This window comes from Nicotiana sylvestris, chromosome 10 (assembly GCF_000393655.2).
Source record: "Nicotiana sylvestris chromosome 10, ASM39365v2, whole genome shotgun sequence".
Classification (NCBI taxonomy): domain Eukaryota; kingdom Viridiplantae; phylum Streptophyta; class Magnoliopsida; order Solanales; family Solanaceae; genus Nicotiana; species Nicotiana sylvestris.
In genome coordinates this window covers 123,079,428-123,223,606 of record NC_091066.1, presented here as the reverse complement: position 1 = coordinate 123,223,606, position 144,179 = coordinate 123,079,428, and positions in this window count along the sequence as shown.

The following is a 144,179-nucleotide window of genomic DNA, read 5'->3' as shown; positions in this document are numbered from 1 at the left end:
CGGCACATAATGTATTTCATTTCTCAGACTTTGAGCTCACCCCAACATTGGAAGAAATAGCGGGGTATATTGGAAGTGATCAAGCTCCATTAAGGTTCAAATACTTGATTGCTCCTAGGGCCATTACCATACACCGATTCTTGGATTCCTTGAAAATACCCCGAACAGTTCATAATCCAGATTTTGCAAAGGGTTTATGCAGTTTCCGCTTCATATATGATAGGTATGGCCACGTGGACGGGTTCAACAATCCAGACTTTAAGCTATGCAGTAGAAATAACCGACAAAAATGGGAGGAACACAGACGGGTGGCTTTTATGATAGCCTTCTTGGGCCTCATAATATTCCCAAGGAAAGATGGTAATATTGATTTGAAAATAGTAGGGGTCGTCAGTACCTTGCAAACCATGGGGAAAAGCACTTTAGCACCTATGATCGTGGCTGATATCTTCCGAGCTCTCACTGTGTGCAAAGTTGGGGTCAAATATTTTGAGGGATGTAACTTGCTGTTACAAATGTGGATGACTGAGCATTTGTGCCCTCGCTCTCAGTTATTGAGTTATGGTTCGGTTGAGAAAACTTGTATAGGTGAATTTTACATAAGAATCAAAGGGGCTAGTCTACTTGAAGGAGTCACGGCCTGGGCATTATTATTTCGGAACCTCAATGCCAGCCAGATACAGTGGGTGCTTGGATGGTTGCCTGTCGAAGAAGTCATATATATGCCAGCAGCCCGGCCACATTTTTTATTGATGAGACTCAAAAGCATCCAACCCTATGCACCATATCGGGTTCTGAGGCAACTCGGGAGGTATCAAGTAGTACCGAGAGATGAAGATTTGAGTACCCAGGTGGTCGAAATTAGTCCCGACGGTCGGTTACCTAAGGAGGAGGTTCGCCAAATTTGGAGTGAGTGTCAACATTTGATGGCCAACACTTGTGTGTCAGATAGGGTCAAAGGGGAAGTTGCCCCAGGGTATCATGATTGGTTCAGAGGTGATGTGGCACGCGGGAGACTGGCTAAAAGGCCTTATCTCGAAGATTTCGCCAAGTCGTCCCAAGAGCAGTGGGATTGGTTAGCAAAGAAAGAAGGCTATCGAGTTGAGATTGGTAAACTGAAGCAGCAAGTTAAGAGTCTGAATTCGAGAACGGTGTACAGGTTGCCGCGGATCAAGGGGAAAAGAATAGACTGGCTCGAGAAAATGAAGCACTTAGGGCCCAAATACGGCAATTGAAGATAACCGTCGATAAGCAACCGAGGAGCCGATCCGATGAGCAATTGATAAAAAGATTGGAAAACGAAGTCAGGGAATGGCGGGATAAATTAGAAAAATCTGAGAATGTCATGGCAGCACTTAAAGCACAATGGGCTACAAGAACAGAGGAGCGTCGCCATTACTTGAATCAGTTGAAAAGGGACCATGGGAAAATTGTTGCCAATTTAAAGAGAAAAGTGGTTGCCCTTGAGGGTAAAACTGTTAGGTAGGCTAGAGATTTTGAAATCGAAAGTGGACATTGTTACGACTTGTTGGCCCAAATGGAGGTAGAAGTGCAGCGGCTGCAAGACCAACACCTGCAGGACTCTCGAGCTTTAAAGAAGTGCAGCGATCAGATAAGACGCTTGCTCATAGAAAAGAAGCAAACAAAAGACAGGATTAGAGCCATTGCTCATGCCATTTTCAGGAGATACCGGGTTTGTGAAGACATGACCCATACTACTTTTGTCTCAGCAGTGATGATCTATGTGAAGCGAACCATGAATGAGTTAGAGCAGCTTGAAAGGGATTTGGATCCTAGGCCCGCGGCGAGGCCGAACGACGCCCCGCGGACACCTAAGTTTGAAGCACTAGAATATGCATAGTCCGTGTCTATAATTTTTTACCATTTTGAGTCAGTCTTTTGTATGTCCGTTATCTTTCCGGGTCAAGTATGTTTGCAGTCTTAGAGTCTGTTGGTTTGCTTTTAAGTTGCGTCTGTTAGTTTCTTTCCAAAAAAAGTGTTGAGTTTGTAGGAGTTTGTTTTAGTAATGAAAGTTGAAAATTTTATTTCCACCCTTTAGTTTTTGCATTTATTTTCATGAACTATGCTTGGTCTGATTCGTGCGGGGTCACGATACGTAGGCAATCCCTATAGGATTCGACCGTAATCGTAAGAAAAAAAAACGAGGAAAAGAGAGAAAGAGAGAGAAGAGCGGAAAAATAAAAGAGAAATGAGCGGGAACACAAAAGAGAAAGAAACAAAAGAAAGAGAAGAGCACAAGAAAGGGATGAGGTGAGGAAATTTGAAAGGAGGGTAAAAAGAAACGAGGAACGAAGTGCCGGGATGACGCATGCGATCGAGCAAACGCATAATAGAAATGATTAATTGTATAAGTGCATTCATACCAATGTGCGGTTGCTAAATCTGTTAAAACTTAATCGCTAACAAAGTGGTTGTCCAAATGTGTGAGTCCAGGCAGGTGGTTAGTTGATTGGCAATTCTGGCAACTCACCCGTACAACACTCGATCGAAGGATCAAGTAAAAATGACAGGGCAGGATTCGGAAGTCAGCATCGTAGACCCTTCAAATGAGATTGAGGTAACAGATGTGGGTACTATGAAAGAAGAGATGAGGAAGTTAAAAGCACAAATGGCTGAAATGCATCGGGTATGGTCTCAGGGACATCCGGCACCACTATATCCTGCTAATCCATCTTACATCCCACCCTTGGCCCAAGCTCAGGAGCCCACCACTCCCCACACATCTTCAGCTTTCCCCTATCACGCCTAGGGTTATGGTACCACTTCATACGCTCCCCCAGCTCCACCCCCTAAACAGAACCCTCTACCACCCATGGTTCCCGTCTTTGTGCCACCTCCCCCAGCCCCACTACATAGATCGTCCAGCGAGCCGCTATTCCAAGCTCATGACACCCAATATTACCCTCCCGAACCCACTTTCAAAGCGCCTGAGCCATATACCTATTCTCCCCATTTTGAAATCCCGAGAGAGGTTGAGAAACCGGTTAAGAATACAGAACAGGAGGAAGTGATTCATAAAGTCAAAAGCCTGGAGCAATCCTTCAGGAACATGCATGGTTTAGGTAATCAAGTCAGCGTCGCATACAAAGATTTGTGCCCTTTTCCTGATGTTCAGTTGCCTGCGGGGTTTAAAATGCCGAAGTTTGACTTGTATGAGGGGCACGATGAACCAGTAGCCCATCTGTGTGGCTTTTGTAGCAAAATGAGAGGTGCTGGGGGAAAAGATGAATTGTTGATAGCATATTTCGGTCAAAGCCTGAACGGGTCAGCGCTAGAATGGTACACGAGACAGGACCCCGGCCGATGGTATACATGGGACGATTTGGCACAGGCATTCATTGGCCATTTTCAATATAACCTTGAGATAGTTCCCGACCGTCTGTCATTGTTGAAGCTGGAAAAGAAGCCTGGGGAAAGTTTTGGAGAGTTTGGTTTCTGCTGGAGGGAACAAGCAGCGAGAGTTGATCCTTCGATGAGGGAGAGTGAGATGGTAGATTACTTCTTGCAAACATTGGAGCCTACCTATTTTGGTCATCTGGTGACGTCCGTCGGAAAATCATTTAATGAGGTGGTAAAGATGGGGGCCATGATTGAAGAAGGATTAAAATCTAACAAGATCTTGAGCTACTCGGCGTTGAAAGCAACCACCCAGGCCATCCAAAGCGGTACTGGTGGTGTTCTTGGAAAGAAGAAGAAGGAAGAAGTTGCTACGGTTGAAGCTAGTGCTTGGTCCAGGCCCAATAATCCTCCACTCTACTACAACCAACCCAGACCCCACCACCCAAACTACCAATATACCCCATATGGCCCACTGCAACACTATTATCCACCACCAGAACCACATTTTTCTATCCACCATGCCCAGACCTACACTCAGCCCCCGGTGCACTCGCAATGGCGTGCACCGAATCCCCAAAACACACATCCACCCCCACAAAACACCTATCCACCTCCCAAGGAAAACAGACCAGGAACCAGCTTCCGCCCAAACCAAGCTTTTAGAAGTGAGAAGGCCCCAAATAGAAAAATATTTACTCCGCTGGGAGAATCTTACACTGCTCTCTTCCATAGATTGAAACAGTTGGGAATGTTGACCCCGATTGAATCCAAAGCACCAAACCCCCTTCCCAGAAACCTGGACCATTCTGTTAGCTGCGAGTATTGCTCAGGGATGCCGTTGCATGATACTGAAAAATGTTGGAAGTTGAAAAACGCGATACAAGAGCTTATTGATAATCGCCGTATTGAAGTAGAGTCTCCAGAGGCCCCGAACATCAATCAAAATCCGTTACCAGCGCATTATGAGGCCAACATGATCGAACTGATACATAAGGGGCAGAGCCTAAAAAACCTTCGCAGGTGGTTATGGTGATTCGTTCTACGGAAGCCAAAGAAAAGACAGTGAGTGCAAGGCCAGTGGTTCAGTTAAAAGCAATAAAAGACAAGCCAGTGTTGGTAATAAGAAAGGGACCATTTGTGGCTGCAAAAAAGCCGGAGCTAGTCAAGTTAGTGGTACCAGGGTCATCATCTGCACCCGTGGTGGTTGTGAAAGGGGCCTACGTAGAACCAGTTGTCATAAAACTAGTAGTCCAGTTACCCATGGTTGATAGCAAAGCCGTACCGTGGAGATACGACAAGGTAGTGGTGACATATAAAGGAAAGGAAATTGAGGAAGAGAGTTGCGAAGCACAAGGACTAACTCGGTGGGGACGTTGTTTTGCTCCCGAAGAGTTGAGAAAGGCTAAGGGCGCTAAAGACAATCCAGTGCTAGTTAAAAAAGCTGTGACGGAAGAAGAGGCAGAAGAATTTCTGAAAAAGATGAAAGTGCAAGATTATTCCATTGTTGAACAACTGAGAAAAACACCGGCCCAAATCTCGTTGTTGTCGTTATTGATTCACTCTGACGAGCATTGTCGAGCTTTGATGAAGATATTGAATGAAGCTCATGTGCCCGACCAAATTTCAGTGAACCATCTGGAGACAATTGCCAACAAGATCTTTGAAGTGAACATGGTAGCATTTTCTGATGATGAATTGCCTGTGGAAGGCACAGAACACAACAAAGCTCTAAATTTGACGGTCAAATGTGAAGGTTCAATGGTTACTCGGGCACTGATTGATAACGGGTCGAGTGCTAATATTTTCACGTTGTCCACATTGAACAAGTTGAAGATCGATGAGGATAGAATCCGCAAAAATAGCATTTGTGTTCGAGGGTTCGACGGAGGGGGAACAAACACAGTAGGGGATATTGTACTCGAATTGACTATTGGCCCAGTCGAGTTTACTATGGAATTTCAGGTGTTGGATGCTGCAGTATCCTACAATCTTTTGTTGGGTCGACCATGGATTCACGCGGCCAAAGTCGTGCCTTCCACACTGCACCAAATGGTCAAGTTCGAGTGGGACAAACAAGAAATTGTGTTACATGGGGAAGATCCCACATGCGCCATGAATGATGCCATTGTGCCCTTTATAGAAACTGAAGATGATAAGGGACCATGGGTTTATCAGGTCTTCGACACGGTCCCGGTGAGCAGAGTGCCCGAGGGTAAAAACATGCCATGTCCCAGGGTGGCAGCTGCGACCGTCATGGTAGTATCAGAAATGCTGAATAACGGGTTTGTGCTAGGGAAAGGTCTGGGGGCTGAACTTCAAGGCATTATTCAACATGTGTCCCTGCCCAAAAATCTGGACACCTTCGGATTAGGGTTCAAACCAACAGCGGCAGATGTTAGAAGGGCCCGCAAATTGAAAAAGAAAGCTTGGGTTCTGCCCAAACCAATTCCACGATTGTCCAAATCCTTCGTCAGACCGGGTAGCAAGAAACAGTCATTGGCAAAAATGTCAGGTTCATTGATTGGGATAGAGGGGAATTTGGATAAGGTGTTCAAGAGAGTATTTGCTGAAGTAAACATGGTTGAGGCCAGGGAAGGGTCAAGCGGAGCAGATATACAGTACATCGGACCATATGCTAACATCAACAATTGGGAAGCTACTCCTCTTCCAATTAGGAGGGAGTCGTGGTAGTGGGTTTTGTTTTCCTTTTGTCACCTGGATTATTCCAGGGTTTGTAATCCAGTTGCTATGTTCCGTCCGTTTGGATGAGTTAAAACCTTGTTATCTTTACATTCAATGAAATGCAATTTTCTTCGTTCCTAATTTTGTTTCCATTTTTTTCTTTTCTTTTGTACAGTTCTTTTTATGCTGATATCAATGATATGACATGCATGAGGAATCTTCGGCCCAGTTTTAAAAGCCAATCTAGCTCGGAAGTAATAATACAAGAAATCGAGTGTGACGATGGGGTGGATTGTAACAACGATGAAGCTTATGAGGAAATTAGTAAAGAATTAAGTCATTTTGAAGAAAAACCCAAACCTAACCTAAATGACACAGAAGCAGTTAACCTAGGGGACCAAGACAATGTGCGGGAAACTAAAGTAAGTGTTTATTTGGAACCACAACTCAAGGAGGAGATAATTGAAATATTGCATGAGTACAAAGATGTTTTTGCATGGTCATATGATGATATGCCAAGTCTAAGCACCGATTTGGTGGTTCATAAATTACCCACTGATCCGGCACTCCTCCCAGTCAAGCAGAAGTTGAGAAAGTTCAAAACGGACATACGTGTGAAGATTAAAGAAGAGATTACCAAGCAGTTTGAGGCAAAGGTCATTCAAGTTACACGATACCCCACTTGGTTAGCTAATGTCGTGCCTGTGCCGAAGAAAGACGGCAAGACCAGGGTGTGCGTCGATTATCGAGACCTTAACAAGGCAAGTCCAAAAGATAATTTCCCATTGCCCAACATCCATATATTGATCGACAATTGTGCCAAACATGATATTGGCTCTTTTGTGGATTGTTATGCGGGTTATCATAAGATTTTAATGGACGAGGAAGATGCAGAAAAGACGACATTGATCACGCCGTAGGGAACATATTATTATCGGGTCATGCCGTTTGGTTTGAAAAACGCTAGGGCAACTTATATGAGGGCCATGACAACCATATTCCATGATATGATACATAAGGAAATCGAGGTGTACGTGGATGATGTGATCGTGAAGTCTAGACAGCAATCCGACCATGTCAGAGATTTGAGAAAGTTCTTTCAAAGGCTTCGCAGGTACAATCTTAAGCTCAATCCTACAAAGTGTTCTTTCGGGGTGCCATCTGGGAAGTTGTTGGGGTTTATAGTCAGCCGGCGGAGTATTGAATTAGACCCATCGAAGATCAAAGCTATTCAGGAATTGCCACCTCCAAGAAATAAAACCGAGGTGATGAGTTTGTTGGGAAGATTGAACTATATCAGCAGGTTCATTGCTCAGCTCACAACAACTTGCGAGCCAATTTTCAAATTGTTAAAGAAAGACGCCGCAGTCAAATGGACTGATGAATGTCAGGAGGCTTTTGATAAGATAAAAGGGTATTTGTCGAATCCACCCGTGTTGGTCCCGCCAGAACCAGGGAGGCCTTTGATTCTATATCTGACAGTTTTGGATAGTTCATTCGGCTGTGTACTGGGGCAGCACGATGTTACGGGCAGAAAGGAGCAGGCTATCTACTATCTCAGCAAGAAGTTCACATCTTACGAAGTTAAGTATACTCATCTGGAGAGGACATGTTGCGCCCTAACTTGGGTGGCACAGAAGTTGAAACATTATTTGTCATCTTACACAACTTACCTTATATCTCGCTTGGACCCGTTGAAGTATATTTTTCAGAAACCCATGCCCACAGGGAGGCTTGCAAAGTGGCAAATCTTGCTTACAGAGTTCGACATTATCTACGTGACACGGACTGCCATGAAAGCACAGGCATTAGCCGATCATTTGGCTGAGAACCCCGTCGATGAAGATTATGAGCCTTTGAAAACTTATTTCCCTGATGAAGAGGTGATGAACATTGATGAATTGGAACAAACTGAGAAGTCGGGATGGAAACTTTTCTTTGATGGGGCTGCAAATATGAAAGGCGTGAGAATATGAGCAGTACTTATTTCTGAAATAGGTCAGCATTACCCTGTTACAGCTCGACTTCGTTTCTACTGTACGAACAACATGGTAGAATATGAATCGTGTATATTGGGATTGAGATTAGCTGTGGATATGGGTGTACGAGAAGTCTTGGTCATGGGTGACTCGGACTTACTGGTACACCAGATTCAAGGAGAATGGAAAACACGGGATCTGAAGCTTATACCGTATCGACAGTGTCTGCATGAGCTTTGTCAACGTTTTCAGGCCATAGAATTTAGGCACATTCCAAGGATTCATAATGAGGTTGCCGACGCTTTGGCTACTTTGGCGTCAATGTTGCACCATCCAGATAAGGCTTATGTTGATCCATTGCAGATTTGGGTCCGTGATCAGCATGCTTACTGTAATGTGATAGAAGAGGAAATTGATGGCGAGCCGTGGTTCCATGGTATCAAAGAGTACATTAGAGCGGGAGTATATCCGATACAGGCCACCGGTGATCAGAAAAGAATGATTCGGCGATTGGCAAGCGGGTTTTTCTTTAGTGGAGGAGTGCTGTACAAAAGAACACCAAATCTCAGGTTGTTGAGATGTACAGATGCAAGACATGCCACAACTATCATGACTGAGGTACATTCCGGAGTTTGTGGACCGCATATGCATGGGTACGTTCTAGCAAAAACGATTCTCCGAGCAGGTTATTATTGGCTCACAATGGAGCGGGATTGTATCAGTTTTGTGCGTAAGTGTCACCAATGCCAAGTACATGGATATTTGATTCATTCTCCACCAACAGAATTACATACGATGTCCGTGCCATGGCCTTTTGTTGCGTGGGGCATGGATGTTATTGGGCCAATTGATCCAGCAGCGTCAAATGGGCACATATTTTTTTGGTAGCTATAGATTATTTTACCAAATGGGTGGAAGCTAAGACGTTCAAGTCTGTGACTAAGAAAGCTGTAGTCGCCTTCGTGCATTCAAATATCATCTGTCGGTTTGGAATTCCAAAGGTAATCATCACAGATAATGGGGCTAATCTTAATAGTCATTTGATGAAGGAGACATGTGAGCAGTTTAAGATTACCCATAAGCATTCTACACCATACCGTCCCAAGGCAAATGGTGCGGTTGAAGCAGCCAATAAGAATATAAAGAAAATACTCCGGAAGATGGTTGAAGGATCTAGACAGTGACATGAGAAATTACCTTTTGCATTGTTAGGATATCGCACCACCGTTCGTACCTCGGTAGGGGCGACTCCTTACTCATTGGTATATGGTACCGAGGCAGTAATACCCGCAGAAGTGGAAATCCCATCTCTGCGAATTATTGCAGAGGCTGAGATCGATGATGATGAATGGGTGAAAAGTCGTCTTGAGCAGTTGAGTTTGATTGACGATAAGAGATTGGCATCAGTGTGTCATGGACAACTGTACCAACGAAGAATGGCAAGAGCATACAACAAGAAAGTACGTCCAAGGAAATTCGAAGTCGGACAATTAGTACTGAGGCGGATTTTGCCTCATTGGGCTGAAGCAAAAGGAAAGTTTTCCCTAAACTGGCAGGGACCATTTGTAATAACCAGAGTGTTGTCTAATGGAGCATTGTATTTGACAGATGTGGAGGGAAAATGTATAGAAATGGCCATCAATTCCGATGCGGTCAAGAGATATTATGTATGCTTTCTTTATTTTCTGAATGTATCTATTTGTATTTGGCATATCTTAAAGATTGAAATGCTGAAGGCGTTTTGTCCTGCTATCCAAACACTCTTATCCCTTGTTATCCCCTTTGAGCCTTACCTATTTTTCATACCCCTCTTTCGGAATCAACGGCACTATCAGGGAACACATGTGCCGAACATAAAAGAAAGAGGAGAAAAACAAAAGGAAAAGAAAGAAGAGAAAAACAAAGGAAAAGAAAAAAAAAAGAGAAAAACTAAGGAAAAGGAAAAGAAAAAGAAAGAGAAAGAAAAGGAAAGAAAGAAAAACACAACAACAAAAGTTAATTATAATACAGTGAACTACGTTTGACTTGATCCCGAAAGGGTACGTAGGCAGCCTTACTCCGAGGTTCAGTCATACCAAAATAGAAATCCAAAAATCCCAAGCAAGAAACTGGGGCAAAAGTGGTGATTGTTGTGGAAATTGGATTCCGAAAGTTGTAATTTGAACCCATTCGAATTGTTTTGAGCCTTTCATACCTTTATTTCTAACCAATCCAAAAGCCTACATTATGGTCCAAAGAAAGACCTTCTAATCAATTTTAGGAAACACCAAATCAAGCAGGTAACGGTAATTCGTGGCAGTGGCAACACTCTGGTTCAAAGAAAAAAAACAAAAGATAAAAATGAGAGAGTCTTATGGGTGAAAATCCTCACGGGCACTGTAAGGCGACGGGAGCTGAGAGAAAATAAATGAGAGAGTCTTATTGGTGAAAACCCTCGCGGGCACCTTGAGGCGAAAGTGAATTGGAAAATGTTTAAATGGCAAAAGGTCTGTGGGTGGAAAAATGTTTCGAGGTACCGCAGGAAAGCAATGTTAAGGTCTGGGTAATTCAAACAATTGATGGAAGTTCTGGGCAACAAAGTATGGCAATTGAAAATTGGTTATTTGGACATATTGGGCCGATCAATCCAAAATGCATGTCATAACCATTGGTACCAGCTGTCTCGCTCAGATAAGTTTCTTTTCCTTCTCTTTTTAAAATAGCCATCTGGTTTTTGATTCTTCTTATCCTTGACTCAAAAATCATCGCATTTCATTTTCTTTTAAGGGTTTTATCTAGTTGAGATGTTTCAGTACTAGTCTTGGTCAATGCAAGCAGAAAGGACTTCAAAGCTCACTACCGGCTTCTGGAATTGTAAAGCACAACGTGGTCAGAGCATGTCAAAAACAACTTGATGTCAAGGGGAATACAGGGAATTAACGGAAGTTTCATCGTTGAAATGATTGGGGAATGTCGTGGGAAAGGCAAAAGCTTAAACAAAAGGTCATAAAATGAAATAACAGCGTGGGTGTAAAACATTTAGGTCGCCGGATGTTGGGAAATTTAAAAGTTGGTCAGAAAGTCAAGCGGTTCAGGGTCAGTGCATGGAAGGTAGTCAACACAAAGCAAGGCAGTGGAAGGATTTTTCAGCAAGAAGGCCATCAACTAACCACCGTTTTAAACTGACGAAATTTTCTTTGATTGTAACAGGGGCAGAAAGTTAGCCGTTGAGAAGGAATTCTCCAAGAAGGAAAAACAAGCAGTAATCAGGTTTGATCGCAAAGTGCAGTTTGATTAAATACAAGATAATCCTGAAATGCATAAGGGGAATGTAATTTGGTTGCAAAGATTGCATGATTAGAATAAATGCAAGTTGTCAGGACCTTCCTGGATAATAGGACGTAATTCATATACCCGGGTAAGATACCTTGGTACAGTGAGAAGTAACACCTTAGGTTCATAATTGTTTGGAGCAGTCATGAGCCCACCTGGATAACAGAGGAATACATTTAATTTCAAATTAAGAAATCAGGAGTCCGCCTGGAGAATAGAGACATACCATTAAGATTTTAAGTAATCAGGAGCCCGCCTGAAGAACGGAGGTGATAAAATTCAAGTTTTTAGCTTCCCACCAATCTCTTTGTTTATTTTGAAATCAGGAGTCCGCCTGGAGAATAGAGAAATACAATTTAATTTTAGCAATCAGGAGTCCACCTGGAGAATAGAGACATACAATTTAATTTTAGCAATCAAGAGTCCGCCTGGAGAATAGAGACATACAGTTTAATAATCAGGAGCCCGTCTGGAAAATGGAGGTGTTAAATATTTTAAGCAGTCGAAGTCAGGAGCCCACATGGATAATAGAGGAGCAGCTTCAATTTTAAGTTCAGCAGTCAGGAGCCCACCTGAAAAATGGAGGTGTTAAACATTTTAAGAAGTCGAAGTCAGGAGCCCGCCTGGATAATAGAGGAGCAACTTCAATTTTAAGTTCAGCAGTCAGGAGCTCGCCTGGAAAATGGAGGTGTTAAATATTTTAAGCAGTCGAAATCAGGAGGCCGCCTGGAGAACAGAGGTGATATAATTCAATTTTAGTTTTCAATCAATCTCTTTGTCTATTTTGAAGTCAGGAGCCCGCCTGAAGAATAGAGGCATGCAATTCAAGTTTCAGAGGTCAGGAGCCCGCCTGAAGAATGAAGTTGAAGTCAGGAGCCCGCCTGGAAAATTGAGGTTGTTATATTTTAAGTTGTAGTTGAAGTCAGGAGTCCGCCTGGAGAATAGAGTCAGGAGTCCGCCTGGATAACAGAGGAATACATACAGTTCAAGTTTCAGAAGTTGAGAGTCCGTCCAGATAATAGAGGAATACATCCGAGTTCGAGTTCAGCAGTTTGGAGAGAAGGAATAACATCTCAAGTCACTAGGGGAATAGCAACAGGGAATTTTATCGAGAAAGAACAAGACAATGAGGCAACAAGGAGACACAAGACAACAAGGCAGCAAGGAAGTACAAGAGCAAGTTTGAAGAATTTAGATAGAATTTTTGTAATTCATAGAGCATAGTTAGTTTAGTTTCTTTTAGCTTTGACGTGGGGAAATAAGGGAGGTCAGCAAGCAGTAACAACAGCAAGCGCAGTGCAATCACAGTTCCTGGTAGTCCCAGCTACCAGACCTTCCCGAACTACATTGACCTAATTCCTGTTTAGCCCAGGATATGTAGGCAACCTCCGAAGCAGGATGCAGTCAAACTTTTCAAAAATGCTTCACACGGAATTTTCAAACGGGCAAAAATCGCTCGTATTTGCTCACTTATCTTTTCCCGAAAACATTTCATGTTTTCAAGCAAAGAGGGGCAGCTGTGAGCACGTGATTTTTGCCCTAAATATGATTATTCCCAAAATCCCAAACAAATTAATTTTTCTTTATTTTTATAATTGTTGTGCATTGTGGTATCATTTTCTGATAATTGTTGCATTCTATTTGTGCATGTTAATTTTTATAAAATACAAAAAATATGCATTTTTGCATTTAGGTTTTAGTTTTATGTTTTTTAGTATCAACTAAAGTTTAATTTATTTAGAACAAAACATGAAAATCACAAAATTAGTTCATTTTTGCATTTTAATGATTTCTATTGGGAATTCGTCATGAAATAGTTTTCAAACAATTTTAAGAATTAATTAGTCTTCGTTTTGAAATAACTAGGATTTCATGTTAGTTTTACATCTCCATAAAAATTAGAAAAAAATTATAAAAATTGTAAAGGTAAGAAAAGAAAATAAAAAGAAAATAAGAGTAGAAGTTTGGTCTTAATAGAAGACCCAAATTTGGGCCAATTTGTTGGAAATTTTCAGGCCCAAACGCCCTAAACCCGTTGCAAACTAGTCCAGCCCAAATCCCCAACCCGGTCCGGTCCCTAGTAAGTCCAAACGACGTCGTTTCCCCAGCCTTCAATCACGACCGTTGGATCTCATCAATCCAACGGTCCGGATCTAACTAGGTTGTTTGTATATAATTGTCCGAAAACTCCCCCTACCCCATTTGCCTCATCTTTCTCACCCCACCTATCCTCTCAAACCCTAATCCGCGCCGCCCCTAAATCCCTCGCCGGCAGTGAACGCCACTTACCCCGTTCAAACCCAAACTAACACCACAGATCCCCCATGAATCCCTCTTTCCACTCCCGTTATTAGTTTTTCTCGAATGTTGCCGGAGCTCGTCGAATCTTTGATTGTCAAATCGCAGGTTTACCCAAACTAGCCCAAAGTCACACCACACAATCCCCGGTCTTCCCTCAACACTAATCCATGATTATTTTCTTTCAAATCTCTGTGAAACGGCTCGAATCTCAGATCTAAGAATTTCTGTCCAAAACCCTAAACCAAAATCTTTATGATTTCGAACCGTAGTATCCTTAACAATGTGTTCTCTTGTAAGAACACATGGTTAGGGATGTTGCATGTCAAAAATCTAAAAGGATTCGGACGTCAGTGACTTGCCGGAGTTCCTCTTGCTTCTATGAGTCTTTCCTGTTTCTTTTTACTCGCATGGTTGAAGTTTTAGTTATAGTATTGGTTTCATTAAGTGTTCTGTTAATTTTACGGTTTATTTTTGTGTATTAGTATAATTCTGTCAATTGCTGTTAGTTCTGAGTTTGATATTCGAATGGTCGATTGTGAGTTTATTGGTTAAGAATTAGTTTAATTTCATTTAATGTTGATCATGTTACCTTAAGCTTTGCTTTATCGATCCTGGTTTCTGGTTTCTCTTAGTTTGATTGAGTTGGTATAATTGAACAATTGGGTTTGGTCAGTTTGATTAGTTGATTTCTGAGTGCTAATTAATCAGTTTCAGTTAGTTTTTGATTAACTTAGGGGATTGGTTTATAGTTGTTGAGGATGAGGGTAGAATTAGTAACTTTGAGAAGCCTTCAGGGGTAGTTTGGGTATGGAAAAGGGTAATTCTGATAGAAATAGTAATATCAAAGCATATGGAAGGGCAGTATAGGTATTATATGGGTAGGGGAATACCCTAGGGCCTTCTAGAATAGGATTTTAGTGCACATTTCAGCACAATAAGGGTGTTTACTTGTTTATCAAGTCAAGAATAGAGGGACTAAACTGAAATAAGGGAGGGACTAAAAAAGAAGGCCTAAAATCTGATCTACTCTCTTTTGTTGCCTATATAAGGGCATGAAATGCCTTGGGAAAGGGGTTCTTCATCGGCCTTCAGCTCTGAGCTCAAAAATCCCCACCAAAAAAACTCTCCTCCCTGCTTTCAATTTCAGCTAGCATTTCAATTCCAGCTTACTCAGAAAATAAAACATCAAAAATGAAGAAATCAAAAATAATTTTACAGTTTCATTACTAGTTTTGAATTTCAGTTGGGTTTGGGTCTAGCAGGATTGCAGAGGTATTTAGATTCAGCTGTGAGGGCTAGGAATGTATTTCAATTGTGTGTTGAATTGATCTGTGGAGTCTGCTTGTATTTCTGGTTTTCAACAACAGTTCCTGACATGTTCTGTGGTGTATATTGTTGAGTTTGTTGTTGTTGCTGCTCAAAGTAGCTGACTCCTTTCCTTTTCTCTATTTACATTCCAATTTCCAGGTACATTTCTTTGAACCTCACTGATGTATGCTCGTTGAAGTTGAAATGAAATGTTCAAAGGGTCTATTGTTCAACTGAAGGCAGTCTGTATTTTAACTGATATTAATAGTGTAGTTTTCTGTTATATAACTGGCAGTTATATGTATAATTAAGATTGTTCAGTAAGGTTGATTACATGTTGAATGTTGCATAACGTTGAGCTGTTGAATTGGGCATTTGAAATAGCATTGAGCATAGGCTTGGTCTAATTCGAAGGTTCGTGTGAATTCAATAGTCATCAGTAGCAATTGGATCTATGTAAATGACATGTGAATTCAGGAGCAGGTCTGGTGACATTTAGCCTAGTTACTTATACTTTTTTCATTGATCATGCTAGTATAATAGAATGTCTGCTTTTGATTAAAGGTTCTGAAATCGATTGGTAGGCAAACCTGATTTATTGTTGGTAGATTGGTATTGAAACCAGTTAAAAATCATGAAACAAAACTCATTCACAATTGATTTAGTTCATTAAAAGCAGCAGGTCTTGATAGGTAATTGGTAGGACAAATCGGTTTAGGAATTTTGGAGTTCACGGCTATCAGCTAAAATGAGGGTATGCATTGTCGTTGTGGTGACTCGTTGATGTTGTATAAATTGTTGCAGTTGGAATCGTACTCATATTCGTTGGGCCAATTGGACTGTATCAAGGTCATGAGACATGCCCATTCTTTATTTGAATTTGGTTCTAGTTTACTTCGGTGTAATACAATTCTAAATTAATTAGTCTTTTAGAGACACATAATAAGTAGGAAATCATAGTTACTTCGGGATTACTACTAGCCTCCCCCAAATAAAACCACTAATTACGGGGCCCTCAATGTGGTTATTAAAAAATGATTAGAATTTGGGAAGGCCATTTAGCGAACTCCACGGTCTTCCCCAAAATAATATTACGTTAGAATCTTTAGGCGCGATTTTAATTAAAGTACCTTCTTAAACTCGGGTGCGCATTGATGCGACCCAAATCCAAATCTTGACGAAGTCGAAACGTGTTGACAACCACGGGTGCATTGATTGCGATGTGGTTCGAAACGCGTTTTCACAACGTTGCAATTCTTTTGAAATAAATAATGATAAAAAGTGATTTACGAATAAAAGACACATAAGTTAGCACGTATTAAAATCAGATAAAATCAAATACAACGGTTAAGCGACCATGCTAGAACCACGGAACCCGGGAATGCCTAACACCTTCTCCCGGGTTAACAGAATTCCTTACTCGGATTTCTGGTACGCGGACTGTTAACAGAGTCATAAATTTCCTCGGTTCGGGATTCAACCGGTGACTTGGGACACCATTAATCTCTCAAGTGGCGACTCTGAATATTAATAATTAAATCCTATTTCGATTGTCCTTTAATTGGAAAAAACTCCTTCATGCCCTTTGCGGGGTGTAGGTGAAAAAGGAGGTGTGACAGTCCCAGCTACCAAAACTTCCCGAACTATATTAACTTGATTCCCCTTTATCCAGGGATATGTAGGAAACCTTTGAAGCAAAGGTTCGGTTAAATCTTTTAAAAAAATGCTTCACACGGAGTACTCGGATGGGCAAAAATCGCTCACTTTATCTTTGCACGAAAACCCTTCGTGTCTTCGGGCAAAGAGGGGCAGCTGTAAGCACGTGATTTTTGCCCTATGAAAGAATTACTCCCAAAAATTCAAAATAAAATGATTTTCCTTGGTGTGCAATTTTGAGAATTTTTGTGGCATTTTGGATAATTATTTGTATTTGTCTGTGCATGTTTATTTGTTAAATTAATAAAATAAATACAAAAATATGTCGCATTTGCATTTAGGATTTAATTCTACAATTAGAAATAATTAGGTTTGTTTTACAAGAATGAAAATTACAAAAATATGCAACGTTTGCATTTTTAGCATTTAATGTTCAATTATACAATTTTATGCTTAATTATTACTTAATTGCGTGTTAATTGTCATTGGGAGTTAATTTGCGCTTTTATAAATTAATTTAGTTCTATATAATAATTTAAGGATTTTTAGAATTTAGTTTTAAAAAATAAAAGAAGAAAAAGAGAGCAAAAATATAAAGAAAATCGGAATCGGGCCTGTCACACCTCCTTTTTCCTCCCCGGCGAGGGTACGTAGGGAGTTCTTTCCAATTAAAGGACAATCGAAACGGGATTTATTTATTTATTTCAGAGTCGCCACTTGGGAGATTTAGGGTGTCCCAAGTCACCAATTTTAATCCCGAATCGAGGAAAAGAATGACTCTGTATTACAGTCCGCGAACCAGAAATCCGGATAAGGAATTCTGTTAACCCGGGAGAAGGTATTAGGCATTCCCGAATTCCGTGGTTTTAGCACGGTCGCTCAATTGTCATATTTGGCTCATTTATCTGATTTTTAAACAATTAAGAACTTATATGCAAATTTAACTTTTAAAACCGCTTTTATCATTATTTATTTTATACAAAATTGCAACGTCGTGAAAACGCATCTCGAACCACGCCACAACCAGTGCACACGTGATTTTTTGACGCATTTTGACTTCGTCAAGATCGTGATTTGGGTTACATAAATGTACACCCGTATTTAAGAAAATAACCTTATTAAATATGCGCCAAAATACTACGCGTTATGATACTATTATGTAGGACTGTGAATTTTACTAAATCGCCCATCTCGGAATCTAGGTATTTTCTTATATTAAAAAAAATAAGATTGGTGGACTGCAATTTTTTGTATTATTTATATTTATTTATTTTTTAGCGAGATCCTCCCTTATTTTTATGAATACCCTTTAATGACTACATCTTTATTATTACTAAGTTTGTCTATAATTATGAAGTCAATCTCTACATACATAAAAATAACATATTAATTACTATTTAAAAACGAATATTAATGGAAAGTAATATTACTAAAATTATAATTACAAACAACATGGAATTGTCAAAAAATAAAAAAAACTAATTATCCCATAGTTGGATTAAAATTCATATTGTTAGTATGACTTAAGCTTATTGAAATTAATTATTTACAAATACTGAAAATTGGAAAAAAAACTTGGTTACTAAACCATATTTCTAAAAATTAAACAATTTAACCTTAACTAACCTTGTTTTAATTCACATCATGTCTTAATACTTGATTGGCAAACTAATTCATGTTTTAACTGAAATTAACTACATGATTCCGATTAACTTAACATTGACAAAAAACCTTACGTTGACAAAAAAACCTTATGAATAAGGAACTCAGTCAATTTTTGCCAAACTGATTCAATAACGCCATTTTTTACGTTATTTCTTCTATTTTGATTATTAAACAGTTTTAATTAGTAACCAGGCTTAAATATATTTCCTAATAATCCGGTTAAGGCGTTATTTAATATATCGCTATAAAATGCCTAATTATGCCAAATGACAGTGATTTACAGAATAATAATACATGAATAATCTAAATACAATACAAAAAAAATTAAAACTAAATTAAAAATTTAACACTCCATTCTTCATTTCGGCTTACAAAATGCCAAAATTACAGTTGTGTACCTGATATTGGAAACAATAGAAGATGAAGATGAGAATCAGCAGCAGTAATAACAATACAGCACAGCAACAACAGTCCAGCAGCAGTAACAACCCAGGAACAAAGTTTGCAAACCAGTGGAGCAGTAATCCCAAAAAACAAAAGCTTCAAGCTTTGATGAAACAACAATTAATTCTGATTTCAAACAATGAAAGAAAGCAGAAGATTTTTTTTTAGTTTTTTTTTAAGTTTAAATATTTTTCGGAATTTTCTCTCTCCTAAATGTTCAGCCCTTTTTTCTCTCTCTTATTTTCTTTCTGTTCTTCTCTATATTCAGATTAGTTCCTCTTATCTATGTGTTTCTCTATCTGTCCGTCTTCTGTTTTCAAGACCTCTATATATATCCCATCCCATAAATCTTTTAATCAATTAAAATCAACCCATTTTCTCTACCAAACCCATTATCTTCCCACTCATCCCCATTACATTAGATAAATATATCACACCAACCCATTATATTTTGTCCCCCATGCCTAACATAAACAAATACAAGATTCCTCTACACTAAAATTTGTCTTGTCCCCCCTTTATATTAAATAACTATATCACAACCCACCCCATTTCATTTTGTCCCCCATGCTTCACATAAAAAATTATAAAATGTACAATTCCTAAACTACCCCTCCGACCTTACTGAAATTACCAAACTACCCCTGAATGTACTACAAATTACCAAACTACCTCATTAGCTATAACAATCAATTAATCAAACTTAACCAAAATATAGACAATATGATCAATTTCTAACAATGTTTAAACAACAAATCACATGAACATGATTTCTTCAATATTTCAACAACAAATCACATGAACATGATTTCTTCAACATTTCAACAACAAATCACATGAACACAAATTGAACAACAAAGAACAACTAAAATTTGATTGAACAATATTTTAGCAACAAACAATCCTATTTTCGGATTCAACAACAACAACAAACAAGTATATTTAGATTTCTAAATTCAATAATATTGAACTTAAAATCAACTCTAACAACATTACAACAAACAATTCCTATATTAAACTTTAAACAAGATTATGAGACAAATTCAAGAAATAATCATAAATGGTAAACAAGAAATCAAGCTATACAAATTTCGGATTCAAGAACAAACAAACAAAGTATGAACATGAATGAATCTATTTTTAAAACAACAAACATGACGGATTAAATGACTCAAACAACATTAATAATTTCTGGAAAATACATAACAACATGAGACAAATTGAAGAAATAATCAATTAAATTTCAATTTGAATCTAACAAACATCAAACTAACAAATTCTTACCTAAACAATAAAATAAACATGAAAAACCACTAATTATCTTTCCATTTGAAATCTGAAAATTAATTCAATCAAAACACATGAACACACTAGAAAATTATTTCAACGATGAACAACGAAAAAAACAAGAATCAAATATTTAACGATTTTAACTTCGAGAAATATAAAAACGTAATATGGACAAAAAATAAACTCAAAAACAACTAACCGGAGATGAATCAACGACGAACTTGATTGTAAACAAATCCGTCCGGGCTTCGACTCAACGAAAGAAACTCGACCTTTGACAAAACGAAGAAGACGAAGGGAAGATGAAGCAACTCGCAGCTGGCCATGGCAGCAGCAGTGTAGAATAAAGTTGAAGCAGTAGCAGCGACAACCATGGCGGAGGAACAGCAGCTCGGAGGAGAAGAAACAGTAGCAACGGCGATGAAGCTGAAGCGGAATGAAGCAGTGGCGACCATGGGTGTCGAGCTCAAGCTTGAGCTCGACGAAGAGGACGAAGGCAAACGTGGCGAGGAGCAGCTGAAGCAGAAACGTGACCAGCAACAGTAATGGTGAAGCTGAAGACGCAGCGACGCAGCAGCACGACGAAGCAACGGTGGTGGACGTGAGGCTACTCCAATGGTCGTTTGGTTTTGACAACGGGAAACGGGGGGGGGGGGGGAAGCAGCCATGGCTACTCGTGTTGGGGTCGATGGGATGATGGAGAAAGTCGTGTGTGTGTGTGCAGTGAGGAGGATGGAGGGGCAACCATTGATGCTAGGGAGGGGAGCTTGAGGAAGAAGAAGAAGATAGGAGGGGGGGATGACTTAGTATATTTTTTAGGGTTTTTTTTTTTTTTTTTTTTTGTAAAATGTAAGATAATAGGATGTTAGGTTATGGACTGGGTCGACCCAGTTCGAAATGGACTGGATCGTTTGGGAAAATTGGGTATTTTTTGGGCTTGTAGCTTGAATTTGAAGAAGAGGCCCAATTCCGACTTTCTTTATATTTTCGCTCTCTTTTATTCTTTTATTTCTTTAAAACTAAATTATAAAAATACTTAAACTATTATTAAGAACTAAATTAAGTTATAAAAGCGCAAATTAACTCCCAATAACAATTAACACACAATTAAGTAATAATTAAGCATAAAATTGTATATTTGGACATTAAATGCTAAAAATGCAAACGATGCCTATTTTTGTAATTTTTAATTTTTGTAAAACACATTTAATTACTAACAATTGTAGAATTAAATCCTACATGCAAAATGCGACATATTTTTGTATTTTTAATAATTTAACAAATAAACATGTACAGACAAATACAAATAATTATTCAAAAATATCACAAAATATCACAAAATTGCACACCAAAGAAAAATCATTTTATTTTTGAATTTTTTGGAGTAATTCTCATATTGGGCAAAAATCACGTGCTTACAGGGCCTCTTCTTCAATTTTAAACCCAGGTCCAAAACACCTCTACCCAACCTTCCCCATGACTCGGTCCACTTCAAATCGGGTCGACCCAGTCCATAAACCAAATACCCAACACCCCTATCTTCCTACCTTACGCTTCACAAAACTAAACAAAAAATAAATAAAAAATCAAAAACCCTAACACTAAACCATCCGCCCCTCTCTTTCTCTCTTTCCCTCTTCTTCTCCAAGCTTCCAAGCCCCCTCCAATGGCTGCCTCACCTTCCCCAAGCAAGCAGCCATGGCTGCTGCCCTTTCCCCCTCACGCCTCACCCTCAACACACACACACACACACTAGTCGTCGAACCTCCATAGCCACACCAAACGACCCCGCTGCCATTGCTTCATCTTCTTCGTCAAGCTCGAGCTTGAGCTCGACACCCATGGCTGCCGCTGCTTTGTCGTCGTCACGTTAGCTCCCTCCTATAGCTTCCTCGTCTTCACGCGTCATCGATCAAGCAAACCACGCTTCTGCTTCTGCTTCCTGCTGCTTCTGCTACGTCCAAGCAAACCACGCTTCTGCTTCTACTTCCTACTGCTTCTGCTACGACCAAGCAAACCACGCTTCTGCTTTTGCTTCCTACTGCTTCTGCTACGTCCAAGCAGACCATGCTTCTGCTTCTACTTCATCTTCTTCATCTCTGTCGAACTCGAGCCCGAGCTCCCATGGCTGCCCTTTGCTGCTTTTTCTTCTCCATGGCGAGATCAAGCTCGTCCATGGACAGCCCTCATCACCATAACTTACCAAAAAAACACACACAAACACACACGCTGAAGCCCAACTGAAAACATTCAAAATCACCCAGAAGTTCTGTCCAGGGTGAGGTCTGTTCGAGTTCGTCGTTGGTCAGTCGTTGTTCGTGGTTCCGATCCGGTTAGTTGTTTTAACCAATTCGTGTTTATTTTTTTTCTTATTTTCTTCAGTTTGTTTCATTTTTGCTTCATTGCTCTTGTTTATTTTTAGGTAGAAATTATTAGTAATTATAATGTTTTTAGATTTAAGTTGAAGTTCAACTAATTATGTCTTTAGTTTGTTCTGTTGATTTTAAAAGGATTTAGTATAGAAGAGTGTTAGTTTAAATCATTTGAATCCGTCATGTTTGTTGTTTAAAATAGATTTAATTCATGTTCATCTTTGTTTGAAGTTCGTTTTTAATCCAGTGATTTAATGTGAGTTTATGTTTTGGTTTTTGACTTGTTGATTTAGTTTGAATCATGTATCTTTGTTGTTAATATTGTTGTCTCTTTTGCTCATTCAATTTTGGTCTAAGTTAACCAGGATTGGTTCCCAATATGGTTAACTTATTCCCATTAATTTGAAGCTGTATGATTCAATCTGTGTTCATGAGATTTGTTGTTGAATTTGTTTAGAAATTGGTCATATTTGCTGTATTTTGGTTGAAATTGATTAGGTGAATTGGTTATAGCTGATGGGGGTAGTTTGGTAAATTGTAGTACGTTCAGGGGTAATTTCAGTAAGGTCAGAGGGGGTATTTTTGGAATTGAACATTTGAACAATTATTTAAGTTAAGCATGGGGGACAAGACATAAATTAGTGGGGGAATAATGTAATTCTTTATGTTAAGCATGGGGGACAAGATGTAATGGGGTGGGGTTGATATAATTGTTTAATATAATGGGGGACAAGACATAATGTAGTGGGTGAAATAATGTAATTGTTTATGTTAAGCATGGGGGACAAGATGTAATGGGGTGGGGTTGATATATTTATTTAATAAAGTGGGGGACAAAACATGTGGGCATGGGGGACAAGAGTTTAAAATAAAGAAAACATTAAGTAGTGGGGACAAAACATGCAATTGGGGGAATATTTTGGGTTGGGTATTCAAGATAAGAGTCTTGTTATAAATAGAGTCATTTGACACATTACTTGGACTTGGACTTGAACTTGAAGGACTTACTTAGAGAGAGATTTTTGGAGAGAGATTTTAGGAAGACATTCTGAAAATCTCAAGAGTGTTAGAGAGTTTAAAAAGAGAAAACAAAAACAAAGTGAGTAACGTGTTTAGTTTCGGGTTTAATACACGTGGGTTTGAGTATGTTTGTGGTAATGTGGTTTGTTGCTGTTTAAGTCTTTTACCAACTTTTGGGTTTGTTTTATCGAGCTTGCTTGATTTTCTTCAAATCTTCCTGGGTTTTGATTCTGGTTCGAATTGCTGCCGTGGGGTTGCTATTGCGTTGTTGTGTTATTACTGCTGCTGACTCCTCCTTCTTTTCTTCTTGTACTGCCATTTCCAGGTACACATTTGTACACTCTCGGCTTGAAGCGAAATGAAATATTAATCAGGCTTTGTTCCTGTTGAATTCCTCCTGTTTAGATTTGTGTTTGAATAGAATTTTCCTTTCTTTGTATAAAAATGTAGTTGACTGATTAATGAGTAATGGGGTTGCATATGTATTATAACTCCTTCGTCTAATAATGTTAGTTTAAATTAATCAAAGAATAGTTAATTTGTTTTGATATTATTGTGTGTCAATCTCATGTTCTAGTGTTATTAAATAATAGAATATAGAACGAAAGCAATCTCTCTTTGTACAAACTCGATTGCAATTTTCCATTTGCATTAGCCGTAAACTAATAACTAATAAGTTACGCCTTTTTTAGCATGTAATTAATTGAGATATTTTCTTTTATTTTAGAGACGAACTTAATAGAAAAAATGTAGTCACTGTAGGTTTATCCTTTTAAATAAAATGAGACGAGCCTCGCCAAATAAAATGCACAGATTGCGGGGCCCTTAAAAAATGTATGTGTTAATTACTTAGAACTCGGGATCGGTCGTTTAGCAAAATTCCACGGCCTTACCCAGAAATAATAATACGCTAATCGCTTTAGGCGCGTATTTTAATAATCTTACCTTCTTAAACTCGGGTGTGCATTTCATGCGACCCGAATCCAAATCCCAAAACATTGAATAAAAATATGTTCCGGATTGTGGGTGCATTTCATGTGACGCAATCGAAAGACATGTTTTAAACGATGTTCACATTCCTTTAAAAATATAATAAAAGCGGTAAAGAGTTAAAATTTGCACATGAGCTCATAATTGTATAAAATCAGATAAACAAGCCGAATATGACAGTTGAGCGACCGTGCTAGAACCACGGAACTCGGGAATGCCTAACACCTTCTCCCGGGTTAACAGAATTCCTTATCCGGATTTCTGGTTCGCGGACTGTAATACAGAGTCATTCTTTTCCTCGATTCGGGATTAAATTGGTGACTTGGGACACCCTAAATCTCCCAAGTGGCGACTCTGAAATAAACAAACAAATCCCGTTTCGATTGTCCTTTAATTGGAAAAAATTCATTCACCCCTCGCGGGGGCGGAAAAAGGAGGTGTGACAGCTCTGGCGACTCTGCTGGGGAGTCTTAACCTAGAACCACTGGTTCAGGGTTAGAAATTCGAGCTTATATAAATTGTTATATTTGGTTTTATCTGATTTTGTTACATGTTTTGGCTCAATGTGCTAATTGGTTGCCTTTTACCGCTTTGATATTACGTGAACTGTATATAAACTATGCCGAAACCCATCTCCTCTCTGAGTCTTCTAAATCATGAAAAAGGGTGTACTTCGTACGACTTTGTTTCTATATAGTATCAAATCCCAATTTAGAACGAGGTTCGGACAAGTTGCTAAGCCGGTGAAGCTTCTGTATTCCCGGTACGCTGCCCCCTCTCGGCTCGAGTTGTCCGCTCGGGTAAGCCAGGTCTAGAACAAACACCCAGGTTGTGAACCTAGTATAACAAAGCCACATGCCGGATCCCTAGTAGGAACGCTTATTTGCATCATGCGCATTTGACTTAAGGGACATAACACAGGAGTTGGGTCCGTCTAGGACTGGCAACCTGAAGTGAAAAGACCATCCTGCTGCATACTGTGTGCTTTATGCATTTACTTGTTTCAGACTTGCATGCTGACCGGCTTCGAAAAATCGGGAATATTGGAAAATTGTGAAAAAGAGGGAAGTAACTGTGTAGAGAGTTAATTGCCTATTTTAGAAAAGAAAAAAAAACCCAATGCCCCAAATACTGGCAAAATTCTGCCGAAATTATGAGAAAAATGAAAAACAGAAAAATATTTTTTTTATAGTTTGTTTAACTCAAAAAAGCAAAAGAAAAAATAGAAAAGAGTCTCTTATTTTTAGGTTGAAGAATAGGTTGGTCATTTTGTTGAAACGAAAAGAAGAAGAAAAAAAAAATCTTCACTTTTTCTTGTTTTCAAAATAAAGAAAAAAGAAGAAAAAGAAAAATAGTTTGTCTTGCCATGAAAAATGAAAATGAAAAAGAGTCTTGTTTTTAAAATTGTTTTTATTTATTTATTTGTTTATGAAAATGCCAAAAATGAAATAAAAAGAGTCTTGTGTTGAACGTGGTTTTATTATTTGTTGCAATATATATATAGATAAATCCAAAAAGTAGTTTTCTTTATTTCCTTTGTAGAAAAGTTTTTTTAGACCCCCAATTTTCAAGAAAAATCCAAAAATATTTTCCATTATTGATGCCTTTTGAAAGTCTTTTTTAATTGTTTTAAAAAAAAAATTCTTTTAATTTCTCCCAAACAATCCGAAAATATTTTCATTCTTCTTTCAAAATTGAAAAGAAAATTTAAAATTCAAAAACATTTTTTAGAAGCATTTCTTTCATTGAAAGTAAAATTCCAAAAATATTTTTTCTTTCTTCTTTAGAAGTTTCTCTTTTAAAATTCAATTTTTTTTTAAATGTTTCTCTTCAGAAATCCTTCCTTGCAAAAATGCTCCCTTTCTTCTTTATAAGTCTTTCCTTCAAAAAAATAAAAAAAATAAAATAAAAGGGGTTAGTTTATTTACTTTATTCATGATGTCCCGAACTACGCGGGTTTGATTCTCACCGGATGTGAGATACGTAGGCAACCCTCATCGGGTCCAACCTCCCATTTTGCTAAAATAGCAAAAAACAAATAATAAAAAAAAACAAAACAAAAAAACATGTCAAAATTTTTCGTTTGATGTCGAACCTCCCCTTTTGCAAAAAATAGCAAAAATATATATGTCAAATTTTAATTTCATCATAAAGAAGTCGGGTGACGCTGTTTTGTCAAGACATAGCCGAATGTTCCCGAAAGGGACGCCGAAAGGTTGACTTTGCATAAACAACCACCTTTTGGGTCATGTTTAAGATTTGGTCCAGTTGACCCACACAGCCTTAAAATCTTCGTCCCCGAGGCGTTGAAAGGCCGTGTTTGCAACATTGAGTTTCCCATTTTGAAAAACGATAAAAAGAGTCATAAATAAGTCGGATGATGCTGTTTTTGTCAAAAATAGCCGAATGTTCCCGAAAGGGATGCCGGAAGGCTGACTTTGTATAAACAGCCACCTTGGGTCATTTGTTTTAGGATTTTGGTCCAGTTGATCCACACAGCCTTAAAAATCTTCGTCCCCGAGGCGCTGAAGGGCCATGTTTGCAACACCAGATTTTTATTGTAATTTGAAAAAAAAAACAAAGAGTCAGCGGTCAGGTGAATACCGTTTGGATTTTTAGTCAAAAATAAGCCGAGCCAGCTTCGACCGCGTCTTAAACTGTTCTTGCCGAAATAGCCTTAGAGTATCTTTCAGTTGTCAAAAGGCTATTTTTGTAAAAGAACGGACAAGTTTGTAAAGTGTCATAAAATAATCCTCTCCGGCCTCAAAATTCATGTGAAATTTGGAAGGGGCCACATTTGCAAAAATAACCGTTTGGTTGCATTTGTCAAACGGAGAAAGGGAGCTAGCCTTTTGTTTTTGAGTTTGTAAATCTTTTGATTAGAATATGTGGGTTGTTTGATTTTCGAATTTTTAGGTCATCTTTAAACCTTTGAAACCCAGTTTGTTTTATTATGAAAATTGATAATAAAAAAAAATGTTTCATTGTTGTTACCTTTCATTTTGTCTGAACTACGCAAGGTCTGATTCATGCGGGGTCATGATACGTAGGCAATCTCCATAAGATTCGACCACAACAAAAAAAAAAGAAAAAAAATGGAAAAAATCGGGAAAAAAAAGAAAGAAAAAGAAAAAAAAAGAAAAAAAGGGAAAAAAGATGTTGTTAATAATGAGGACCGACTGAGTCCATTCTAACCTATTTTGTTTTGAATCACAAAGAAATTTAAGGTGGTTGGTTTATGGTAAGCCGGAAATACAAGATCCAGAAGCACACTTTGCGGGGATCAGGCCTGATGACAGAAGCACTCGAGTCCTATTGGGAACTTGTTGACTAAGGTTGATGATATTGAAGTTGGTAATGGTCTTGGCAATACTGATGCGAGGCTCAGTGGCTAAGATGCCAGTTTTGATAAAGTGGGAGGACGCTCCGTTCCTTGGTTAGCAAGAGAGAAGCTTTTGGTGGCTTATTTTGTTGTCATTTCTGTTGTCCGGATTATTCTTAGGATTGTAATACGGATGTTGTCTTGTGTCAAACTTTCTTATCTTTCCATTTTGTCATAGCGGTTTGTTTAAGTTTTGTCCAGGTTGTTTCGGGATTTTATTCTGGTTTGTTTTTGTTTGTTTTGTTATTCAAACCATTTCACCGTTAGTCTAATGCAAAATCTGGTCTTTTATTATTTCCAGTCATCTTTTTGTTTAGTCCTTTTATCATTTTTGTTCAGCGTCGATTCTAGTGACATGACATGCGCACACAGCTTGGGCCTAATCTTAAAAGTTAATCATAAAACCCCGGAAAGGTGATCAGAACATTTAAAGGAAATAAGGACGGTTTGAGATTATTCGGAGCTCGAGTCATGTGGAACTAGGGCAAGTAAAACACAAAGAAAACCGTTAAAAGCAAGATTCGCCAAATTGGCATGAGGGTCGTTCATGATAATGAGAGTGAGAGTGTCGCCCAACGGTGCTTTAGAAATGACAAATGAAAAAGCAAATGTTTGAATATAATTGTCAAGTCCAGCACCATCAGAAGAGGCTACAAATCTTTGTTTAAATTATGTTGTTTGCACTTGGCATGTGTTGAAGACTGGAATGACGAAGACATTTTGTTCTGCTACCTAAACACTATATCATTCGTTACCCCTTTTGAGCCTTATTTATTTTTCTTTTCATACCCCTCATTCGGGATCAGTAACAACGGGATAGAAACACAAACATGGAAAAAAAAAGAGAAAGAAAAGAAGACAACAAAATGACAAAAGAGAAAGGAGAAATGAGAAAAGAAAGAAAAAGAAAAGAAAATAATAGGTAAATGAAAAAAGAGGAATTGGGAACTACGTTTGACCTGATTCCTCAAAGAGGATACGTAGGCGCTTCATGGCTCGGTCATAGGGTGCATAATGTGCGCAATGTGCATAGTGTAACATAGTATAACAAAAAATGAAAATCCACAAGCTAGAAACTGGGGCAAGAGTTGCGCTTGTTGTAAGCGAATATGGTTCCGAAGGTTGTAATTTTGAACCCCAAATTTATTTTATTTTTGAGCCTTTAATACCCTTTCTTTCTAGCCCTATCCAAAACCCCACATTACGGTCCAAAGAAATACCTTTTGACCAATCTTCAAAAGATGCCAAGTCATACAAACAGAAGTCGGGGATAGCACCCCGATTCCTAACAAAGAAAAGGATCATGGATTGGACATGAATTGATAGCCGGAAAGAATCCCTAACGGAAAGAGTCATATCGGCAACACTCCAAATCCCCAACTGGAAAGTGATACAAATAAGAGAGTCTTATCGGTGAAAATCTTTACGGACACCATAAGGCGATGAAAGCTGAGAGAAAACCAAAATGAGAGAGGCTTGATAGTGAAAACCCTTCGGGCACTACAAGTCGAATAAGATTAAGAATCAGATGGGGAATCGCCAAGGGAAGATCTTGAAAGACGATTGACGGCAGAGGATAGGCTACATGTGCATGTCATGATTGTATCTACGTTTGATAGGCTTTTTATTTATAGTTTCTCTTGTTAAAGAGTCATCTTTTTCCTTTGTCTTTTATTCGGTTCCCTTTTGTTTATCTTTCTCCTTCCGTAGAAAAACTCCCCAGTAGAGTCTATTTGGTCAGAACAAGTGAGAAATGACTTCAAAATCTGCCATCAGTTTTCCAATTTCACTTGCTATGCCGCAAAAGAAGAGGGATATCCCCAACAGAAAAGGTTGCTTTCAGTGACACAGAGATTTGGAGTGTTATCCCCAGTAGATCATCTCAATGAACATGCACGATCTTCAAGTTACATCAGCTGTCATGAAAATGCGTGAGGTCAGATAAGGAGACCAGGAAAATGGTTAAGAGGTTGGGAATAATGAATCGTCAAGAAGGGCAGAAGGTATCAACCCAAGATTCAAGATGGACAGACAACGCATAGATGGAGAATGGTTGATGGCATCCCCAGCAGGAGTATCACAACCAATCGCCACGTTTTAAACTGACCAAATTACTCTGATGTGAAGCAGGGACAGGGAATGCTACTGATGACAGAAAGATGCGCCGCAAGAAAGATTGTCAAACTGGGGCAAAAATTTTTCGTTCATTTCGAAAATTTTCGAGGAGTCCAACACAAGTTTGGTGAAAATCGATATCCTCAGCGATTTTTCGGGGAAAGGAAAAACGAGTTTTAAGGGAGGTAGTCTTCGAAGGAAGAAGCTAGCAAAAAAAAAACCAGTTTTGCAAAAGGAAACAGTATGTAGAAGAATGAAACATCCTACTTAAAAGGAAGTAGTTTTGGAAGGAGTAAGATAACATATTTTACTCAACAGAGTTATCCTCAGCAGCGTTATCCCTTGTAGATCATCGAGATGTAGAAGCATCCTCGACAGATTTTCGACCAAGTTTTAAGAGGGTCGGACAACCCAGAGTGGGGAAGGAAGAAAGGGAAAATTCATCCCCAACAACAAAATCCCCAGCTGGTTTTGAGGTAAGATATTTTCAAGTTTTGAAGATATTTTGGGTTCATCCGCCCTCAAATAGGATATGTTGGGTTCATCCGCCCTCGAATAGGATATTTTGGGTTCATCCGCCCTCAAATAGGATATGTTGGGTTCATCCGCCCTCAAATAGGATATGTTGGGTTCATCCGCCCTCAAATAGGATATGTTGGCCTCGTCCGCCCTCAAATAGGATATGTTGGGTTCATCCGCCCTCGAATAGGATATTTCGGGTTCATCCACCCTCAAATAGAATATTTCGGGTTCATCCGCCCTCGAATAGGATATTTTGGGTTCATCCTCCCTCAAATAGGATATGTTGGGTTCATCCTCCCTCGAATAGGATATGTTGGGTTCATCCGCCCTCATATAGGATATGTTGGGTTCATCCGCCCTCAAATAGGATATTTTGGGTTAATCCGCCCTCAAATAGGATATGTTGGGTTCATCCGCCCTCAAATAGGATATGTCAGGTTCATCCGCCCTCGAATAGGATATTTCGGGTTCATCCGCCCTCAAATAGGATATGTTGGGTTCATCCGCCCTCAAATAGGATATGTTGGGTTCATCCGCCCTCAAATAGGATATTTTGGGTTCATCCACCCTCAAATAGGATATGTTGGGTTCATCCGCCCTCAAATAGGATATGTTGGGTTCATCCGCCCTCGAATAGGATATGTTGGGTTCATCCGCCCTCGAATAGGATATGTTGGGTTCATCCGCCCTCAAATAGGATATGTTGGGTTCATCCGCCCTCAAATAGGATATGTTGGGTTCATCCGCCCTCCAATAGGATATGTTGGGTCCATCCGCCCTCAAATAGGATATGCTGGGTTCATCCGCCCTCAAATAGGATATGTCGGGTTCATCCTCCCACGAATAGGATATTTTCGGTTCATCTGCCCTCAATATGTTGGGTTCATCCGCCCTTAAATAGGATATGTTGGGTTCATCCGCCCTCAAATAGGATATGTTGGGGTCATCCGCCCTCAAATAGGATATGTTGGGTTCATCCGCCCTCAAATAGGATTTTATTTTTAAAGTTGTTGTTGAAGACAGGCGCCCACCTATATAACGAGAGGAATACTTTTCAGTCTTTACATTTCATGTCCTAGGTCGCCCACCAGAAAAATGAGGGTATACTTTTCTGTTTTCATTTCACGTCCTAGGCGCCCACCAGTATAATGCGGGAATACATTTCTGTTTTCATTTCACGTCCTAGGCGCCCACCAATATAATGCGGGAATACATTTCTGTTTTAAATTTCATATTCTAGGTCGCCCACCAGTATAATGCGGGAATACATTTCTGTCTTTTCATTTCATGTTCTAGGTCGCCCACCAGTATAATGCGGGAATATATTTCTGTCTTTTCATGTCATGTTCTAAGTCGCCCACCAGTATAATGTGGGAATACATTTATGTCTTACATTCATGTTCTAGGTCGCCCACCAGTATAATGTGGGAATACATTTCTGTCTTTTCATTTCATGTTCTAGGTCGCCCACCAGTATAATGCGGGAATACATTTCTGTCTTTTCATTTCATGTTCTAGGTCGCCCACTTGTATAATGCGGGAATACATTTATGTCTTACATTTCATGTTCTAGGTCGCCCACCAGTATAATGCGGGAATACATATCTGTCTTTTCATTTCATGTTCTAGGTCGCCCACCAGTATAATGCGGGAATACATTTCTCTCTTTTCATTTCATGTTCTAGGTCGCCCACCAGTATAATGCGGGAATACACTTCTGTTTTCATTTCATGTTCTAGGTCGCCCACCAGTATAATGCGGGAATACATTTTTGTCTTTTCATTTCATGTTTTAGGTCGCCCACCAGTATAATGCGGGAATACATTTTTGTCTTTTCATTTCATGTTCTAGGTCGCCCACCAGAATAATGCGGGAATACATTTCTGTCTTTTCATTTCATGTTCTAGGTCGCCCACCAGTATAATGTGGGAATACATTTCTGTCTTTTCATTTCATGTTCTAGGTCGCCCACCAGTATAATGCGGGAATACATTTCTGTTTTCATTTCATGTTCTAGGTCGCCCACCAGTATAATGCGGGAATACATTTCTGTTTTTCATTTCATGTCCTAGGTCGCCCACCAGTATAATGCGGGCATACATTTCTGTTTTCATTTCATGTTCTAGGTCACCCACCAGTATAATGCGAGCATACATTTCTGTTTTTCATTTCATGTCCTAGGTCGCCCACCAGTATAACGAGGGAATACTTTTCATATTTTTGCATTCAGGCGCCCACCTGTATAACGAGAGGAATACTTTTCAGTCTTATACTGCAGATCTTGAAATCAGTAACCCACCGGAAGGCAGAAGGTTACAACAGGAATCCCCAGCAGGAAACAATAAAATCCCCAGCGCCGGAAAGCAGAAGGTTGAAACAAGAGGTCCCAGCACAAATTCAAGCGCATGAGTCAAAAGGAAGAAAAGACGCGTCTTGAAAGAAGCGGCCTGTGAACATTAAATTATGCCCAGCATAACAAATATGATGAAGAAAGCCGTATCCCCAGAGGAACCACCGAAAAGCTTAATGAAGAAAGCCATATCCCTAGCGGACCGAACAAAATGATGAAAACTGGTATTCAGAAAAGCAAAAGGCCAGTGTCATCCCCAAATTCTCGGAAGAAAAGCACCGGAAGAAACACAAGCCGACAAGAAAGCAAGGCAACAAGAACAAGTTGAAGATAGATGAGATCTTATGATCCGTAGTCTAGCCTAGCTTCTTGTTTTCTTTTAAGAACGGTGTAACAAGGAGATCATAAGCAGTGGTAATAGCATGCAACAGCAGTAACATTGCAGTCCCACGGTAGTCCCAGCTACCAAAACTTCCCGAACTACATTAACCTGATTCCCCTTTAGCCAGGGATATGTAGGAAACCTTTGAAGCAAAGATTCGGTTAAATCTTTTTCAAAAAATGCTTCACACGGAGTACTCGGATGGGCAAAAATCGCTCACTTTATCTTTGCACGAAAACCCTTCGTATCTTCGGGCAAAGAGGGGCAGCTGTAAGCACGTGATTTTTGCCCTATGAAAGAATTACTCCCAAAAATTCAAAATAAAATGATTTTCCTTGGTGCGCAATTTTGAGAATTTTTGTGGCATTTTGGATAATTATTTGTATTTGTCTGTGCATGTTTATTTGTTAAATTAATAAAAAAAATACAAAAATATGCCGCATTTGCATTTAGGATTTAATTCTACAATTAGGAATAATTAGGTTTGTTTTACAAGAATGAAAATTACAAAAATATGCATCGTTTGCATTTTTAGCATTTATTGTCCAATTGTACAATTTTATGCTTAATTATTACTTAATTGTGTGTTAATTGTCATTGGGAGTTAATTTGCGCTTTTATAAATTAATTTAGTTCTATATAATAATCAAGGATTTTTAGAATTTAGTTTTAAAAAATAAAAGTAGAAAAAGAGAGCAAAAATATAAAGAAAATCGGAATCGGGCCTCTTCTTCAATTTTAAACCCAGGCCCAAAACACCTCTACCCAACCTTCCCCATGACCCGGTCCACTTCAAACCGGGTCGACCCAGTCCATAACCCAAATACCCAACACCCCTATCTTCCTACCTTACACTTCACAAAACAAAACAAAAAAAAAGAAAAAATCAAAAACCCTAACACTAAACCATCCACCCCTCTCTTTCTCTCTTTTCTTCTTCTTCTCCAAGCTTCCAAGCCCCCTCCAATGGCTACCTCACCTTCCCCAAGCAAGCAGCCATGGCTGCTGCCCTTTCCCCCTCATGCCTCACCCTCAACACACACACACACACTAGTCGTCGAACCTCCGTAGCCACACCAAACGACCCCGCTGCCATTGCTTCATCTTCTTCGTCAAGCTCGAGCTTGAGCTCGACACCCATGGCTACCGCTGCTTCAAGACTGCTGCTTCGTCATCGTCACGTTAGCTCCCTCCTGTAGCTTCCTCGTCTTCATACGTCGTCGATCAAGCAGACCACGCTTCTGCTTCTGCTTCCTGCTGCTTCTGCTACGTCCAAGCAAACCACGCTTCTGCTTCCTGCTGCTTCTGCTACGACCAAGCAGACCACGCTTCTGCTTCTGCTTCCTGCTGCTTCTGCTACGTCCAAGCAGACCACGCTTCTGCTTCTGCTTCATCTTCTTCGTCTCCGTCGAACTCGAGCCCGGGCTCCCATGGCTGCCCTTTGCTGCTTTGTCTTCTCCATGGCGAGCTCAAGCTCGTCCATGGACAACCCTCATCACCATAACTTACCATAAAAACACACACAAACACACACGCTGAAGCCCAGCTGAAAACATTCAAAATCGCCCAGAAGTTCTGTCCAGGGTGAGGTCCGTTCGAGTTCGTCGTTGGTCAGTCGTTTTTCGTGGTTCCGATCCGGTTAGTTGTTTTAACCAATTTGTGTTTATCGTTTTTCTTATTTTCTTCAGTTTGTTTCATTTTTGCTTCATTGCCTGTTTATTTTTAGGTAGAAATTATTTGTTTTTAGATTTAAGTTGAAGTTCAACTAATTATGTCTTTAGTTTGTTCTGTTGATTTTAAAAGGATTTAGTATAGAAGAGTGTTAGCTTAAATCATTTGAATCCATCGTGTTTGTTGTTTAAAATAGATTTAATTCATGTTCATCTTTGTTTGAAGTTCGTTTTTTAATCCAGTGATTTAATGTGAGTTTATGTTTTGGTTTTTGACTTGTTGATTTAGTTTGAATCATGTATCTTTGTTGTTAATATTGTTGTCTCTTTTGCTCATTCATTTTTGTTCTAAGTTAACCAGGATTGGTTCCCAATATGGTTAACTTATTCCCATTAATTTGAAGCTGTATGATTCAATCTGTGTTCATGAGATTTGTTGTTGATTTTGTTTAGAAATTGGTCATATTTGTTGTATTTTGGTTGAAATTGATTAGGTGAATTGGTTATAGCTGATGGGGGTAGTTTGGTAAATTGCAGTACGTTCAAGGGTAATTTCAGTAAGGTCGGAGGGGTATTTTTGGAATTGAACATTTGAACAATTATTTAAGTTAAACATGGGGGACAAGACATAAATTAGTGGGGGAATAATGTAATTCTTTATGTTAAGCATGGGGGACAAGATGTAATGGGGTGGGATTGATATAATTGTTTAATATAATGGGGGACAAGACATAATGTAGTGGGTGAAATAATGTAATTGTTTATGTTAAGCATGGGGGACAAGATGTAATGGGGTGGGGTTGATATATTTATTTAATATAGTGGGGGACAAAACATGTGGGCATGGGGGACAAGAGTTTAAAATAAAGAAAACATTAAGTAGTGGGGACAAAGCATGCAATTGGGGGAATATTTCGGGTTGGGGATTCAAGACAAGAGTCTTGTTATAAATAGAGTCATTTGACACATTACTTGGACTTGAACTTGAACTTGAAGGACTTACTTAAAGAGAGATTTTTGGAGAGAGATTTTAGGAAGACATTCTGAAAATCTCAAGAGTGTTAGAGAGTTTAAAAAGAGAAAACAAAAACAAAGTGAGAAACGAATTTAGTTTCGGGTTTAATACACGTGGGTTTGAGCATGTTTGTGGTGATGTGGTTTGTTGCTGTTTAAGTCTTTTACCAACTTTTGGGTTTGTTCTATCGAGCTTGCTTGATTTTCTTCAAATCTTCCTGGGTTTTGATTCTGGTTCGAATTGTTGCCGTGGGGTTGCTGTTGCGTTGCTGTGTTATTACTGCTGCTGATTCCTCCTTCTTTTCTTCTTGTACTGCCATTTCCAGGTACACATTTGTACACTCTCGGCTTGAAGCGAAATGAAATATTAATCAGGCTTTGTTCCTGTTGAATTCCTCCTGTTTAGATTTGTGTTTGAATAGAATTTTCCTTTCTTTGTATAAAAATGTGGTTGACTGATTAATGAGTAATGGGGTTGCATATGTATAATAACTCCTTCATCTAATAATGTTAGTTTAAATTAATCAAAGAATAGTTAATTTGTTTTGATATTATTGTGTGTCAATCTCATGTTCTAGTGTTATTAAATAATAGAATATAGAACGAAAGCAATCTCTCTTTGTACAAACTCGATTGCAATTTTCCATTTGCATTAGCCGTAAACTAATAACTAATAAGTTACGCCTTTTTTAGCATGTAATTAATTGAGATATTTTCTTTTATTTTAGAGACTAACTTAATAGAAAAAATGAAGTCACTGTAGGTTTATCCTTTTAAATAAATGAGACGAGCCTCGCCAAATAAAACGCACAGATTGCGGGGCCCTTACAAAATGTATGTGTTAATTACTTAGAACTCGGGATCGGTCGTTTAGCAAAATTCCACGGCCTTACCCAGAAATAATAATACGCTAATCGCTTTAGGCGCATATTTTAATGATCTTACCTTCTTAAACTCGGGTGTGCATTTCATGCAACCCAAATACAAATCCCAAAACATTGAATAAAAATATGTTCCGGATTGCGGGTGCATTTCATGTGACGCAATACAAAGACATGTTTTAAACGATGTTCACATTCCTTTAAAAATATAATAAAAGCGGTAAAGAGTTAAAATTTGCACATGAGCTCATAATTGTATAAAATCAGATAAACAAGCCGAATATGACAGTTGAGCGACCATGCTAGAACCACGGAACTCGGGAATGCCTAATACCTTCTCCCGGGTTAACAGAATTCCTTATCCGGATTTCTGGTACGCAGACTGTAATACAGAGTCATTATTTTCCTCGATTCGGGATTAAATTGGTGACTTGGGACACCCTAAATCTCCCAAGTGGCGACTCTGAAATAAACAAACAAATCCCGTTTCGATTGTCCTTTAATTGAAAAAAACTCCTTCACCCCTCGCGGGGGCGGAAAAAGGAGGTGTGCTACATGCTTAAATTAGAATTAATTTCTTAGGATTCACTCTTATTGCCTATTTGACTTAACTGAAGATTTTACCTCTTCTATTGTCATGCTATCCCTTCATAACTGCTCATCTTATTTGAGATTATCATCATCTCCTCCTGTAATTGTTTAGTCTTAATTGAGTTTATGATTACCTTTCCGCTGTCTATCCTTAATTGAATTGTTGAATATTCTTCGTAATTGGCCAACCTTAAAAGAAGTCTAGATAGCCCATTTTTTGTTGACTTGCTCTTATTTGGAACTATTTGACTCGTGTTAGTTTTCCTTGTTTCGCTACTGTACATTGTGGAATCGTTGTGACACATTAATTCCTGCCTTGTTGAGATGCTCTCTTTACGCCTAACATTCTTTACTGTGGTTATTCCTTGTGAATGAGTTCTACCGTTTCCTTATGATTTAGAATTCTTGAGTTGATTGACTCGTCCTACTTGTATTATTATCATTATTGCTGTTGTATTTATTGTGGTGATGCACGAGGTTTCTACTATGTTGTGACTGTTATCTCTGTTGGTTGTGCTACATATTTATTTTGGGACTACGGAACAGTATTCCGGGAGATCTTCCTGTACTGCATATTTACTTTGGGACTAGGGAACGGTATTCTGAGAGATCCCCCAGCACTGCATATTTACTTTAGGACTACGGAATGGTATTTCGGAAGATCCCCAGCACTGTATATTTACTTTGGGACTACGGAACGGTATTCTGGGAGATCTCCCTGCACATTTATGTTTGGGACTATGGGACGGTATCCTAGGAGATCCCCTGTTGTTATATCTGTGTTCTAAGCTGTTGATCTTCTATGCTTACATTCTTTTAAACATTCTACGTGCTGTCTGCTCTTTTCCTTATTCTTACTGGCCGATACGAACTATACTAGGACACTTGCACATGCATACACATAGCTAAGCACCCTTATCGAATAAAAGACTCTTTGGTATTGCTGAGTATAGACGCATGTCACACCTCCTTTTCCGCACCCGGGAGGGCGCAAGGGAGTTTTTTCCAATTAAAGGACAATCGAAACGGGATTGGTTTATTTATTTCAGAGTCGCCACTTGGGAGATTTAGGGTGTCCCAAGTCACTAGTTTTAATCACGAACCGAGGAAAAGAATGACTCCATATTATAGTCTGCGTACCAGAAATCCGGATAAGGAATTCTGTTAACCCGGGAGAAGGTGTTAGGCATTCCCGAGTTCCGTGGTTCTAGCACGGTCGCTCAACTGTTATATTTGGCTTGATTATCTGATTTTTTGTATATTGAACTTATGTGCAAATTTTAAATTTTGACCGCTTATTATCTTTTATGGGAATTGCAATATCGTGAAAATATATCTCGAGCCACGTTACATCAATGCACCCGTGGTTATTGACATATCTCGACTCGATTGAGATTTGGATTTAGGTCACATAAATGTGCACCCGAATTAAGGAGAATAAATTATTAAGACGCGCCTAAAGCAATTAACGTATTGTTATTTTGGGGAAGGCCGTAACATTTGCTAAACGGCATGTCCCGAATTCTAAGTATTTTAATATATATTCATTTAGAGGGCCCCGCAGCTTGTGCATTTTTGTTCGTCGAGGCTCGTCTCATTTGTTATTTTAAAAAAAAAATTTGCAACGTCATGGAAATGCATCTCAGATCACGCCACAATCAATGTACCCGTGATTAGAGACACATTTCGACTCCGTTGAGATTTGGATTTGGGTCACATAAATGTGCACCCGAGTTTAAGGAGATAACATTATTAAATACGCGCCTAAAGTGACTAGCGTATCATTATTTTGGGAAGGCCAGAATTTTGCTAAAACGGTCCATCCCGAAGTCTAAGCAATTTTAAAATAAATATTTATTGAGGACCCTGCAATTTCGTATTGTATTTGGCGAGGCTCGTCTCATCTTTTATTAAAGGCAAACCTAAAAACAACTATGATTATCTACTTTATTTGCCTCTAACAATCCTAATTTATTCCTTAAGATTATCTTAAAGTCATTATAATCGGGTTACATAAGATGTACCCCCGAATTTTAGGCATTGTAACCATGTCACGAGAACTGTACCTATAATCACGATGATGGCTTAACTACGTGCATGAAGCGACTACGAGAGTTCAAGGCGTTCTTCTGCATTACTTATCTTTCCCAAAAGGCATGCCACGATGATGAACACAAACGATGGACGACAAGATATGGAATCAGGCCAATTAAATGGACATGGATACCATTCAACAAAACTAAACAAATCCATATCTAAATATCATAATAGAACACTACAATTGTCAAGCCAACACTTATAAGGAAAAAACATTAAAGATTTCTTATTGTTCTAACTCTTCTTTTAGTCTACTGGATCTAAAAAGAAAAATCCGAATCAGTTGCAAACAATGATTAAAACATATTATGTGAACAAAATTTAGACAACACATGAGAAGGGCTCCAAAAGGGAAACAACAGGGGTGAGAATGCACCTGAAGTGGGCGTTATGATTTCTCAAAGTGTTCTACTGCTACACGAGCAAAACCAGAACTGTGGCTGCAACGGGAACTTGAACCCGACTGGAACCGCGAACAACGACTGGCCAACGACGAACTCGAACGGACCTCACCCCGGACAGAACTTCTGGGCTATTTTTGAACGTTTTCGGTTAAGCTTAAGCTTGTGCGTACGTGTGTTTTCCGGTCAGTCATGGCAAGGAGGGAGGGTGGTTCATGGTTGGACGTTACAGGCAATCGTTTGAACATGGGGGTGGCGACTGGTTTAGGGTTTTGTTTGAAGGAGAAGAACGTGGTGGTTTAGGGTTCCTCTGGCATTTGTTTGGACGTGAGAGCGTGGACTACTGGCTGGACGATGCAGCAGCGATAGCTGCTGATCGACGGGGGATGAAGGGTCGTTTGGTCAAGGTGGTGAGGCTTCCATGGTGGTTGGTGGCAGTGATGACGCAGTTGGTGGTTTGGGCGACGTGGATAGTGGTCGTTTGGCTTGAGGAAGGAGCAGATGTGGAAGGTCGACGGGCAGTGACCGATGGTGGACGACGAGCTTGTTTGGTGGTGGTTCCGGCGCCGGGAAGGTGACGTTTGGTGGTGGTCGTGAGGCGGAGAGGGGTCAGCTGGACGGGACAGAGGGAATTGGTCGTGGTTCGGGCAGGAGGGTTGAGGGTGGTTTTGGTGGTCGCCGGTCGTGTCGAGGGTAGGGTTCCGTTTTTGTTAAGTAGGGTTTTTTCTTTCTTCTTTCTGAAGAAGAAAGATGAACAGTAGTTCCCACCAAAATATTTTTCAAGTCCTTTTTTTTGTGTAGCTTTGCCCGTGCATTTGTAAGCTTCTGCCAAGAAAAATGAGCCCCACGCGTGGTGGGGTTCGAGACTTGTGTCCCCCATGCGTGGTGGGGTTCCCCGTGTACGGTGTTCCGTTCGTGTTCCCCACGTGTTTCCCCTCACGTGTGGTGGACTCGAATTATTATAGGCTAGGTCCGAAATTAGGCCTAAAACCGGGTAGTTTGAACCCGAATATTATTCTTTTGCCCGGACCCGAGAAATAGGAACACGACGTTGCTCAACTGATTATGTAAGCAAAATAACTACAAAAATAAGACTGATAATTAACACAAAACTAGATCTTTTTTAATATTTTTTCAAGATTAAAATAACTACAAAATACTAATAAAACTATTTTTTGTAATTTTTCGTTTTTAATATAAAGATAAAATATAAAGTAACATTTTTTGTATTTTTCAAAATTAAAATGACTATAAAACATTAATAGAACTATATTTTTGGTAATTTTCGAAATTATATAAAGTACAAAAATAAAGTACAATTTTTGTATTTTTTCAAGTTTATGAGAAATACATAAACTAAAATTTATATATATATTTTTTGTAATTTTTCATTTTACAACGAAATAAAGTAAAAATAGTTAAAATGGCTATAATAGACCCAATTTCACATATTCACGCTAAAAATGTGAAAATTCTCGGAGAGGGTCAAAAATCAGGTGTCTACAACGCACACCCTTGTTTATTTGCCTTCCATGTGAGACTGTCTCTATTTGGCACGTGAGTTGTCGGTATGATTATGAGGTGTGATGATGGCACATGATGCCAAGTGGTAGGGTCCAAGTATTGAGACCCGTATTGTATGAATATGAGATGAGGTGTCACGGGGTGACTTATATTTGAAGGATATTTACTTGGAAAGATTATATTCGAAAGGTATTTATTTTGAAAGAACTATTCTTGAAAAATATTTATTTGAAGGAAGCATATTTCGGAATATTGTTATCACTTGAAAGATTTGACTAATTAATTCAATTTTGTTGGCTAAGACCTAATGTGAAAGCTGCCGTAGTTGTTGAGTTACAACTTGTCTTTACTGTATTTGTGATTTCGGATTTGGGTTGTGCTTCCGTTCACTTTTTGTGTTTTATTATGGTGTTCCACTGTTACTTGTTGTTTTCTTTCCTTATTGTAATTACTGTATTGTTAGCCATATCGTGTAGTCTTTTTATAGATATCATGTTCTATTATTTCTATACTTATACTTGTTCTGCTTATTAGACCAGTGGGTGTCTTGATTGTTCCTCATCATTACTCCATCGAGGTTAGTCTTGATACTTACTAGGTACCGCTGTGGTGTGCTCATACTACACTTCTATACATTTTTTTTGTACAGATCTAGGTATTGAACGTTAGTAGTTGAGCGGATTCTTGTCGAGGAGACTCAAGGTAAACCTGCTATTGCGTTCGCAGGCTTCGCAGTCACCTTCCTATTTTGTACTCACACTATTGTATTTGTTTCCAAACAGTTGTATTTAGAAGTTGTAGCGAACTCTGTAGAGCTTATGACTTGTACTACCGGGTTTTGGGAATTTTAAATTTTGTAGAGATTTCTGCTTCAAGACTATTAAATTTCATTTATTATTATTGAATTTCTGTATGAGTTAGGCTTACCTAGTCCCTAGGACTAGGTGCCATCACGATACCCAAACAGAGGGAAAGTTGGGTCATGACAACAGACCTACTCCAACTTTTGGAATCGGAATCCGACCCCGATATCAGAAATTCCACTATCGGTCCAAATCTCTAAAATTTTGGCTTTTGCCATTTCAAGCCTAAATGATCCACGGACCTCCAAAATACAATCCGGACATGCCCCCAAGCCCAAAATCACCCAACGGAGCTAGTGGAATCGATGAAACTACAGTCCGAAGTCATTTTCACACAGTTTCGGCTACGGTCCAAATCTTAAGACTTAAGCCTCCATTTAGGGACTAAGTGTCCCAAAATACTCAAAAACCCAAAACGAACCCTCCCGGAAAGTCACAACAACAAAAAAAGATGTGAGAAAAGCAGTTAATAAGGGATCGGGGCTCTAACTCTCAAAACGATCGGCTAGATCATTATAGGAAACTACTAGATACGTCCATTTATAAGTAGCTTATTACAAAAATTGGCCAATTTACAAACTGTTACTAGTATTAGCCAATTAGTTATTTGTAGCCAAAAAGGTCAAATTTTCACTTTCTTTTGAGTGAGTGTTATTAGAATAGATTAGGTACATATTAAGGAGCTTGAATCTTAATTTTGGGATGATTTTGTGGAGTTTTGAATTGAAAATTCAAAGTAGAAGATGAACATATCATATTGTGTATCATTCATGTACCATATATGTATCATATTTGTATCAAATGTGTATCACATGTATATCTATGTATACTTGTGTGTGAGATACATGTGTTATACATGTATCGTAGAAGAAATTTTTTGAACTTGATTTTAACTTGGAGTTTTGATACCAAATTAGTCTAATCACCTCTAATCTTCCTCAAATTTTGTATATTGACTCATCTATATGTTTTCAATAAATTTCAACCATACACATTGAAAAATGTCCCTTTTTGCTTAAATTTTTAGAAACTTATATATATTTTTTTGTATTTCATCACTTTATTTGCTACCTCATCCATGAAACTACTTTTCGTCTTGCATCTAATATTGCGAATCACACTTAAAAATATGGAAAGAGATCTTTGCATGTGATTTTTGGAGAGAAGAAACTTATTTATTTAGATTTTCAATTTTTATATGTACTTGGATAATTTTGGTAAGTATATTGTAATGACCCAACCGGTCATTTTGAGCTCTAGTGCGTCGTTCAGTAGTTTGAGGCTACAAGCAGCTTCACTTCAGGTATTATGACTTGTGCGTGCGGTCGGAATTGAATTCCGGAAAGTTCGGAATTGATTTGGAAAGAGAATTCTCATTTCGGAAGCTTTAAGTTGAAAGAATTGACTAAGGTTGGATTTTTGATTAAACGACCTCGGAATTAGGATTCGAAGGTTCCAGCAGGTTCGTATGTTGATTCGGACTTGGTCGTATGTCCGAACTGGGTTTTGGAAGACCCAGGAACGTTTCGACGCCTATTGTGGAAGTTAGCATTTTGGAAGAATCTCATAAGTTTGGGTTGAAGTGCATTACAGTGTTATCAATGCCCGTTTGGGATTCTGAGTCTAGGAATAGCTCTGTATTGTGATCCTGGTATTGGGAGCGTGATCAAAAGTGAATTCGGAGGTTCGTAGGTCCTTTTGGAGTCATTTGGCTAAAGATAGAAATTTGAAGGTTTTTGGGAAGTTTGACTTTTTGGTATCGGGATCGTATTCTGATTCCGAAAGTTGTGGTAGGTCCATAATTTTGAATATGACTTATGTGCAAAATTTGAGGTCAATCGGATGTGATTTGATAGGTCTCGGCATCGAATGTAGAAGTTTAAAGTTCTAAAATTCATAAAGATTGGATTGGAGGTCGATTCATGATTTTAGCGTTGTTTGATATGATTTGAGGCCTCGAGCAAGTCCGTAATGTGTGTTGGGACTGGTTGGCATGATTGGTTGGGGTCCCGGGTGCCTCAGGTGGATTCCGGATGGTTAACAGATCAATTTTGGAGTTTGAAGAAGAATTGAGATAGCTGATATCTGGTGTAACCGCACCTGCGAGGTTTTGGCCATAGGTGAGGAGCTGCAGAAGCGGGCAAAGGGTCGCATATGCTGTTTGGGCGAAGGGGTGCAATGACCACAAGGGTGCCGCATTAACCGCAGATGCGGGAGCGCACCTACGATGAGGAGACCACAGAAGTGACTTTTTGCCCTGATCCTGGGACAGCAAAAGCGGCACGTGCGCCGCAGAAGCGAGGGCTGCAGGTGCGGCTTATGCACCGCAGGTGCAGAAAGGCTGGAGGCAGTGTATTCTTTTAAAATCGGGAGATGGTCATTTTTCTCCCATTTTTCAGTTGGTGTGGACGATTTTGGAGAGCTTCAAGTGGGGGGTTTCATCATCAACGACAAGGTAAGCTAACCCCACCTATCTTGAGTTAAATGTATTGATTGTATATGGATTTTAGCATGTAAATTGGTAGAAACTTGGGGCTGAGGGAAAACCTAGAAAATTTGTATTTTTGGATTTTGACCACGATTTTAGGAATGGAATTAAGAGAAAATCATGTATTTGAGTTCGTGAGTTCGTGAGTTCACGGGTAAACTTTATCTTCGAGAAATTTCGGAATTCGGGCACATGGGCCTGAGGGCAATTTTGTCAAATTTTCGATCGGGGTTAGGAACTGTTATAAATTGGATTGTAATGAGTAATTGAACATATATTAATGGATATGCATAATTATTGGCTAGTATTGGAGCATTTAGCATCGATTCGAGTCTTCAGAAGGGCGTGGAATGACGGTTATGGATCTCCGGAGCTAGGTGAGTCTCCTTTCTAACCTTGTAAGAGAGAATTGTCCCCATAGGTGAAATAATTGGTTATGTGCTCCTATTTGAGTATGCACGAGGTGACGAGAGTCTGTGCGTAGCTACTAATATGTGTAAGTCCGGGTAGTCTAGGACCCAAAAGCATGTTATACTTGGAACATCTGTAATCTTATTGACAATTGAATTTCTTAAATCCTATCGAATTGGTAAATGAATTTCTAAAAGGATTAAACTTCATTTTCTTAAATCGTTAAAAGAGAATTGGCTTTTATTTGGATAAATGTTCCCAGATAAATTCTTAATTGGCTGTTTGAGCATGTATTTCTAAGTGTACCTGCGTCGCATGTATGATTCGCGAGCAGGGTAATTGTTTATTTAGATTTGACTGCATCATATGTATGATTCGCTAGCGGGGTAATAGATGCATCTATGGTTCGCGTCGTTCGACCCTCGGCTGTGCACATTTTACATTTATGTTGGATCGGGCCGTACGACCTCAGCATGATTTGCGCATGCTTGTATTACTTGCCTGGAGATTTATTGATATTGATATTTACTCCCCCGACTTGAGATAATTGTTAATGAATGGGTTATGAATTCGGAGACTTTTAAATAAAAAGGAACTTTTACCTGTTTCGTGACTTATTTGAATTTACTATTGTTCTTAATAAATCCGTGATTTATCGCATTAATAATATTACTATTAGACCACTAGCAAGTGTCGAAGTTGACCTCTCGTCTCTACTTCTTCGAGATTAGACATGATACTCATTGGGTACACATTATTTTCGTACTCATACTACACTTATTGTGCATTTTTGTTGCACAAGTTCATATGTGGCTAGTGTCTTAGTGGCATATCGACATGGTTGATATGGAGACTTAGTGAGCTGCATTTATCGAGATGACCTGCACCCAGTAGAGTCCCCTTCAGAGTATTGTACTGTGTTTTTTTCATTTCTGTCCACTTTGTATTCGGGACAATTATCGTATTTTATTTCATTCCCTAGTAAATACTCATGCACTTGTGATACCAGGTTCTGGGATGATTATGGGGTATCTTGTATTAACTGCTTAATATTCATATTTGATTGGAAACGATTATCATTTACTGGTAAAATTGACGGAAAACCATTGTTTTCAAAATTGTTAGAATGAGAATTTAATTCAGCATTTTGGTTGGCTTGCCTGACGGCGGTGTCCAACGCCATCACGACCTTTAGTGAAATTTGGGTCGTGACTACATGGTATCAGAGAACTAGGTTCCCTTAGGTCTTACGAGTCATGAGCGAGTCTAGTAGAGTCTTGCGGATCGGTACGGAGACGTTTGTACTTATCTTCGAGAGGCTGCACGGCTGTTAGAAGCACTTCCCTTCTTGATTCCTCATCGTGCGGTTTAATTCCTTGAAACTTATGCCTTTATTTCCTTCCTATTCAATCTTATGCGACGCGAACCTCTTGTTATAAATCGAGAATTGAAGAATTGTAATGGTACTACAAATGTGGTGTGGGATGTTTCTCCCGGTATAGTTGAGTGGGCTATTGTCGTCGCCTTGCGGAAGGATATCTTGTCATTTCAGCTCAGTAGCTTCACTTATGAGAGCTTTGAGTCCATGCACAAGTTGCTTTGATGCTCATGGATGATTATCGCACAGTAGTGACGTGATGGTAGGATGCATGCCCATCTGTCGGGGTAGTGAATGACTTGAAATGAGGTTTGCATAGTGCATGGTTCCAAGATTCAGTATCTTATTTTTATTTTTAGTGGAGGAAAAGCAATTGGCCAATGGATGTCCAGGTTTGGGTAGAGGAAGTAACGAGACTTGGTATTTTTGAGCGTGGTGGAATTTTCATCTGCGATGTAGTGTCGTCGTCCTCGATTGTATGTGTTAAGTTCGCCGGTGTTATGGTCTTCTGCAATTCGCCTTTAGGGTAAGATATTGTGAAATAATATTGGAGAAAACTGTTAGATATTGCGGGGTGCGGGGGTCAAGGAAGGAATCGGTGTTTCTAAAGTTGATGGCTCGAGAAAGATGATATTCGGAAAGGTTTAAAGTTAGTAGTGCTTTGTGGGTTTAAGTGCTACGAAATAGATTTTATTTAAGGAAACAACCGAGCAGCAAAGGATGAGGAAGGACATGAGGACATGTGGGGAGTGTCAGGCGGTGGTTAAAATTTCTAGAAGGCCAGGTATAAGAAGCAAAGGTCGAGTAGTCGATTAAAGGGGTGAGTTCCGCCAAAGTGGGAGAGTGGCGGAGTTGCGTATAGGCTTTGTGGTAGGATGACTACGTACCTTAAGGAGAGTTTGGAATGATTTGGGAATTTTAGTGGTTGGTGATTGAGGTCTACGAATTTAATTTGAAGTATGAGCTATTATGCGGCAGGGGATTTGATATAACGGAAAAGAGCTGCTTGAAATGAAGAAGGATACAACATAACTTTGAATTAGAAGGATATTGCCGCACATTTAATTGATGTCCACGAGGGGTGAATGGGCTTGTGCAGCTAGAGAGTGAGCTCGGACTCAGGATGGGTCATTAATGTCATAGTGATTGTACCCTATGCAACAGCGTTGGAAGATGTCGACACGTAAATTCTATAGATATGTATCACCAGTGAGCAGATCGGCGGTCACACGGTTGGCAAAGCTTCAGCGAAGAATTCTATTGGTTATACAGCAAAGAGATCGGTCGTACGAATGTAAAACAAATTTGCGAAAGAAAAGAAAACAATTTAAAACATACATATTGTATTAAACAACATTTGAAAGTGCCACACGGCTTACACATTACCAACTCTCATAAATAATATAGTTTTCCCAGAACCCGAAAATCCATGAATCACAAGCTATGAAACGTAGTAAAATGCTCTAACTCCGGAATGTCTACATCAACAGTAAAGATTGAAGGGCTATCACTACAAGATAGAATAGAGAGAGAGAGACTCCTCGGTCTGCGAACGCGGCAGATATACCTCGAAGTCTCCGTAGAATCGCCTCGCCACAAGAATGGTAGGTCTGAGTAGAGGTACCTGGATCTGCACATGAAAAACATGCGCAGAAAGGACATGAGTATACCACAGCGGTACTCAGTAAGTGCCAAGCCTAACCTCGGTCGGGTAGTGACAAGGAAGGGCAGGGCCCTGCTGAGGTTAAATAAAATATAAATTTCGACAATATAGAACAGGGCAGTTTAATAAATACAACAGCAAAAGTAACACGAATAAGAAGACAACAACAACTACTACAGAGGCAAAGTAAACACAGAAGAGAAATACAGCTCAGCACAAGAAGGCAACCGGGGATCTCCTAGGATACCGTCCTATAGTCCCAAATATAAATATCTAGTGGATCTCCCCAGATACCGTCCTGTAGTCTAACTCATAATGCGAGGGGATCTCCCGGAATACCGATCCGTAGTCCCAAAGGTAAATACTCAGTACAGGGGGAATCTACCGAGTGTAGTCCCGTAGTTCCAATGTAAATGTGCAGGGGGATCTCCTGGAATATCGTTCCGTAGTCCCAAAGTAAATATGCCGGGGAATCTCCTGGGATACCGTCCCGTAGTCCCAAAGTAAAACACGTAGTAACAACGCAAAGAAATACTCAAATAAGTTCAATTTTGTATGAAGTAAAAATAGGTAATTCTAGCCTATCATGCTTCACGTAATGCAATTAAGGCAGTTTAAGCAAATAAGCAATTAAGTCGACTAAACATGTTTTTTCTAAGCTAACAGCAGGCTAAATTTGCAAGTAGTATAAAACATGAAAAATGAGCACAATTGAAATAACTTAAAGAAACCGGATTTTCAACAATTAGCTCAAGTACACACTCGTCACCTCACGTACAAGGCATTTCAATTATCAAATATACCAAATCCTAAGGGGAAAGTCCCCCACACAAGGTTAGCCACTTACCTCAAACCGGCTCAATAATCAACCCGAGACCACGTTCTTGCCACGAGTACTCGACTCCAAATGGTCCAAATCTATTCAATTCAATTGCATAATGTAAATAACACTTCAAGTTACTGATTCTACAATTAAATTCTAAGCTAATACGCGAAATAAGATAAAATAGCCAAACGCCCCTCGGGCCCATGTCTCGGAATCGGGTAAAATGTACATTTCTAGAATCCTCACACTCTCACGAGTCTAACCATATAAAAATTATCCCAATCCAATGTCAAATCCCTAATCAAAACTCAAAGTCTTGGTTTAAGAACTTTCCCCCAATTTTCATACAAATTCCGAAATTAAATGATTAATTCATGTTTAGATTAATGGGTTACAAGCAAAAAGGAGTAAGGAATCGTTACCCAATTGATATCTCTGAAAATCCCACAAAATCTCGCTCAAATCTGAGCTCTCAAACTATAGTTTTGATAAAAATGGCTAAACCCTCGACTTTGAAATTTTATATCTGCCCAGGTAAATCCTTCTTCGCGAACGCGGAAGAACCCTCGCGTTCGCGAAACACAACTTCGCTTGGCCTAGATTTCCTTCATCGCGAACGTGATGCCCCTATCGCGAACATGATAGCAAACTTCTCCCTCCTACACGAATCGGGGACCCTCTTCGCGAATGCGTACGCATATGACCTCTCAGCTTTGCGAACGTGGGACCCTCTTCGCGAACACGAAGTGTTAAGATTCCACCAGCCCCAGCTCCTCTTCGCGAAAGCGAGACCCCACTCGTGAACGCAAAGAAGGAAACCAGAACTGGAGACCTGCTGCATTTTCTACAATCCTCTAAGTCCAAAAATGACCCGTTGAGCATCCGAAACACACCCAAGGCCCCCGGGACATCAGCGAAACCTTCCAACCAATCCTAAAACATCATTAAAACTTGTTCCAACCTTCAGAATGCTCAAAACAATATCAAATCACCTATTTTTCATCTGATTCAATCCTAAGAATTCCAAAATCTCTAAAAATACGCTTTCGATCAAAAAGTCTATCAAACCTCGTCTAAATGACCTAAAATTTTACACACACGTCATATTAAACACTATGGAACTACTCTAACTTCCAGAATATCATTCAGACCCTCGGATCAAAATCTTACTATCGAACCGGAAACTTCAAAAATATAAGTTTCGGCATTTAAAGCCTAAATTAGCTACGGACCTCCAAAATACAATCCAAACACGCCCCTAAGCTCAAAATCACCCAACAGAGCTAATGGAACCATCAGATTTCCATTCCGAGGTCGTCTTCACACTATTCCGACTACGGCCAACTTTCCAACACTTAAGCTCTCATTTAGGGACTAAGTGTCCCAAAACTCTCCGAAACTCAAAACCGAACATCTCGGCAAATCAAAATAGCAGAAATAAAATCAGGGAAAGCAGTTAATAGAGGATCGATGCGTTAATTCTTAAGATGACCGGTTGGGTCGTCACATCCTCCTACATTTAAACATTCGTTCGTCCTCGAACGATCATAGAGACATACCTGAAGTAGTGAAAAGATGAGGGTAACGACTGCGCATATCCTACTCGGTCTCCCAGGTCGCCTCCTCGACCAGCTGACCCCGCCACTGAACCTTTACTACAACAATGTTCTTTGACCTCAACTTTCTAACCTGCATATCCAATATTGCCACTAGCTCCTCAACATAAGATAGATCCTTGTCCAACTGGACTGAACTGAAATCCAACACGTGCGACGAATCACCGTGATACCTCTGGAACATCGAAACATAAAATATCGGATGAACTCCTGCCAAGCTGGGAGGTAAGGCAAGCTCATAAGCAACCTCTCTAACACGCCTCAATATCTCAAAAGGGACAATAAACCTCGGACTCAACTTTCCTTTCTTCCCAAATCTCATACGCCCTTCATAGGCAAAACCCGAAGCAGAACCCGCTCTCCAACCATATAGGAAACATCACGAACCTTCCGGTCCGCGTAACTCTTCTGTCTGGACTGGGCTGTATGGAGTCTATCCTGAATCACTTTAACCTTCTCCAAAGCATCCTGAACTAAGTTTGTGCCCAATAGTCTAGCCTCACCCGGCTCAAACCAACCCACCGGGGATCTATACCGGCTACCATATAAAGCCTCATACGGTGCCATCTAAATGTTGGACTGACATCTGTTGTTGTAAGCAAACTCTGTCAATGGCAATAACTGATCCCAAGAGCCTCCAAACTCAATCACACATGCACACATCATATCCTTAAGAATCTGAATAGTGCACTCGGACTGTCTGTCCGTCTGAGGGTGAAATGCTGTACTCAACTCCACCCAAGTACCTAACTCATGTTAAACGACCCTCTAGAACCGTGATGTGAACTGCGTACCTCTATCTGAAATGATGGACACAGGAATACCATGTAGATAAACAATTTCCCAGATATAAATCTCTGCCAACCGCTCCGAAGAATAAGTAGTACATACAGGAAGGAAATGAGCGGACTTGGTCAGCCGATCCACAATCGTTCAAATAGCATCGAACTTCCTTAGAGTCTATTGGAGCCCAACTACAAATGCCATGGTGATCCGCTCCCACTTCCACTCCGGAATCTCTATCTGCTGAAGCAACTCACCCGGTCTTTGGTGCTCATACTTCACTTGCTGACAGTTGAGACACCGAGTTACGACTCCAACTATATCTTTCTTCATTCGCCTCCACCAATAGTAATGTCTCAAATCCTGATACATCTCTGCGGCACCCGAATGGATGGAATATCGCGAACTATGGGCCTCCTCTAGAATCAACTCTCGAAGCCTATCAACATTGGGTACACAAATCCGACCCTGCATCCTCAATACCCCATCATCACCAATAGTCACATCTTTGGCATCACCATGATGAACCTTGTCCTTGAGGACAAACAAATGAGGGCCATCATACTGACGCTCCCTGATACAATCAAATAAGGAAGACCGAGAAATCACGCAAGCTAGAACCCGACTGGACTCTGAAAGATCCAATCTCACAAACTAGATGGCTAAGACTTGAACATCCATCGCCATAGGCCTCTCCGATGCTAGTAAATAAGCTATACTCCCCAAACTCTCTGCCCGGCGACTCAAAGCATTGGCCACCATATTGGTGTTGCCCGGGTGATGCAAAATAGTGATGTCATAGTCCTTCAGCAACTATAACCACCTCCTCTAACGCAAATTTTGATCCTTTTGCTTGAACAAGTGCTGCAAGCTCCGATGGTTAGTATAAATCTCACAAGGCACACCGTATAAATAATGGCACCAGATCTTCAGGGCATGAACAATGGCAGCTAACTCAAGGTCATGGACCTGATAGTTCTTCTCATGTACCTTCAATTGTCTGGACGCGTAGGCAATCACCCTAGTGTCCTACATCAGCACCGCTCCGAGGCCAATCCTCAAGAAATCAAACTAAAACCTATAAGTCCCTGAGCCTGTAGGCAATATCAAAATTGGTTATGTAGTCAAAGCTGTCTTGAGCTTCTGAAAGCTCGCCTCACACTCCTCCGTCAACTGGAACGGAGAACCCTTCTGGGTCAACTTGGTCTTAGGGGTTGCAATCGATGAAAACCCCTCCATGAAACAGCGGTAGTAACCTGCCAAGCCAAGGAAACTGTGGATCTTTATAGCTGAGGATGGTTTGGGCCAACTCTGTACGACCTTTATCTTCTTCGGATCCACCTAAATACCCTCACTCGATACCACGTGGCCTAGGAATGCCACTGAATCTAACCAAAACTCATATTTTGAGAACTTAGCATATAACTTCTTCTCTCTCAGAGTCTGAAGCACAGTCCGCAGGTGCTGCTCATGATCTTCCCGACTCCGGGAATACACCAGAATATCATCAATAAAAACAATGACGAATGAGTCAAGATACGGCCGGACACACTGTGCATCAAATGCATAAAGGCTGCTAGGGCATTGGTCAGCCCAAATGACATAACAAGGAACTCGTAATGACCATACCGAGTCTTGAAAGGAGTCTTCGGGATATCTGGCTCCCGAATCTTCAACTGATGGTAACCTGAGCGGAAGTCAATCTTAGAAAACACATGTGCGCCCTGAAGCTGGCCAAACAGATCATCAATATTAGGCAAAGGATAATGATTCTTCACAGTAACCTTGTTTAACTGGCGATAATCAATACACATACGTATAGAACCATCCTTTTTCTTCACAAACAAGATAGGATCACCCCAAGGTGATACATTGGGCCGAATAAAACCCTTATCAAGCAATTCCGGTAACTGATCCTTCAACTCCTTCAACTCAGGATAAGCTATACGATACGGGGGAATAGAAATGTGCTGAGTGCCCGACAATAGATCAATGCCAAAATCAATATCACTATCAGGTGGCATGCCCGGAAGATCAGCTGGAAACACATCGGGAAAATCCCGTACTACTGGAACTGGATCAACTTAAGGGGTATCAATACTGACATCTCTCACATAAGCCAAATATGCGTCACACCCCTTCTCAACCATACGCTAAGCTTTAAGAAAAGAAATAACTCTACTGGAAGTGTGATCTAAAATACCCTTCCACTCAACACATGGTATAACTGGCATAGCCAGCGTCACGGTTTTGACGTGACAATCAAGAATAGCATAATGGGGTGACAACCAATCATACCCAAGATAATATCATAATCTACCATGCTGAGCAATAATAAATCGGCTCTGGTCTCAAAACCACTAAGAGCAACCAAACACGACCGATAGATGAGGTCCACAATAAGAGAACCTCCCACAGGAGTAGAAACATAAACAGGGGAATTAAAAGAGTCCCGGGGTACACCCAAATGCGAAGCAAAATAAGAAGACACATAAGAGTAAGTGGAGCCTGAATCGAATAAAACCGATGCATCTCTGTGACAAACTAATATAATACTTATGATGACAGAATCGGAGGCAACAACCTCGGTACGGGCAGGAAGAGCATAGTATATGGCATGGCCTCCCCTTCTAGGGCGACCTATACCTTCCCGACCTCCACCTCTACCTGGCTGAGAAAGTGGGGTAGCAACTGGAGCTGTAACCATGGCCTGAGAACTCTGCGAGGCACGCTGTGGCTGAGAGGTTTGTGGAGGTGCACCCCTCCTAAGTCTGGGTCAATCCCTCACCATATGGCGTGTATCACCACACTCAGAACAAGCTCTAGGAGGACGTGGCGGCTGTGACTGGCTTGGGCCAGGTCTGTTGGACTGATCACTGAAAGCACCCCGCGCAGGAGGCGCACTAGATATTGGTGGTGCATAATAAGGCTCCTAGGGCCTAAGAGGAGCTAGAATACCACTGGCTGCTGGAAGATCTGAATGAATGGGGCAACTTATATAACCCCTACCATGACGAGCTACAGCTGGGGCACGGGCACCAGAATAATAGTCATGGCACACTGGCGCAAATGCTTAAACTCTGCACGCCATGCGTCTCTGAGGCTCTGAGGAACAAACTCTTTCAGGAACAGATTTAAAAACTGGGTCCAAGTCAACGAAGTAGCCTCGTCCGGACTGTCTAACTCATAGGTGCACCACCACTCATAGGCGGCTCCTCGAAGCTAGAAGGCAATGAAAGAAACCCTATTCGATTCTAATATACCCATAGTCGGGAGGATACCGTGACATTCCTCCAGACAAGGCATCATCTGATGCTAACCCGTTAAACACCGGAGGATCGTACTTCTTGAACCTCTCCAGTTTCCGCTGCTCATCCTCTGAAGCCGCTACCCTGTCCTCGGGCTGAACTGGCACTACAAGTGGTATAGGAATAATCTTAGGGACCTGCTCAACATGCACTCGCTGCTCAGGAGTGCGGGGGGGGGGGGGGAGTCTGTGCTCCTCCCTTGGCATGAGATGTAGCTGCAGCAAGAGGAAACAACCCTGCCTGAGCCAAAGTGGTGTACATGCTCATGAACTGCGTCAAAGTCTCCTGAAGTGCTGGAGTAGTGGTAGCAGTAGGCGTGTCAGGTGCCTGGACTTCGACTGGAATTGCTAGTGGTACCTCGGCGGCAGCTCGCGCAGGTGCCCTCACTGCACCACGTGCGCGTCCTCGGCCTCTACCTCGGCCCGACCTCTGACGGCTACAGTAGGGGGCGCGGGTGCCTGATCATCTCGGGTAGCACGTGTCCTCACCATCTGTGAGAGAATAGAAGATAGAAGTTTAGAATTGTGATGTCAAAATATCGCAGGACAAGGAAATCAAATGAAGTGAAAATTTTCCTAACAGTTACATAGCCTCTCGTAGATAAGTACAGACGTCTCTGTACCGATCAGCGAGACTCTAATAAACCGGCTTGTGATCCATGACTCCTATGAACCTAGAGCTTTGATACCAACTTATCACTACCCCTGTTCGCCGTCCGTGAACAGTCGTGACGGCACCTAGTCTCTACGACTAGGTAAGCCTAGATGCATAATGTAAATGAAATTTGCAGAAGAAAAGAAAATAATTTAAAACAGAAATAGTGTATTAAACAACATTTGAATGTGCCACACGGCTTACATAGTACCAACTCTCATAAATAATACAGTTTTCCCAAAACCTGAAAACCCATGAATCACAAGCTACGAAACATAGTAAAATCCTCTAACTCCGGAATGTCTACATCAACAGTAAATATAGAAGGGCTATCACTACAAGATAGAATAGAGAGAGAGATTCCTCAGTATGCGGACGCGGCCAATATACCTCAAGTCTCCGTAGAATCGCCTCGCCTTAAGAATGGTAGGTCTAAGTAGAGGTACCTGGATCTAAACATGAAAAATATGCGCAGAAAAGGCATGAGTATACCACAACGTTACTCAGTAAGTGCCAAGCCTAACCCCAGTCGGGTAGTGACGAGGAAGGTCAGGGCCCTACTAAGGTTAAATAAAATATAAAGTTCGATAGTATAGAACATGACAGTATAATAAATACAACAGTAAAAGTAACACGAATAAGAAGACAACAGCAACCACTATAGAGGCAAAGTAAACACAGAAGAAAAATATAGCTCAGCATAAGAAAGCAACCAAGGATCTCCCAAGATACCGTCCTGTAGTTCCAAATATAGATATACAGTGGATCTCCCGGGATACCGTCCAGTAGTCCAACTCATAATGCGAGGGGATCTCCCGGAATACCGATCCGTAGTCCCTAAGGTAAATACTTAGTACAAGGGGAATCTACCGGGTGCAGTCCCGTAGTTCCAATGTAAATGTGCAGGGAGATCTCCCGGAATATTGTTTCGTAGTCCCAAAGTAAACATGCAGTGGGATCTCCTGGGATACCATCACGTAGTCTCAAAGTAAAACACGCAGCAACAATGCAAGGAAATACTCAAATAAGCTCAATTTCGTACAAAGTGAAAACATGTAATTCTTACCTAACATGCTTCATGCAATGCAATTAAGGCAATTTAAGCAAATAAGCAATTAAGTCGACTAAACATGCTTTTTCTAAGCTAACAACAGGCTAAATTTGCAAGTAGAATAAAACAGGATAAATGAGCACAATTGAAATAACTTAAAGAAACCATATTTTCAACGATTAGCTCAAGTACGCACTCGTCACCCCATGTACAAGGCATATCAATTATCAAATATACCAAATCCTAAGAGGAAAGTCCCCCACAAAAGGTTAGGGAAGCCACTTACCTCGAACCGGCTCAATAATCAACCCGAGACCACGTTATTGCCATGAGTACTCAACTCCAAATGGTCCAAATCTATTCAGTTCAATTGCATAATGTAAATAACACTTCAAGTAACTGATTTTACAACTAAATTCTAAGCTAATACGCGAAATTAGGTAAAATGACCAAAACGCCCCTTAGGCCCACATCTTGGAATCGGGTAAAATTTACATTTCCAGAGTTTTCACACTCTCACGAGTCTAACCACACCAAAATTATCCCAATCCAATGTCAAATCCCAATCAAAACTCAAATTCTTGGTCTAAGAACTTTCCCCCAATTTTCATACAAATTCCGAAATTAAATGATGAATTCATGTAAAATTAATGGGTTACAATAAAAAAGGAGTAAGGAATCGTTAACCAATTGATATCTCTGAAAATCCCTCAAAATCTCACTCAAATCCGAGCTCCCAATCTCTAGTTTTGATAAAAATGGCTAAACCCTCGACTTTGAAATTTTATATCTGCCCAGGTAAATCCTTCTTCGCGAACGCAGAAGGACCATTGCGTTCGCGAAGCACAACTTCACTTGGCCCAAATTTCCTTCATCGCGAACACGATGCCCCTGTCGTGAATGCGATAACAAACTTCTCCCTTCTACGCGAACGCGGGACCCTCTTCACGAATGCATAGGCATACGACCTCTCAGCTTCGCGAACGCGGGACCTTCTTTGTGAATGCGAAGCATTAAGCTTCACCAACCCCAACTCCTCTTTGCAAATGCGAGACCCCACTCACGAACGCGAAGAAGGAAACCAAAACTGGTGACCTGCTGCATTTTCTGCAATCCTCTAAGTCCAAAAATGACCTGTTGAGCATCCGAAACACACCCGAGGCCCCCGGGACCTCAACCAAACCTTCCAACCAATTCTAAAACATCATTCAAACTTGTTCCAACCTTCAGAATGCTCAAAACAACATCAAAACATCTATTTTTCATCGGATTCAAGCCTAAGAAATCCAAAAATTCTAAAAATACTCTTTCGATCAAAAAGTCTATCAAACCTCGTTTGAATGACCTGAAATTTTACACACATGTCACATTAAAAACTATGGAACTACTCCAACTTCCTGAATTCCATTCCGACCCTCGGATTAAAATCTTACTATCGAACCGGAAACTTCAAAAATTTAACTTTCGGCATTTCAAGCCTAATTTAGCTACGGACCTCCAAAACACAATCCGAACACACCCCTAAGTCCAAAATCACCCAACGGAGCTAACAGAACCATCAGATTTCCATTTCAAGGCCGTCTTTACACTATTCCGACTACGGACAACTTTCCAACACTTAAGCTCTCATTTAGGGACTAAGTGTCTTAAAACTCTCCGAAACTCAAAATCGAATATTCCGTCAAATAAAAATAGCAAAAATAAACTTGCGAAAAGCAGTTAATAGGGGATTGGGGCATTAATTCTTAAGACAACCGATCGGGTGGTCACATTGGTAATTCAGAATATAAAAAGGGGTTTTACTGAAAGATTCCGAGAATTTTGGCAGTTGATTGCGCAAGGTTATGTCAATAAGAGATAAAGAATCATAGTGAGTTCTAGAGTTGTGTAATAGTGACTTCAAGTTAAGTGGGAGAGTCCCACCGCCTATGATTGGGTTGCATGGTTAACTACTTGCGAGGTTTCTGGTTATTAGCATATTGATGGGTTATTTCAGCTACGAGAAAAGAATATAAGTGGTAATTTAGGCAAAGTAATTGTTAAAGGTGTGCTATGGTTGGCCTTATTTGCTCATGTACAGACTTGAGGAAGGATTCAGGATGCGGGTTTCAAGGGAAGTGATTCTGTCGGGTGCTTCGTCGATAGGGTATTCATGTGCTAGAAGATTCATGGAGTTGATTATATTCGGGGCCAAGTCGGAGCGGGTGGCTCTCAACAATGGTCCTAGTGGATTCAAGGGTTAAAGTATGATGCCTAATGATTTCGAGCCTATAGGTACGGTAAAGAATCAAGCTTTTGTAGCAGCTTATGAGAAGAGGCCTAGAATGTTCTATGAGGTTTTTACTTGCAGTGTAGCATTTAGGAGGAAAATGAGAAAAGACTTTGATTTCTTAGAGGGATTATCAGAATGAGCATACCTGTTGAGGATGCGAATATGCGCACAATGGAGGTATGTAACGATTCGTGGGATTTGAGACAACATGGTCTCATGATTCAGGGTCACTCGGGATGAGTGCGGATGGAGTATGCTAGGTGTAGAATGGTGTTATTATTATTTCAAAGGCAATCTAGGGTAAATTGGACGAAGATAGATTGGTTAGTCATAGTTGAATTTGTATATTGGTGGTAGAGATCAGTTCCTTCAGCGTGATCAAGTTATGCATGTGATTTGTGATGGCACCTATGAGGCTTGTCAGCCGCCGTAATTGATTTTATTAGGAAATATTCTAGTGTTATGGCCTGTTATGTGTAGGCGGATCCCGGAAGGGCTATGATAGCTTAGACCACTACTTGAAGATTGCATATTCTACGGTTATGAGAATTCACCTGTGTGTTGCGATGGTTCTCCTGAAATGAGTTAAGTGAATTTTTTTTATATGATGTAGTGTTAATCTATTAGTGGTTCCGGAGTTATGATGAAAATCGTGTTCTATTGTATATTGGCATGTTGGGTGCAGTGAGTGGTATGGAATTTGAAGTGAGGGTCAAAGTTGCAGTTCGGTATTGACAAGGATGTCACAAGCTTGGATGAGCAGGAAAGGAGTTTCGATATTTAAAGTAAGTTGGTATCGTATTCAGTGTCACCTGATATCGGTGTTGTGTGAAAAAGGCTTTGCACCCCGGTTAAGGATTCTTGATCGCTTTTCAGCTTTAGTGCGGCCGGTGGTTTGGATGCACAGACCTGTTATCTATTACTGAAGGTTGTGAGAGTGTGCCCACGGGAAGGTTGTACAAGTGTGGCATGTAGTCTCTTGATTGATTGAAGAGTTAAACCAAGTATGAAGGTTGTGGTGATGTCGTTAAATTGAGAATTGATGCCTGGAGGGCAATTGGTTTATCGGGTGGTGGACTGTGGAGAATTACTCCGGTCATGGTGGTTGTTCTTGTGTGTTATGATAAGAGGGGAGTTATTATGGACATTTGAAAGGTTATTATCTTAGTTTAGTGCGATTAGAATCAGCTTGAGATTGGTGGATGGATTTAAATGTGAATATGCGCTCTATATCAGGCTAGATGTGTTCATTTCAGCAATGCGTTCCTTATGAAAGAGTAGTCGGGGAGTTATTTTGTCGTCAACTATTTCATGTAATGATATATTGCGCCGTGTGAGTTGTGAGACGGCTTGGTGAATTTCTTATATGTTGAGGTTCCGCATAGAGATGATGTTATGTGAGCAGAATGGCTCTTGAGATTCAGATCGTATATCGCACCTCAGTTGTGCTTGAGTTTGTAGCTTATAGTGCTATATGTCTCCCTAGGGATGGTATTATGCACTTAGCGTGCTTGTTACCGATATTCGTTATTTTGTTGTAATGAGCAATCTAGCTCGGTGTGTAACTCCTTTGTGAATTTTATGTGTGGATCGGGTGGCATGCCACCATGGGTATGTTGTTTGGATCGGGTTGCGCGCCGCAACAGTGTGATGTTGAGTATAGTTCCCTATATTTGTTTTTATGTGTTTTGTTTCCTATTTTTTTGAAGAAAACTCATATTAGCTGTGTGCCCGTGTCGCATGTATGATTTGCGAGCGGGGTAATTGGATTTCCTTTTTTAGAGTCCATTTCCTTTATGTATCATGTTCGAATTGGTAGCCTATTGGCTCATTGTGATAGCATATGAGACTTTTTGATCATGTCCGAGGTGTCTTATTGCCTAAGCAGTTCGTACGGGGTGAGGCGAGATCATTGGATTTAGGATCATTGCAATCTTATTATATGAAGTATATTAAGGAGCAAAGACCATTATTTGGTTCAAAATAAGGTGATGGTTCCTGATAGGAGTATAGACCCAATGAATTGTTGATTCAGCAGTTAGCTATGAATTTCTACACATCTCTTCTGTCGTGGCGGTATTGTAAGAGTTAGAGCAAGACCTATGTATGACCGGAGAATTACTCCGGTCATGGTGGTTGTTCTTGTGTGTTATGATAAGAAGGGAGTTATTATGGACATTTGAAAGGTTATTATCTTAGTTCAGTGCGATTAGAATCAGCTTGAGATTGGTGGATGGATTTAAATGTGAATATGGGCTCTATATCATGCTAGATGTGTTCATTTCAGCAATGCGTTCCTTATGAAAGAGTAGTCGGGGAGTTATTTTGTCGTCAACTATTTCATGTAATGATATATTGCGCCGTGTGAGTTGTGAGACGGCTTGGTGAATTTCTTATATGTTGAGGTTCCGCATAGAGATGATGTTATGTGAGCAGAATGGCTCTTGAGATTCAGATCGTATATCGCACCTCAGTTGTGCTTGAGTTTGTAGCTTATAGTGCTATATGTCTCCCTAGGGATGGTATTATGCACTTAGCGTGCTTGTTACCGATATTCGTTATTTTGTTGTAATGAGCAATCTAGCTCGGTGTGTAACTCCTTTGTGAATTTTATGTGTGGATCGGGTGGCATGCCACCATGGGTATGTTGTTTGGATCGGGTTGCGCGCCGCAACAGTGTGATGTTGAGTATAGTTCCCTATATTTGTTTTTATGTGTTTTGTTTCCTATTTTTTTGAGGAAAACTCATATTAGCTGTGTGCCCGTGTCGCATGTATGATTTGCGAGCGGGGTAATTGGATTTCCTTTTTTAGAGTCCATTTCCTTTATGTATCATGTTCGAATTGGTAGCCTATTGGCTCATTGTGATAGCATATGAGACTTTTTGATCATGTCCGAGGTGTCTTATTGCCTGAGCAGTTCGTACGGGGTGAGGCGAGATCATTGGATTTAGGATCATTGCAATCTTATTATATGAAGTATATTAAGGAGCAAAGACCATTATTTGGTTCAAAATAAGGTGATGGTTCCTGACAGGAGTATAGACCCAATGAATTGTTGATTCAACAGTTAGCTATGAATTTCTACACATCTCTTCTGTCGTGGCGGTATTGTAAGAGTTAGAGCAAGACTTATGTATGACATGAGGTGCAATGGGAGCATCAGATTTGTGGAATTTCGAATAATTTGATCAGAGAATATTATTGTGGTACTGTGAGTAAAGTGGTGCAAGGTGTGAATTCAACTAAGGTATGCAGTCATGTTTTGGTGTTGCGTGTAGTCATTGATACAGTGAGCGTATGCTGGAATAGGCCTGGCAGAGATTCCAGATGTTGGAATTGGGCTCTAAGGCTTATTTGCTTAAGTGAAAAAGGATATCTTCAGATTGATCGAGCTAGGGTGCTCAACTGAGTTGTGATAGCACGGGTAGGTGCTCGAGGTGTTAAACAGTGATTCGGGCAACTCCAGCGCAGTTCTTAGCATATTCGAGGATGAACGTATGTTTAAGTGGGAGAGAATGTAACGACCCGGCCGATCATTTTGAGCTCTAGCGCATCGTTCAGCAGTTTGAGGCCACGAGCAGCTTCACTTCAGGTATTATGACTTGTGCGTGCGGTCGGAATTGAATTCCGGGAAGTTCAGAATTGATTTGGAAAGAAAATTCTCATTTCGAAAGCTTTAAGTTGAAAGAGTTGACTAAGGTTGGATTTTTGAGCAAATGACTTCGGAATCGGGATTCGAAGGTTACACCAGGTTCGTATGATGATTTCAGAGTTGGGCGTATGTCCGGACTGGGTTTTGGAAGACCCGGGAACGTTTCGGCACCTATTGTGGAAGTTAGCATTTTGGAAGAATCTCTTAAGTTTGGGTTGAAGTGCATTTCAGTGTTATCAATGTCCGTTTGGGATTTTGAGTATTGGGAACGTGATCGGAAGTGAATTCGGAGGTCTGTAGGTCCTTTTGGAGTCATTTGATTAAAGATAGAAATTTGAATGTTTTTGAGATGTTTGACCGAGTGTTTACTTTTTGATATCGGGTTCAGATTCTAATTTCGGAGGTTGTGGTTGGTCCGTAATGTTGAACGTGACTTGTGTGCAAAATTTGAGGTCAATAGGATGTGATTTGATAGGTCTCGGCATCGAATGTAGAAGTTTGAAGTTCTAAAGTTCATAAAGCTTGGATTGGAGGTCGATTCATGATTTTAGCGTTGTCTGATATGATTTGAGGCCTCGAGCAAGTCTGTAATGTGTGTTGGGACTGGTTGGCATGATTGGTTGGGGTCCCAGAGGCCTCGAGTGGATTCCGGATGGTTAATGGATCAATTTTGGAGTTTGAAGAAGAATTGAGATAGCTGATATCTAGTGTAACTGCACCTGCGAGGTTTTGGCCGTAGGTGCGGAGCCGCAGAAGAGGCCAAGGGGTCGCACATGCGGTTTGGGCGAAAGGGTGCGATGACCATAGGTGTGGCGCGTTAACCGCAGATGCGGGAGCGCACCTGCGATGAGGAGACCACATAAGTGACTTTTTGCCCTGAGCCTAGAACAACAGAAGCGGTACGTGCGCCGCAGAAGCGAGGGCTGCAAGTGTGGCTTATGCACCACATGTGCTGAAAGGCTGGAGGCAGTGTATTCTTTTAAAATCGGGAGATGGTCATTTTTCTCCCATTTTTCAGTTGGTGTGGACGATTTTGGAGAGCTTCAAGTGGGGATTTTCATCATCAACGACAAGGTAAGCTAACCCCATCTATCTTGAGTTAAATATATTGATTGTGTATGAATTTTAGCATGTAAATTGGTAGAAACTTGGAGTTGAGGGAAATCCTAAAAAATTCATATTCTTGGATTTTGACCACGATTTTGGGTATGGAATTAAGAGAAAATCATGTATTTGGGTTTGTGAGTTCATGGATAAACTTTATCTTCGAGAAATTTCGGAATCCGGGCATGTGGGCCCGAGGGCAATTTTGTCAACATTTCGATCGGGGTTAGGAATTGTTATAAATTGTATTGTGATGAGTAATTGAACATATATTAATGGATTTGCATAATTGTTGGCTAGTTTTGGAGCATTTAGCATCGATTCGAGTCTTCGGAAGGGCGTGGAATGTCGATTATTGATCTTCGGAGCGAGGTGAGTCTCCTTTCTAACCTTGTAAAAGGGAATTGTCCCCATAGGTGAAGTAATTAGTTATGTGCTCCTATTTGTGGGGGCTACGTACGTACGAGATAACGAGAGTCCGTGCGTAGCTACTAATATGTGTAAGTCTAGGTAGTCTAGGACCCAAAAGCATGCTATACTTGGAACATCTGTAATCTTATTGACAGTTGAATTGCTTAAATCCTATTGCATTGGTAAATGAATTTCTAAAAGGATTAAACTTCATTCTCTTAAATTGTTAAAAGAGAATTGACTTTTATTTGGATAAATGTTCCCCAATAAATTCTCAATTGGCTGTTTGAGCATGTATTTCTATGTGTACTTGCGTCGCATGTATGATTCGTGAGCAGAGTGATTGTTTATTTAAATTTTACCGCGTCACATGTATGATTCGCGAGCGGGGTAATAATGCATCTATGGTTCGCGCCGTTCGACCCTCGGCAGTGCACATTTTACATTTATGTTGGATCGGGCCATACGACCTCAGCATGATTTGTGCATGCTTGTATTGCTTGCCTGGAGATTTATCGATATTGATATTTCCTCTCCCCGACTTGAGATAATTGTTAATGAATGGGTTATGAATTTGGACTTTTAAATAAAAAGGAACTTTTACCTGTTTCGTGACTTATTTGAATTTACTGTTGTTCTTAATAAATCTATGATTCATCGCATTAATAATATTACTATTGGACCACTAGCAAGTGTCGAAGTCGACCTCTCGTCTCTACTTCTTCGAGATTAGATGAGATACTCATTGGGTACACGTTATTTTCATATTCATACTACACTTGCTGTGCATTTTTGTTGCACAGGTTCATATGTGGCTAGTGGCTTAGTGGCATAGCGGCATGGTTGATATGGAGACTTAGGTGAGCTGCATTTATCGAGATGACCCGCAGCCAGTAGAGTCCCCTTCAGAGTATTGTACTGTGTTTTTTTTCATTTCTGTCCACTTTGTATTCGGGACAGTTACCGTATTTTATTTTATTTCCTAATAAATGCTCATGCACTTGTGACACCGGGTTCTGGGATGATTATGGGGTATCTTGTATTAACTGCTTAATAGTCATATTTGATTTGAAACGATTATCGTTTACTGGTAAAATTGACGGAAAATCATAGTTTTCAAAATTGTTAGAACGAGAATTTAATTAAGTATTTTGGTTGGTTTGCCTGACAGCGGTGTCCGGTGCCATCACGACCCTTAGTGGAATTTGGGTCGTGACATATATGATTAATGGCTAGGTTTTTAAAATTGGGACTTATTTGGAACAGTTTTGTAAGATTCCCAAAAATTATTTGTGATAGCCCGCTTTTGAACCAGTATAGAATTTAGTCACTATTTTAAATGTAATAGGAAAATAACTACTCTTATTACAAAAATAATATTTGAACAAAAATACATTTGAACGAAAATACTCCTGCTTAAAATATGAAAGAACTCCATATTTTAAAATTTGAACGAATAACAATTGAATTTTGAAAATTTAATTGTTCAAACTCTAGGAATTGTTCTTGAAATTTAAAATGTGCATTCAGACTCCAGCAACAATTCCTAGAGTTTGGATCTTTAATAGTTCGAACTCCAGTAATGTCTCTGGAGTTGAGTTTACACTATGCTAATGCAATTTTTTGTCCCTCTTTCATTTTCAGTTGTTCGTTTGGTTTTTATTGTCGCCGTGTTTCGATGAGTTCTAGTTCTAAACTTCTCTAATGACAAGCTGGACACTTCTCAAGAAATTCATAGCCTTAAAAGCTAAAATTCGAACCCTTGATTCAGAACTTAGAGAAGCATGAACCTCATGAAATTTGTTCACAATTAACTCTTTGAAAGTTCTACATTTTATAGAGAACTGGGTGCTTAGTTAGTAAAGATGAGAAAGAAAAATCTTCTTGTAACACCCCGTAAATCCAGATTAGTTGTGGATGGGTTAAATGAGTATTAATGTGACCTTTTAGACATGTGAAGTCCTATCGGGATGATTATGGATGGAAACAATTGTTTTAGAATCACGACTGAGAGTGAGGTGCAAGAAATTCTATAAAATCAACTAAGTTAATGGGAGGTGCAAGGCATTGTGGCTTCAGCGCCCCCGACAGTGCAAGGCACTGTAACTTCAGCGCCTCTAACAGTGCAAGGCACTGTAACTTCAGTGTCCCAAACAGTCCAGGGCATTGTCTTCAGCGCCCCATATAGTGCATGGCATAATAGTTTTGGCGCCTTGCACAGTTATTTTGGCGCCCCTGAAGATACATCGCACCAACGATGTTTATCCAATTATTTTTATTTTCCTTCTCAATTTTGGGGTGTGTTCACTTATTTAAAAGACCTACCTCGTTCCCCCACACCCTAAACATTAAAGCCTACTCTAGAAACCTACTCTAGAAAAGGAAGCTCTCAAGAACCTAACTTCCCCAAGGTCCCTCCATCATCCAAGGTAAGTACTAACGATGATCCTAAGTTAATTTCAATTCTCCAACACCTTATTAATATGGGTAAATCCTTAAAATCATTAGATATTCAATAGAGACACCATTGTAGAGAAAGGAAACCCTAGAACTCGAATTCAAGAGGAGTGAACTTCGAAAAGGTAATGCTTCTACTCCCTGATCATTAGAACTATGAATTGATGAGTTTTTGAGAGGATAGTAACTGGGTTTGATAAAGAGAACCATAAGAACTATGCTAGGGTTTTGGATTGTTGAATTATGGTTGTTGTAAGCATTTGGGTGATGAGAAATAGAGTTAGTTACATCTATTTGGGATTATAGAATCACCTAGAAGTAGTAGAATGAGAACTTGGTGAAGAAAAGACCAATTACTATGGACTATGAGGCTTTACGACCATAAGGTATTTGATAAAATTCCTAAGTTACCAAAACGTGAGCCGCAGTGCTAATATTGGTTCCTTTTGATATATATATATATATATATATATATATATATATATATATATATATATATATATATTGCCATAGATTATCGTTGAAAAAGGCGACAAACATCGTGATACTCTTAAAAAGGGCCAGAGCTAAGGTATGTGAGGCTAACTCTCTTTATGTCTAGGAATGTTTATGATTCTTCCTACGTCCAATTCATTATGACTATTTCTAGTTTCCTAAGAAAGTAATTATGCCTTAGTTCCATGAATAGTCGTAGAACTTCTATTCTCTAGATGTCATACTTTCATAATCATTCAATATTTTATGAGTTTCAATTATGACAAATCAACTTATTATGAATACTCATCTCAGTCTAGTTTTATTCCATATATTCTAGTATCATGTAACTCAGAATGGTTCAATATTTCAGTATCACGTATTTCAGTACGATTCTCAGTTCCTGATTTTAAATTCCTGAATGTTGAATACCTGTATTTCGGCCTGAGGCTGCAGTTCATGCCTTATGCATTTTTGGGCATGAGGCCACATTTATGTATACGTATACTTGGGCCCAAGGCCGCAGTTTGTGTTTATGTATGTGTGTGTCTATATATATATATATATATATATATATATATATATTTAAGGCCTGAGGCCGCAATTGATTTATTTAGATAAATAGTTGGTTCATCATTCAGAAGAGGGAGTATTCATAACCTTACTTCCTATGTTTAGTTCAGCTATCAGTTGTCAATATCAGTTTCAGTATTTAAATTTCCTTTTTTTAGTTGTTTTACATAGCAGTGCAATTCAAATGTACTGACGTCCCTTTTGCCTAGGGCCTGCATCCCACGACGCAGGTAACGATTTATAGGTTGACGATTTATAACGCTAGGATTCTCATACCAGCTGTTTGGTGATCCCCAGTTCTTTCGGGGAATTATAATTATCTTACAGTCTTACGTATTTTTAGGCAGTCATTTTTTTCAGTACTTCATTAGAGGCTTCATAGGCTAGAGTAACATTTAGACAGAGTCACATGCATTTAACGTTAAGCAATGTTGCTACATATATGTTTCAGACTTTTATTAGTGTTTCGTATTTGATTTATATCATTTAGATTTTCAGTATATCAACATGTGTTAGTTTATCTTCCGCATTCAGTATGTTATAATATTACTTGTTAATTCAGCCAGCCAGTTGGTTCGCTCGGTCACATGTAATCAGGAACCGAGTGCCGTGTTATGTCCAGGCCCAGGTTTGGGGCGTGATAAAGCTTGGTATCAGAGTACTAGGTTCGAGTGTCCTAGGGAGTCTATGAAGCCGTGTCTAGTGGAGTTTCCTATATGTGTGTGCTGGCCACACATATAAATGGTTAACTACCAAGACATTCAAGATTGTCTCATTTCTTTCTACTCTAGATCGTGCCATGAAACTTAGAGCAATAGGTAGCCTTATGTTCCTATCAAATTCCAGACGTATCGAATGCCCAAGTGACGTGCAAGAAAAATCCAAGGTCCTAAAGAGGATGATATCCCATTGGGATATAATTATGGAGTACAGGTTGGTAAAAAGTGATACTTGAGAGGATGTTGAAATTGGGACAGAATGGATAATAGTACATATTAGAGCATAACCTTATCAGAAAAGACATGAGCAGTTATCATATTCAGGGGCGGACCCACATTGGATCAAGTGGATTCAGCTGAACCCGCTTCGTCAAAAAATTCGGTAATATATATGTGTAAATTATATTAAGAAACGAACATGTAGATAAAATGAATCCGTTTGAAGCAAACAATGACTGTAAGTTCAGTGGTGAAGCGGGGTCAATTTTAGGCAGAAGACGCAGGTTTGATTCGTGCTATGCGCGTTCTCCTACAAAGTACTTTTAATGTTCTGAAATCACGTGCTCTAGTTTGTGCATTAGATGTTTCGAACAATTAATTCATTGTCATGGGATCATGGCCAACAAACCAGGGTCCTTATATATAGTTCCTACTTCCTACTATATTAGCTTTCTTTTTTATATTTGATGTTAAATGTTAAATTAGTTCAATCTAATATATATAGTTAGATTGGTTCCTTTTAAATTTATTGTTTGCGTCATATTAAAGTTGTTTCTAATTGTTATAATAATTTATGTCATATAGTTTATTACTTGTATATGGTAATTTTTAAAAGTTATTTGTGACTGCAAGTTTGTGTCTATGTTGTTTATTATATTATTCTAATACTTCTATACATTACATAGTTACATTTTTCTCCTTTTGTGGATTACGTGAAGGTGAGGTTAGTCTATATTATTATTTATTTATTTATTTATTAACTTGGTAAATTATGTATTTATCTTGTCTATGGTGTTTCGAATTGTTATTTTTATTAACTAAATATAAGAGTAAAACATAGGAATTAAAATTCAAGACTTTAAAGTAAACTTCATAGACTTTTAAAGGGTTAGAAACTGTTAGAGGTACTTAAATATATAAACTTAGCGGCACACATTTAAAAAATTATATTGTTCTGTCTAACTTTATTTTTATAAATAAATTTCAAAAAAATAATAATCTTAAAATGACTTTTTTTATTTTAAATGCATAATGAGGAAATAAAAAGAAGAGGTATATTCAAAATTCACTTTCATATACACAATAATCCCCATCATTAATTATCATTAAAGTAACAATATAGTATCTAATTGAACCCGCTTGAGTAAAATTATGGGTCCGCCACTGATCATATTTTATAGTTATCAGTTTATCTCAATCTCTATTTTAAAAGGCAGAATTGGGACTCGCCCCGGGACGGAGCACTCGTAAAACGCCCCTGGGCTTATGTGTGGGGCTTAGTTCTATGAGACTTACGCCTCGGCCATCGGGGCTTACGCCCCAGATATGCCCAACGCTCAACGTACTGGGCTCGCCTAACAGAATATTATGCAATTGGATGTAACTATCCTTGTAAATCCTCAAATTTCCATAATAAATCGTTGACTATTCAAAATTACTTTTTTCTTAATCATAAATCATTAAGTTGAGAGTATTTTATGTCATAATTAAAATAAAAATTATTGTACGTTATCCACTAAAACTGTTATGATATTTAATTTTAAATAAATCTTTCATTTAAAAAGCATACATTTATTAACTTTTTATGTCTTTACTGTATAATAGTCAATTATTTTCTAAATATTTTTTTTTACATTTACGAGATACAATACTTAATAATTTAATAGCTCAGTATTAGCTAGTAACTATTTAGAATAATTAGTTATCATGGTATTGTATGGTGAATTATGTGTCACTTTATTAACTTGTTGAAACTTAAAAATAAATGATGCTAGAGAATCATATTGAAATTGTGAATTATGTTTTTATATTAATTCTCTTTCAAGTAGAAAATATATTAAATAAAAGGAGTATTTAAGAAAAATATTAAATTATAATATCGAAATTCTTTCAAGATTCATTACTGTTGACCCAAAATGTCATATTTAAATTAAATAATCATCTCAATATTTTAAGACCTTGAAAAACGGTATCAATAATTTCTCAATTTGCGTGCGCAGTCCGTATAATTTTCCGGAAGGTTTTTATGTGAAAAATGGATTAAATTATGAATTAGACCTTTAAAACTCAACTGAGTTGACTTCGGTCAATATTTTGAGCAAACGAACCCGGATCCGAGTTTTGACCATTCCAGTAGTTCCATATCATAATTTGGGACTTGGTCATATGCCTGAAATCGAATTCGGAGGTCCCTAGTGTTACAACCCATATCCACATGTGTTAGTTCATGCCATATATTAGTTAACATAAATCCAAAAAGGAATTATCTTTGAGATGATAAGAAGTCATTCCTATTGGTCTTAAGTGATACAAGAGTGTATAAGGGTGATTAACAAGTATTAGAAGTTAAACGAATCAAGGATGTTGTAACTCGTATTTTCAGGTAAACCTAGAGGTTATTAATACACTCAAGAGGTCATGTATTAAGCTATTTGAATCATATAATATCCGTATCATAAGTCTTGAAGTCAAATGAGTTATGAAACAAAAGTCGACAAACGTTGTCGCAACTTAGGTTCATAATTTTACTTAAACATTAGGTTAAATGTTTCTAAGCTTTTCTCCTAATTTACAAGGAATTACGGGGTGATCTACCCACAAAATTAAAGATCTATGATTCTAGTTTCCAACTCATTAAACCGTTCATCGATACGATCTCGGAGTAGAGAGATATTCGCATTTTCGCGAGACTGCGCCAAGCACCTCTCTATGGGGCCCACTAAGGCGGTTTAAGATATTTGGACCTATATAGGATGCCTCCAACCCATTTTAAGTCATTTATTCTCACTATTTTCAGACCTTAGAACCCTAGGAACATCCTCTCAAGGTTCTCTCAAGATTCAAGACCCAAAAAAAGGGCAAACAACACAAATCAAGTGTCGGGAATTCCGTGGCGCTAGTAAGTCTCTTGTTCTTCTTGTTGTTGCTCATTTTTGTGTCGTTCCAGCTCGTGTGGGAGGTTTTTTTAAAGGGTTTATGTTCTGTAAATACTCCCTCATGTTCTTAATATCAATCCTAGGTGATTTCAAGCCTTCTAAAGTGATTCTAGTGCCGAAAAACACTAATTGATCGCTAGTTTCGCTTTTTTGTTGTTGTGGCAGCATTGGAGGGATATTTCATGGAAATTTAAGGTCAAATTGGAGTTTTTATTTCTGTATAAAGGTAAGGAACCTCTTACTCTATATGTATTTAAGATTATCCAAGTTGCGGCTAAGACATTGAAGCTAGAACTTGTGAAATATATATCGAAAGACTTGGTAGTAATGTTATTGTTTTGTGGACTGTTTTGCGTTGCTGTTGGGCTGTGTATTTTACTACTGTTTTGTGGAGTTTTTCAGGAGGAAGGGTGTGTAGAAACACCATATATATGTAGGGTTGTGGGATGATAGTTATTCGTAACATTTCCGGGTCGTTTGACACGACTACGGTGGTCGTCGTATGTATGGAGTGATTAGGCTGTGCGTGGACTATTTTGGGAGGCTCAATATGTTTATTATTGATGTTGTTTGGGCTGTTTGGTGATTGTTTTGAATGGTGTGAAGTCATATATATAGGGGAGGTGCTGTCCGTTTCATCGTAAAATAGGTTGTGGTCGATACATAATAGTTATGACGCTTAAATGATAACGATAATATCGTTTCTCTTATTGTAGACTAAGGAGTTTTGACAATTGCATAGCTTGAGATTGGGGCAGTATATACAAGGTATGTGAGGCTATCCCTTTCCTTCTTTTGCACGACTCCGATTGTACATAATGTAATGAACGAGCTTCCAAGATACTCTACTCTTAGAAGCTAGCAGTACTTACATTGTTTTCCCTCTTATGGAACGATTGATGTTAATGTTGCTTCTCTTATTCTTATGTTATCAATGTTGTTGGTACTTCCTAATTCTTATAAGGTTCATAGTGAAGAGTTAGTCCTAATAACGTGTACAGAGGATACCGACCTTACGTCACTCCGAAAGGTTTAGAATGTGATTCCATGAGTCGAGCATGCATTATATATATGTATCTATTTTACTCTACCGAGCCACGCTATAGTTGGCCGGGTACGACACCTATTGTGCAACCACTGATCAGTTGGGTTTTACCGAGCTCCACGTGGCCGGGTACGATTCTACCGAGCCTATTATGGCCGGGTACGATATGATGATGATGATGCCCACAGAGGCGAATGCTTTAAAGGTTTATGTATTTATACATATGTATCATGCATTTCATGTAAGTAGCCCTCAGAGGTACTAAGATGTTACAGGTTGTATATTCTCTATCCTTGCTTACATTACTGATCGTATTTATGGTTCCTTGCCTTACATACTCAGTACTTTATTCGTACTGACGTCCTTTTATTTGTGGACGCTGCATGTCGTGCTGCAGGTCCTGATAGACAGGCAGGTGCAGCTCCCCCACCACAGTAGACTGTCCAGTTCAGCGGTGATTGGCGAGATCCCTTCTCCGGACTTGCCTTGGTCTTGGTATGCAATTTTTGTTATAGACATTATGGGTATGTCGGGGCCCTGTTCCGGCTATGTTGCAACACTTATGTTCTTTTAGAGGCTCATAGACAGGTGTCGGCTCATGTATAGTTTGGTATGCCTTGTCGGCTAGTTTTTGTTGTATAGTCTTTCATAGTAGCGTGGTAGCTCGTACCTTATATGTAATTTCTTGATTGTCTGGTCATCCCCTGCTATGTATGTTCATGCCATTATATTTTATTGTTGGTTGTCCATGATCCAGGTCTTTTATTTATATTGATCTCGTCAACCCTAAAAGATAATAAAAAAAGTTAGATAAAATGTACGTTGGTGCTCGGCAAGTATGGTCGGGTGCTAGTCATGGCCCTCCAGTTTGGGTCGTGACAAACTTGGTATCAGAGCAAGTCTGTCCTAGGGATTGTCTATGAGCCATGTCTAGTAGAGTCTTGATTATGGATGTGTAGCGCGCCACATTTATAATCAGGAGGCTACATGACATCTAGGGTTGTTACCTTCTTCCTGAATCTAGATCGTGCGTAGAGTTGAGTCGTAAGTGTTCGTCTCTAATATTCACCTTGTTTTCTTTCAGTGATGCCTTCGACTAGGAAGCAAACGATTAGTAGACGGCTTGATACAGCAGCGGGAGAGGGTATCAGTCAGGTGCCCCAAGCCAGAGCAGGACAAAGTGAGGCTTAGAGTGAGATGCCCTCTCATACCTCATCTACTCCATCTCCTCTAGAGGATATTAGAAGGCACCCAGCGCCTCCAGTTCCTCCGTCTGGCACTACAGACCAGGATATGTGGAGTGCTTTGCAGTTGTTGACTAGCTTGGTAGTTGCTCAGGCTCAGAGGCAGAATACAGGTGCTGCTGAGAAACCAGTTAGTACAAGAGTTCGTGATTTTATTAATTTAGACCCTCCAGTGTTTACCGGATCAGACCCCAAGGAGGACCCACAGACTTTTATTGACCAGGTTCATCGTACACTTCGGGTTATGCATGTTAGTGATACAGAGGCAGTAGAGTTGGCTTCTTATCGGCTACGGGATTTAGCGGTTCTCTGGTATGATAGTTGGGAGAGATCCAGGGGTCCGAACCCTCCTCCAGCTGTGTGGAAGGAATTTTCTGAGGCCTTTCTTCGTCACTACTTGCCAGTTGAGATACGACGAGCTAGAGCTGATAAGTTCTTGAACCTTAGACAAGGTAATATGAGTGTGCGAGAGTACAGTATGCAGTTTGATTCTTTGGCAAGGTATGCTCCCCATATGGTGGCCGAGATGAGTGATAGGGTGCATATGTTCGTGAATGGGTTGGGACCACATCTGATAAATGAGTGTACGACAGCCTCCTTGGTGGAGGGCATGGATATTTCCCGTATTCAAGCTTATGCCCAGACCCTAGAGGATCGTAAGCGCCAAAGAATTGGCCGAGACCTACAACACCATCAGAAGTCCGCAGCTTCCTAGGGCTAGCAGGATATTATAGGCGGTTTGTGGAAGGGTTTTCCTCTATATCATCACCATTGACTAAGTTAACACAGAAAGCTACCAAGTTCCAGTGGTCTGACACTTGTGAACGTAGTTTTCAGGAGCTGAAGAATCGATTGACATCCGCACCAGTGCTCACTCTCCCTGAAGGAATAGAAGGTTATGTGGTATATTGTGATGCCTTAGGTATAGGTTTGGGGTGCGTATTGATGCACCGTGGGAAGATGATTGCTTATGAATCAAGACAATTGAAGAAGCATGAAATTTTTTATCCAACCCATGATTTGGAATTGGCTGCAGTAATATATGCTTTGAAGATATGGTGGCACTACTTATACGGCATCCATGTTGACATCTACATAGATCACAAGAGTTTACAATACATCTTCAAGCAGAAAGAGTTGAATTTGAGGCAGCGTAGGTGGCTTGAATTACTGAAAGACTACGACGTCGAGATATTGTATCATGATGTCAAGGAGCAGTATTGGTGGGATAACATGAAGAAGTATATTGCAGAATTTGTAGCCCAGTGTCCCAATTGTCAACATGTAAAGATAAAACATCAGAAACCCGGTGGATTGCTTCAGAATATAGAGATTCCGACCTGGAAATGGGAGGTGATTAATATGGACTTCATTATTGGATCACCTCGCTCTTATCACAAGTTTGACTCCATCTGGGTGATAATTGATCGACTTACAAAATGTGCCCATTTTCTGCCAGTTAAGACAACTTACACGGCTAAAAATTATGCGAAGTTGTATATCAAGGAGATTGTTAGGCTTCATGGTGTGCTGGTATCTATTATATCAGACCGAGAAGCTCAATTTACAGCTAACCTTTGGAGGTCTTTTCAGAAGGGTTTAGGCACACAAGTGAATCTCAGCACTGCATTTCATCCGCAGACTGACGGACAGGATGAACGTACCATTCAGACACTGGAAGATATGCTACGAGCATGTGTTCTAGATTTTAAGGGAAATTGGGATGACCATCTTCCACTCATAGAATTCGCCTACAATAATAGCTACCATTCCAGTATTAAAATGGCCCCATACGAGGCACTATACGGGAGAAGATGTAGATCACCAGTTGGATGGTTCGAAGTCGGTGAAACAGAATTATATGGGCCAGATTTGATTCACCAAGCTATTGAGAAGGTGAAAGTGATACAGGAGCGATTGAGGACGGCACAAAGCAGGCAAAAATCTTATTCTGATGTCCGACGTCGTGATCTAGAGTTTGAGGTTGGTGATTGGGTTTTCCTGAGGATCTCACCAATGAAGGGTATTATGCGTTTTGGGAAGAAAGGTAAGCTGAGTCCAAGGTATATCGGGCCGTATAAAATTCTTCGACGGATTGGACAGGTTGCTTATGAGTTAGAATTGCCATCCGAATTGGAATTTGTCCACCCGGTATTCCATGTATCTATGTTGAGAAAATGTATTGGAGACCCTTCTCGAGTCGTCCTTATCAAAGATGTACAAGTTACAGAGGACCTATCATATGAAGAAGTGCCAGTGGCTATATTAGATCGACAAGTCCGCAAGCTGAGAACAAAAGATGTAGCTTCCGTCAAAGTATTGTGGAGGAACAAAAATATGGAAGAAATGACATGGGAAGCAGAAGAGGAGATGAAGTCTAAATACCCTTACCTATTCCAGAATGAAGATAACAAGGATGCTGGTGGAAGACAGGATACATTGGAAGGTGAAACGGCTCTATGAGGTAAGCAATAATTTGAGAATACTCCTCCTTAATACAAAATGGTGATATGTAGATAATGTAAATATGCATAATGCTTTGTGTAGCCTTGTGAAGCCATATGTTGGGCTTAATTGCTTGCAAGTTTTGCTAGTGACCATTTTATAGGGGAAAATTGATCGGAAATTTCCATTGGAATCCACGATGATTTAAACTCCCCATGAACCCTTACATTCGAGGACGAATGTTCCTAAGGGGGGGAGGGTGTTACAACCCATATCCACATGTGTTAGTTCATGCCATATATTAGTTAACATAAATCCAAGAAGGAATTATCTTTGAGATGATAAGAAGTCAATCCTATTGGTCTTAAGTGATACAAGAGTGTATAAGGGTGATTAACCAATATTAGAAGTTAAACGAATCAAGGATGTTGTAACTCGTATTTTCAGGTAATCTAGCGGTGCTTAATACACTCAAGAGGTCATTTATTAAGGTATTTTAATCATATAATATCCGTATCATAAGTCTTGAAGTCAAACGAGTTATGAAACAAAAGTCGACAAAAGTTGTCGCAACTTAGGTTCATAATTTTACTTAAACATTAGGTTAAATGTTTCTAAGCTTTTCTCCTAATTTACAAGGAATTACGGGGTGCTCTACCCACCAAATTAACGATCTATGAGTCTAGTTTCCAACTCATTAAACCGTTCATCGATACGATCTTGGAGTAGAGAGATATTCACGTTTTCGCGAGACTGCGCCAAGCACCTCTCTATGGGGCCCACTAAGGCGGTTTAAGATATTTGGACCTATATAGGATGCCTCCAACCCGTTTTAAGTCATTTCTTCTCACTATTTTCAGACCTTAGAACCCTAGGAACATCCTCTCAAGGTTCTCTCAAGATTCAAGACCCAAAAAAGGGCAAACAACACAAATCAAGTGTCGGGAATTCCGTGGCGCTAGTAAGTCTCTTGTTCTTCTTGTTGTTGCTCATTTTTGTGTCGTTCCAGCTCGTGTGGGAGGTTGTTTTAAAGGGTTTATGTTCTGTAAATACTCCCTCATGTTCTTAATATCAATCCTAGGTGATTTCAAGCCTTCTAAAGTGATTCTAGTGCCGAAAAACACTAATTGATCGCTAGTTTCGCTTTTTTGTTGTTGTGGCAGCATTGGAGGGATATTTCATGGAAATTTAAGGTCAAATTGGAGTTGTTCTTTCTGTATAAAGGTAAGGAACCTCTTACTCTATATGTATTTAAGATTATCCAAGTTGCGGCTAAGCCATTGAAGCTAGAACTTGTGAGATATATATCGAAAGGCTTGGTAGTAATGTTATTGTTTTGTGGACTGTTTTGCGTTGCTGTTGGGCTGCGTATTGTACTACTGTTTTGTGGAGTTTTGGAGTAGTAAGGGTGTGGAGAAACACCATATATATGTAGGGTTGTGGGATGATAGTTATTCGTAATATTTCCGGGTCGTTTGACACGACTACGGTAGTCGTCGTATGTATGGAGTGATTAGGCTGTGCGTGGACTATTTTGGGAGGCTCAATATGTTTATTATTGATGTTGTTTGGGCTGTTTGGTGATTGTTTTGAATGGTGTGAAGTCATATATATAGGGGAGGTGCTGTCCGTTTCATCGTAAAATAGGTTGTGGTCGATACATAATAGTTATGACGCTTAAATGATAACGATAGTATCGTTTCTCTTATTGTAGACTAAGGAGTTTTGACAATTGCATAGCTTGAGATTGGGGCAGTATATACAAGGTATGTGAGGCTATCCCTTTCCTTCTTTTGCACGACTCCGATTGTACATAATGTAATGAACGAGCTTCCAAGATACTCTACTCTTAGAAGCTAGCAGTACTTACATTGTTTTCCCTCTTATGGAACGATTGATGTTAATGTTGCTTCTCTTATTCTTATGTTATCAATGTTGTTGGTACTTCCTGATTCTTATAAGGTTCATAGTGAAGAGTTAGTCCTAATAACGTGTATAGAGGATACCGACCTTACGTCACTCCGAAAGGTTTAGAATGTGATTCCATGAGTCGAGCATGCATTATATATATGTATCTATTTTACTCTACCGAGCCACGCTATAGTTGGCCGGGTACGGCACCTATTGTGCAACCACTGATCAGTTGGGTTTTACCGAGCTCCACGTGGCCGGGTACGATTCTACCGAGCCTTATGATGGCCGGGTACAATATGATGATGATGATGCCCACAAAGGCGAATGTTTTAAAGGTTTATGTATTATTTATACATATGTATCATGCATTTCATGTCAGTAGACCTCAGAGGTACTAAGATGTTACAAGTTGTATATTCTTTATCCTTGCTTACATTACTGATCGTATTTATGGTTCCCTGCCTTACATACTCAGTACTTTATTCGTACTAACATCCTTTTATTTGTGGATGCTGCATGTCGTGCTGCAGGTCCTGATAGACAGGCAGGTGCAACTCCCCCACCACAGTAGGCTGTCCAGTTCAGCGGTGATTGGCGAGATCCCTTCTCCGGACTTGCCTTGGTCTTGGTATGCATTTTTGTTATAGACATTATGGGTATGTCGGGGCCCTGTTCCGGCTATGTTGCAGCACTTATGTTCATTTAGAGGCTCATAGACAAGTGTCGACTCATGTATAGTTTGGTATGCCTTGTCGGCTGGTTTTTGTTGTATAGTCTTTCATGGTAGCGTGGTAGCTCGTACCTTATATGTAATTTCTTGATTGTCTGGTCATCCCCTGGTATGTATGTTCATGCCATCATATTTTATTGTTGGTTGTCCATGATCCAGGTCTACCATTTATATTGATCTCGTCAACCCTAAAAGATAATAAAAAAAAGTTAGATAAAATGTACGTTGGTGCTCGGCAAGTATGGTCGGGTGCTAGTCATGGCCCTCCAATTTGGGTCATGACACCTAGATCAAATTATCTCCATTTAACGGAATCTAGAAATCTAAGGATAAAGATTTCTTAAGTTTGACCGGAGATTTGACTTTTGAGCAAACGACCCCGGAATAGAATTTTGATGATTCCAATAGCTTCGTATAGTGATTTTGGACTTAGTCGCATGTTAGGATTTGGATTTGGAAGTCTGTAGGATAATTCAGAGCATTTTGGCGAAAGTTGGAAAATAGAAGATTTTTTGAAAGTTTGACCGAGGGTTGACTTTTTGATATCGGGGTCAGAATCCGATTCTGAAAATTGGAACAGCTCCATTATGTCATTTATGACTTGTGTGCAAACTCTTAAGTTATTTCGGATTGGTTTGTTATGTTTCTGTGCTAATATAGAAGTTGGAAGATTTGAAAACTCATAATTCAATTCGATGCACGATTCGTAATTTCGGCATTGTTTTACGTGGTTTGAAGCCTCGATTAAGCTCATATTGTATTTTTGGAAATGTTGGTATATTCGGACAAGTTCCCGAGTGGCTCGGATGAGTTTCGGATGGGGTTCGGATCGAAGTTGCTGAAATTTCTGCTGCAGAAGCTTTGGACAGCGCTGTGCAATCGTGGAGCCTACTTCGGAAGCTAATATCTCAAAATATATAAGGAATCTAAAAATTTACAAAACATGAGAGTTGTAGCTCTTTCATTCTAGTTTTTAGAAAGCTAAACCATTAATAATTTGGATATATAAATAGAAAGTTATGATCAATTGAATAAGGGCTAGTAAAGCTATTTCTAGTAACCTTTTAGTGACGACTTTTAGTGACGAAAATGACTTTTAATGACGGATGGGCAGAAATATTTAATCACAAAAATCTGTCGCTTTGCCATTTCGTTTTGGAATTTTTGGAGCTCGGCTCTTGGGCGATTTTGGGAGATTTTCACGTGAAAACATTGGGGTAAGTGTTCATTATCATATATTGATTATATTTCATGATTCCATACTCATTTACATCATGAATCCATGAATTTATGGAAAAATCAGACTTTAAGCAAATCATTCAAAAACGAAAATTTAAGATTTGAGAACTAATCCAATATCGGATTTTTGTAAAATTTGTATGGTTGGACTTGTGGTTGGATGGGGGTTCATATTCCGTGACTTTTGTCGTATTCCGAGACATGGGCCCCACAGGCAATTTTTGGGTTAATTTCGGATTTTGTTGGAAAATTTGTATTTTCATATGGAATTAATTCCTATAATATGTATTGAATGAATCGAGTTAATTGTGACTAGATTCGGGACGTTTGGAGGCCGATTTGAGCGGCAAAGGCATTACGGAGTAGGATTTTGCACGGATTGAGGTAAGCAACGACTATAAATCTGGTCCTGAGGGTATGAAACCCCAGATATTGTGTCGTATGACTATTTTGGAGGTGACGCACATGCTAGGTGACAAGCGTCTGGGCGTACACCGTTGGGAATTGTGACTTGGTCCGTCCCGTAGCAACTATAAAATTGCGTATTTGACTGAAACTAAATGATACTTATGTGTTTTGGAAAGAGTTTATATAAATTGGGCTGAATGCCAAGTTTGGGCCTTGTGCTAGAACTGTTTGGACCCTTAAGGGACTTTTACTTATTATCCCCTCACTGTTCTGATTGAAAATCTATATTCAGTCATGCTATACTTACTGATTTCATAATTCAGTCTTTATTACTCTGTTTTTGAAACATATGAAATGTTGTTTTGGGCTGAGCATCTTGTTTTACTGATAGCCCAAGTGGCTTGAGAGGCCGAGGGCCTGATCTATGAGGATATTTATGGGATCAGACTGCACGCCGCAACATGTTGTTACTGATTTATGACTGAGTGAGGCCGAAGGCCTGATCCGTGAGGATATTTATGGGATCGGGTTGCATGCTGCATCATGTTATTACTGATTTATGATTGAGTGAGGCCGAGGGCCGGAGTGATTTATGCCACAAGGTGGCTTGTTATAGCGCTTGGGCTGAAGGAGCCCCTCCGGAGTCTGTACACACCCCCACTAAGCGCAGGTACCTACTGAGTGCGAGTGCTGAGCGACTGGGAGGAATGAGTGAATGTGAGGAATGAGTGATTGTGAGGTTGGAGTGCATGGGATGATAGACTGACTGTTATTATGTGAAAATACATTTACTTCATTACTGTTGCATCACAGATGTCATATCACTGTTTTGAAAATTATTAAAAGATATTATTTACTGCTAAGTCAAATTTGATATCTGGTTTATTGAGTACGTATTGATGTGACTTAAACTGTTAAATTAAAAGTATGACTACTCTTATTTGAAAGTTATTGAGATAACTTATTGTATATCTCGTCACTACTTCTTAGTTCCTTATTTATTTCTGTTACTTACTGAGCTGGTGTACTCACGTTACCCTCTATACCTCTTGTACAGATCTAGATACTTCTGGTCACGGCGGTTGCTGATTGAGGAGTCAGACTCAGGAGACTATTGAGGTAGCTGCATGGCGTTCGCTGACCTTGACTCTCCTTTCCTTTCATGTTGTACTGTTCTATATTTCCAGACAGTGTTTTATCAGTCAGATGTTGTTATCATTTAGATGCTCATGCACTCAGTGACACCGGGTTTTGGGGATGGATTGTTTAGTACTTTTGGAGTTATATTCTATTCTAAAAGGTTTTATTTAATATTAACTGCTTCTGCCTTTATTTAAAAGTTCTATTGTGTTGAGATGTTGAGTTGAGACTTGCCTTATACCACGATAGGCGTCGTCACGACATGTCAGATTTTGGGTCGTGACAATTATTCCTTAAGAGATATATATATAAAAGATTTCGTATCGAATACATAACTTTTGTAGTTTGAGTTGTAATGACGTTGTAGCTAATTTGCATATTTATGATATATGTTATACTTTTCGTATTATTCATAGTTGAATTATGCTTTAAAATATTTTAAATATATTATTTGTTATAATTTTATGATTTTAATGTAATTTTTATAATTATTTTTAATTTTATACTATTTTAAAATTCTTGAAATTAGTAAAATTTAAAGATTTATGGGACTTACGCCTCATGTCTCAGGGCTTACGCCTCGCCTTGTCAGAGGTAAAACGCCTCGCCTCACGCCCCCGCCTTTTAAAATATTGATCTCATTACCCGTTATACAGTCTTTCAGTTAGTAGGTTTATGGTAATTGAGTATGCCGGTATTCAGTTACCAAATCTCCAATTTTCAGTGTATCCAAATTCCAATGACTTGTGATTATACAGTGATGCCTATGAGTGCCAATTTTCAGGGTCTGAGACCGCATTTTATTTATTCAGATAAACAGTTGGTTCATCATTCAAAAGAGGGAGTATTCATAACCTTACTTCCTATGTTTAGTTCAGTTATTAGTTGTCAGTTTCAGTTTCAGCATTTATAGTTCCATTTTTAGTTGTTTTACATACTAGTGCAATTCAAATATATTGACTTCTCTTTTTCCCGGGGCATGCATCTCACGATGCAGGTAATGATTTACACGTTGACGATTCAGAGCGCTAGGATTCCCGTACCAGCTGTTTGGTGATCCCTAGTTCTTTCGGGAAATTATAATTATCTTATAGTCTTCTTCAGACAGTCAATGTTTTCAGTACTTCATTAGAGGCTTCATAGACTAGAGTAACAGTTAGACAGAGTCCCATGCATTTAATGTTAAGCAATGTTGCTACATATATGTTTCAGACTTTTATTAGTGTTTTCGCATTTGATTTATATCATTTAGACTTTCAGTATATCAGCATGTGTTAGTTATCTTTCGCATTCAGTATGTTATGCTATCATATGTTAATTCAGCCAGCCAGTTGGTTCACCCGGTCATATGTAGTCAGGCACCAAGTGTCGTGTTACATCCAGGCCCAGGTTTGGGGCGTGACAGTTCTATAATTCTAAAGTGCTTTACAGAAGGACGTGGAGAAGAAGCAATCTTAAATACTACTCTGCTGCTATTGTTTGTAAATTTTAAATCATAAAATTATATGAACTCCAGCACCATATGCTAGATTTTTCCGCTTAAAGGTTTGGAACCCTATGATTCTTTCCTAGAGTTCCAACATACAGTGCTAAGATATCACATATATGAGAATTTTAAATTCCAAGAATAATTTTTGGAGTTTGAACACATAAATTTTTATGTCTGTGCCGGGGGAGTTATTTTTATCCAAATATTTTTTCGTATAAAAAAAGTGGCTAAATGCTAATAGCTTTTTATATACTGACTAAACTCTAAAAGGATGGGTTAAAGTGGTTATTTTCCAATTTCTCTCGCTAAATAATGGTCAATCACGACCCCAAATACCACCAACGGTCGTGATCGCACCTAACCTCCAAGACTAGGTAAACCATTATATGAGATAAATCAAATCAAACGAAACGAGATATAATTTAACTAAAATAGCATAACTAGCGGAATAAATCTTTAACAATAGAAAAACATAAGATACTACAATATCAAATCCTCCCAAACTTGGTAGTATGGAGTCATGAGCTCTAAAATAGAATACAAATAAGATCTCTCAATAATACAATACTCTTTGAATGCATCGATAAAAACATGAAAGATAGAGGAAGAGGACTCCAAGGGTCTGCGAGCGAACATCCAACACTACCTCAGATCTCCTCTGACAGCTACAAAGCTCACTCCTGAAGTCTGCTGCTGCCAACGTCTGAATCTGCATAAAATATGCAAAAATATAGTATGAGCATGAGACAAAGGGTACTCAGTAAGTACCAAGATTAACTTCAGTGAAGTAATGATGAGGTTCAAGTAATGTGATATTCACTAATCAAATAAACCTGTGTAGTTCATATTTATCCATAACAAGTCTATAACAAAAGATGCAATATCATTGAATATCATATTAAGAGATATCAAGAAAATATAGATAATTGAATCTCGACTAACAAGTCATCAACATATAACAGAGGCATCAAGTAGTATGTTAGGATTCAACATAGAAATCATATAGAATGTTTAACAATGCATAAAGGATTCACTTGCTTGGCCAAAGCTTTAATCTTTATGCTCATAACTCACCATCATCGGATTCTATATCAGAATCAACCAACATCAGTCAATTTATCATAAATTTGTGTCTACGCCATCAAGAGAGAAATAGAGGGCGACCCTAGGGGATTGACAAGCGCAAAACACACACTTAAATATGCTCGCTAGCCGAATATAGTAATTTATAATATCGTATCCACATGGATTAGAGTTAAACAATATTATCGTAGTTTGTAGCTAAATTGCTATGCAATATGATCAACAATTTAGAGTTTTGTGTTTAATACTAAAATTAAATAAGAGTCTAAACTATTGGCTAATGACAATCGACACAAGTAGTGAGTAAAGAAAGTTATCAATTGGGAGAAGATAGGGTTGATAGGATAGGTGCAAGACAAATGTTTGGGATCTAAATCTAGATAATTCACTTGTAATGTTCGAGTGAGTCTCTCGAATTCACTTGGTTATTAGTTCAATTGTTTAGAATAAACTCCTCTCTCGATTAAGTCTCAACCTCAAAAGATGAACTAAGTTAAACTCGGCAAAGATATGTAAGAATTCGTAGTGAGTTGGTCTTTAGGAGAACCTCTCTCGATTATCCTCCTAACTAGGTCTAATCAACAATTCTAATAGCCTCTTTCGATTACTTAGAAGAATTAATGAATTCAACCAACAAAATATAATTCAAGGATATCACAAGTTATGCCTCTCTCGACTAGTGCATATAGATGAGATGATTAAAACATCCAAAACGATTCAATACATAAAACTAGAGATAATATCCACAAACAAATATCAATACACCAAATCCATCAAACCTTAAATAGAACTACTCCATAGATATGGAGCAATTGATCATAAATATATTTAAGTTAAAAGAAAACATAAAATGATTCAAACTCTTGTCTTAAGTGAGGATTGAATGATAAAATCCTTGTACTTTTGCTTATCCACCTCCTCCTCATATTCCTTAGGTCTTAGATGTATAAAAGGCCAAAAAATAATATTTTTACATGTATTTATACTAAGTAGGGTCAGGCCCAAACTAAACAACCTTCTCCTACCCGAAATTGGATTGTTACTCTGTAAAAAATGCACAAGCGAGCCGCATGGGGCGATGTGCCACACGGTGTGGTAGTGGAGTTTATCAGGGAGCATGTAATTTGACTGGCAGCTACAATTTGGGCAGCCACGACATGCCACGCTGCCCCACGTGCCGCGACTGTGGGTTTTTCTCAGAGCTTGGCCTTTTGCTTGATTTTTGAAGTTCATACGTGGTTCTCGACCCCCAAATGCGATCTCGGCTTAATCCTTTGGGCTTTTACTCAGACTTCAAAGCTCTAAATCACTCAAATTTATTTCATAACATTTACATCACTCGGAATCACTCCTACAAGGCATGAAACACGCAATTAGTGCAAAATACTAGCGATTGACCCTCAAACTCAATTAAAGTGCAATAAGCGACTAAAACACAAGATTATATCCTACCATAAAACCCCCACAGTTAAACCATTGCTCATCCTCGAGCAATCAAACTATACTTTACATAGACACGACCTTATTAAACAACTCTCCTAACTTATCACACCAATAATATTTAAAATAGACGAAGCACAATAGTGTAACGTCCTAACATTAAAATTTGACTCACAAGTACCATGCATTATTTATAACCCGCTCACTTACTCTAACATAGAGGTCAATGACATTACCTTTCCTTCATGAATCAAGTTCCCTTACACAAACATTGAGAGTAGTCCACACACGAAAAATTTAAGAACAATTAGGAACTCAAGATAGAAAGAATTCACTCACTCTCAGAACAACATTCATATGCCACAAAAGATGCCCCATAGGCTTGCCCGTAGTGTACTACTCTACTAATTGAGCTCATTCAGTCAAGGATCAAGTAGGACTTTAATTGGTTGTAATGTAGGCTGCGAGATGGGTGAGATACATTTAGATATAAGAGTGACTACACTTCCCTAAGCACTTTAATACATACAGTTTTAACATTCAAAACCCCACACTTATGTCAAACTATAACTCCACCTTCACATCAATATGTATTAACTCCCTACTTCTTTAAACATAATTACATCAAGAGTTACCATTTATCAATGAATATTTTTCATAATAATACAACTATTATTTTCTTTTTCAATTGAAGTGGCTCTTACTTTTTCAAAACAATGCACCTTTCTCCTTATTTCATTAGTTTCACTCAAAAGCAAAACCAACCACCCCACACTTCAAATTTTACAAAGTTCATAACAATTGCAAGTGATCATGAGAGGTACAAGGTTCAAATAGATTGTCAATTCAAACAAATGGATAAGGCTTGTAATGTTGTTGCCAAAAAAAATAGGATTACATGCTCAAAGGAGTTAACTAAGATACATAACAATTAGGTAGGTAAAATCTTATAACTGGCTCAACAAAGAAACACCTATATCACTTCCAAGACTGAATAAAAGTACTATTTCACTTTGCAAACACACGTGGCAAGTTCTAGACATCAAATACAATTCACAAAATAACACAAAACCTCACACACACATGGCACATAATTCAATCAAGATCGGACCCATAAAGACACTCTAGTCAAAGCAGTTAAGCAAAGTTCAGATCATAAAATTTAATGTACTTATTCAAGAGTCAAAAATTGAGCCTAAGTGTCACAACCAAAGCACTCACTATTCTCAAGGCATAATAAAGTCAAGAGATATTGCCCCAATTTAAATCATAGCACAAGATTTCCTATTACTAACAAAAATAAAAACTAACTACACCCAGTTCAAACAAAACCCTTGGAAAAGAACCGCGACACAAATAAAAACCAAAGAGGAATTGTTACACTACCTAAAAAAAGAAAATCTTTTTGGTTTTTTTCCTTCGATTTTAATCCCTCAAGAAACCCGTCAAGTGATATCCATCATCGAAAAAATTCGAATTTTTTTAAATTTTAATGTTTTTTTTCATTTTTTAAACTACAACTACTAAACTAACAAAAACACATTACAACAAAACTAAAACTAACATACATACAATATACAGATACCCCCCACCCCATACTTTAAGTTGTGGTATGTCCCAATGACACACAATTAAAAAGCATAAGGTAGAGAAAACTTACCTGAATCTCTAGTCGGGGTCTGAGTGAAAGTCGGCTCCATTCCACGCGCCCGAACTAGTGCACACATCCATGCAGACAGCTTCTTCTCAGCCTTTCTTCTTCTTATCTACTTCATTTTTAGTTGCTCCCTACTTTGTTTTTTAGGTATCACCTCTTTTTGGATTGGAGTGGGATCTTTCAATATTTGCCTACTTCACAAGGTAACAGAATTTACCGTTTCATTGGGATTCTTTTCAGTATCAGCTGGTAGAGTACTTGAGATTCTCTTAGACAATATAGTTGCAATTTGCCCCACTTGTCTCTCCAAGTTTCGTAGACTTTTGCCAAGTTCTTTGATAACTGCAACATGAGCATATAACCTCTCATTCGTCTTGACAATTAGATCTTTTAACCCAGGTTGAATTGGTTGTTGAGGCTGAAGCTGCGGCCTTTGCTGATTTTGGAAGCCTAGGGCTCCTTGTCCCTGAAATCTTGAGTTATTTTGTTCTATGCATTTGTTGTATCCCCAGGTGAACTCCATGAAAAACCGGGGTGGTTCTGACCCATTACATTGAAATTATAATTCCCAACAGAACTAACTTACTCATTTGAGGACTGACTCTCATGAGTAGGGTGTCCTCTTCCACATATGTCACATGTTGCATGAGGCTCATTGTGTATCGAAGCTAAGGTCAACTTCCTTATTTCTTTGGCCATGGCATCAAGCTATACCTGCACAGATGTGTTAGAATCAACTTGGTAAACACCAGTTGATCTTCTTCTGTCAGCAATCTCAGAGAGCCACTGATTTGCATCTTCAGATAAATCATCTAGAATTGTGACTATCTCCTCTTGAGTCTTTTTTATCAAAGGGCCTCCAACTGCATTACTCAATATTCTCCGTGAGGCCGGTGTCAATCCATCTCAAAAGTCCTGGAGTTGCATCCAGAGTTCAATTCCTCTATGTTGACACTTTTGCACTATCTCCTTAAACCTCTCCCAAACTTCAAATGTAGTTTCAGTCTTGTTGTGGCAGAAGTTATGGATTTCTCTTCTAAGATTTCCCGTCTTAGCTGAGGAGAAATATTTAGCAAGAAATATTCTGGTCATCTCCTCCCATGTTCTAATTGATCACTGGGGCAAGCTTCGAAGCCAGTGCTTTGCATTATCTTTGAGTGTGAAGGGGAATGCCCTTAAATAAACTGTATCTTGTGACACATCATTATATTGAAAGGTGTTCATAATCTTCTCGAAGTCCATTAGATGGTTGTTTGGATCTTTATTTGGCTTTCCTTTGAAGACACAACAATTTTGAAGGGTTTAAAGCAGCCCATGCTTCAACTCGAAATTGTTAGATGCAACTGGAGGTGGTCTAACACTGGATAAGCCTTGGTTGTGGACCGGTCTAGCATAATCGCCAAGTGGTCTCCCAACACCGGGAGCTATGTTTCCGAGCAGCTCTGGAACCAAAGGCTGATTCTGAGCAATTTTCCGAGCCCTCTCCTCTTCGTAGGCAATTTGTGCATCTCGAAGAGCTGCTTCATCAGCATCCTGTGCAGCTTTTTTCTCTTTGCTGGGCTGCCTCTCTTGTAGCCAAATTTACATTATCATCATCTTCAGCCATAGTTTCTTTAGTTGAGGATTGCCCAACCTTCTCTGTATTCTTGGGGAGATTTCCTTCCTTCCTCAACTGTCGCAGTTGTTTTTCAATTTCTGGTTTGTATGGCAGCAATTCCTTCCTAAATGATCGAGTCATGCACCAATCTAACCTATAGCCTGCACATAGTCAAGGAACACCAAAAATGTAAAAAGAGAAAAATAAAATAAATAGAAAAATTCCTCAATTAGCACTACGAACTATTTCAAACACTATTGATTGTCAATCCCCGACAACGATGCCAAAATTTGACGAGCGCAAAAGACACACTTAAATATGCTTGCTAGTCGAATATAGTAATTTATAATATCGTATCCACAAGGATTGGAGTTAAACAATATTATAATAGTTTGTAGCTAGATTTCTATCCAAGGTGATCAATAATTTAGTGTTTTGTGTTTAATACTAAAATTAACTAAGAGTCTAAATTATTGGCTAATGACAATCGACGCAAGTAGTGAGCAAAGAAGGTTATCAATTGGGAGAAGATAAGGTTGATAGGATAGGTGCAAAACAAATGTTTGGGATCTAAATCTAGATAATTCACTTGTAATGTTCGAGTTAGTCTCTCGAATTCACTTGGTTATTAGTTCAATTGTTTAGAAGAAACTCCTCTCTCGATTAAGTCTCAACCTCATAAGATGAACTAAGTTAAACTCGGTGTAGATATACAAGAATTCATAGTGGATTGGTCTTTAGGAGAACCTCTCTCGACTATCCTCCTAACTAGGTCTAATCAACAATTCTACTAGCCTCTTTCGATTTCTAAGAAGAATAAATGAATACAACCAACAAAATATAATACAAGGATATCACAAGTTATGCCCCTCTCGATTACATGAACTAGTGAATATAGATGCAACGATTAAAACATCCAAAACAATTCAATACGCAAAACTAGTGTTAATATCCGCAAACAAGTATCAATACACCAAATCCATCAAACCCTAAAGAGAACTACTCCATAGATACGGAGCAATTCATCATAAATATGTTTAAGTTAAAGAATAACATAAAATGATCCAAACTCTTCTCTTGAGTAAGGATTGAATGATGAAATCCTTGTGCTTTTGATTCTCCACATCCTCCTTAGATTCCTTAGGTCTTAGATGTGTCAAAAGTCCCAAAATAATGCTTTTACATGTATTCATACTAAGTAGGGTCGGGGCCAAATGAAACCACCTTCTCCTAGCCGAAATTGGATTGTTACTCTGTAAAAAATGCACAAGCAGGCCGCATGGGGCAACGCACCCCGCGGTGTGGTAGTGGAGTTTATTAGAGATCATGTAATTTGACTGGAAGAAACAATTTGGGCAGTCGTGGCATGCCACACACCTCCCTACGTGCCGTGGCTTTGGGTTTTCTCAGAGCTTGTCTTTTTGCTTGATTTTTGAAGTTCAGACATGATTCTCGACCCCCGAACGCGATCCCGGCTGAATTTTTTGGCCTTTTACTCAGACTTCAAAGCTCCAAATCACTCAAATTTGTTCCATAACATTTAGACACTCGGAAACACTCTTACAAGGCATAAAACACGCAATTAGTGCAAAACACTAGCGATTAAAGCTCAAACTCAATTAAAGTATAGTAAATTAGAGTGCAATAAGTGACTAAACACAAGATTATAGCCTACCATCAGGGATGGATCCAAATTCACATGCTGCATATATAATACTCGTGCAAAAATAGTAATAATATCATCATAATTGTACGACAAAGACCTCATGCCACAATAATAACAATATCATCATAACCGTACGACAAAGACCCCGTCTATTTCCAAATCAATCCGCTCAATATGTCCACATGTGCCATTATAAAAATCTGAAATAACATTTTTTCATAAAAGAGGCATATGCTCAATTAATCAATATATTGTACAAGGACATAATAATGATGAAGTGCGGATGTGTGCATGGTATGTGAAATATGACTACGACTAAATCAAGTATAACCATAATTTCACAAAGAGCCCATCTTGTAATAATCCTAATCATAATCATTAGCATTAAAATATAAGCCCACGTAGTCATACAATTGATGAAAACATAAATCATAGAAAACACATAATCCAAATAATCCATAATAGAAGTCTAAAGTGTAATCCAGTCAAGAATCATAAATTATGCCCGCAAATACGCTCGTCACCTTGCATATAAGTAGTTTTCCACAAATTCCAATTAAAAAAATAAGTTCAAATCCTAATGGTTATTCCCTCACAACAAGGTTAGACAAGATACTTACTTTAACAAGCCAAATCAACTTTCCAAAATTGCTTTTCCTTAAGAAACAACCTCCAACCGTCGCGAATCTAACCAAATAATACACAATAATGTTAAACAACATCATAGGAACCAATTTCAAAGAATAAAGACTCAATCTTTAATTAATTCTTAAAAAGTCAATAAAAGTCGACCTGGGCCCACATTGTTAAGGCCCGAGTCTAGGGATAAATCCCGACTACTCATAACCCCACGAGTCCAAATATATATTTAGTTTTAAAATCCAAATCCAAATCATATCTCAAAACCTCAATTTTTACTCTCTTAAGTTGTAGGCACAAACTCCAAATTTCATCTCAAAATTTCACATTTTAGGTATTAATAATCCTGGTAGATTCTTGAAATAATACCATAAATGAGTAGAAATCACTTACCCCATAGTCTTGTATGAAAATCTTCTTGAAAAGTCTCCCTCTCCAAGTCTAGGGTTCAAATGAGACACCGGGCTAAAATCTCGAAATTCCAACATAAATAGTCTGCCCAGGGGTACTATTCACGAACGTGGCACACTTCTACCAAAAATCCTCTTCGCAATCGTGAAGCTCTAGTCGCGAACGCTATGCCTTACTTACCCATCCTACCACGAATATGACCCTTCATTCGCAAACACAAAGGCCAATCCTAAAGCTCTCAGCTCCTTCTTCACGAATGCAACTGCCCTATCACGAACGCGAAGAGCAAATCTCTTCAACTCCAAATAACACTCCGTGATCGCGAGACCTGCTCTGCGATTGCAAAGCACACCAGACATCAGTAAAATCTGCCAACTCAAGCATGCTCCGAGAGCTCCAAAACTCACTCAATCTAACTGGGAACCCGTCCGATCATACAAACTAGTCCGTAAATACTACCCCAACCGATCAAGCTTCTAAACACATATGAGATCATCATATCTACGAATCAAAGATCAAACCACAAATTAAACTTCTCTTAAGTTTACGAACTTCTAAGCTTCTATCCAATCGTCTGATTCATGCAAAAACACTTTGGATCACAACCAAACTTTGCACACAACAAAACAAACCTATCCCAAGTTTTAGAATAACAATCCGAGTAAGATTTCATCAAAGTCAACTATCAGTTAAACTTAAGAACTCTTCAATTTTTCAAATGACCAACTTTTGGCATATAGACTCAAAATTCTCTAGGAGAATCCAAAACCAAATGCAAACATTCATCTAAGTACAAAATTACCATACGAACCTATTGAAACCATCAAATTATCAATCCGAGGTCATTTATATAAAAGTCAAACCTTTGTCAACTCTTCCAACTTAAGGCTTCCAAAATGAAACTAAGTATTCCAAATCATTCCTGAACCCTATGAAAACTAAACTACCCATCCCCGCAAGTTATAACACATAAAATACACCTATGGGAAGCATCAAAATAAGAGAACAAGATTTAAATACTCAAAATGTCAAGTTGGATCGTCATATTCTCCACCTCTTAAACAAATGTTAGCCCTCGAACGAGTTTGGAAATATGCTTGAACTATTAAAAAGATGCAGATATCTGCTCCGCATATCCGCCTCGGTCTCCAAAGTAGCCTCCTTGCTTAGTTGGCCTCTACAAAGAACCTTCAATGACGTGATCTCCTTAGACTTGAGCTTCGAACCTGTCTATCCAATATGGCTACCAGCTCTTCTTCATAGGCCATATTCTCATCCAATTGCACTGTGCTGAAATTCAAAACATGTGACTTATCTTATTGATACTTCAAAGCATAGAAACATAGAATACCGGATGAACTCCTGAAAGACTATGAAGAAAATCAAGTCTATAAGCAACCTTGCCAACTCTTTCCAACACTTTGCATGGACCAATAAACCTCGAACTCAACTTGCCTTTCTTTCCAAACCCCATCACGCCTTGTCATAAGCAAAACTCTAAGAAGAACCTCCTCACCTTCCATAAATGCCACATCACGAACCTTCTTGTCCACACAACTCTTCTACCTGCCATGTACTAAGTTGCTCTTGATTCAACTACACCTTCTCCAAATCATCCCAAAACAAATCTATACCCAACAAACTTGCCTCACAAGGCTCAACCAACCAACTGGAGAACTCCATTGCCTCCCATACAAGGCCTCCTACAGAACTATCTGGATACTAGATTGATAGCTGTTGTTGTAGTAAAACTCGGCTAATAGTAGAAACTGATCCAACTAGCCTCTGAAATCAATAACACGACTTGAAATATATCCTCAAGGATATAAATGGTCTGCTCAGATTGACTGTTTGTCTGAGGGTAAAATGCAGTACTCAACTCCATCTGTGTGTCAAATTCATGTTGCACACGCTTTCCAAAAATTCTGATGTAAATTGAGTGCCGCCATCTAAAATTATAGAGATGGGTACACCATGCAAGCGAACAATATCTCTGATGTAGATCTGAGCCAACATCTCTGAAGTGTAAGAAGCCATAACTGGACCGAAATTAACGAACTTGGTCAACCGATCAACAATGACCCAAATGGCATCAAACTTTCTTAAAGTCCGTGGAAAACTTTCCACACAGTTCATATGTAAGGCCCTATGAAATTGTTTACTCAAAAACCCGGAATCCCGTAGTGCCAAGTTAGGAATATGTGCTAAAAATTTATAATTTGAACTTTTTGGATTGATCTGTGCATTAAAAAGTTAAGGAAAAATATTTTTCAGAAGAGCACATTTTTGCGGCTCATTATGTGGCCGCATAATAGCAATACGGACCGTATAGTTGCCATAGAGTGAGGCAGAATGTTGGCTAATTTTGAGGACAACTATGCGGCCAACTATGCAATCACATAATCGATATGCGGGCCGCATAGTAATCGCATAACCTCCTTGGGATATTTGCGAAGGGCAATTCTACGGTGCATTATGCGACTTTAGAACAGGTATGCAGACCGCATATTGGTCGCATAACCGGGCAGAATATTCAAGTCTTGAAGGCTACTTTTGCGGTCTCTTTTGCGGGTCGCATATCAATATGTGATCGCAGATTGAGTCGGGGATCCTATTTTCTAACTTTTAAAACTCGACCCCATTCCGTTAAAAACACCCCATTAGACCCCCTTGTGCTATTTTCTACTACATTTAGAGTGAGAGAAAGAGTTCTAAAGGGAGAACGTGATCCTCACCAAGTCATTATTCAATCCTTGCCCAAATCATTGAAGATTATCAAGTAAAGCTACTAGGCCTTCATCATAAGAGGTAAGAACTTGTGCCCTAATCTTTGATTTCGAAATTCCTACTAAAATGAGTAATTAACAAGTGGGTTCATGGGTATAAGAGTTGATTATCTTGCATGCATGTATGATAAAAGGGTATGGGGAGATTGTGAGCTAAAAATATAACAAATGGGGTGTAGGATGATAGAATCTTTCACAAAAAGGTCTTAAAATCATAATGCACACTTAGTGCTTGATAATATGCTCAAATGAGCTAGAATCTTGATTATCTCTCTAATTTTTGGTTCAACTTGTAATTCTCATAAAATAGATCGAAGTCGCTAAGGGTTCCGGAATTACTGTAAAAATATAAGGAAAGCTCTATTGAGGTATGTATGGCTAAAACCCCCTCTTCTTAGAAATTGAGCTCCCTTGGTGTCCATGCAAATGTTGTAAGTTCCGAAATTTGATTGATGTGGTGCTTTCTATTTCAAATGAATTGGTGTTGCAAGAATATATGTGAAAGATGTGTCTCGATGTTTTCAACATGCTATTTTTGGTAAATTAAGGATGTGTGAAGAATGTGAACCATGTGCTAAAATGCCTAGATTTCAAGTCATGTTTAAATTGAGATTGTTATGCCGAACTATGTGAAACCCTCTCTATGCTTACAACTTGAATTGCTCTCGTATGTGCCTATTAGCTTAAATTGAAAGGTTAATGTTGAAAGTGGAAATGATGTGAAATGTGGGGGAAAAGAATTTGAGTTATGAAATGTGGCCTAGTGCCAAGTATGATGTGATAATTGTGGACCCAAGTGCCGATGAATTGATATATATGAAATAAAAATTGAAATGATATGATTGATGGAAAAGGAAAAACTTCTTGGTAACACGGCTTAGCCGATCAGGCCGTGATCGGACGCCATGCCGCACACATGGTGGTATTGTGCTAATATTGAATCCGGAGAGTGAGAATGAAATTGTGATTGAGGTACATATCTCAAATGAGGCAACCTAGACGATCAGGTCATGATAGGACTCCATGCAAGAAAGCGGTGGTATTGTGAATGATGATATAACAGTATTAAATGTCACAACCTAAAGCTATGGAAATTATGTGAAAGCTATGTGATCCCTTTATTTGATGATGTGGTGATTGTTTAAAGCGTTTGTTGGTCCTTATGATTTCTTTATTCTTGTATGGTTGTTCTTTCTAATGAGATAGTGTTTAGTTATATATACTAGTACTATTCCACGGTACTAACGTCCCTTTTGCTGGGGGCGCTACATCTTTGAATGGATGTAGGTGGTTCCATAGCAGACGGTGCTGATCGCAGATAGCGAAGCACCCTCCTCTCAACAGTTTTGGTGAACCCCTTTTCTTCTAGGGGTTATGCAGTATATCTTTTGTTATAAATTACCACATTTTGAGGTATAGCCGGGGCCTTGTTGCCGACATTATCATAACTATCTTTTGTTTCTTTAGAGGCTCCGTAGATGTTTGTATGGGTTATGTACGGGTGTTGGATGGGTCACTGGACTGTGTTGTAATTCTAAACTCTTGTTCTTCAAAACTGTACTTGTATGAAAGTTTGGAAACTTAACTATGGTTTAAGGATTGTAATATAAATTGAGCTAGAATTGGTATATGTACGATCTTTCCTACTATCTAATTAAATGAAAGCATGGTTTTCATGATCATAGTGAGTTGGGCAAAAAGTGTCCAAAAGGCTTGCTCAGTCGGGTTCACTCGATTGAGTGCCGGTCGTGCCTCCCGAAGTTGGGGCGTGACACCATAGTGATGCACTCCCACTTCCACTCCGGTATATTAGTCTTCTAAAGCAAACCACCCGGTATTTTGATGCTCATACTTGACCTATTAACTATTCAAACATTGTGAAACATGCCCACCAATGTCCTTCTTTATCCTCCGCCACCACTAGTGTTGCTTCAAATCATTATACATCTTTATAGCACCTGGGTGAATAGAATAATGTGAATTGTGAGCCTCTTCAAGAATAAACTCTTGCAAACCATCAACATTAGGAACACAAATATGACCCTGAAGTCGCATGACTCCATCATCCCCAATAACCACCTTCTTAGCACCACCTTGTTGCACCATGTCCTTAAGTACCAACAAGTATGGATCATAATACTAACGAGCCTTGATATAACCAAACAATGACGACTATGCAACAACACAAGCAAGAGCTCTGCTAAGCTTAGAAACATACAAACTCACAAATCTATTGGCCAAGGCATGATAATCCATAGCTAAAAGTCTCTCCATAGCTGGAATACATTCCAAACTCTCCATGCTCTCCGCCTTCTCACTCAAGGAGTTCGCTATCGAATTTGCCTTACCCGGATGGTACTAAATAATGATGTCATAATCCTTCAATAACTCCAACCACCTCCATTGCCTTAAATTTAAATCTTTCTATTTAAGCAAATACTGAAGACTTCGGGGATTAGTGTAAACCTCACATGATAAGCCATACAAGTAGTACCTCTAAATCTTAAGTGCATGCACAATAGCTGCCAACTCTAAATCATGCAACGAATAGTTCTTTTCATGGGTCATCAACTGGCGTGAGGTGTAGGCAATCACCCTACCATCTTGCATCAACACATACCCAAGGCTAACACGCGAAGCATCACAATAGACAACATACCTCCCTGATCCTTAAGGCAATACCAAAACTGGAGCTGTAGTCAAAGCAGCCCTGAGCTTTTGAAAGCTCTCCTCGCACTTGTCAGACCATCTGAACAGAGCGCCCTTCTATATTAAATTGGTCAATACATATGTAATAGATGAGAACTTCTATAAAGCGACGATAGTACCTAGCCAAACCCATGTAACTCCCGATCTCTATATCTGTAGAAGGTTTGTCCTAGCATATAATTTCTTCTCCCTCAAAATCTGAAGCACAACCCTCAAATGTTGCTTGTGCTCCTCCCTATTACGTGAATATACTAAAATATCATCAATTAATACAATGACAAATAAATCCAAATAAGGCTAGAACACATTGTTCATCAAATGCATGAAAGTTGATGGTGCATTAGTCAAATCAAAAGATATCACCAAAAACCCATAATGCCCATTACAAGTCTTGAAAGTCGTCTTAGGGATATTTGAAGTCCTAATCTTCAATTGATGATAACTCGATCTCAAGTCAATCATCAAGAACACCGTGGCACCTTAAAGCTGATCAAACATCAATGCAAGGAAATCGATACTTGTTCTTGATTGTGACCTTGTTCAATTTCCTATAATCAATGCACATCCTCATGGAACCATCTTTCTTCTTCACAAACAATAAAAGTGAACTCTAAGGAGAAAAATTCAGCCTGACGTATCCCTTATCCAAAAACTATTGAAACTACTCCTTCAATTCTTTTAACTCAGCTAAAGCCATGTGATACGCTAGAATAGATATGGGCTGAGTGTCCGACACCAAATCAATACCAAAATCAATATTCCTATCGGGTCGCATGTCCGATAGGTCTATTGGAAACACATCAGGAAACTCTCTCACTACAGGGACTGAGTCAACAGTAAGAGTGTCAACACTAACATCTCTAATAAAGGCTAGATACACTAAATACCCTTTCTCAATCATACATTGAGCCTACACAAATGAAATCACTATACTGGGAGTGTGATTGATAGAACCCCTCCATTCAAACCTTGGCAACCCCAATATTGCCAATGTCACAGTCTTAGCGTAACAATCAAGAATAGCATGGCATGAAGTTAACCAACCCATACCCAAAATCACCTCGAAATCGTCCATATTAAGCAACAAAAGGTCAACAATACTCTCATAACCCCCAACAGTTACCACACAAGACTGATATACACGATCCACCACAATAGTATCACCGACAATTGTAGATACATGAACGAAAACATCAAGGGAATTATGTGGCATATCTAGATAAGAAGCAAAATATGATGACACATAAGAATAAGTGGAACCAAGGTCGAATAATACTGAAACATCCCCGTGGCACACTGAAACAATACATGTGATCGCAATATTTGAAGCAACTACCTCTATCCTACCCGGGAATGCATAATAACGAGCATGTCCTCTACCAGACTAATCTCAACCTTTAGGGCAACCTCAAACATACTGGGCTCTACCCCTAACTGGTTGTGAGGGTAGTGTAGCTGCCAGCATTGTAACCATGGATTGGGTGCCCTAACGTGGTATACTTCTCAAAAGATTGGGCTAATCCCTCTTGAGATGACTCAAGTCCCCACGCACAAAACAAACCCTAATCTGGCGAGGTTGCTTGCTCTGTGATTGTCTCTGAGATCCTGAATATCTTCTCAATGAACTCTATGCAGATGGAGCATGATATGAACTTTGTGTTGGCAGTGCACTAAAAGATGACGGACATAGGTAAGCACTGTACGGATTGTGATTGACTGAAGAACCACGAGAAACCTAATGGGCTGCATGAGTAGGCTTGAAAGGACGGACTCTACTGTGATGTGCCTGGACTCTAGATGAGGATCCACCAAAACCACCCAAACTACATGGTTTCTTGGCGTCCTTATCCTCTCTATCCTACCTATGAACACGCTCTAAGCGCCTGGCAATCTCAACTGCCTGGTGAAAAGTGGTATCACTCTTGGCCTCTCAGACCATCTTATATCAGACACCATAGTTGAGTCCATCAATGAACCTCCTTACTCTCTCCCTCTCAGTAGGGACCAAAAACACTATATGACAAGCTAACTCCATGAACCTTATCTCATACTGGGTCACAGTCATACCTTTCTAGCATAAATGCTCAAACTCACTATGCAACTCATCTTTGTGAGTCTGTGGTATAAACTTCTCCAAGAAGAGAAGTGAGAATTAAGACCAGGTGAGTGGTGCTGCACCTGCTGGTTTACTCAACTCATAAGTCTACCACCACCTGTGTGCTGGCCCTGACAACTAGAAGGTAGTAAAGTCAACCCTATTCAAGTCCACTAGACCCAAAATGCGCAAAATCAGATGACACTGATCTAGGAAGCTCTGTGCATCCTCAGTATTCTCTCCACTGAAATAAGGAGGATGAAGTATTTGAAAACTCTCTAGCCTCTTATGGACCTTAGCAATTAAGGCTGGTCTAATCTCGAGATCAACAACAATGACTAGCCATACCGGTAGGACTCCCGGTGTTTGGTAACTATGAGCTAGCTTATCTGGTAAATATGTGGCGGGAGTCTAGGCTCTTCCTCCAACCTGTGGCATAGCTGGAACAACAGAGATCATACTCACCTGAGTCAAACCCTCGTACACACTCAGAATACGAGGCAAAGTCTCATGGAGTCCACGTGTAGCAATATGTTCCTCTAAAGCCTGAGCTGATCCCATCGACTCTACATGATTAGGATACTGCTCGTCAATTGGAGCCATTAGTAGCTCCACACCGGCTTCCAGAGTAGGGCCCTTAACTACAATGCATGCTACCTCTTTGCCTCTTCCTTCGCCCCGGCCTTTCACAGCGCTAGCTTAGGGTACTAGCACCTATTCAATTTTTCCAGAAGATGTGTCCTCAACATCTGTGAGATAATTAAAGAGAAAAGATTAAAATTTCGGGATAAACAAATCCACATGATAGAGAATGAAAGAAAGAGAAATTTAGCTAACAGTCATATAGCCTCTCAAAGATAAGTACGGACATCTCTGCATCAATCCGCAAGACTGTACTAGACTTGCTCATGACTCATAAGACCTAAGAAACCTAGTGCTCTAACAACAATTTCTCATGACCCAAAACCACCACCGGCCATGATGGCGCCTAACCTTACTTGTTAGGCGAGCCAATCATAAACATTTGTGGAAGACAATAGTAAAGATAGAATAATTGAATCTAAAATTCAAATAAGCATAAATAGTACCGAATCATTACAACAAATAGAAAAAAATGGTAACATTGAGTCATAAGCTCTAGTATACGAATATAAGTTTGAATATAATATACAATCTGAAGTAACAATAATAATTAAAAAAGAAGGAGACGCTAGGGACTACGATCAGGAAGGCTCTCTACCTCGGGTTTCAGCTGCAACTGCAACGGTAATAGTGCTCAACTCTCAACTAGGCCCGACCCCCTGGATCTGCACAATTAAGAGTAGAGTGTAGTATGAGTACAGCCGACCCCATGTACTCAATATGTATCATGACTAACCTCGGCGAGGTAGTGGCGAGAATTCCCAATAATACTCACTTATCAAACTTGTTCAGTTCATAAATAAGATATGCATCTAACGTCAATGAATCATCAGTAGTTGAAATTGAGAAGATATGCATAAATAATCAAGTCAAGGTGCACATGTTAGCATATAGAGAAGATATATGTCGTGATTCCATTCTTCAAACAAGCAACATATAGAGAAGATATACCTAAATAGACATGTATATATTCCAGAGCTAGCATATAGAGATGTTATACGATAATATCATGTATACATCCAAGGTGTTTGCATATAGAGAAGATATACAAAAAAACAAACATTGATCAGTTTTCCTTATACCGCATGTACGTCACAAAGAGAGAAACATGAGAAGGATGATCCTAAGGGGATGGTTCCTTATCCACACGTTGCATGGACAACTCATGTGCTATAATTATAACAACTGTACAAATAACTCACGTGCTATAATAGCTCGACCCGCACATACCACTTACGTGATGTCATTCCAGTTGATATCATATAAAGCATATACAAGAGTACATGTATACAGTCAATGAATATCGAATCATATAATCATGGACTGTTAAAATAACATGCTAAGGTGTATGCATGTGCGAAGTGTTCGACTACAGCTCAGATTAGGCGGGTACGCCATACAACAACTGATATCATGTTTGAATAGAAAATCAAACCTACACATGATCTCTAGCATTATTCAAGAAGTTCATGTAGTCATACAAACATAAAAAGCACAATAGCAAGAAACATAGTATCCAAAACAAGGTATAATACAGCCTAAAAACTACCCCGAACATGGATAAAACCCGGTTTACACGCATACACTCATCACCATATATGTACATCACCCCCACCACTTAGCCAACATGAACAATTCAAGCAATTAGTCTCTCAAGCTAGAGCTAGGCAAGATACTTACCTCAAACGAGCAAAATCAACACTCCAAGAATGCCTACCCTTGCAAATCGACCTTCAGACGACTCAAATCTAGTCACATAACACACCATGGTGTAAAATAATGCAAAAGGAAACAACTACGTCTTGATCTTTAATAAATTAAACAGAGTCAACCCGGGACCGCTTCTCAAAACCTAACAAAACTTACAAATCCTGAATACACATTCAAATATGAGTCCAAATATACAAGTCATCCAAATCTGACTCTAAATCGAGGTTCAAATCTCAATTATTCACATTCCAAAATCTAGTACAAAAACTCCAATTTATCTCCTTCAAATTCAAGTTGTAGGTGTATAAATCCATGGGGAAATGAGATAAAAAGCCAAATCCAAGTGAAAAATTATTACCTCCAAAGTAGTAAAGAAATTTCTATTCAAAATCTTCTCCTCTCGAAGTCTAGGGTTCAAAATATGAAAGAATAGATAAAATACCAATATTCTAACTTAAAGTATTATGCCCAGGGGTACTCTTCGCGAACATGACATGTGCCTCACATTTGTGAAGCACAAAAAGCTTCTGCCAAAAATACCCTTCACGAACGCATAACCCGTCCGTGATCGTGATGCCTCACCTACCCACCCTTCTACGCAAATGCAACCCCTTTTTCATGAACGCGAAGACCAATTTCTAGCTTCCACCTCCTACTTCGCGAACTCGACTGCCCCGTAAATGCGAAGAATAAATCTTCCTAGTCCAAAAATAACACCTTGCGAACGCGATTCATGTCTATGATCATGATGAAGAAACTGAGACCAGCAAAATTTGGCAACACTAATGATGCTCCAGGTGGTCCAAAACTCACCCGAGCCACCCAGGACTCCGTCCCAACATACCAACAAGTCCATAAAGCCAGACCTATCCAAAACCTCCAAACACATACGAGATCATCAGCGTAACAAATAGAAGGTCAAACCACACATTTTACTTCTCTTGAGCTCAAGAACTTCAAAACTTCCAATCAAGCGTCAACAAAATTAATTCAACAAAATGAACCTACTCTATGTTCCGGAACAACAATCTAAATCTGATATCATCAAAGTCAACTACCAATCAAACCTATCAACTCTCCAAACCTTCAAATTGCTAACTTTCGGCAAATAAAGCCAAAACATTCTAGGAACCTCCAAATCCAAATTTGGACATACGCCCAAAATCACCATACGAATCGATTGGGATAATAAAATTGTTAATCCAAGATTATCTACTTAAAAGTCAAATGTAGGTCAACTCTTGCAATTTAAGCTTCCAAAATTAAAACCAAGTGTTCCAATAACTCTCAAATCTTCCCAAAACCAACCCGACCATCCCCATAAATCATTAAATATCAAATACATATATGGGCAATATCAAATAGGGGAAGGGGACTTAAATACATTAAATGATCGGCTGAGTCGTTATAGTCCCGACCTTTTCCTCTTTCGACTCTGACCTGGGTACTGGCGCCTGCTTAACTGCTCTGGAAGAATGTATTCTCACCATCTATGAGAGAATAGAAGAGCAAAGAGTCAAAAATTAGGATGAAATTCAGTCGCATGATAGAGTTAAGAAGAAAGTAAAGTTTCCTAATTGTCCCAAAGCCTCTCGAAGATAAGTACATATATCTTCATACCAATCCCCAAGAATCTACTAGATATGCTCATGAATCGTAGAACACTATGAACCTAGAGCTTTGATAACAACTTTGTCAATACCAAATATCCCACAAGCAGTCGTGATGGCACCTAGCCTCCAAGAATAGGTAATCCAACATATAACATATATCAAATCAAACAAAACGAGATATAATTTAATTGAAATATCATAATTAGCAAAATAAATCTTCAGCAATAAATAGTATATGATACTCAACATCAAATCCCCCAAAACTTGGATGTATAGAGTCATGAGCTCTAAAATAGAATACAAATAAAATCTCTCAATAATACAATACTATCTGAATGTATAGATAACAGTATGAAAGATAGGGGAAGGGGACTCCAGTGTTCTACGAGAAAACATGCAACATTACCTCGGATCTTCTCTGGCAGATACAAAGCTTACTGCTGAAGTACGTTAATGCTAATGCTCGGATATGCACAAAATATATAAAAGTTTAGTATGAGTACGAGACAGCATATACTCAGTAAGTATCAAGACTAACCTTTATGAAGTAGCGACAAGGTTCAAGTCATGTGATACTCACTAATCAAATAAACCTGTGCAGTTCATATTTATCCACAACAAGTCTATAACAAAAGATGCAATATAATTGAATATCATGTCAAGAAATATCAACTCAACATGGATAATTCAATCTCGGCTAACGAGTCATGAACATATAATAGAGGTATCGAATAGCATGATAAAATTCAACATAGAAAGAATATCGAATACATAACAAGGCATAAAGGATTCACTTGCATGGTCAAATCTTTCATCTTTATGCTCATAACTCACCATCATCGGATTCTATATCAGAATCAACATTCAAACACACACACACACACACACACACACACACACACACACACACACACATATATATATATATATATTAATTTATCATAAAATTTCGTGTACACCATTATAAACAAAAGGGCGACCCGAGGGGGATGGATCTATATCCACACGCTGCATAGTAGAATACTCATGCAAAAATAGTAAAAATATCATCATAAATACAAGACCTCGTGCCAAAACAATAATAATATCCTCATAACTACTTGACAAAGACTTCGTGCCCATTCCAAAACTATCCGCTCAATATATCCAAATGTGCCATCATCATAACAATCTAAAACAACATATCATCATAAAGGAGGTATATGCTTGTACACGACTAAAATTGGACGCTCCGATTTCACGACCGATATTACATTCCGTGGCTTGAAAGACTCGAGGCCCAAATCTAGTCTGATCCCGAGGGTTCCCTATGCTCGACCTCGGGGCAGCACAGATCAACGACTATCATGGACAAGTGGAAAATTCTCGAGGTGCATGATCAAAGCTGACAACGACTACAAGAATAGTACAAGTCTGTACCAGCTACTTTTCCTTATAATAATGATACATGTACCATGTTGGGATTTCTTTTCTTATATAAGGGGGACCCGTGCTATTTTATGCACACATGATATTCAATACAAGAACAAGAACATTCTCTGCTCTCTAACTTAAACACTCTCTATTTTCTTTTCTTTGATTTATTGCTTACCTTTATTGTGTTTCATTGATTGTTCTTCATTTATTACTCATTATTGATCATAAAGATCCCTCATTAAAGCTCTTAGAACTGTTAGTCCTTCATCGGCTATCCACAATCTAACTCTTAGCTCGACCTCATGGCCCAATATAGGCTAGCACGAGAACCCGATTCTCGGATACTCGGTTTACATAGAGTTCGATCTTTAAGCTTTTATTTTCTAGTCTCACACTTAGCATCTACTGCCTAACAACTAACATAAAAATAAATTACGTATTTTTAGAACCACAAAATCAAATCTAATTGTAATTACCATTTTCGAGGTAAACAGTTTGGCGCCCACCATGGGGCTAAAAATAATAGTGATTGTTTTTGTGTTGGTTTACTGAAAACACAAAGTTATTCTTTACACTTTTTCTTGCCCAAGAATCTTTGATTTCGGGTCAAAATGTCCAACTCAGTGAATGCACATGAAAACAACGGTCTTGAAGACCATGGAGAGAATGGTGTAGTTGTTCCAAGTGTCGGTGTACCACTGCAAAACCTAAGGATGCACCAGAGCCAATCCCCATGGATGTGGTCTCACGCAACACCCAATACGTTGATATAAGCTCTCACACTAATGGAAGTATAAGCCAAGAAAACCAACAGGAAGCTCGGAAAGCCCTAGCCCGGAAGGAAAGAGAGGCAGACAGAAGGAACGGAATGGGAGAACCTTAGCACATCATTCATATGATCATTGGGGGGACCAACGTTCCTCAAGGACCCATGATCAAACGAACAAAAGTTTTCGCTGCAACAGAAGGGCAAATTTGGGGCCACATGTTGGAGGACATTCTAGCATTCAGTGAATACGACTTCGAGACCTTGTCTCACCCGCATAATGATGCGCTGGTAATTTCATTTATCTTGAATAACATTCAAGTTAAACGTGTACTCGTGGATCCAGGAAGCTCGGCCAGCATAATCAGGTCGAAGGTGGTAGAACAGCTCGGACTGCTCAACCAAATCATACCTACCTCCCGACCTCAACGACTTCAACATGGCCGATGAAACAATGAAAGGGGAGATCACCCTTCCGGTCAACATGTTCGGTATAGTTTGGAATACTAAATTTCACGTCATCGAAGGTGGCATGCGATACAATGCATTGCTTGGAAGGCCATAGATACACAATATGAGGGCAGTACCGTCAACTCTTCATTAGATGATGAAATTTCCAACAAGAAATGGTATAAAAATTGTATATGGGGAACAACATGCGGCAAAGGAGATGTTCGCGGTTCACGAGGAGGTACCAACTTCTATATCCTCTGCCTCGAAGGAGCCGATAGACAAACAAACCCTCGAGGATGATGAAGAAGACTTCTTCACTCCCCCAACCTTTATTGCCCCCGAAGAATCGGATGAAACAAAGTTAATAATTGAAGAACTGGAGCAAGCTGTTTTGATCAAGCATCTCCCAGAAAGGTATACCTGGGAATGGAACTAACCCCGACTTAGGAAAAAACTCTTTCAATTTCTTAATAATAACATCAATTACTTTGCTTTGTCCCATTTAGACATGGCAGGGATCCCGCCGGAAATAACCACCCATCGACTGAGTGTCGACCCCAAGTTCAAACCGGTGAAGCAAAAAAGTAGACCTCAATCCGAGGTAAAACACGCATTCATCAAGGATGAGGTAACGAAACTCCTCAAAATAGGGTCTATTAGGGAGGTAAAATACCCCAAATGGTTGGCTAATATGGTGGTAGTTCCAAAAAAGGGAATAAATTAAGAATGTGCGTAGATTATAAAGACTTGAATAAAGCATGCCCCAAAGATTCATTCCCGTTGCCCAACGTCGACCGCCTAATCGATGCCACGGCCTGCCACGAGATCCTCACCTTTCTCGATGCCTACTCGGGGTATAATCAAATCCAGATGAACCCCGAGGATAGGGAAAATACTTTATTCATCACGAAGTATGGTACTTACTACTACAATGTGATGCCCTTCGGGCTAAAAAATGTGGGAGCCACGTACCAACGCCTAGTTAATAAGATGTTCGAATATCAAATAGTCAAATCTATGGAAGTTTACATTGATGATATGCTAGTTAAGTCCCTGCGCGCAGAAGACCATTTGACTCATTCGCAGGAAACATTCGACATCCTCAGAAGCTACAACATGAAACTCAATCCCAAGAAATGTGCGTTTGGAGTAGGTTCAGGCAAATTCTTAGGCTTCATGGTGTCAAAGAGGGGATTGAGACAAACCCTGACAAAATAAAATCCATCGAAGAAATCACGGTGGTAAACAATGTGAAGGCCATGCAACGGCTGACCGGGCAGATATCAGCCTTGGCCCAATTCATATTGAGGTCATAAGACAGAAGTCATCACTTCTTCTCCTTGTTCAAAAAGAAAAATAGCTTCGAATGGACTCCGGAATGCCAACGCGCCTTAGAGGAGTTGAACTGATATCTAACAAGCCCACCTTTACTCTACACCCCAAAGGAGGGTGAAACGCTGTGTTTGTACCTGGCCATATCCGAGGTAGAGGTAAGTGGTGTGCTGGTTCGAGAAGAACAAGGTATGTAATTCCCTATTTATTATGTAAGTCGGACCCTGGGTGATGCCGAAACTAGGTATCCATACCTGGAAAAATTGGCACTTGCATTGATAAGCGCATCTCGAAAATTAAAACCTTATTTTCAATGCCATAGTATTTTTATTTTAACAACATATCCTCTTCGAAGTATATTGCATAAGCCCGAATTATCGGGCCGATTGGTCTCACACTTAGCATCTACTGCCTATCAACTAGCATAAAAATAAATTACGTATTTTTAGAACCACAAAATTAAATCTAATTGTAATTATCATTTTTGAGGTAAACAATGCTCACAATTAATCAATAAATTTCATAATTAGATATGACTCATGTGTGCATGATATGTGAGATATGACTATGTCTAAATTAAGTATAACCACAACTTCAAAAATAGCCCATCTTGGCCAAGTAAGAGATAATAATCCTAAATATGATCACTAGCATGAAAGGATAAGCTCACATAGTACAATTGATCAAATCATGAATCATAGAAAGCACACAATCCAAATAACGCATAATAGAAGCCTAAAGTCTAATCCAGTTGTCATGACCCCAACCCCGAACGTGATGGCGCCCAACACAATGCTAGGCAAGCCCGACCAATTAACATCTCACAATCTCTTTCTTTATAATTCAATACCAATTTTTGGGATTTAATACCAATTTAATATTAATAGAAGTATGAATTTAATGGATGAAATGTGCAGAAACCATAATCACGAAAAATCTCTGTAAAACAGCCCACTGATCCGGTGTCACAAGTCTGAGCCTCTAATACAAGGTTTCAACAATCTAATACAGAAATATGTCTAAAATGCGGAATAATAAGTGGAGATAGAAGGAGAAATCGGGTCTGCGAACGTCATGCAGCTACCTCAATAACTCCAATGAAAACAGAACTGCAGGAAAGCTCGCTCTATGCCTCAGGAATACCTGTACTTGCACACATGGTGCAGGGAGTAATGTGGGTACTCCGACCTAGTGAGTAATAACAATAAATAATGGCTGACAGTACGAAACCACGTAAAGGCACTAAGCAGTTCTATATCAAAACATTAAAATCATTTAAGCAGCAATGAATGAGGAAATCATGTGAAATTCTTTAAACCAGGTAAAACAGATATAATCAGTATAAATCGGCCTCAAGCATTTCAGTTCATTTATTCGTTCTTATCCTCAGTTCTCAATTCATATACTTCTCTTGATAACTGAATCAATAAATATATATACCGCTGCGGCGTGCAGCCCGATCCATATATCGTTGTGGCATACAGTCCGATCCATAATAATAATAGTTGACTGCGCTCGCTGGGGGTGTGCAAACTCCGGATGCGCTCCTTCAGCCCAAGCACTATATAATTGTTGCGGCGTGCAGCTCGATCCATATAAGTAATTGCTATGGCGTGTATCCCGATCCATAATATGTATAATATATATCTGTTGCGGCACGCAACCCGATCCATATCACATAAAATATATATATGTTGCGGCGCGCAGCCCGATCCATATCATATAAAATGTCCTCACTATTGGGTCCTCGACCCCTCTCAGTCATTTAAAAATCACAGCCTCTCGGGCATAATGTACGGTCGGGATCTCAGCCCACATATCTCTTTCTATTTATGATTAACATTTCAAAAATCTGGTTCATATCATTCTTAAGCAATTGGAAACATGACTGAAGATATAAATTCTTTAACAAAATAATTGAGGAAAACCAGTCAAAAATCCCCTAAGGGTTCTACAGGTCGGCACAAGACCCCAAGCATGGCAACTAGCCCAATTCACAATAATAACGTATATGTCTCAATCAAAAATGTAGTAAAATATCGTTCGGGATGGACCAAGTCACAATCCCCATAGCATTGAACCTCACGCTCGTCACGCAGCGTGTATCTCAACTTAGTACAGCACTACATTGTGCAAATCCGGGGTTTCAAACCCTCAGGACATCATTTAAAATCATTACTCACCTCAAATTGGCCAAAACTCTAGCTCGCTATGCCCTTGCCCCTCAAATTGGCCTCCATGCGCGTCGAATCTATCCAAAATCAGAACGAATAGGTCACAATATGCTAAGGGAACATAGCCCAAGCGAAAACATTCGAAAAATATCAAAAATCTCAAATTTAGCAAAACCCAAATTCCGGGCCCAAGTCTCGGAATCGGGTAAAATTTTCATTTTTAGAATCCTCATACCCTCACGAGTCTAACCATACCAAAATTATCCAATTCCGATACCATTTGGTCCTTCAAATCATCATTTTACATTTTTGAAAGGTTTCATAATTTTCTTCCCAAACTCCATCCCAAATCACAAATTAAATGATGAATTCATGTATTCTAGCCAAATCTGAGTTAAATCACTTACCCCGATGAATTTCTTGAAAAATCGCCAAAATCCAAGCTCTCTAGGTCAAAATATTAAATAAAACACAAAACCTCGTATTTATAGGTACCCTCTCAGATTTCAACTACCGCGGGCCGCACTAAATCGACCGCGGTCCGTGCAAGCCTGTGCGGTCCGCGCAGAAACGACCGCAGCCGCACAGGCCTCCCTCTGCAGTGATAGGCTTTAGTATTTTGGCCATAACCTTTTCTACAAATGTCCAAATTGCAATATCTTTACCCTTTGGGAAACTAGGCACGAAGGGATACAACTTTCGTTTTTGAATCACCTCAAAATTCCTTGTAGATCAAAAGATATGAGCTTCTGAAGTTGGACCGACGATCTGCGGATCTTCATGACCGCGGGCCGCGTCACTTGACCGCGCCCCACGCCCAGTGCAAAAAGGACCGCGCCCCGCGCACAAATGACTGCCCCATCCATTTTCTAAGTTCCGGGATGTCCGTACTCGCTCAAAACCCACCCGAAACACACCCGAGGCCCCCGGGACCTCAACCAAAAACACCAACGCACCCTAAAACATTATTCAACCTCATTCCAATCATCAAAACACCTCGACTAACACCAAAATCATCAAATCACATCGAACCCAACCTATGAATCTCAAGAACTTCCAAATTCCATTTTTCCAAATTCCATTTTTATCAAAGCCTATGAATCTCAATAACACCGAAACCATCAAATTGCCTCGAATTCAAGCCTAAATTCTTCTAAAACTTCCGAAAGACGCTTTTGATAAACAAAAACCAACTAAACCACGTCCGAATACCCTGAAATTTTGCACGCATATCCTAAATCACATAATGAAACTGCAGCAAGTCTCGAAATTCCATTCCGACTCCCGGATCAAAATCTTACCTATCAACCGAAAATCGTCAAACTACTAACTTCGCCAATTCAAGCCTAATTCTACACTGGGCCTCCAAAATAAATTTTGATCACGCTCCTAAGTCTCAAATCATCTCCCGGAGTTGACCGAACCATCGGAATTCACATCCGAGCCCTTTAACTCATAAGTTAACCTCCGGTTGAGTTTTCCAACACAAACCTTCCTTAAAGAGACTAAGTGTCTCATTTCTTATCAGAACCACTCCAATCCAACTCGTCCACATAAGCATAACAAAATAGGTAGTGGGGAAAACGGGGCGGTACTTCACAAGACGACGGGTCGGTCGTCACATTCTCCCCAACTTAAACAAATGCTCGTCCTCGAGTGTACCCAGAGTTGTCCTAGAAGCCAACCAAAAGTTGAATGACCTTATCAAGCATAAACCCGGGGATGATCCCACGTCACCCTATCTCACATGGGTCCGATAATGCGTTTTAACTAAAATCACACAATCTAGTCTAGCCCATAAATCATAGAGCCACATTTCACCTTTTCGGAATCATACACAAGATCAGAACCTCACACCTACATTCAGAATAAGTTTGTACCAGCTGTAATAGACCATGCCTGGAACCTTAGGTGCAATTATATGATATACCAATAACTCAAACAAATGCAGCGATAACTTCCATTCATGGCAGCTGCCCACAACAACCAAATACCGATAGAAATCTCTTATTAGCCAAGGTCTCATTCCAACACTCTCATATACTGCCAACGATAATTGAAACACGCAATAAACCATAACCATTGCTCAGATCAACCATTCATGAGGCCATTTCTCCTCTAGCAATTATCATAACAAATTTTTGAACCGAACCTCGATATTTACCCATCAAACATGCTGAAATCAAATCCGTTTGTATTCACTAATGACCCCAACGATCACTTCGAACCCAACACACCACTCTGGTGACATGACACATCAATACATTCCTAAGCCACAACTTGCATAATACGTGCACCAATAAGAAACGGTCCGAACATACTCAAATCATGAAAATGACTCAACTGAGAGAGTTGTACCTCAAACTCACCAGTACTACCACAACACAAGGCTGAGACCCTGTCTCACATCATAGAAATTGGACACACAAAATTTGACCTGCAAGGTCATGTTTCCACACAGCTTTGCTGCAACGTGCGATCCTATCCAAATACTGCTCCACATGAAACACCTCAAGTCACTATGCTTGAAATCGACAACCATGCTCAATTGATGTCTGGACCAAAGCAAAACATTACACCCATGGTGAAACAAATAACACACACCACGCAAACCTGATAGAACATAACCGGTACGTTATTCACCGAGCAACACCCAATTACTCATCCCGCTCGACTTCCACTACTACAACTCCTATAGGAGCTAGGCGATCCGGTGCCCGACACCAAATGAATACCGAAATCAATAACCTCGCCCGGGGACATGCCTAGCCACACGAAACGCATCCGAAAAGTCCCTCAACACCGGAATTGAATTAATGATAGCAACTTTTGCACTAACATCCATCACGAATGCCCAATTAAGAAAGCAATCCTTCCCAACCGTCCGCTGGTTCTTTGAAATATAAACCACTCTGCTAGAACATAATCCAACACACTTCATCACTCAACCCGTGGCATTTTCGGTATTGCCCGTAGCGCAATAGTTCAGAATCACTCAACACTAAGACAACCAGTCTGAATTCCGACATCACACCATAAATCTAACATACCAGCAAACAAAGATCCACTCGAGCCTCCAAATGCCGATTGCCGCTAAACGGTGCCGAATAGACACGATCCACCACCACAACCTAGCTTGTACATGAGAACTCCTAGTCTCTAACTCCATATGGCACACAAATCATCATACCTGATTCCTGTTTCCACCGTGCGAATACATGCACACCTTTAATACCTAATCATCCCACGATAAATACTCTAAAATTTCCATGTTCCATACAAGCAACTCGAATATCAGCAGTTGATCCAGCCTTAAAGTGCCGCAATACTATTGAAGTGCCATCAACTTAATCACATTGGCCTTTTTCTGAAAAATATACCCTCTACAAATCACTATGATTAGAAATGCAATTTCCTTAATCATCTGAAGATCATTCACCCTAATCATCTGAAGCTCATTTCTCTAATCACCTAAAGCTACCCGTACTGCCTAAGAATGTTATAAATTTCCATTCAGAACTGATCACAACCTTACACACGCAAATCTCAATCCTTCACAACATATCGCATATACCATATCATCCTAAGGTAACATGAGGACTTCACCTCCCTTTCGAACCATGAACATTTACGTACTCAACTAGTCAGGAACTTCCATTGATCCCATCTAGAAGAAAAATCATGACACATCCTATGCTCTGCATGACATACATAGTTCTTGTTCAAATTCTTACAATACCGACACGACGGATGAGATCTGTATAAATTCATAACACCGCCGAATCAACAATTCATTGGGTCTATACTTTTGGCAAGAACTATCACCTTATTATGAACCAAACAATGGTCTTAGCCCCTTAATTTACTTCATATACTTAGATTGTACTGATCTCGAATTCAATGATCTCGTCTCACCCATTACGAACTGCTCAGGCAATAAGCCACCCCAAACATAATCAAAAGCCGCATATGATGCCCTAATATGCCAAAAGGATACCAATTCGAACGCGATACAAAAAAGAAAACGAACTCTGGAAGGAATTACCAATCCCACGCACTAATACGGACTTTCCTTAGAAAACAGGAAGCAAGGCATACAAAATATCATATAGAAAACTATACTCAACATCACACTGTTGCAGCGTGCAACCCGATCTAGATAACATACCCATTGCGGCGTGCCACCCGATCCATACATAGATCTCACATAAGGAGATACACATCGAGCCAAATTTGCTCATTACAACAAAATATCAAGTATCGGTGGTAAGCATGCTAAGTGCATAATAATATCTCTGAGGGACATATAGCGTTATAAGCTACAAAACTCAAGCACAACTGAGGTGCGATGTACAATCTGAATTTCAAGAGCCAAGATGCTCATATAACGTCATTCCTACGTGGATTCTCAACACATAGAAATTTCTCAAGCTGTCTCACAACTCATGCATCGCAATGCGTCACTACGCAAAATACCTGACAATGAAACATCAACCTAACTACTCATCCATGAGGACCGCGATACTAAAATGCACACATCTGGCCTGATATAGAGCCATTATTCACATTAAATCTATCCACCGACTTCAAGCTGATTCTGATCACACTGAACTAGTCTGATAACCTTTTAAAGGTCCATAATAACTCCCATTTTTCTCATAACACACAAGAACAACCATCAAAATCGGAGTAATCCTCCCCAGTTCACAACCCAATATGCCAAGTGCCCTCCAGGCATGAATCTTCAATTTAACGACACCATCACAAACTTCATGCTTGGTTTACATCTTTAATCAATCAAGTGATCACATACCACACTTATATAATCTTCCCGTGGGACACACTACAACCTACGACAACAATATCTGGAGCGTACCTCCAAACCACCGGTCACACTAACGCTGAAGAGCGATCAAGAATTATTAACCAGGATGCAAAACCCTTTTTACAAAACACCAATCTTATGTGACGCTGAAGACAATACCAACTTACCGTAAACATCGAAATTTATCTCCTGCTCATCCGAGCTCGTGACATCTTGTCAAAAAATTTCCTTTACTTGTGCCATTCTCGGCCCAATTTCCACAACCAGAACTGATTCACCAACATGCATCAAATCGGAACTAACATAGTACATAACCGCACAATCCGCTAACCAATAGCAAGCTCCCCAACTTGGCTCGAACCAATAGATCACAACACACTATACTCATAACGCATATACTCCATTGTTGCCTCAATACCATAGTGAGGTTAAACTCAAATCCTCTGTAAGCTTGTGTAAACACATTTCATCTAGTACTTCAACTCTTTGGCAATCTCGCAACAGTTAAACTCACTCTCTTAAGTGAACCAAAAATTTCAAACTTCAACACTTACAATTCATTTGCACATGAGATCTTCTTTCATTCACATGAGGATCACGCAGCCTTAGCCCACTTCATGGGATATAACCCACCTGCTTCACCTCAATATAACATTTTCGTATACCTTCCACGGCCATAAGCATTACACAGTCACTTGATCTTCCTGAGTCTATACTCATACCGCAACATGAAATTTACTTCACTCTCAACTAGGAGTCATGAAAAGATTCTTCAAACGCCCATAACTCGGGCTATAACTTAAATCAAGATAGACTTCAAGCATCTACTAATTCTTCCATCATTTAACAAACCCCTTCTCGTCGCTTCCAATTCATATGGATACGCCTCGTAGTACTAACATACTCCTCACATAGCCACAGCCGTCATTTCCACTAACGGGGACACTACCGAATATATAAGTTCAAAAACACTTGTTTACACAATCAGCACCTCGGCGCTCCAGCCATAGGCAAAGATCCAACCTCAAGTCTTTCAGACTGGCCCACCATAAACTCACAGAGATTACACCTCGCCCCTCGATCGGGGAATCACAAGCCATCGAGGCACATCTGATACTGAGCGCTCATGCGTGCATACGAACGCGTAGAAGGAATTTCAAAAGTTTCTTTTCAAGATGAATCATGGACGCACGATAAGAATTCAAGAATGTGAAGTTTTCCTAAAGGTTCTACAGCCTCTCAAGGATAAATACAGACATCTCCGTACCGATCCGCGAGACTCTACTAAACCGGCTCATGACTCGCGAGACCAAGTAACCTAGGCTCTAATACCAACATGTCACAACCCCAACCACGATCGTGATGGCACCCAACACAATGCTAGGGAAGCCCGACCAATTAACATCTCACAATCTCTTTCTTTATAATTCAATACCAATTTTTGAGATTTAATACCAATTTAATATAAATAGAAGTATGAATTTAACAGATGAAATGTGCCGAAACCATAATCACGAAAAATCTCTGTAAAATAACCCACTGATCCGGTGTCACAAGTATGAGCCTCTAATACAAGGTTTCAACAATCTAATACATAAATATGTCAAAAATGCGGAATAATAAGTGGAGATAGAAGGAGAAATCGGGTCTGCGAATGACATGCAGCTACCTCGATAACTCCGATGAAAACAGAACGGCAGGAAAGCTCACTCTATGCCTCAGGAATACCTGTACCTGCACACATGGTGCAGGGAGTAATGTGAGTACTTCGACCCAATGAGTAATAACAATAAATAATAGTTGACAGTACGAAACCACGTAAAGGCACTAAGCAGTTCTATATCAAAACAGTAAAATCATTTAAGCAACAGTGAATAAAGAAATCATGTGAAATTCTTTAAACCAAGTAAAACAGATATAATTAGTATAAATCCGCTCCTCAAGCATTTCAGTTCATTTATTCGTTCTAATACTCAGTTCTCAATTCATATACTTCTCACGATAACTGAATCAATAAATATATATACCGCTGCGGCGTGTAGCCCGATCCATAATAATAATAGTCGACTGCGCTCAGTAGGGGTGTGCAGACTCCGAAGGGGCTCCTTCAGCCCAAGCGCTATATAATTGTTGTAGCGTGCAGCCCGATCCATATAAGTAATTGCTACGGCGTGCAGCCCGATCCATAATATGTATAATATAAATCTGTTGCGGCGCGCAGCCCGATCCATATCATATAAAATATATATCTACTGCGGCGCGCAGCCCGATCCATATCATATAAAATGTCCTCACTATTGGGTCATCGACCCCTCTCAGTCATTTAAAAATCACAGCCTCTCGGGCATAATGTATGGTCGGGATCTCAGCCCTCATATTTCTTTCTATTTATGATTAACATTTCAAAAATCTGGTTCATATCATTCTTAAGCAATTGGAAACATGACTGAGGATATAAATTATTTAACAAAATAAGTGAGGAAAACCAGTCAAAAATCCTTTAAGGGTTCTACAGGTCGGCACAAGGCCCCAAGCATGGCAACTAGCCCAATTCACAATAATAACGTATATGTATCAATCAAAATGTAGTAAAATATCGTTCGGGATGGACCAAGTCACAATCCCCATAGCATTGAACCTCACGCTCGTCACACAGCGTGTATCTCAACTTAGTATAGCACTACGTTGTGTAAATCCGGGGTTTCAAACCCTCAGGACATCATTTAAAATCATTACTCACCTCAAATTGGCCAAAACTCTAGCTTGCTATGCCCTTGCTTCTCAAATTGGCCTTCACGCCCGTCGAATCTATCCAAAATCAGAACTAATAGGTCACAATATGCTAAGGGAACATAGCCCAAACGAAAACATTCGAAAAATATCAAAAATCTCGAAATTAGCAAAACCTGAGCCCCGGGCCCACATCTCGGAATTGGCTAAAATTTACATTTTCAGAATCCTCATACCCTCACGAGTCTAACCATACCAAAATTATCCAATTCTGATACCATTTGGTCCTTCAAATCATCATTTTACATTTTTGAAAGGTTTCACAATTTTCTTCCCAAACTCCATCCCAAATCACAAATTAAATGATGAATTCAGTGATAGATTCATGTATTCTAGCCAAATCTAAGTTAAATCACTTACCCCGATGAATTTCTTGAAAAAATGCCAAAATCCAAGTTCTCTAGGTCAAAATATTAAATAAAACCCAAAACCTCATATTTATAGGTACCCCCTCATATTTACCTTTCTGGAAACTAGACACGAAGGGCTACAACTTTTGTTTTTTAATCACCTCAAAATTCCTTGTAGATTAAAAGATATGAGCTTCCGAAGTTGGACCGACGATATGCAGATCTTCATGACCGCGGGCCGCGTCACTTGACCGCGCCCAGCGCAAAAAGGACCGCGCCCCGTGCAAAAATGACTGCCCCATCTATTTTCTAAGTTTCGGGATGTCCGTACTCGCTCAAAACCCAACCGAAACACACCCGAGGCCCCTGAGACTTCAGCCAAAAACATCAACGCATCCTAAAACATTATTCAACCTCGTTCCAATCATCAAAATACCCAACAACACCAAAACCATCAAATTACCTCGAATTCAAGCCTAAGTTCTTCTAAAACTTCTGAAACACGCTTTTGATCAAAAACCCAACTAAACCACGTCCGAATATCCTGAAATTTTGCACGCATATCCTAAATCATATAATGAAGCTACAACAACTCTCGGAATTCCATTCCGACTCCTGGATCAAAATCTCACCTATCAACCGGAAATCGTCAAACTACTAACTTCGCCAATTCAAGCCTAATTCTACACCGGGCCTCCAAAATAAATTCTGATCACGCTCCTAAGTCTCAAATCATCTTCCGGAGCTAACCGAACCATCGAAATTCACATCCGAGCCCTCTAACTCATAAGTCAACGTTCGATTGACTTTTCCAACACAAACCTTCCTTAAAGAGACTAAGTGTCTCATTTCTTATCAGAACCACTCCAATTCAACTCGTCCACATAAGCATAACAAAATAGGTAGTGGGAAAAATGGGGTGGTAACTCACGAGACGACGGGTCGGGTCGTCACACCAGTCATGAATCAAATATAGCACTCACAAATATGCTCGTCAACTCACATATACTTTGCTTTTCACATATTCTAATTAGACATATAAGGTCAAATCTTAAGGGTTATTCCCTCAAAACAAGGTTAGACAAGATACTTACCTTAACAAGCCAGATCAACTTCCTAAAATTGCTTATCTTTAAGAAATTACCTTCAACTGACTCGAACCTAACCAAATAATACTCAATAATATTAAACAACATCATAAAAATCAATTCCAAATAATAAAGCTTTAATATTTAATTAATTTATAAAATATCAACAAAATTTAACATAGTCAAAACCTGAGCATAGGGGTAGATCCAAACTACCCATAATCCCAGGAGTCCAAATATGTATTTAGTTTCCAAATCCAAATCCAAATCATATCTCAAAACCTCAATTTTTAATCTATTAAGTTGTAGGCACATATTCCAAATTTTATCTCAAAATTTCATGTTTTATGTGTTAATAATCTATGTAGATTCTTGAAATAAAACCATAAATGAATAGAAATCACGTACTCCTTAGTCTTGTATAAAAATCTCCTTGAAAAATTTTGCCTCTTCAGACCTAGGGTTCAAAATATTATAGAATGGGGAAAAATCCCAAAATTCCAACTTAAAATATTCCTCCCAGGGGTACTCTTTGTGTATTCTTAACGAAGCACAAATCTACTTCTGCCAAAAATTCTCTTCGCGGTGGTAAAGCTCCACTTGCAAACGCGATGCCTTACCTGCCTAGCCTACCGCAAACGCTACCCTTCCTTTCTAAACATGAAGGCTAAACCTCTAGCTTCCAGCTCCTTCTTCGTGAACACGAGTGCCCTGTCATGAACGCAAAGAGCAAATCTCTCGAGCTCCAAATAACACTCCGCAATCACGATACTTTGCAATCTCGAAGCACACTAGATAGCAGCAAAATCTGCCAACTCAAACATGCTCCAGGTGGTCCGAATCTCACCCGAGCCACTTGGGTCCCCGTCTAATTATGCCAACAAGTTTATATGCCTTTCACACACTCACAGTAATCAGTGACGGTAACCCCAATATATCACCAAGCTTCTCATCATCATATACAATGTCAGTGCCTCCTACCCTACTTGTGACCACACTTTCAATCATTGCAACGATGAAGAATTCCACTACCTCCTCTTGACTGATCCTCCTCTCACCTCCAACCTTGTTTCTCCAGTTTCTCAACCAGTTCTACTATTGCATTTTGAGTGACAACATTGATTATCTTCCCTCTCATCACCTTGGCTTTAAAAATATCTCAAACCTCTGTCCTTCTCCTCTCATTTCTCCTAAGAACTATCCTTCTCACAACCATCTTTTCTACCTTTTCCCTTTCTTCTTCTTCTTCTTCTTCTTATTCTTCTTCTTCTTCTTCAACTTCCACACAATCATCTAGTACCTCAATAGGTTCTCTTGCAACACCACACTCTCCTACATTTCCTTTTCTCTTCCTCTTTCTCTTAAGATCATCAAATGATTCGGTCTCAACCAGCTTCTTGCTTTCCCTAGTGTTTGGCATTCTACTAAGGGGAGGCGCATAAATAGGTTCTATGGTTTTCTTAGTTCCGACTGGTTTTCCAGTTCTCCTTACTAATTTTCATCTTTTTGAGCTCTATGGAGGAAAACTTGAGGGTGTTTTTAAATACCTCTTTTTTTCCTCCTCCTCATGTTTCTACCCAAAAACAAATATTAGGGGTACATCATTTTCATAGTCTTTCCCATCTACCAGTTTGAAGCTTTTATAGTCATCTTGACCCTTAAATCTCTCTTCTTAGTCTCATCCACTATTGCTTCATTGACAGTAAAGGGAACAACTTTAGACACATGGTCATCAGTTGGTGCCTGATTTGTTTTAGCATTTTCACTACCAAATGTCTCTCTTACCCCTACTTCATTTTCAGTTAGGGGAATAAATTTAGACTCAAGGTCATTAGCTGGTGTTATGTCTTCCTCTACAGGTCCCATCCCCATATCACAACCTACCATGTCATCCACTATCTCCTCTCTACCTTCCCTAAATTCAGATCTTTGTTCCCCCTCAACTGATGTTCCATCTCCCACATATGTTCCCCCATGAATATCATTACCGAGACTCATTCACATCAACATGTGTTGTCTCCTTTCCCTCCTATTTAGAAACTTCCCCAGTTATAATAGATTTATTATATTTTCCCCTTTTTCACCAACACCCTTTTTAGGCACAATCGTAGATTCTTCTCTACTCGTTTATCCAGCTGACATATTCTCTAATTCACTAGTAGTAGGGTTATTTCATTGTTAGATTGAGAAGAACTAGGTTCTACTTGAGTTACATCCTCGCTCGAACTATCATCTGGATCCTTTCCTATTTGCACCATCTTTTCTCATCTCTCCCTTTTTGGTTGGGCTTCAGCCTACATGCATTTCTTGTCTTCCTTTGTTAGAGGTTTCTTCTTAACAACCATTTTCTTCTTCATCGCTATTGAAGGACTTCCAAGATATTTAGATGAGACATAAGTGTTTTGGGCTGTTTGAGATCGAGTTCTACGTGCTAGTAGTTCAGGCTTAGGCTTTGATGATCTGGGTATGCCAACTGAATATTTAAAGAGAGTGGTGGGGGCTAGGGTTAAGGTGAGACTTTAAGAAAAAGGTTATAGTTGGGTGGAATTTGGTCTTTTTCAGTTTTTGAGGGAGTGAGAGAGAGATAGAATGTGATTTGAAAGGATTTAATTTGGTTATAACTGTAGTGACACGCAGGTGGTTAGATTTTAGGTAACTTAGGGCACTGTGTGAATTAAGCAGGAATTGGAACTGGCTAACATGCACAAGTAAAACTAGTGTATGACATCAGCTAAGTAGACCGTGAATGTGCACCTGTATATGGGAAACCCTGGTCTCTGCCTGGTTCTTCCTACTATGCAAAGAATCTTTATTCTTGACCATAAGAGTAACATTAGTAGACTTTTATAAGACATGCTTTCCGTGGTCTCAAGGCATACTTGTTATAGTATAAGATTACAAAAGACATTCAACCAATAATTAGATTATTATTAATTCTGTTTCTAGCCAATCATTGGAGGAGGAATCACACAAGTAATCAAGAAAACTTGATCAAACCAAGCACTAATTTTCTCTTCTCAAGTACAGCTCAATTGAGTGCCTTGGTAAAGATGTCTGCAATTCGATCTTCATTATTACAAAATTGCATAGAGATCAAGCCTTTTTCGAAATTATCCCTCAAAAAGTGATACATAATATCTATATGTTTTGTTCTTTTGTGTTCAACAAGGTTCTTTGCCATGTTAATGGCACATATTTTGTCGCAGTAGATAGGCACACACCTATATAAAATGCTATAATCTTTCAGTTATTACTTAATCCAAAGAAATTGTGCACAATAAGAGGCATCAATCAACATATTCAGCCTTGGCAGTGGCTAAAGCAATTGAATTTTGTTTCTTGGTCGCCTAAGAAACTAAACAAGGACCTTAGAGATAAGCCATTCTAGAAGTACTTTTCCGGTCAACTAGATATCCTGCATTGTCTGGATCAGCAAAGCCCATAAGTTTAAAGTTTTCACTCCTAGAATACAAAAGCTCTAGGTCTTGACTCATGTTTAGATACCTGAGAATTCTCTTAACTACTTCCATGTGAGATTCCTTAAGATTTGATTAAAACTTCAAATAAAATCCAAAATTGTAGAATATATCTAGCATGCTAGCAGCAAATACATGAGAGAACCTATGATACCCCTTTACTTCTTTTAATTTTCACACTTTTTATGTTCACCCATGTCTAGTGTGGTAGTAGTAGTTATGAGGGTGTCAATTGGTTTTGTAGTTTATATCTCAAATCTCTTCAGTAACTATTTTATGTACTTTTGTTGATGTATCAGAGTTAACTGAGGAGTTTTTTTAATTTGCAGACGCAAGAAGAAATTTAACTGACCCATCATGCTCATCTCAAATTCCTTACCCATCAGTCCTGAAAACTCCTTACACAAAGACTCATTAGTGCCACCAAAAATAATTTCATCGACATATACTTGCAAAATAAGGAGACTTTTACCTTTCTTCCTAAGGAAAAATGTATTATCAGGTTTACCTCTGTTGAAACCATTTTTAAGAGAAACTTAGGAAGTTGAGCCGCGTACACTTCTTCCTTGTAGACGTGTTCTTCCATTCCTGATAGTTGAAATCCAGGAGGTTGAGCCGCATACACGTCTTCATCAAGGTAACCATCAAGAAGGCACTCTTTACATCCATCTAATGCAATTTGAATTTCCTATAAGATGCAATATCAATCAACATCCGAATAGCCTTTATCCTTTCAACTGGAGTGAAAGTCTCATCATAATCTATTGCTTCTTTGAGATTGTACCTTGAACCACAAGCTTGGCCTTGTTCCTTGCCACAGTTCCCTGTTCATCCAACTTGTTTTTGAAGACCCATTTTATTTTAATGAATGTTCTATCCTTAGTTTTGCAAACTAATACCATACATTACTTCTTTGAAGTTTATTCAATTCCTCCTGCATAGCCACTATTCAATCAGTATCCTGCAAGGCTTCATCAATATTTTTGGCTCAATGGTGGATACGAAAAAAGTATTGAATGCATAGAGATTTCTCATGGTTGATCTGGTTTGGATTCTTGAATTTGGGTTAGATATTATATTCTCAAGAGGATGAGAATTTTTATGTTTCTAGGGCTTCCTTTGAGGTTTTTGAATTTGCTCAATTGATCACCAAAAAAACAATTGCCCATTTTGAGGACCAAGAGGAGGAATAGGTTCTACTATCCGATTTTCTTTCTCCTCATCTGGTGGAATAAATTCCCCTGAGCTTGATGTTTCACCTTCTCTAGTATTTTCTTTTCTTTCCTCCTGTTTTTCACTTTCCAGATAATATCCTTGGTCTTTAAGATTATAATTATCACTTATTAAGAGACATAAAACTATTCATCACACCTTTTTTGATGGAGATTTGGCTAGAATTATATGGAACCTTTTTGGAATCCCACTTGGATTCCATGAAACCAAGCTTGATAAGAACTCAAACGATAAAATGGTGGATTGTAAATCCCAAAATAGCTTACACAAATATCTTTTCAAAATTATTCCTATATTTATGTTATAATAGATATGGCAGGCTAGATGTGCCCAACAGATATGAGAAGAAAAAAATATCTAAAGCCAGAATTATTCACCAGACCTTCTACCACTAAAGTAGATAGTGTCAAAGACTAACTCAACTATTCATTGGATATTGAAATGGCAGGAATTTACCAAACAAATTATTAGTAGCTCAAACAAGATTGAATGTATTATAGTGAAGTGGATCGGAACTCCAATGGAATGGATAAAGCTCAATAAAGATGCCAATAACAATTTAGTAGACTATATTAGTGCAGGAGGAATTATAAGAGACCAATAATGCAAAAATTATGATGGCCTTAGCTAAATATATGGGAATTGGCAGGAGTAATCTAGCTTAAGCAAAGGCAAAAATATGTGGTTTATAATTGTGTATCTCACACAGATTTCAAAATACTATCTTGGAAAGTGACCCTCTGATCATTGTAAATATGATAAAGGGCAAGAGCATCACAGTTTGGCAACTTCAAAATTATACAGATGTTATACTCAAGTGCTATTCCAGACAACCAATATAGTCCAACATTGTTATAGATAGGCCAATCAGGTTGCGTATGCATTGGCTAAATGGAGCATGGAAGAACATGAGGGACAAGTTTATGATGTTAAAGATCTTCCTAAGCAGACTGCTTGTGCATAATTACTGGATATATAAGATGCAACCTTCACAAGACACAAAAAAGAAGGAATATGATTGTTTAAAAGTTTTTTGGGAGTTTTTTGAACTATTAATTTTTTCTCTTTGTATATGCTAGGCTTTTAAAAGCGTCAGGGGTTAGTCCTAACCAACCTCTGTTTTATTGTAACCTCTATTTTATTGATGAAATAAAAGGCAGTGTCTCCTTAAGGTGCAAATTACATAACAAAAGACTTATCACTTCTTACAAGAACAAGGTCTTGCATCATCCTGCACATTTTTCTTAAGGAAGTATTAGATTCATCAAGTACAACACGCATATTTTTGTCTACACACATAGTTCGTTTGTTAAAAACTTTATAAGCTTTACTATGTCGTGAATAACCTAAAAATACACCCTCATCACTTCTGGAATCAATTTTTTCGAGAGCTTCTTTGCTATTATTATGAACATAACATTTGCAGCCAAAAGTTATAAGATGTGATACGTTAGGTTTCTTCCTTTAAGTAATTCCTAGGAAGTTTTATCTAATAAGGGTCTAACGACGCATCTATTTCACAGGTAACATTCAATGTTGATAGCTTCTGCCCAATAGCTTTTAGGCAGCCTACTAGAGATAAACATTACTCTTCCCATATCCTCTAATTTCATAATCTTCCTCTTGACTACTTCATTTTTTTAATAGGTTCTAGGAGTAGAGAAAGTATGATCAATACCATGTGCACTGCAGAATTTAGCAAACTTAGCATCTTCAAACTATACACTATGGTAAGAGCTAATGCTAACAAGTTAGAGACCCATTTTCTTTTAAATGTTCTAACAAATATCCAAAAAATATCAAAAGTATCATCTTTACTGGAAAAAATAGGGTCCAGGTATATCTGGTGTAGTCATCAACTATAACCAAAATATATTTCTTGCCACCTCTACTCATGACCTTCATGGAGAAGGTGAAGTTGATCCAGGAGCGACTTCCTACAACACAGTCCAGGAAGAAGAGTTATACTAATAGCAAGGTTTTTGATGTTGCATATATGGTGGGTGAGAAGGTTCTGCATAGAGTTTCGCCCATGAAGGGTGTGATGAGTTGCAGGAAGAAGGGAAAGTTGAGCCTTAGGTACATTGGCCCTTTTGAGTTGCTTGAGAGAGTTGGAGAGGTAGCCTACAGACTTGCCTTGCCACCTAGTCTATCGGGTGTTCCCCTAGTGTTTCATGTGTGTATGCTCCGAAAGTATTATGGTGATCCGTCGCATATTTTGGACTTCAGTACAGTGCATCTAGACGAGTATTTGACCTATTATGTGGAGTCGGTGGCCATTTTGGACTGTCAGATTCGAAAGTTAAGGTCGAAGAACATAGCTTCAGTGAAAGTGCATTGGAGAGGTCAGTCGGTCGATGCGGCTACATGGGAAACCGAGTAGGAGATGTGGAGAAGATATCCTCACTTTGTGGTTATGTGACTTGTCGGGATGGTTAGATTGATTTCGAGATGGTTTCCGAATGAATTGGGAAGCTTAGCCCCAAGGTTGAACACTTAAGTTCAAAGAGTTGGCCAGAGTTTGACTTGGGTGTAGATGACTCCAAAATGGTGCTTTGATGATTCCAAAAGCTTTGTATAGTAATTTTGGATTTAGGTGTATGTTCGAAATTTGATTTGGAGGTCCGTAAGTTGGTTTGGTGCATTTTGGCGAAAGTTGGAAAGTTGAAGATTTGGAAGGTAGAGAGGTTAGACCGGGAGTTGACCTTTTTGATATCAGGTTTGGATTTTGATTCTGAGAGTTGGAATAGATCTGTTGTGTCATTTGGGAGTGTCATACAAAATTTGAGGTTATTTCAGGTTGGTTTGATGTGATTCGGCATTAGTTTCGGAAGTTGGAAGTTCATTAGCTTCATTAGACATAAATTGGGATGCAATTCATGGTTATGGTGTTGTTTGATGTGATTTGAGGTTTCGAGTAAGTTCATATTATGTTTTAGGACTGTTGGTATATTTAGATGGGGTCCTGGAGGCCTCGGGTGTGATTCAGATTGAGTTCGAGTCATCTTTGTACTTAGAGAGATTGTTGAAGTTTGGGAGCTCTAGTGCAATTGCACCTGTGAGGGATTAGTCGCAGGTGCACGGCAGCTTGATCGCAGAAGTGGAGGAAGGTTGGGCAAGGGATCGCAGATGCGGACGGAGAGTCGCAAATACAGATGCGCAGATGCGCTGAGTTGTCCGCAAATGCGGACTTGGATGGTAGCCTGAGAGTTCGCAGGTGCGGTAGAAGTCTGCAGAAGCAGACTCGCATATGTAAGGTATTGTCCGCAAAAGCGGAAGGTCGACACTTGGAGGAAGCCGCAGAAGCAGCCACTATTCTGCATAAGCGGGATACCGGATGTGGTTAAGTGACCGCAGATGTAGAATCACTAGCAGAGTTTATATTCGAAGGGTTTCATTATTTTTCTCTCATTTTGGAAGTTGTGGAGCTTAGTCTAAGACAATTTTTGGAGTGCTTTTCACACTAATTGACAGGTAGATAAAGTTTAACCACTTTTGATGATAAATATTGATTACCCATTGATTACTACACCTAGTTTATGTGAATTTGAGATACAATTTGTGGATTTTAGGCTATATTAGTAGAGAGTGAGATTTGATGATTTGAGGGTTGATTTGTGGTTGTAATTGGATGAAATTGGTATGGTTGGACTCGTATTTGAATGAATATTCGAATTTTGTAAACTTTGTCAGGTTCCTGGGTAGAGCCCAGGGTTGACTTTTTGGGTTGTCCTTGCATATTTGATTGAAGACTTTAGCTTTGTCACCTGGAATAGTTTTTGATGGGCTTTGTTGATGATATTAAGTTTCTTTGGCTAGATTCGAGTAGCTTAGAGGCCGATTCGTCTGGCAAGGGTTTTTCGAGTATTGATTTACGTGTTTTGAGGTAAGTAACATATCTAAAATTGGATTTGAGGGTATTTAACCTGGAGAACTATATTACATGAGAGGTATTGGGGTGACACGCACGAGGTGACGGGCGTGTGTGCTTGCACCAAAGTGTTCATGATTAGAGGTGGCTTTAGACCATTATGAGATTTATTTTGCTGTCATGCTTCGTTATATCCATGTCTTCTCTACTTGTATAATTAATTTAGCTATGATTCATGTTAGAAACCATGTCTAGGTATGTGCTAATTATTTGAGACATGATTGGGTTATTCTTGTTGTTTCTGAGCTAATTGCCTTAATTGCACACATACTCTCAGTCGTGATGCTATATTCGCGTGTGATATCTCTGTCTCAGTACTTTCTTATTTGAATCCTCACATGTTGTTGTTGTCTTATATATGTAACACATTGAACTTCGTATTGTGAGATGTGATTATTTGATACTTGGGTAGTTAATGACTGAGCTTGAGCCATAGAGCCGATTTGGTATTGAATTTTGAGGTGACGTGTATGCCAGACCCATATTGGGCTATGTGTTATTGATTTGGGGTGACACGTGCATCAGGCCCCACTATTTGGGTTACGTGATTATAATTAGCACTTGGGCAGGATCTGCCCCTCCGAGTCAAACAAACCAGCAGTGGGCGCAGGCATAGTATTATATATAAGTGCTTCGATGATAGGCATCTGTATCAGGCACCCACATAGTGGTACGTGTTGTTGTGTGGTTATTCTTGGTGGTTCCACTGTGAAATTATTGATTTGATATGTAAGCATAGAGGTGTACCTTCCTCATTCAAGATAGTAAATGAAATGGTTTATCCGCGTTGGGCTTAAACTGTTATACTTGAAAAACATGTCTAAATTCCTGAAATATGGACGAGTTGAGCATAATATCATTGAGTTACCTGCTTCTAGTCTTTCCTTTATATCCTGAACTATTACTAAATATTGATATTGGTCTCTGACTGTTGTTTCTAAGCTAGTCATTGCTTTCAGCCCATGGTTAGGTTTGTTACTTAGTGAGTACATGGGGTCGGTTGTACTTATACTACACTCTGCACTTCGTGTGCAGGTCCAGGTACTTTCGGACGTGGTGATTGCTAGAGTTGTATTGATAACATTATTTTGGGAGACTACGAGGTAGTTGATATGTCATTCGCAGACCTTGAAATTCTCTTTCAGTATTTTTGTTATTATTGTTCTACTATTCTGACAGTTGCATTGAGGATTTAGTCTTGTATTTTGATACTCAGTAATGCTCATGTACTTGTTGACACAAGATCATTGGGATGGTTGTAGTAGTATTGAGTAGTTTTATTCAGTTATTGTTGAGTTTATTAAACCATTATTATCCAAATTCGTCATTATTGTTTGGCTGTTGGCTTGCATAGCAAGTAGTGTTAGGCGCCGTCGCGGCTCCAACGGGAGTTGGGTCGTGACACCTCTTAATCCTCCTTCACATGTTTTCTTTTTTCTTATCTTTTCATTTTTTTATTGAGTCTAAGCCCACATTTTATATTCGGATGGTATAAGAGAATTGTACAGTATTTGTCACGACCCACGACCCCAACCACGTGGCCGTGATGGAGCCTAACATTCGCTTACTAGGCAAGCCAATACTAGTTAATCACTTATTCAATTTTAGCAAATTTAAAGTCATGATAATCTAAAACCAACACAATCTAGTCTATACTCAGGAACTGATGTCACAAGTACATGAGCTGCTAAAAGTAATATAAACAAGATCTGAAATAAGATACAATTGTCTGAATGAAACAAACAGTATAAAAGACTATAAGGGACTCCAAGGTCTGCGAATACTGTGCAGATCTACCTCAAGTCCGGATAATGGTATTCCGAGCAAAACCTCCACTAAGCGCCGCTCTGACCAATACCAAAATCTGCACAAGGAGTGCAGAAGTGTAGTATGAGTACAATCTGCCCCATGTACTCCGTAATTATCGAGCCCAACTTCGATGAAGTAGTGACGAGGCTATAACAAGGAACTACTATGAAACTATATGAGTATAAGAAAAACCAATAGCAGAATAGAGAAAAACGACTAACATGAAAACCGGAATAGGATACATAACAGAGGGCCCCAGAATATCATCTATGTTCAATTCACAACACAACACGGATAGGAAACCAACAACCAAGAACAATCATGATATATATATATATACACACACACATACCAATACCGTTGCGGCATGCAACCCGATCCCACATACAATATCAATATTTGTTGTATCATGTAATCCGATCCCAAGTATCATATCAATATCGTTGTAACATGCAATCTGTCCCAAATGTCATATCAACATTCGTTGCGGCGTGCAACCTGATCCTATATATATATATATATATATATATATATTAATACTACAAACAACTACGGCATATCTCAAAATGTACGAAAAAGGAACCAAAATGTATAAATGCTCTAAGGAAAACCAATATGACAATTCGAAGTAAAATAAAAGTAAGTGAAGGCAAATAGACAATTAAAGGCATCGAACAAGTAATAACTTCTACCTAACAATATGTGAGGCATAGAACAATTAAAATCGAACAATAAATAAAAATATGGATACCGGGAACATGTAGCAAATTGCTACACCCCATATTTTTATACGTGAAAGTACGCCATAAATACATTAATGAATGCTCGGAAATGAGGTGTTGCATCTCACATTTTTGTACGTTAAAGTTTCATCGTAAGTTAATCGATGAAAGCTCGAGAATAAGATTATTTTGGGATTATAAGTATTATGCTATTTCAAACAAGGGATATGTAAATTCGTGAAGATGAGAGGGTAAGCGAATCAGAAAAAATGAGTTTCGTCGAAGTTTGACATTTATGGACTAGTACCATACAAGGTGTCACATGGTCATGATAGTAAGGTGTATAAGGTATGTTAAAAGTGAGTAGTATTTTAAGTAAGTTGAGATAATTCTTAATTATGTGGGTAATTGATTAATTATTGAGTAATGGGATATTACCTAATTAATTGGGGATATATATCGGATAAGTATTAAAGAGCATGAGGTGGAAGCCCCTATGCAAACCAAGTGACTCACAACTTAGAATGGAAGGTGGCTATCTTAAATGTGATACACATGACACTTACGTAGGTATAATAAAAGTTTAGCATCTTGGGCTTCATTGGCCTTAAAATAATCAAGGTAAGCTTATAGCTTTCTTCATAAATTTCAAAACATTTACAAGAACGAAAGTTAATCTCACTCCAACAAGAATGGACATTAATCTTGAAACAAAACGATTCCAACGAGATTTATTACCAACGTGAGATTTTGCGATTTCAAAGGAGTACGGTGCAATCTTTTGCAAGAATATCATACAGATTTTTCCCTACTCCAGGTATGTTAAGGTTATCTCATCTTTCTTTTGGCATGATCCATACGATACAAACAAAATGAGAAAATGCACAACTTCCATAAATGAATCTACTCATAGAAATATTAGAAGTGCCTATGTTCTTGAATTCCCTTGTATCTGGTTATTCTATCATCTGTTCATGCGTCTTAGAAAAATACGTAAGTTGAAAAAAAAGTTTACTTGATGATATTACTCAAAGGCATAATGGTCATATGACATTCCAAGAGATTTTATTAACGTACTTCTCATGCATTGTATTCATGTACATTGACCCATGACCAGATGGCATTATATACGCATATATATATATATATATGGGAAAAGGTTATGGCATTATATATGCACCACTACCTGATCAGCTAGTATACGTTGATGATTTTGCCCATAGTGGCCGAGATGATATGATGGGATGCTCTTAGAGGCTTGATGATGTTATGAACACATTTACCCATGTACAATATAACATTTATACGCATATGCATAACATTATACATATTAATGATTCACAGAGTTATTCAGACTTACATGTCGAGTTTTTTACTCCATATTTCTCTCATGTCTATTGTTTACTGATTTTCATTCCTTACATACTCGGTACATTATTTGTACTGACATCCCTTTTGTCTGGGGATGCTGCGTTTCATGCCCGCAGGTCCCGATAGACAGGATGAGAGCCCTCCAAGTAGGCTATCAGCTCAGAGGAAGGTATTGGTCGCTCCATTTGCTCTGGAGTTGCTTATTCTATCAGTATGATTAGGACATATATTGATTAGTATGGCGGGCCTTGTCCCGACCTTTATGACATTTATGTACTTTTAGAGGCTTGTAGACATATGTCGTGTATGTGAAAGATTGTATGGCCTTGTCGGCTCATGTTTAGTGTATAAGTTTGGATTACATGTTGGGTCGTCCAAAGTCAAGTATTTCCCCAGGTTTTATTCTACTGATCTCATGGCAGCCTCTATGGCTCATTTACCTATGATAGTATGATACAAAAGATACGTTACGTAGGTACTCGATTGAGTAATGTACCGGGTGTCCATTTCGGCCATTGGTTTGGGTCGTGACAAAAATGGTATCAGAGAAGTTCTGTCCTAGGAAGTCTACAAGTCGCGTCTAGTAAAGTCTTGTTTATGGGTGCGTCGTGCACCACACTTATAAGCAGGAGGCTACAGGGTATTTAGGACTTTCACTCTTTCTTCTTACTCTGGATCGTGTTGTAGAGCTCAGTTGTAAGAACTCAATTTCCTAAACTCTATCTTATTCCTAATAAGATAATATCTAAATCTAGAAAGACGGTTGGAAGAGATATAGTCGTGGAGAGTTGATTTAGAGGAACTCGATTTTTACATCATGCTTATGATGAATAAATATGAGGTATTCAGCATATCATGTGTGTACTAAGACGTATAAGATTCTTGATAAAGACTTTAAGGCAATAATGCCTATCCATTATTAAGGTAAAAAGCAATGAAAGAATAAGAAAGTACAAGTTTCAATAAGTAAAAGAAGCAAGGTGAAGAGGGGTACAAGGTACCTAGTTAGTAGAGATGAACATTATCTAAATTCAAGCAGAGAAATATAAGAATTTTGAGTTACCTTCAATAGTAACAGAGGTATGTACAATTGGCCGCACCCATCTTCATTATGCCCTATGGGGGCTAATAGGTGTAGTTTAAGAAAAGGATGGAACCTTAGGATCCGGCTGGGGTTAGAGTAACCCAAAATGGTGAATGGATTGATTGTGTTAGTTGACATTTTCGAAGGATATTACAGATGTGATAATAAATCTTCTTGTGAGACACCCAGATGGTGCACTCTAGAATATTACAATTAGATGTGAATACTAGCATGATCAAAAAATTCAGAAGACAGGCATTGAAAGCCTGGAAGGGATAAATATTACCTTAGTGTGACTCTCGTCCCTAGTAGAGCAAGGACGTTGAGTAACCCAAAGAGTCGATAAATGAAGCAAGGGGAGATAAAAGCAAAAGAATGTCTTGTTGACATTTTCAAAAAAAATGGATAGGTAGAAATATTAGCAGGGAAACAAGAAGAAAGATAAGGAAGCATTATGAGTAAGATGCCATACATGGATGACAACGGTAGATAAAAAATGATAGTATTACAGAGTCTATAGTCAAGTGAAGGGAAAAATGAGATGTGATAGGCCTTGAGACAACAAAAGAGTGTAGGCCATAAAGTCATATCCTTACTTCGAGAAATAAGTTTGTGACTCCAACGCAACTACCGGAAGAAAAAGTTAGACCCCAGAATAATAGAAATCAGTATGGGCTGGTGAACAAGATAAACTAAACATGAATTAGGGACTGAGTGATTTAATAATAGTCAGCATCATGAGAATTTTTGATTGCATTCCGGCGATAATAGAATGGACAACAAAATAAGATTCATGAAAAATTCAGAGAATGGTTATTCAGGAAGACGCTTCCCTAAAACAAGCAATATGAGCAAAGTTAGGCTTAAGGGATTGTACGTGCCAGTTGCACTAAGTGTCACCCTGGTGAGTAAGGAATTTCATTATCCTTGGTGCAGAAGGATTATCGCAAGGTGAGTAAGGATTATCAATAATGTGAAAGGACGCCAATGATGAAGAGGTAAAACATCTATAGGTAGATCGTCGTAGCGCTAAATATTAGTACTTCCCTAAAGGGGGGGAATATGGAGTGATGTGGCATTAAGTCAAAATTAAGTAGTTCTAGTAATTATTAAATGGTAAAGAAAGAATGTGATAAAAGGAAAAAGGGATGAGATTGCACTTATTCAAAGCCTATAGATATGCTACGGTTCCAAAACATTATGCAAACACGACATCAAGGAGAGAAAGTAAGGGTTCCGGATCGGGATGTTTTTTATAAATAAGGAGCCAGTGTGAGAGGTAAGTTAAGACAAAAGAAATAACCCAAGAATGATTATGCGGAATATTGATATGAGAATGGGCCAATGAGTAGTTAGTAGTTGATTCAGGAAAAGCCTAGCTATGGCTAGACAAGAAGATGCAGACAAATCAACAGATCGGACAAGATAAACATAGTGAACCCCAACATGAGGCATTCAGTCTCGCAGCTATGACATCCTAACCTTGAGAAATATTCAGATAGAAATTGGGGTAGTTAAAGGTGCCATATAAGTGTTATGAAAACAAAAGAGAGTGCCACTGCGAAGTCAGTAAAAATATCAATTTAGAAGTGACCCTACAAGCACAAAGGTGTGGAGGTAAGTAACTACGGATGATTATAGGTGAGGAAGGACATCAAAAATTCCGTCGAGTATACGATATAGCAAGCTCACAACTTTACAAGAGTCAGATGGCCTCCTTAAGTACTATAATAAAAGACTAGCTGAGAAAGTAAGGAAGAAAGCTTTAACCTAAGCTTAGTGACTTAAGGAGGAAATGGTCTTATAACAACAATCTCACAAGAACATTGTATGCACTCCATAAGAAAATGGCACCTATCGTGGCTAATGAACATGGAGTAAAATCAGAAGTCATATGCAAGATCATATGAGTTGTATGGAATTCCAATATGTGTAGGCACTAAGGTAAGCTAAGTATGCATGCAACAAGGGGGCAGAAAGACCAGGAAAAGTAATAGCTTACGTTTAAAGAAAGCTAATACGGAACGAAAGGAATTATTCGATCAATGATCCAGAGTTGGTTACATTATGAACCCACTTAAGAGTTTGGAGTATTATCCATGAAACATATATATTGACAATCATACAGCCGTAGAAAGTTCCGGTACAAGTTAAAAGGAAGAATGGAGCCCGGGTCATAAACAAATGATTGAATTGTTAAAAGAATTGTATCATGGATATTCCATAGTGCCCATGAAAGGCTAAAAGTAATAACTAATACTATTATCCGTAGATCGGAAGATAGCTTAAGCCTACATGAAGGTTGATCAGAGGAAAGAGGAAACTAAAGAGTTACATCAACTAAGTAAATCAGGAGTTTGATTATTGAACTAGAAAACTATGGACATAGTGATTGAGAAAATTACAGAGTCACTCTTAATATTAGAGGTCTAGTTATAAGAATACCAGCCTTATAAAAAGTCGGTATAAAGCACTCATTAGATCATGTAAAAAGGTTCAAGTATTATAATAGAAGTTCAAGTTGTGGATGTGAATTATACCTATATGGAAGGGAGGTCATGAAGGAGATAGAGGATGTGATATGAGACTTTAAGGTAAGTAAGATAAAGGTGAACAACATACGAGATACTCAAATGCAAGGTTGTGAACAGTCCATACTTTAGATAGAAAGCTAGAAGAGCTGGAATTCAATATCCAGGAATGATAGCGGCGTCTTCAGTGGCATATCTTCCAACCTATGATTTTAAAATATCGAGAGGTATAGCTAAAAGAATAAAGAAGAGTTAGAGACGATGTGTTGTCTTGATTGATGTTCTAGAATAACGCAAGGAAACCTATGATGCAAGAAAGTTGAAAGGTTGCGAGTAATATAAATAGATATGTGAAGGTTGCAAGCTATTGTATGGTAAGACGACAAAGTTCTAGAAGTCAGGAATAAGGATAAGAAAGGGAGAGTGAGAAGGGAACGAGAATGGATAAGTTCTCAAGATTAAGCCTATGAAAAACAGGAAGAGCTAATGGTTTCTCTAAGCTATAGAAAGCTCAGTATAGCCTGAATGGACTCAAAGGAGTCTAAGACTAGTAGCAGTTAGAAGATATGGAATGCTTCCCTAGTAGTAGAATGAGGGCGTGATTGTGATAGATAAAGGATGACGTTTGGGCCTTCGATTGAGTAATGACACAAAGAGGATTTCATGAATTGTACATGATTAAAATACCCATGTAAGGTGATTCATATTGGGATGCTATAAAATGCAGTTATGGAAGTATAGTATCCCCCATAGGTGAATCAATCTAATTACTCCAGATATGTAATGACCCAGCCGGTCGTTGTAAGAATTAACGCCCATATCCCCTATTAACTGCTTCCCTCATATTTTTTTCGCTATTTTGATTTGCCGGGATGATCGTTCTGAGTTTCGAAGTGTTTTGGGATACTTATTCCCTAAAAGAGGGCTTAAGCTTTATTATTTGACCAGTGGTCGAAGCAGTGTGAAGACGGCCTCAGAATGGAATTCTGTCGATTCTGTTAGCTCTGTTGGGTGATTTCAGGATAGGGCATGTTCGGATTGTATTTTGGAGGTCTGTAGCTTATTTAGGCTTGAAACACCGAAAGTTAAATTTTTGAAGTTTCCGGTTCGATAGTGAGATTTTTATATAGGTGTCGGAATGTAATTCCGGAAGTAGGAGTAGGTTCGTTGTGTCATTTGGGACGTGTGTACAAAATTTTAGGTCATTCAGACGAGATTTGGTAGAATTATTGATCGAAAGCAGAAATTGGATGTTTTGGAATTATTAGGCTTGAATCCGAGGTGTTTTGATGATTCGGGGATGTTTCAAGTGTTCCAAAGATTGGTACAAGTTTGAATAGTAGTATATGACTTGTTTGTATTTTTGGTTGATGTCCCGGGGTTCTCGGGATGATTTCGGAAAGTTGTCGGAAGAATTGGGAGTTTGTTCGAATCGGTTCAGCTGCTGAACTTCTGTCATAACCGCACCTACGGATCGAGGATCGCAAGTATGTGATCACAGAAGCATGGAAGAAGCGCATGTATGGCCTCTGTGAAATAAGTGAATTTCACAGATGCGCACTTGGGACCGCAAGTGCGGGTCCGTAGGTGCAAGGAAAAAGGTTGCACGTGCAGAAGCCCTGGGCCAGAACCTATATAAAGGTCCCTTCGCGATTTCAGTTCTATCTTTCACCATTTTCACCTGGGATTGAAGCTTTTTGGGAGGTTTTTGAGAGAGAATTCAAGGGAGCTTCGAGGAGGTAAAATATTTGGAACCAAAACTCGTTTATATAGTATTATTCTACTGATTTAGCAAGAAATTTATGGAAAATGAGGGTTAAAATTGGGGATTTAGGGTTTGAAATTGGAGACTTCGATTTAGGGATTTGAGGGGTTGTTTGTGGTCCCATTTTGATGTATTTAGTATGTATGAACTCGTGAAAGTGTAAGGATTCTAGTTTTGCGAATTTTATCCGATTCCGAGACGTGAGCCCAGGGGACTTGTTGGGCAATTTTCTTAATTTTGCATGTTAGTTTCGAATTGATTAGTTAAATTAGTTACTTGAAGTTATATTTACATTATGCAATTACTTTGAATAGATTTGGGCCATTTGGAATCGGGTACTCGTGGCAAGAACATGATTTCGAGTTGATTGGGCTAGTTCGAGGTAAGTGGCTTGCCTAACCTTCTGTGGGGAAACTCCCCTTAGGATTTGGTATTGTTGTTATATGAGTGTCGTGTACGTGAGGTGACGAGTGCGTACACGTGCTAATTGTTGAAAATCCCATTTTCATTAAGCTAATACCCTATTTTCTTGTAGTTTAGCAAATACTTGTACTTGAAGCCTCTTGTTTAGATTAGGAAAAGCATGCCTACGTTACTTAATTGTCTTTCCTGTTTTAATTGCCTACTTGTACTCTGTGCAGCATGTTAGTGTAGAAATTCATGTCTAATTCTTCAATAGAACTGTATATTTTTCTGAGATGGTTGTGTATTTACTTTGGGACTATGGGACAATATCCCGGGAGATCCCCCTGCTTGTTTACTTTGGGGCTACGGATCGGTATTCGGTAGATCCCCCTGCACATTTATGATTAGGACTACGGGACAGCACTTTGTAGATTCCCCGTACTTGCTATTTACTTTGGGACTAAGGATTTGGTATTCCGGGAGTTCCCCTTGCACATTTATCATTTGGACTACGGGACGATATCCCGGGAGATCCTCTGAACATTTATGTTTGGGACTACGGGACGATATCCTAGGAGATCCCCTGTTGCTATTTTTGTGCATTGAATTAGATTTGTTTTGTTATCTTATTCGTTATAGACTGTTAGCATTCTTATTATATTGTCGTATTCCATATTGTTTTACTTCACTTATATATTTATATAACTAGTAGGGCCCTGGCCTTCCTCGTCACTACTCGATCGAGGTTAGTCTTGGCACTTACTAGGTATCGTTGTGGTGTATTCATGCCCTTTTTGCACATGTTTTTCGTGTGCAGATCTAGGTTCTTTGGCTCAGCTATACCATCAGTGAGGCGAGGCGATCTTCAGAGACTTTGAGGTATATCTGCCGGGTACGCAGACCGATGAGTCCCTCTCTATTCTTCCCTCTAGCTTTAGCTCTCTTGTATTTACTTTTGTTTAGACGTTTTGGAGTTAGAACACATGTAGTTATTCAACAGCTTGTGATTTCATGAGATTCCAGGTTCTGGGAGTTGATTCAGTTTGAGAGTTATATTTGTATATGCAGAGCAACATCTTAAACGTCTTATTTATGTTTTATTCGTAGTTTTTGGATAGTTTTATCTTTTGGTTTTCTTTTCTGCAAATTGTTAGGATTACCCAGTCGTAGAGACTAGGTGCCATCACGACAATTCACGGAGGGAGAACTCGAGTCGTGACAAGTTGGTATCACAGCTCTATATTCATAGGAGTCATGAATCATAAGTCGATTTATTAGAGTCTCAAGGATCGGTATGGATATGTCTGTACTTATCTATGAGAGGCTATGTAACTGTTAGGAAAATTCCACTTCATTTGATTTCTTTGTCGTGCGAGATTTTGATATCATAATTCTAAACTTCTGTCTTCTATTCTCTCACAGATGGTAAAGACACGTGCTACCGGAGATGACTAGGCACCCGCGCCCCCTGCTAGAGCCGTCAGAAGTCGGGGTCGGGGTAGAGGCCGAGGACGTGACCATGGTGCAGCTAGAGCACCCGCGCGAGCCGCCACTGAGGAGCCATCAGCAGCTCCAGCCAGAGTCCAGGCACCTGATACGCCTACTGCTACTACTATTCCGGCTCTTTAGAAGACTCTTGCATAGTTCGTGAGCATGTACACCACTCTAGCTCAAGAAGGGCTGATTCCCTTTGTTGTAGCCACATCCCAGGCCGGGGGAGGAGCACAGACTCTCGCCTCCCACACTCCTGAGTAGCAGGTCCAGGTTAATTAGATCCTAGAGGTTATACTGGTACCGCCTATGGCCCCAGTTTAGCCCGAGGACAGGGCAACGGCTTCAGAGGATGAGCACCAAAGACTTGAAAAGTTCAAGAAGTATAAGCCTCATGTATTCAGTGGTTTAGCATCAGATGATGCCCTGGGCTTTTTGGAGGAGTGTTACCGTATCATCTGCACTATAGGTATATCAGGATCGAGTGGGGTTTCTTTCACGGCCTTCCAGCTTCGAGGAGTAGGCTACCAGTGGTGGTGTACTTTTGAGTTGGACAGTCAAGCTGAGGCAACATCCCTTACTTGGACTCAGTTTTCAGATATTTTCCTAAGAGAGTTTGTCTCTCAGAGCCTCAGGGACGCATGGCGCGCAGAGTTTGAGCATTTGCGCCAGGGCACTATGACTATTTCGGAGTATGCTATCCATTTCACTGACTTGGCTAGGCATGCACCAACCCTGGTTGCTACAATTCGTGAGAGAGTTTGCTGGTTTATTGAGGGGCTCATTCTCAGCATCAGGTCTAGCATGGCTCGTGAGTTGGAGATGGATATTTCTTATCAGCAGGTGGTGAGCATTGCTAGGAGAATGGAGGGTATGCATGCTCGGGATAGAGAGGAGAGGGAGGCTAAGAGGTCTCGAGAGTCGGGCCATTATTCTAGTGCCCATGCTCCAGCTGCAGTTCTTCATGGTAGGGGTTATATAAGTCACCCCGTTCATTCAACTCTTCCAGCAGCCAGTGGTATTCCAGCTCCTCTTAGACTATAGAAGGGTGTTTCAGTGTTAAGTCCAGCAGACCTGGCCCGAGCCATTCACAACCGCCACTCCCTCCCAGAGCTTGTTTTGAGTGTGGTGACACACGCCATATGGTGAGGGATTTCCCCAGACTTAGGAGGGGTGCACCTCCATAGACTTCTCAGCCACAGCTGCCCTGTAGAGTTCTTAGGCTATGATTACAGCACCAGTTGCTACCCCACCGGCCCAGCCAACTAGAGATGGAGGTCGGGAGGCTAGGCCAGATATTATGCCCTTACTGCCCGTACCGAGGTTGTCGCCTCCGATTCTATCATCTCAGGTATTGTCCTAGTTTGTCACAGAGATTCATCAATTTTATTCGATCCAGGCTCCACCTATTCCTATGTGTCTTCTTATTTTGCCTCGCATTTGGGCGTATCTCGGGATTCTTTGAGTTCCCATATTTATGTTTCTACTCCTGTGTGAGATTCTCTTGTTGTAGACCGCATTTACCGGTCGTGTTTGGTTGCTCTTAGTGATTTTGAGACCCGAGCCAATTTATTATTGCTCAGCATGTAAGATTTTGATATTTTCTTGGGCATGGACTCGTTGTCTCCCCATTATGCTATTCTTGATTGTCACACCAAGACCGTTACGCTGGCTATGATAGGTGTTCCGCGAGTTGAGTGGAAGGGTACTTTCGATCACATTCCCAGTAAAGATATTTCATTCCTTAAGGCTCAGCGAATGGTTGAGAAGGGGTGCGATGTGTATCTGGCCTATGTGAGAGATGTTAGTATTGATACCCCTACAATTGATTCAGTCCCAGTAGTACGGGACTTCCCTTATGTGTTTCCAGCTTAACTTCCAGGTATGCCACCTGACAGGAATATTAATTTTGGCATTGATCTGTTGTCGGGCACTCAGCAGATTTCTATTCCTCCAGACCACATGTCTCCTCCTGAGTTGAAGGAGTTGAAGGATCAGTTACAGGAATTGTTTGATAAGAGTTTTATTCGGCCCAGTGTATCACCTTGGGGTGCTCCTGTCTTGTTTGTAAAGAAAACGGATGGTTCTATGCATATGTGCATTGATTATCGCCAGTTGAACAAAGTTACAGTGAAGAACCGGTATCTTTTGCCTCATATTGATGATTTGTTTGACCAGCTGCAAGGTGCACGAGTGTTTTCTAAGATTGACATGTGTTCAAGTTACCATCAATTGAAGATTCGGGAGCCTTCCGGACTCGGTATGGTCAGTACGAGTTCTGTTTACCTTGAAAATAGTAATAACAATTCGATTTAATTTTGTGGTTCTAAAAATACGTGATTTGTTTATGTAGTTATTAGGCAATAGATGCTAAGTGAAAGATTAGAAGATAAGAAAAGAGTTTGTAAATAATGTAATAGTCGAACAGAATGGCTGGAAATCGGGGCCTCGAGTTTGCGTATATGGGGGCTTGAGGTCGAGTTAGATGCCCGGCCAGGAGCAGTCGATGGAGGATTAACAATTATGATAAATTTGACGGCGGCTCTTTAAGACTAATAATGAGCAATAAATGAAGAACAACTAATAAAATGTAATAAATATAAGTAAGACAACAAATGTAAGCAATATGATCAAATAGAGAGTATGTTTGAGTTAGAGAGCAGAGAATGATCTTGTATTAAATGTAGTGTATAATAACTTGTGTGTTTTATTTTACAAAGTGACAATGATCCCCTTTATATATGAGAGGGAATCCCAACATAGTAAAAATGTGAGGGGCATCGGCCATGCTGTTCTGCTCTTGAGGTATGTGGACCGGAGTCCATTCTTTAAAACGGTGCAATGTGACTTGAATTTTGTCCAAGTATCTTTGCATCCTGTCTTCTCGAACCTCGAAGCTCCCATTGACCTGATTTACTACCAGGAGGGAATCACATCTTGCTTCGACGACTTTTGCTCCCAGGCCTTTGGCCAATTCCAGACCTGCAATCATAGCCTCATATTCGGCTTTGTTGTTAGTCAATCTTGCACTTTTTATAGATTTCCTGATTATGCCACCCGTAGGCGGCTTTAGAACTATACCGAGCTCGGATCCTCTTACATTCGAGGCGCCGTTAGTGAACAGGGTGCAGACCCCGGAAGATGTGCCTGTTTTTAGTAAAAGTTCTTTTTATACCTTGGGCACAAGGGAGGGTGAGAAGTCGACCATGAAGTCTACCATAATTTGGGACTTGATAGTTGTTCAGGGTTGATACTCGATATCATATCCCCCGAGTTTGATGACCTATTTGGCGAATCGGCCCGATAGTTCGGGCTTATGCAATATGCTTCGAAGAGGATATGTTGTTAAAACACAAATACGATGGCATTGAAAGTAACGTTTCAATTTTCGTGATCCGCTTATTAATGGAAGGGCAAATTTTTCTAGGTGTGGATACCTAGTTTCGGCATCTCCCAGGGTCTGACTTATATAATAAATAGGAAACTGCGTAACTTTTTCTTCTTGAACCAGCACACCACTTACCGCTATTTCAAATACGGCCAAGTATAGATATAGTGTTTCATCCTCCTTTGGTGTGTGGAGTAAAGGAGGGCTAGTCAGATATCACTTCAGCTCCTCTAAGGCACGTTGCCATTCCGGAGTCCATTCGAAGATGTTTTTCTTTTTGAGCAGGAAAAAGAAATGATGACTTCTGTCTAATGACCTCGATATGAATTGGCCCAGGGCTGCTATCCGCCCGGTCAGCTATTGCACTACCTTCACATTGTTTACTACCGTGATTTCTTCAATGGCCTTAATTTTGTCGGGGTTGATCTCGATTCCCCTGTTTGACACCATGAAACCTAAGAATTTGCCTGAACCCACTCCGAAGGCACATTTCTTGGGATTGAGCTTCATGTTGTAGCTTCTGAGGATGTCGAATGTCTCCTGCAAATGAGTCAAATGGTCCTCTGCGCGCAGGGACTTAACTAGCATGTCATCAATATAAACTTCCATGGATTTTCCTATTTGGCGTTCGAACAATTTATTAACTAGGCGCTGGTACATAGCTCCCGCATTTTTTAGCCTGAAGGGCATTACATTATAATAGTATGTACCGTACTTCGTGATGAATAAAGTCTTTTCCCTATCCCCGAGGGCGAACTCCGAGCTAAACTTCGAGCCTTTTGAGGATGGTCTCTACGAGGTGCCCTAACGATCATAAAATCAAGCCCTCTGATTTTACCGTATACAAATAGTCCCCGCATTTCTTAGATTAATATGATAAGAAGCGATTTTGACACCGATCACTTCGAGCCTCTTGTGGTGATGGCATGCTTATGATATCAACTTTTGCGATAACTGAGATGTCCCATCGATACGTCTTTCGTAGAAACATTTAATGTAGCATCGGTTTACTTTTCTCAAGGCGATAATATCGCCTCCGATCCATCTCCCAACAAGCATTGGTTGCGCCTGTCGATACGTTTTCTAAAGACATTGATTGCGCCGTCGGTTACACTGCCACCTTTTCTATAAATGGAAGCTTTCTTGAACCAAAACTTCATTCAATCGTTCTTCAATAGCCTTTTACTCCTTTCTTCTCTTCGTCCTCATCTAACGTTATTTCCTCTATTTGAAGCCCATGGCCATAAGATCACACGGCAGTGTTCTCATCAGTTATGCAAGGGCCCTTTCCTAGAGCTTTCCCCTACTGAGTGGGATTGCACTGATTTGTTGTTGTTGCTATTGGTGTTGACCCGAGATGATGAGAGAGAAATCTCAAATTATCTACACATTAAAGGACATGCGGACTTCGAACTTCTGTTCATCTCTCCTAATTACCTGGTGTGGCGCTTCAATCCTTTTGCTTTCTGTGGAGTGAGGTGGTTCTATCTACTAACTGTTGCATCCCGCACCGGTGCAACATCTCAAGAAGTGACTTCACAATAGTAGTGCTGGCGAGGCCCACACTCGCCAAATATTTCACCCAGACACTTCTTCATCCCTCTCCGCTTCTTCATCTTTTTCTGCTTCTTCTTCGTTGTTTGTTGCTTCTTTCTCATCTTTTTATGCTACTTCTTATTCCCTGAAGATGCCATTTGGAAGATCGAGATGAGGCCCCTGAGGAAATGGTTCTCAAAGATACTACCTCCGAGGACACACCCCCGAGAATAGATTAGACTTTTAGCTGTTATTTTTTGCTTCTTTGTTTCTATGTAAGGACCCCCCGTGGGCTTTTGTAATCATGGATTATTAGTACAAAGATGTTTCTACAATTTGTCTTTGATCTATGCTAGATTTCCTTTTATTTATGTTTGTGAAAAATCCGAGCACACAACTCTACCGATTAGTCTGAACACCGGGCCCAAGCGTACGTATTCCCTCAGTTCTTGATTGGTCAATATGATTTTCCCTAAAACCTTTTGCCATTTCTCGGACCAAGTCCTGGTTGACTTGATACAGACTTATGTTGTCGAAACTGGCGACTTTGAATTGAGTGAGAATGGGGACTCGATTTTTAAAACAAACTTGGCCCCTTTTTGACCCCGTTGGTAGTCCTCGAGGGAGAATTTGCTCAAACTCCTGAGAATAAAGATAGCCCCAGAACTTTCACATACAGTCCCTGAGTGAGATTTAGCTCGAGTTCGGGTAGCCTAAAAAACTTGATTTGAACTTAGAGTGAAGGTAGCCCAAAGGCTTCATAAGTAATTCTTGAGTGGGAACTGGCTCGAGCTCAGGTAGCTCGAGGGCCAAGGAATCAGGTGAATGACCCGCACTTGTAATAGCAGAAATCCTCAAGATAGGGTGTCATCTCGAGGTTAGGTTTATATGAATAGCTCCTTAGAGCTTATCTTTTGTTTTGACAGAAATCCTTGAGATCAGGCATTATCTTGAGGCTCATAGTGATATTAATGACTCCTTAGGGCCTATCTTCTTTTTGATAGAGGTCCTCGAGATCGTGTACCATCTCCAGGCTTGTAATGATATCAATGGATCCTTAGAGCCTATCTTTTTTTGACAGAGGTCCTCCAGATCGGGTACCATCTCGAGGCTTATAATGATATCAATGGCTCCTTAGAGCATATCTTCTTTTTGATAGAGGTCCTCGATATCGGGTACTATCTCGAGGCTAGGGTGATGCGGGGGGTCTTTGATCCCCAAAACACCGCATGGCGGTTATGAAACGACCAATGTGATCTCGCTGGTATGTCTTCCCAAAGATATAAAGGCTTGGTCAGTATATCTTTTTTTAATTGGGCCTCTGAGGCAGGTGGACGGTTACCGCTTTCTCTAATATGTAGGTTTGTCTTCCT